Raw genomic sequence first — 133,818 nt, forward strand, 5'->3', positions numbered from 1 at the left:
AAGGCAGATGTGTTCAATAAATATTTCTGCTCTGTGTTTGGAAAGAAGCTGAACAATGTAGTCACAGTTTACAGTGATAGTGGAGTCTTCCCTATTCCAGCAGTAACCAGCCTCGAATGAAATGCAGCATTTTTAATCGGCAGGATCAGATCACTTGCACCCAACCGGATTAAAAGAATTCTCAATCTCAGCCCCGATGTTGATTTTTAATCAATCTCAGTTTAATGGGGAACTTCCAGAGGGCTGGAAAAAAGCTAATTTTGTGCCAATGTTTCCAAAGGGCAAACAGGAGGATCCGGAACTGAGGTCAGATAATCTGGCGTTGATCTCTGGCGGAATCATGGAATGGCTGATATCGGTGGAATATGTTAAAAATATATATATATTGAAGGTTAAAGGGTAATTAACGGCAGTCAGTGATGGGTTGTATGGAAAATACATCCTATGAAACAAACAGGATCATTTTTTTGATGAGATCACAAGTTTGGTTGATAAAGGTAAGTGTTAAGATAATGGACTTCGACAGAGACAAACACCTACAGGATCTCTATCAAGCATTCTTAAAACTATGATACTGACCTGGTGAAGTGAAGAAACAGACTGACAAAGCCAGAAGGGTACCCAGAAGTCACCTACTACAGGACAGGCCCAACAAAGAAAGTAACAGAACATCACTAGCCGTCACCTTCAGCCCTCAACTAAAACCTCTCCAATGCATCATCAAGGATCTACAACCTATCCTGAAGGATGACCCAACACTCTCACAGACCTTGGGAGAAAGGCCGGTCCTCGCTTACAGACTGCCCCCCAACCTGAAGCAAATACTCACCAGCAACCACACACCACACAACAAAAACACTAACCCAGGAACCATCCCTGCAACAAACCTATCTAGCAACCATATCTATTCAAGGGACACCAACGTAGGACCTAACCACATCAGCCACACCATCAGGGACTCATTCACCTGCACATCTACCAATGTGATACATACCATCATGTGCCAGCATGTGCCAGGCACTCTGCCATGTACATTGGCCTAACTGGACAGTCTTTATGCAGAAGAATAAATTGACAGAAATCTGACATCAGGAATCATAACATTCAAAAACCAGCCGGAGAGCACTTCAATCTCCCTGGTCACTCAATAACAGATTGAAAAGTGGCAGTTCTTCAACAAAAAAAAGTCAAAAACAGACTTCAACGAGAAACTGCAGAACTGGAATTCATTTGCAAACTGGACACCATCAAATTAGACCTGAATAGAGACTGGGAGTGGATGGGTTATGACAGAAACTAAATCAATTTGTTAGTCTCTCAGGTGCCACAAGTACTCCTTGGCACCTTAAAGACGAAAAGATTTATTTCAGCATAAGCTTTCACGAGTAAAAACCCCACTTCTTCAGATGCATGGAGTGAAAATTACAGATACAGACATAAATATATTGACACATGAAGAGAAGGGAGTTACCTCACAAGTGAAGAACCAGTGTTGACAGGGCCAATTCAATCAGGGTGGATGTAGTCCACTCCCAATAATAGATGGGGAGGTGTCAATTCCAGGAGAGGCAAAGCTGCTTTTGTAATAAGCCAGCCACTCCCAGTCCCTATTCAAGCCCAAATTAATGGCGTTTAAATTTGCAAATGAATTTTAGTTCTGCTGTTTCTCTTTGAAATCTGTTTCTGAAGGTTTTTTGTTCAAGTATAGCTACTTTCATATCTGTTATAGAACGTACAGGAAGATTGAAGGGTTCTCCTACTGGTTTTTGTATGTTACCATTCCTGATGTCCGATTTGTGTCCCTTTATTCTTTTACGTAGGGATTGTCCAGTTTGGCCAATGTACATGGCAGAGGGGCATTGCTGGCACATGATGGCATATATCACATTGGTAGATGTGCAGGTGGAGGGCTGGGGTCATCCTTCCCCATGGAATTAGAGACCACCACTGTCCCACAGTGATATGTAAACGTCATACACTGAGATCTCCCAAAGACAGTGCAGGAAATCGGCATGCCTGTCACATACAGCATTCTGATTAACAGTTTAGCACTGTACAAAACTCAAAGCAGCACGTATAAAATTAATTTTAAAAAACTGGTTAACTGATAGCTCAAAGTCATTTAAAAATGGGAACACCTCATCTAGTGGAGTTCTGCAGAGCTCTGTTCTCGGCCCACTGCTATTCAGTATATCTACCAAGGATCTAGGAGAAAAAATATACATTAATTGATGGTAAAACTGACCGACAACACAAAGATTGGTGAAGTGCTAAATAGCTCAGTGACACAGAGTACCTTGGAGCACGTGGAAAACTGGGCTTATTTGAACAACGTGCATTTTTAATACAGCCAAAAAAGGTCAGACATCGGACTAGGATCAAAGACTGTACCTCACACTTACAGCATGAACTGTATCCTCGAAAGCAGTGTCTCTGAAAAGGACACAGAAGTCCTGGTGGAAACCAACTGAACATTATCTCCCAGTGCAATACGGGGCCTAAGACAGCTAATATGATCCTTGGATGCATAAACAAAAAGATGTTGAAACCACTGGGTAACTGAGGCTCTCTGGCCTGTGTTATGCAGAAGGTCATTCTGGCCTTCCAATCTAGAAATGTTGTGGTCCTACCCCAGGCTCTCTATGCTGTGCTAAAGGACCTGAAGCTGGCTTTGTGCCTGGAGGTTTCCTGGGGTGCCAAGCAATGCATTTTGCCTCCGGGCCCTGGCTGAGGCAGGAATCCTTCTGCTGGGCTGCATTTTGGCAGCCGAGCTGGCTGCTGAGTGACAGACGAGGAGCACGGCCCCTTCTGTGAAGAGGCCCCTGCAGCTGGAGCAGAAATGTGATCAGGGCAGGACAGCAGGGCCTGACAGCAGCTGCCCCCAGGTATGAAGCAGAGCCGTCCTCTCTCCTCCCCTCTAGGCGTACACCTGCCTCCCTCCCCCCACAAGGAGCAAGGCTGCCCTGTCCCAGTCTCACCTTCTCCTTCCCTGGTGTGTAGATTAACCCACCTCTCCCACTACAGGGGCAGGCTCAAAACTCCCCCATATGTGCAGCTCCCCCACCAGGGGCAGGGCTCTCCCCCCAATCTAGGTGTGCAGCCAGTGCCCCCCCCATCAGGGCCCTCCCCTCTGCAGGTCTGTGACACTTTCAAGGTTACCTGGGGGGTACAGGGTAAATCGCTACTGTCTGCTTGTAGCACAAGGGAGCCTTGTCTGTGCCTACCTGGGGAAACTCACCCCAAACAACCAACTGCTGATGAAATAAGCACCCCATTCCAGGCTCTGTGAGCCCCATTCTTTCCCTTTGCAGGCTAAGCGATTGGCGCACCCCAGCCCTTAGGCTCCCTAAGAAAGCAGAGACAACCTGGGGCTAAATCTCTGGAGTTAGTTAACCCCTAGAGCTCACACTGACCCTGGGGCACAAGTTCCCCCCTTCCTGACAGTACCCTTGAGTGCCCAGCCCCTCGACTTCTGGGAAGCACCCAGCTTCTCTGCCTCTGCCACCCAGCTCAATAGCGTCCCCTCCTTCAGCTCTCTCCGAGACACCTTTCACGAGACACTGGCAGAGTCGCCTGCATAATGGACACCATCTTGTGCCGTTCTTTCTCCCTTTGTACAGTTCCGAACTGTGTGTCTCTTTTCATAGCTGGGGCATTTTGCCCTGATGGTCCCCCCCACTGAGGGTATTTTTCAGGCGCTCTTTTGGGCTTTGCCAAGGCTCAAGCTCACGCCTTGTCTGGACTGTCAAGACGTGGCCGGGCTGGGCCAAAAGATGTCAATTGTTCTCACGCTTGACGGAGTCAGCTCCGAGATCCGCCCACCCCCGGGGGACCAATTTCACCTCTAGCAGCTTTGGACCCCAATATTCTACAGGTGACAGAACCCCCAAAATATTTCCCATACACACCTCCAGGACAGCCAGCGAGTCCTTTGTGTTGGGCAGAGCCTGCACCCCACCCCCATGGGTGAAATATTGTGAAGAGGGTGATCAGAGGGGAAACATGCCCAGCGGGGCATAGGCAGGGCCCTGGGTAGAGACTCAGAACTGTGTCTTTCGGTTGCCAGCGTGGGGCATCTGGGTCACAAGCTTCACCCCCAGGGGGGTCAGGGCTCTGCCGTCCATCTAGGTGTGCAGCCAGCTCCCCAAGGACCTGGTTCAGGGCCCTGCCCTCCTCGCCAGGTTTGCAGCCAGCTCTGCCTCTCTCCCACAAAATGTGTAGCTCCTCACCCCCTATCAGGGCTCCTCCAGGTGTGCAGCGCTCCCCCCTCTCCCCCCCCCCAGGTGTGCAGCGCTCCCCCTCCCTCCCCCCCCGCCCCCCAGGTGTGCAGCGCTCCCCCGCCCCCCAGGTGTGCAGCGCTCCCCCTCCCTCCCCCCCGCCCCCCAGGTGTGCAGCGCTCTCCCTCCCTCCCCCCCGCCCCCCAGGTGTGCAGCGCTCCCTCCGCCCCCCGAAAGCGAAAGCGGCCGGGAGCGAAGGCGGAAGCGCGGTGCCCGCTCCGGGCTGCAGAGGGACGCGGCGGCCGGGCGCCGCGCTCAGGGTCGCCGCGGCTGCCGAGGGGAGCGAGCGGAGCCGGCATGGCCGGGGCGGGGATCGCCAGCTTCTTCCGAAACAGCGTGCGGCGCCGGCTGGCCCGGAGAGGTGAGGGGGGACCCCCCAGCCCCACCCGCGTCCTGCGTCTGGCCTCGCTCCGGACCCCTTGCTGGGCGCCCCCCGGCCAGGTCTCCCTGCCCCATTGCTCCCCCTCCGCCCCGGCCAGGTCTCCCTGCCCCATTGCTGCGCCCTCCTTTCCCCTCCCCCGGTCTCCCTCTACCCCATTGCTGCCCCCCCCCCGCCAGGTCTCCCTGCCCCATTACTGCCCCCCCCCGGTCTCCCTCTACCCCATTGCTGCCCCCCCCCGCCAGGTCTCCCTGCCCCATTGCTGCCCCCTCTCCCCCTCCGCCCCGGGTCCCTCTGCCCCATTGCTGCGTCCCCCCCCCCCCGCCGCGTCTCCCCGCCCCCCCCAGGCGCTTGGCTCGGGACTGGGAGCTGTTCTGGGAGGAGGATCCGGGACTTTCCTGCGGGGGCAGCAGCCTGGGATTCCCGCGGCCCGGAGCGGGAAGGCAGCGCTGGCCCCGGCGACCCACGCGGAGCTCGGAAGGCAGGATCGGGCCCGCTCCCGCGGTGACCCGTGCCGCTGCGAGGGGGCTTTACGGGGCTCCCTCTGCCCAACCCGCTTTGAAATCCGCTGGCTCTGAATCCTGCCTGTCCGGGGCACCTGCTGCCTCCCCTCCCCTAGCCCGGCAGGCTCTGGGTGGAGAGCTCACACGAGCTCCCACCCGCTGGCCAAGCCTCCGGCACCCCGACCTGGCGGGGTCATTCACACCTCTGCAGAGCCCCGCCTTCCCGATTCACACCTCTCTGCCCAGCATGCGGGGGCCATGCACATTCTAGTTTTACACCCTTGAAATGCTGCTGGGATAAGCTATTAAACAGGGTATAGATTCAGACGTATGGTCTGTATATGCCCTCTGTTACTGGCGAATCCGAGCAGGGCACAATCTGACTTGTATTTGTTTGGCGAGGTAGGGCAGTGCCACTCTCCCCCTTTTACAGGGCGGGAAACTGAGGCACGGAGAGATACCGCCCCCCAGGACGAATCGACTAGAACCTGAGTCTCCCAAGTCCCAGCCCTAACTCTTGGCCCTGTCTTGGTCTGGCTCTTATCAGTCCTCAAGATAGTGGGCCCTAAAGTCAGCTCAGAATTGCAGCAGTGCTGGGAAAACATTCTAACCATCATTGGAAAACGGGCAGATGGCTTGCAAGATAATGTACCTTGAAATATTCACTGGTCTCTGGACCGGGCAACAAGAGAGACCATTTACAGGGTGCTTTGAGTGTCCCAGATACCTCGGGCTCGGTGCTGCCTGAATTCAAATGCCAGGCTTGATAGAAGTGGAGGCAAGGCTGAGGATCGCCACTTTAGAGGCGCAGCACTGGCTGGGCCTTCATTTTGTCATGTGGCATTTGCCATGTGGTGCCCAGGGAGGAGTGGAGGCCAGGGGCCGCCCTGCCAGGAATCTGCATGCCCATCGTTCTGGTGCTCTGTGGGCTGGAGCGGCAAGCCCTTCGGCTCTTCTGGGGAAGGCTGGTTTTGTTTTTTTGATACTTGTCAAGTGTTTGTGGAGCTGTAGAAAACCCATTTCCTCTCCGCTAGGGCAGGTGGGTGTCTGCATGTTGCAAACAGAGCATGAAACAAAAGTCTTCTGCACTGCAAAAGTGGCCAGAGAAATGGAACATTTTATGCAAATAATAAAATATTAAAGAAATTCTGTGCTTAAAGGTCTGATGTTATCACAGCAGGAACCGCCTTGCTGAGCCGGAGTGAGCCTAGTAATCATTCCAGTTCTGATCTCATGTAGACAAGGCAGAAAGTGTCCCTTCTGTATCCCCCATGCAGTGCTGCCAGGAGCCTGAGGGGTGTGTGTGCAGGGCTTATCTATGCCAAGAAATTACACTGATCTTAACTCGCTCAATTCAGAAACCAGTTTAGTGAAATCCGGGCAATTTCAGTGTCGACTGGGCCTCAGGGGCACCTTCCTCCCACACCCTCTCTCCTGAGAGTCATGCCAGGCTGTACCAGGAGGAAGAGGTGGAAATGAGCTGCACCCGCTTTGGGTTCCAGTTGCAGCTGTTCGCTCCCGGTACCCACTCACCCAGCCAAACAGACAGACTTCCCTTAGTGGGAAGGAGTCTGGAGGCCAGTCCCCTCCTCCTGAGATGGTCGTGCTACTCCCTGTTGCCGTCCCCCCCTCCTTATACCCAGCCTTCACCAGCCAGGCCTGTTCCCTCCCCCGCTTTCCTGTCATCACTGATGGAGAGCTCCATCAGACCAGAACCACTCCCACCTCAGCAAGGAAAGACCTGCCCCCCCTCCCCCCCCCGTTCACAAACTGATGGGGACCAATTCCGGCTGATTCACCATCAGGGTGAACGCCTCACCTCGCCAGCCACCTCAGACCCCAAACTCCCAGCAGGGCAGCCTGCGGGAGTTGCTGGGGTGTGGGCAGGATGTTGGGTGAACGGGGAGGCGTAGCAGTAAACGTTTGTTGCAGCAGCCGAGATCTTCCCGTCCTGAGTCAGAACGCTGTTCCCTGGCTTCTGAGTAAGTGGCCCCCGCCTCCCCAAGTGGGGCTGGCCCATGCTGCTCACCCCCCAGGCCACCAGCCCACGCCACTGCCCCCACTCCTGCCCGTGCAGGGCTGGCCTGGCCTGCGCTACTCGTCCGAGCCCTCCCTCCCTTCGCGCAGGGCTGGCATTGCCCCCCGCATATTCCTCTGCACCCCGCTTGGGGTCACACCCCACTTTTGGGGCAAAACTGGGCATTTGTCCCGTGCGCTCCGGCTAACTGATGAACAGTTGGCCAGAGCAAACGGGACAAATGCCCTTTTTTGCCAAAAAAGTCGGGACAGCCGGGACAGGGCTTAAAAAGGGGACTGTCCCAGCCAAAGCGGGACCTATGGTCACCCTACTTCAGAGTGGATTGGTTTGTGTTTCTGAAAGTGCTTTGGAGACCAAGGTCCCCGCCACAGGCTTGTAGCCAGTCCTTGGGCGGGCTGGCTCTCTCTAGCTCTTTTCATGGTGCTCATTGCCCGTCTCCAGTTCTTTCCCGCCACCCCACCGGATTACATCCATGGCAATGACCACGTGTCCCTTGCTGGAGTTCAGGGCACGCTTCTTATTCCGTGTGCACGGGGCCCATTGGTTGACCTGTGCAACCAATTTGACCCAGTTTCCTTCCTCCCATCTCCCTGAATGGTAGGATGTCCTAGAGCGTAAGTCCGCTGGGCACTCTTATCTTCTGCTGAGGCACTGTGGGATAGAGGCCCAGATTTTCCCAGCATGCACTGACAGAAACCCAGCTGGCGTGGAAGGTATGGATAAGCTCAGGTGGCTTTTATGACTGCCAAGCTACGGAGTGGACACAGAGGTACTTGTAACCCATTAAGATGACTCTCCCCACAAAGTCTCAGCTGCATTTGCAAGGCGGAGGGGCTCCGAAAGTGCCATTGGCCCTCCGTGCTATTTCCAGTTAGGGGTGTCGGGATTTCAGAAGGGAACAAATTATTGGTGCCTGGTCCCTTGATACCTGGTGGAGAGATTCAGACAGGTGGCGTCTTGATCCTGCCAATATTGGAAGCACAGTGGCTGGAGTGTATTTTAAGGTTAGACCAGGCAAAGCATGAGCAAGGACATAGAGCCATGAGCACTCCTGCACTGGCTCCCCAGGCATGGGCTGGGTGGGGCCTAATCAGGATCTCTCTTCCCCTATATTATTGGAAATCAGAGGATAACATCTGAATTCGGTCAGTACGGTAGAAACCAGATCCTGCTTTTAGCTGCAGCCTGCTGCTTTGCTGAGGGTGACCTTTTGACAGGGAGGGTGCGCTCCACTAGGAAGTGCAGCCTTTTGACCGTAGCAGCTACCTCCCGCAGCTGCTGTACACTGGCAGGAAAATCTTCCTCCACTTCCAGCGCTCTCAGTTATGCCCGACAAGGCTGCTGTCCCAGCTTCCATAGGTACTCTGAGAAGAACCTCTGTACCATCCAGGAGGAGCCTGGCTCCTCCCTGCACCCAGCAGATCTAATCTCTTCCAGTAAAGGACACGCATGGTGCTAGGTGCCTAGCAGGCGTGTCCCTGGGGCTCCTTCCGAGGACGGAGCAGCAGCACCTAACACTGCTGAGGCCTCATCTGGAGCACTGTGTCCAGTGTTGGGCCCCACGCTACAAGAAAGATGTGGAAAAATTGGAAAGAGTCCAGCGGAGAGCAACAAAAATGATTAGGGGACTGGAACACATGAGTTATAAGGAGAGGCTGAGGGAACTGGGATTGTTTAGTCTGCGGAAGAGAAGAATGAGGGGGGGATTTGATAGCTGCTTTCAACTACCTGAAAGGGGGTTCCAAAGAGGATGGCTCTAGACTGTTCTCAGTGGTAGCAGATGACAGAACGAGGAGTAATGGTCTCAAGTTGCAGTGGGGGAGGTTTAGGTTGGATATTAGGAAAAACTTTTTCACCAGGAGGGTGGTGAAGCACTGGAATGCGTTACCTAGGGAGGTGGTAGAATCTCCTTCCTTAGAGGTTTTTAAGGTCAGGCTTGACAAAGCCCTGGCTGGGATGATTTAATTGGGGGTCGGTCCTGCTTTGTGAATCTATGGTGACTGTTCTTGATCACTTTCCTCTCCTCTAAGTGCTTCAGAATTGATTCCTTGAGGACCTGCTCCATGATTTTTCCAGGGACTGAGGTGAGGCTGACTGGCCTGTAGTTCCTAGGATCCTCCTTCTTCCCTTTTTTAAAGATGGGCACTACATTCGCCTTTAGAAACTTGTTTCAAAGCTGACTTGCTCCTGATGCTGGATATCTCTGTGTGGAGGCCCTGGCTGTGCCTGGGGCAATCAGGGGACTGGGCTAATGGGGGTTTGGAACAGGCCCCAGTGTGTCACTGACAATGTCAGGTCAAAGCACCCTCTAAGGACTGCACGCCCCCCTCTTTGGAGTGCATGCCCAGCGTGTGGGCAGTGGGAGAAGACTGGTGCCAGGGTACAAGGATGGCACTGCACCTTTGGGCCCCCTCTCACTGGAGAAGAGGAAGGTGGTTGTAACTGGCCCGATAGACACCCCCCACCCTTCTGAGAGCCTATCCCCAAAGCTTGGGCAGAAGGAGAGGGTGGCAGCCAAGACCTGGTGCTCTGAGCAGAGGAGAAAGGGCTTCAGGGTGACTCACCATGCACGCAGTCCTTGTAGCCCTCCTCCCGCTTACTCCTACAGCTGGTCAGAGAGGGACAGAGCCTCCATTAGAGCAAAAGGCTTCACCTCTACTTCATCTGGTCCTGGGCCAGACCTGGGGGAACAAGGCATTTTTAGAACGATGGCCTCAAATTTGGAGTCCAAGTTTGCCCTGAAGCTGCTTTGTACAAGTTGGGATGTGATGCTTGCTTAAAATAAGATGGATGCCACCAGCGAGAACGCACGGCAGAGAGGCTCTTCTGCAGATCTGCCTTGTATTCATCCCTTTGCTGTCGGAGTGCTGTGAAAGGGACAGACCCGGGTGCCACTATGCTGTCTGCATCCAAGGCTCTCATCTGCCCAATTCTACTGCCGTCGGTTTGGCTCAGAGCAGGCAGTCCTACGCTAGCAGGGTATGAAACCGCACGGGACCCTGGAGTATTGGCAGATCTGTTCATAGGCTTCATGATGGGTATAGACACGGGCCATGGAGGTTCTAGCTCCGCTGAGATGTGGCCCCATGGAGGGAGTACACCTCCCAGCTGCATGCTGAGATTCATCTCTAGCAGTCGTCCCCTGGGACGAAGTGGGACTGTTCTTAATGTTTCCTCTGAATACTGTAGGGGTGCCTCAGTTTCTCCTATGCAGTTCTTAAGTCTCTAGGGGGTGGGATAAGGGGGTGTAATTGTTGCAGAACAAAGGGCCAGTGTACATAAATGGCCGACACTCTGTCTCCTGGCAACTGATGGCCTGGGTCCTTCCCCCCTGCAAGGTGAGAGCTAAAGGGGTTGGAGAACAAAGGAATCAGGTGACCTCCTGGCCCGGGAAAGGGACAAAGCCCAGAGGAGAAGGGGCTGGAGAGAGTTTCAGTTTGGGGCTGGCTGGGGACGAGGAGTGAAGTGCAGACGTGGTTGTCTGGCTCACTGCCCCCCAGAATGGACCCAGCTGAGGAATCCTGTTCTCTGCACCTACAAGCTCTGTTTTAGACCATGTTCCTGTCATCTAATAAACCTCTGTTTTACTGGCTGGCTGAGAGTCACGTCTGACTGCGGAGTTGGAGTGCAGGACCCTCTGGCTTCCCCAAGACCCTGCCTGAGCGGACTCGCTGTGGGAAGCGCACAGAGGGGCAGAGGATGCTGAATGCTCCAAGGTCAGACCCAGGAACGTGGAAGCCATGTGAGCTTCTTGCCCTGAAGACAGTCTGCTCACAGAGAGGAGGCTCCCCCAGAGTCCTCACTGGCTTCTTAGGGAGCAGTTCCAACGCATCACCCGGGGACTCTATGACATCCCCCTCATCCCCCTGAGAACTTTCTCAAGTCATTGAAGACAAAGCTGAGGGTTCCAAGAAGATGGAGGAATGGGAGCGTAGATATAGAAATGTCACCCTCGTTAATGCCTGTTGTGATAATTGGGCCTACCAATTTACCCTAGTTGCAATCTCAGTTGTAAAAAGTATATGAAAGTTCATAAAATGTGACTTTCCCTTAAGATTTGTTATTATAGGTTATTGCAGGGATCGGCAAACTTTGGCACGCGGCCCGCCAGGGGAAGCCACTGGCAGGGCGGGGTGGTTTGTTTACCTGCAGCGTCTGCAGGTTTGGCCGATCGCAGCTCCCACTGGCCACGGTTCACCGTTCCAGGCCAATGGGGGCTGTGGGAAGTTTTATCCTTGAGATCTTGGCTCAGCTGTGCACCAGGCCACTCACCTGGCAGAACTTACATTAACTGCCAGTATCCGGAATGCAGGGGAGCCCTGGCTATGCCCCCTCTCCCTATGCCAACCACAGGGCAGGGGGGTGATGTAGGACCTGTTGCATCTGCTGTATGCTCCCTGACGTTTCCCCCTCCCAGCTCTGGCTATACCAGCTGTAGGGGCACTTTGTGCTCAGGAATGACAGTTTCTCCCAGACTGCGCAGGGTAGAACAGATAGACTGCAATAAATATGGCCCCATCATTTCATGATTTCTTGGTGCCCTAAAGTGCATTTGCACCACGTGCTTTGCTGATCCTCTGCACACCTCCACCCCTGTGTGATGCAACTTGTGGTTATTTCTGTTCTGTTGAGCCTTGGACTCGGGGTGAGCAACACTGCCCCGCTCTAATAACCCTGTATTGTAGCCACTTGTCACCTGCTCCGGGGGCAATAGAACTTGAAAGTTAATGGCACAATCCAAATGATAACGGCCAGATATATCCTGGGATGAAGAGGTTATTGGAGTTGGTGTACATTGCATTGGAAGGACAGCGGCTTTGTGTGTGCACACAGTGTCCTGCGGGTCAGAAGGGGCCTGGCTGTGCTTGGTATAAAGCGCAAAGCAGGTCTGGGCTTGGTTAGTTCCGGGATGGGAGACCACTGTCTATTCCAGGCTTTCTGTTTCGCAATAGCAATGGCTTCTCTTCGGGACACAGAACGGAGAAAACAGCGTTAATGCAGAACGAAGGCTGAGAGATCCCGCACTCTGGATTCCTTGCAGCGGGGGAGCACCCTGCACATCTGTGGCTTTAAAATACTGCCCTTGCTGATGGGCGGGGTCTCTGACGGACTTCACACCCACGGGCTCTGCTGTGTTGGTGCTAGGAGGTGCTTGGCCTCCCTGCCCCGGCCCAGTCAGCCTGCTCTGTACTCCTTCAGGGCGAGGTGTAGAAGTTAAACAAGCAGCAAGGGAGTGACCTGGAGAGCCCAGGTTTCTAGGTTACATTGTGAGAGTGACTCATGTAAACTTAAGAAATAGCCCATGTGGCTCAATACTGGGACTGCATTTAACTTTCTGCTCTCCGGAAGCTGCAAGGCGATTTTCACACCCGCTAGGATTTCCTTTTTCCCTTGGCAAATTTGTAAAAGCCCTTCCTGTTCTCCCCTGGTGGTATTAGCTCTTTTTTCCATAGCAGCAGCCCTTGTCTGTTCCTTTCAGGTTTGAACAGGGGGTTTCTCTTTTCTCCTGTCACCTGCACAGCCGGCAATTAAACGTGAAAGTTAATAGCACCATCCAACTGATAGCGGAGGGGGCCAAATGCATCACGGGATGAATACATTATAGGAGTTGGTGTAGGTTGCATTAGAATGACAGCTGCTTCCTCTGTGATAATTTCCTGCTGATAATAGCTCATGTTAATTAATTAGCCTCTTACAGTTTGTATGGCAATTTCCACCATCTCTGTATGTATATATATATCTTCTTACTATACGCTCCATTCTATGCAGCCGATGAAGTGAGCTGTAGCCCATGGAAGCTTATGCTCTAATAAATTGGTTAGTCTCTAAGGTGCCCCAAGTCCTCCTGTTCTTTTTGTATGAACACAGTGTTTTACAGGTGCGAAGGGGCCTGTGGACATTCTTATTCTGAATTATCTTAATCCATTTTGGAAGTGGATTAAGCTAATTTTGAATGAGAGTCTTCTATTCCAGAATAAAATCATGCATGCAGGGAGTTAATGAGGAACTGGGGGGAGGGATAGCTCAGTGGTTTGAGCATTGGCCTGCTAAACCCAGGGTTGTGAGCTCAATCCTTGAGGGGGCTATTTAGGGATCAGGACAAAAATTGGGGCTTGGTCCTGCTTTGATCAGGGGTTTGGACTAGATGACCTCCTGAGGTCCCTTCCAACACTCATATTCTATGAATAGCTTATTATGCTTTACATTTGCACATTGCCTTAATCCGAATTAACATCCCAATATAGACAAGCCCACAGTCTGTGTTTCCTTGTTTGGTTGCCTCCCTTCTCCATTTCCAGTGCAGGTCCTGGTGCATTACGCCCTGCTCTCTGAGCCGAACTGCATTCTGGATCACTAAAAAAGGCACCCCCATTGGCTGCCACGTCACCATACACCATAATTTTTGGGTTACAGATGTAAATCAGGACGCATCCCAGGACGAAAGCAAATCCGAATCTGCAAGGAGGCCGGGAGATCGAAGCCCCTTCTGCTACTCACCAGGACAGTTCTTCTTTGAATACCTCGTCGTGGTCTCACTAAAGAAGAAATCAGGAGGTGATTATGAACCCAAGATAATCTACCAGTTCCCAAAGGTGAGGAGCCCTGTCCTGGTTACAGAATGTGCATGTATTTGTTAGAAGTCACCTCAAAACCATCAGGGCTCTGGGCAGCCTGAACATAGATTACAGCAGCCTGAGGCCATTTTAACTTAATCTGGGGGGGACAAATTGACCCCCAACAGGCCCAGAACATGGGAAGTGCAAAGGAGACTGAGCACAGGCTCTCTCAATCAGAGCCCCAAACTCTTTTCTTCTGTCCCACCCACCCCACACCTCCTAGCAGAATCCTGCCTGGGGGAGAGATGCGGTATGTGAAATTTCAGGAGCTTGATCCCTTTTCAGGGAAAGGAGGAGAAGAGTTGAAAATGGTGCTTCTGATGGGAGGTTGGCTCTTGCCTTCCCTTGGGAGGGTCAGCCCGGCTCCAGAATGCACCTCTGTTCATGGTCACGGTGCCTCCTTTTCAGCTTGGAAAGCTTCATTGTGGGCTGCGTCAAGTTCAGCTGAGTCTTGCGTCTGGCCTTGCAGCTACCAACAGCTATGCTGCCCTTCTCGCTTAAAGCCTATGCTCCCCCACTAGACTGGGGAATCCTCGTGTCCACCCTGGAGGCAGTCTAGAGAGACAACGGACTAGGTAGTGACCCACTCTTCCAGTCCCGGGGCCCTGCACTGCTCTGCCGACGCACCGGTCGTAACCTACAGAGCCCAGCTAGAGAGTCCAGATGTTTCCCTTGTGCAGTGGCCTGGGCTGGATCCTCTTTTATTGTGATTTTACTTCTAGTATCATTTTCATTTCAGCGTGAGAACTTACTGCGGGGCCAGAAGGAGGAGGAAGAGAGGCTGCTGCAAGCCATCCCCCTCTTCTGCTTCCCCGATGGCAATCACTGGGCCCCACTCACGGAATACACCAGGTGACTCCCAGATTGATACGGGCTAAGGGACCACCCGGAGCCAGCGCTGCAGCAGGGGCCCGTGGGCAGGGAGCGGGGAAGGAAAAGCGAGTCCTCGTGCTCCCTCCTACTGCCTGGATGTCACAGGAACCCAGTGAGCTGCCTGGGTAGGGAGAATTTCCCTGCCTGGCTTCTGCAAAACCAAACCACTCCTGGCTGAGGTTTCACATTTTTGGCTCTTAACCGCTGCAGTTTATCTGGCCAGGGGTTAGTGCTTCATCATCCCACGCTGCTTAGTGCTCAGGGCTGAGCATCTCTCCTCTAGATGTTTTGTGGTCTGTTTATTTGTTCTTCTTGATAGTTATTATTCATTGTGATCACAAAAACGCCCAGCTCTTATCGGGAGATTTCCAAGCGCTTTACAAAGCTGGTCGGTGTCCTTATCTCCATTTTTACAGATGGGGAAACGGAGGCCCAGAGCGGGGTCATGACTTGCCCAAGGTCACCCAGCAGGCCGGTGGCAGAGCTAGGAATAAAACCCAGCTCTCCTAAGTCCCGAGCCGGGGCTCTGTCCACTAACCACACTGCCAGCCCGTAGCACCTCGAAACCCCAGTCACGGGCCAGGCCCCCGTTGTGCTAGGACTGGACAGGACCTGCCCCAGGGGGCTGACAGTATAAGCCAATGGACCTGACTGGTAATCAAGTGGAGGATCCAGCTGTTGGGAGCGTCAGTCACTGGCAGGGTAGGGGGCTAGGCTGCCATCTTGGGCAGTGCTGGGGACTCTCTCCCCACCTCCTTTTGCCCCGTTGCTCAGTGGCTCCAAGCTACGTTCCTGTGGCTCTCGTGCCTTGACCCTTAGCAGCGCAGTGGAAACACGTTTCTCCTTGTCTTTCAGTGAAACCTTTTCGTTTGTCCTGACCAACGTTGACGGCAGCAGAAAGATTGGCTACTGCCGGCGGCTGCTGGTGAGTATCCCTCGCTTTAAATGATCTGGTCTCATGCCGGCCCTTCGCGCCCTGAGCAGCCAGCTTGGCTGCAGTGCGTCCCCATCCCCCTGGGCAGTGCAGGGAGAGCAAACCGAGCCAAGCTAGCCCCAGGGAACTGCTTACAGGAGACTGTCACTCTGCAGTCGGCTTTCGGGGGGAGTGCTTATGCCCAGCCCTTCTGCAGCTGCAGGCATGGCCTGATGCCAGACAAAGAGGTGGTTGGGGAAAGGTGTGTGTGGAAGGGTAACCGGCGACAGGTGCAGGATGGGGGGTGGGGAAATGTGCAGAGAGGCAGGAGGAAGAGGAGAGCTGGTGGAGGGCACCTTGGTATCGCATCTAGTATGATGAAACTGCTGTACTTCTTCATGGCTCCCTTAGAGAGACTGAGAGAGACGGGCACAGGACTGGTTAGCTGCCTTTGAGGGCCTGACTGGCTCAGAGGCAGGAGATGAGGTATGGATGGTTACCTCTCAGGTGCTGGTTTGAATCCAGCCCAGTTCAGCTGCAGTGGAAGACTGTTACCAGGGCCGCTGAACTGTGTATTGTGGTGTTGGTCACCTACATTCAAGCCCCTGTGTTGTCCCAGGCAAGATGCACCTAAATTCTGTGTGGAGATCACTAGATTCTTCAGCCTCTGGGTTGAAATTTGGTGGCAGTTTCAGATCAACTTGATTTATCTTGAAGGTTTAGAACATAAGAACGGCCGCACTGGGTCAGACCAAAGGTCCATCTAGCCCTGTGTCCTGTCTTCCAACAGTGACCAATGGCAGGTGCCGCAGGGGGAATGAACAGAACAGGTGATCATCAAGTGATCCATCCTGTCAGCCATTCCCAGCTTCTGGCAAACAGAGGCTAGCAACACCATCCCTGTCCATCCGGGCTAATAGCCATGAACTTATCTAGCTCTTTTTTGAACCCTGTCATAGTCTCGGCCTTCACAACATCCTCTGGCAAGGAGTTCCACAGGTCGTGTGAAGAAATACTTCCTTTTGTTTGTTTTAAACCTGCTGTCTATTAATTTCATTTGGTGACCCCCAGGTCTTGTGTTATGAGAAGGAGTCAATAACACTTCCTGATTTACTTTCTTCACACCCGTCATGATTTTATAGACCTCTTTCCTATCCCCCTTAATCGCCTCTTTTCCAAGCTGAAAAGTCCCAGTCTTATTAATCTCTCCTCATTCGGAAGCTGTTTTCTGACCCTTTTCCAATTCCAGTATATCTTTTCTGAGACGGGGCGACCACATCTGCACGCAGTATTCATTGTGAGTAATCCCCACCCCGGAGCGACGTAAACTACACCGACCGACGCCCCAGTGTAGACCGCGCTGTGTCAGCTGGAGAGCCTCTCCCGGAGGTGGAGGAATGAGGTCGACGGGAGATCTCTCTGCTGTCGGATTAGAGCATCTTCACCAGATGTGCTACAGCTGTGCCCGAGCCGCGTTTTAAGTGCAGGCATGCCCATAGCGTTCTAGGCCAGAAGGGACCCCCCACGTCATCTCGTCTGACCTCCCGTATTTCACAAGCCCCCACCCGGCCAGCCGCACACTGAGCCCCGCAACCAGACGTAGCCCAATTTATCACAGCCCTCAGGAGACTCAACTGTCGACGCGGCAGGCAGAGAGCAGGAGGCTAGCGGGGCCTTCCGTTGTCTGCAGGCTCAGGAAAGGTGTAGGGGCTTCGGTGACTCTTAGTCCGTGTTTTCAAGCTTTTCTTCAAGCCCTTAAAGGCTAGGAACTCACAAGCTTTTTTAGTCTGGTGCTTAGATGCTGAAGCACAATCCTGCAGACCAGGAACTGTGGAACCCACGTGGTCCTGCCTCTGCCCAGCACCAAGGCCCTGTTTGCTGTTCGTTGTGTTCAAGGCCTGACGTGATGCGATAGCAGACAGAGATCGGTGCAGGCTGGGAATTGCGCTGCACTGTTAACGGGCTCTGAAATCGTTGCCTGCTTCGGTTCTCTTGAAATAGCCCTAAAGATGCCCCCCAGCAGGGAATACATAGCATCCCGGCCGGGGAGACAAGCCAGCTCAGCTGCCTGAGAGGCCTCGCCATGGATCACCGCCTTGGCATGCCAAAGCCTCTGTGCGCATTGAGTGCGAGACAAGTCCGAGCTAGTGCACCCAGCTATGGCCCTTCTCCCCAACCAAATCGAGGTCTTTGCCGAGCGACGCGTCATTCGTCTCTGCCCGGCGATTCCTGAACCAGACTCCGCCCCGGCCCCGAATTCCACCCTAGGAAGGGAGTCGGAATCCCCTCCTGAGCCGCCCCGCTGGCTGCCTGCCCTCGGGGCTGGGGAGGCAGACGTTGTGGCGGGGCGGGTAAGTGACGCCCTCCAGAGGTGGTGTGCATGGAGGGTCAGGGCTATAGTATGCTGCCCCAACCACAGACCCTGCCTCAGTGTCTCCTGCCTGCAGCTTTATCCCCACCATGAGCCTGTGGACCCGTCTCTCCCAAACCTGCCATGCTTCGCTAGCTGCCAGCTTAAAGCCTCACTTGCCTTCCTGACACATATTCTGTTCCATGGTCTCTATTGTTACCCTGTGCCCCTCCCCAGACCTGCTACACCCCCACTCCATGCCTGGGGCTTCCAGCAGCATGCTGGGCAGCATCCGCAATAATTCCTCTAGTCGGCCTGCAGGGCCTTTTTTTGGAGGTCTGTGGGCCAGCGGGAGTCCTAAGCGCCTTCCCTTTGCCTCAGAGACTGTGTATATGCGTCTGCTTCTGGGGTGGGGCATCTCCTGCAGCTGAGTTTGGAGAGGAACAGGGCTGGTACCAGCCTCCTTGCTTTTTCAGCTTGTTCTGCAAGTTTCCTGACTTGTAGTTTACGTAGCCTGGGAGGACCAGCTGGGCTGTAGGCGGGTGATATCATTAACCAGGTCTCTGGGAGGCAGGCAAGGCCAAGCCATGGACAGCTAGCTTTGCTGACATCTGGCTTTGCATTCCTCGGAGAGGCCATGGCCCCGCCCCGAGTGGCAGTCCCTATAGTGATGGGGTTGGCATGGGGGGGTTGGCTCGGTGCACCTGATAGAGGGGGTAAGATATTGTGGGGTACAGTTAACCCTTTGTGTGCTGATCCTTCTTTCAGCCCGTTGGCCGGGGCCCTCGTTTCCCAGAGGTCTTCTGCATCATCAGCTGCCTTGGCTGCTTTGGCTTGTTCTCCAAGGTAGGAACGCCGGCTCTCACGGGCAAAACACTAACCCGATCCGGGCCTCGTGCAGCTGCTGGTCCCCGTCTTGCTGCTGCCAGATCTACAGCTCGGTGCAGGGAAGGACTTTTGCCTGGGGGAGCAGCTGGTGATGCTGCGGCACGGAAGGCCACCTCTCTGGGGCTGAGGAGGGCGAGGCCTGTGGTGTTGAGGCTGGTGCTGGCTGCTTTTCCCCAGTGAGGATGCAACTGAGCTGCTGCTGTGCTGCCGGGAGGGGGTGGGGGGCCGGGCGGGGGCAAGTCGGGGAATTCTTTGCCTTGCTGTGGCTGACGGGTCTCTCCTTCCCATAGATCCTCGATGAAGTGGAGAAGAGGCGGCAGATCTCCATGGCCGTCATTTACCCCTTCATGCAGGGCCTCCGCGAATCCCCCTTCCCGGCTCCGGGGAAAACGGTCACCATTAAAAGCTTCATCCCTGATTCCGGAACGGAGGTTTGTGTCGGCTCAGTAATCTGTGCTCGGGTGCTGCTGACCTCCAGCAGGGCCTGTCTCTCCACCCCTAGGAGCTGGTCTAAGAGGAGGCCGTGCTGGAGCGTGTGTCTGGCCGTCGGGCCAGCCGGAGCTTTGTAGGCTTTCCTCAGTACAGTCTCTGCTAATGCACTTCATGTCTCCAGCTGCCTAGGGGCAGTAATACACGAGGGTCACAGGTCAGGGTGGACAAGGGGCGCTGGCTGAGTTGAAGAGCGAGGCTGTGCTGTCTGGGAACGACAGGTTAGAGAACGACCCCTTGGAACGAGCTGGCCACTTCATACCAGTGGAGATCGAGCCAGCAGTTCCATCAATTCTCCACCCTCTGGGGGAGAGTTGGAGACGGTCAGGTGTTCCATATTCCAGCCTGACCGCTATGGCCGGGTTCTCCCAGGTGGCCGGAAGGTGCAGTGAGCTGGGCGCTGCCCAGTACACAACTGGTGTAGCGCTCCGTGAAATGCTCCCTGTCGGTCCTGCTGCGAGGATCTATCAGCACAAACAGCCGTTAATGCCAGCGGATGTGGCGTTCACACTTCTTGAAGCTGCTGTTGCAACCTCTCCCTGCAGCCTGCAAGCCATGATTTCAAAGAGGCTGCTGATTTTGGGAGCCCAGCTTGGACCCCCTTGGGCCTGATTTCCAGAGGTGCTGGGCATCCTTTCATGTCAGCCAGAGCTAGAAGTCCAGTGCCACCTAGAACAGCTCACTCTGCTCCCAAGCATGCTTTGGGGGGCTCGGCTCTCATAGGCAACCAGGGGAGAGAAGTGACGCCTAGCAGCATGAGAGCTGGGGGGAGAAAGCAGATGTGGCAGGGGGCCCACGGTTGGGGCGTGGAGAATTGGACTGAATGGTGGGAAAGGGGAGCAAAATCATGCCGGGTGCAGACAAGGGTGGCGTGGCCGAGTCAGCTGTGCGAAGAAATGATTTGTAAGCAATTGTCATCAGTGACAGGGAAAACCCTGCCAGGTTAGGAGCTGGGGAGTTTGGCGTCAGGTCGAAGGACGTGAGGCTGATTTTGGAGACACCAGTGTGAATCTGGATTAAAACTGGTTTCAGTGGAATTGCAACAGTGTATCCCAGGTCCCTGGAACTACATGACACTGCCCCTAGGAGCCTGCACTGTTTCCCCTACCTCTGCAGTCCCATACAATCCGTGCAGGATCCCTTGTGTTACTGAAAGTTGTATTACACTTAGTTGATTTGACTGTGTGTCTGGATTTTTCAGTGTGCTCACAATTTTATACTGACCACTCCTAATTTGAGTTGTTTGGTTGCTGAGTCAGCAAAAGCTTGGGCTTTCGGGGACAAGGAAGCAGAAGCCTGGCCTCTTTCACTCCCCCATTTGATCAGAGCTGCGAGGATTTTAAATGTGGGGTGGGTTGAAGTGCTCCTTCTCCAGCAGCCGCCCTTGCTAAGAAGTGACACTCACTGTGCTCAGCAACAGGGAAGCAGTTAGCTCAAGGTTTCTACAAAAACAGCAGTGAAAGATTTCAGAGTAGCAGCCGTGTCAGTCTGTATTCGCAAAAAGAAAAGGAGGACTTGTGGCACCTTGGAGACTAACCAATTTATTTGAGCATGAGCTTTCGTGAGCTACAGCTCACTTCATCGGATGCATGCCGTGGTGAAGTGAGCTGTAGCTCACGAAAGCTCATGCTCAAATACAGCAGTGAAAGAGTTAACAGCATGGCCTTTTTAATCACTTTCATTCACACCTCCCTTTGTTGAATGGCAGCCATTCACACCTCTCCTGGAGCTATTGTTTCATGCTGAGTGCAGAGACTGCTTTGCATCTGCTCTTCTCAGCTGACAGGGCTAGAGACAAGACACTGGGTTTATAGTAGACAATTGTGCCCATTTAACAAAAAGATGGGGGGGGGGGTGGATAGCTCAGTGGTTTGAGCATTGGCCTGCTAAATGTTCAATCCTTGAGGGGGCCATTTAGGGATCTGGGACAAAAACTGGGGCTTGGTCCTGCTTTGAGCAGAGGGTTGGCCCAGATGACCTCTTGAGGTCCCTTCCAACCCTGATATTCTATGATTTTAGATATCTATCTAGTTAAAAGAAAAGGAGGACTTGTGGCACCTTAGAGACTAAGAAATTTATTTGAGCATAAGCTTTTGATGAAGTGAGCTGAAGTGAGTTTCACTTCATCGAAAACTTATGCTCAAATAAATTTGTTAGTCTCTAAGGTGCCACAAGTCCTCCTTTTCTTTGTGCGAATACAGACTAACCCGGCAGCTACTCTGAAACCTATCTAGTTAAACCGTAACAAACCCTAATACAGATGCATGGGGATCAGTTTCAGCCTTACTGGTGCCTGTTGTTAGCTTAATTCCCTACCGTTGGCTTTGCTTTAGGAGTTTGCAATTGTACAATTCAGTCCTGTCAGTGCAAGCCCTGCAATGGAGACAAGCCTTTAGGCCTCCTCTGCACTGGGGTGGGGGCTGCTGATGTAACACAGGTGCAAACTGGGACTTGCTCTGCTTTGAAGGGGGGCTGAGCTGAGTGCATTGCCTCCTGCAGACAACGCATTCCTATTTTTGACCTGAGAGGTTTGACTGCAGTGCACTGATGCAGCGGTTGTTTTGGAATGGGGCATTGCAGCCACCTCGTCCCATTGCACATTGGGTGCTGGGTGTAACTGAGAGCAGGAGCCGGCTTGGCACAGGTTCTGCTCTGCCAACTTCCTGGGTTATGAAATCTCTTGTGATGCTGCAGCAAGAAGGGTAAGATTGTGTAAAGACTTGGCCTATTGCTTCATGCATTGGCTGCTGGCAGCACTGCAGAGATGGGAGCATTTTCTTCAAAAGCGTCAGCGTGGCGGCTTATCCAGCCTTGCCAGTGGAGAAGGGAGCCGCTGCTAGGGAAGGCGAGGCTGGGAGCTGGCAGTGCGTGGGAGAGAGAGGGTGATGGAGACCTGTGGGTAGCCCAATGTGCAGCAAAGCCCGGGCTGGACTAAGGTCTAAGTAAGGTCCTCCACTTTGAGTGGTGGGAGGTTGTTCCGAATGCCTGGGGCTTCTCCTGGATCAGTAATCCAGGGCTCAGCTTTTGAGGCTGGCGAGAGGTTTGGCTTCACCTGACTGGCAAAGGCACGTAATATAATGACAGGTTTCAGAGTAACAGCCGTGTTAGTCTGTATTCGCAAAAAGAAAAGGAGTACTTGTGGCACCTTAGAGACTAACCAATTTATTTGTAGCTCACGAAAGCTCATGCTCAAATAAATTGGTTAGTCTCTAAGGTGCCACAAGTCCTCCTGTTCTTTTTACATAATATAATGACACCAATTAGTTGTAAGGGCTCACCTGGGCTGGAATGAGGTCTAACCAGCCTAACAGGAAAAGATGTAGAGAAGGGTAGGAGTGTCTGGAAACAGGCATTCCAAATGGCCACTAAGTACAGGGATTGCAGCACTCCATTACCTCTCCTTTTGTGGCCGTCTCGATGCTGCTTGATGTGGCCATTTGGAAGAGATGTGTAAGAGGCAACGAGATGGTGCTGCATAGATACCTGCATGGGACAAAGCTAGTACAGGAATCGATGCTAGCGGACAGAGGCAGATCAGTGTCCAACTGCTGGAAGTCAGAAAAATTACCGCTGGAACTGGGATGCAAATTTTCAACCAGGAAGGTTATTGTGACATCATCCCGTGGAGTCTCAACATCCAGATTAGGTGTCTCACTCCAGCTCAGTCACAGGTTACTGGCCTCAGTGCAGGAATCGCTGGGGGAAATTCTCTGGCTGGCATCATGTAGAAGCTCAGACTAGATGATCAGAGTAGTTCCTTCTGGCCCTAGAATTTATACACTCCAGTGCCTAATGAACACTTGGGAGAAAGGATATCTTTGTTAAAGATTCAACACCACCCACCCGGTTCAGTGAGGCTCACAAAACAACCCCCTTAAGGCCTGGTGTACATACTAGTTTGTTCCTGGTTAACTAAGGGTGTGCTTTGTAAACTGGTCTAGTTAAACCAGTGCAAGTATGTGTGTAGACAAGGCCTAAAATATCCTCCATCAAAACCAGGGCAGGCCAGACATGACACCCAGATATCTGGGCTCCTCCTACCAATGTCTCTGCACTTTCTCCCACCCTGCACTCGGAGAGCCCTTCATGAGAAGCTCCGCAAGGCTGCTGGGGGCTGATGAGAACTCCTGGTGATTGCTGGTAATTGGGGATTACCTATGAATTCATGGTGTTGGTAAAGCAGCTTTGAAGTGGAGGACTGGTCCCCACTGGGAACTTGTGCCGATTCTAGTCTGGGGCATAGCTATATGGTACACACCAGGAAAGCTATGGCTTGCCTGTCACGATCTTATCCCGCTGTCAAGCTGGAGTCATCTCCACCAGTAAACAGAGGCCGTGCCTATCTGTGCTCGGGGTTTGCATCGAGGCACATCCCCAGAGAGGACACGGTTAAGTAGGGTCACTTATTGCCTCGGCCACGCTCTTATTTGGTGCACCAGTTTCCCCCACTCTTGGTCTGTTAGATCGATGAACTCTGGGCAGGACAGTGCCTGGCCCATGCTGGGCACTACCAAAAAGTAATCCTAACTAATTGTAATATTGCAAAGATCTCGCATGACACCCCCCCGCACGCATGACACTCCTTTCCTGCCTCCTTCCTCCGCCATACGGAAGCAGGTAGGGCCCAGCCCAGCATGTCTGAGACCTTCTGCATGGTGCTTTTAATAGAATTAATTAGTGACTTGTTAGCTCACTCGTGTCCCCTCTGCTTCCCATCAGCTCATTGAACTCACGCGGCCCCTGGACTCCTGGCTGGAACACGTGGAGTTTCAGGCCCTTCTGCAGCATCTCAGTCCGGAAAACATCCTTTGGCTCTTCGCCTCTGCGGTTCTGGAGCGACGGATTATCTTCGTGGCAGAGGAGCTCAGGTGAGCGCCCTGCACTTAACCAGAGAGCTAGTTCTGGGAGCTTCAGAGAGCTACAACTAATTCTTCCACTGTACGCCGCGCTGATTAGGCCTCAGCTGGAGTATTGTGTCCAGTTCTGGGCGCCACATTTCAGGAAGGATGTGGACAAATTCGAGAGAGTCCAGCAAAGAGCAACAAAAATGATTAAAGGTCTAGAAAACATGACCTATGAGGGAAGATTGAAAAAAATTGGGTTTGTTTAGTCTGGCAAAGAGAAGACTGAGAGGGGACATGAAAGCAGTTTTCAAGTACATACAAGGTTGTTACAAGGAAGGAGAAAAATTGTTCTTCTTAACCGCTGAGGCTAGGACATGAAGCAATGGGCTTAGATTGCAGCAAGGGCCGTTTAGGTTGGACATTAGGAAAAACTTCCTAACTGTCGGAGTGGTGAAGGCCTGGAATAAATTCCCTAGGGAGGTTGTGGAATCTCCATCATTGGAGATTTGTAAGAGCAGGTTAGACGAACACCTGTCAGGGATGGGCTAGATAATACTTAATCCTGCCATGAGTGCAGGGGACTGGACTAGATGACCTCGCGAGGTCCTTTCCAGTCCTATGATTCTCTCAACTCGTAAGTACCAGTCACATGCAGCTCGCCCAGCCCTGGAATGCAGCTTGCAGGTGCCCTCGGTTCCACTCCCCCTTCGTAAGGGGGCAGACGCAGATGCAAGTGTCGAATGACGTGTCCTGAAGTCTGCTACTCCGTGTATCTCGGCCCCAGGGTAGGTGTAGTTGGGGCTGGCTGAGGGCACCCTCCCCATCCCCACAGTGCAGTAAGTGGTGATTAATTTTTTGTGCCCCATCCAGTTCAGGAGATAAAATCAGAATAAATTAATTCCAGGTGCAGGGGAGGAGAGAGAAGCTGAGAACCTTCCACTCTGGGAGCGGACCCTGAGGAGTCTGAGCAAGCAAAGGGTCACTGACCTCAGACTGCTCATGAGGCATGGAAGTCTGATCTAGTGGACAGAGCACTGGTCTGGGATTCAGGAGACTGGGTTCTATCCCTGGCTCTGCCACTGGCCTGCTGCATGGCCTTGGCCGAGTTACATGCCCTTCTGTGCCTCAGTTTCCCCATCTGTAAAAGGACCTCCTTTGCAGAGTGCTCCGTGGATGAACAGTGCTAGATAAGAGCAAGGTGGTATTATTATGTATGATAGACTAACAAGTCAGCTGGAGTCTGTTCCCAATTGAGCCCAAAGGGTTAATCCTCACTAAGCTGACAAGCCCAAGGAGGCAGGTAGCCAGGAAAGTCACCCTCTCATGCTAACATCAGCAGAGCGTAAAGGTTATGCTCACTCCTCGTCAGACAGCCCGTCGATTCAAATCTCTCCTCTCCCTCTCGGATTTTCTCATTCCGACTCATCAGCAGGAAGGAGTCTCTGATTTGATCCCAGCCACCAGAGACTTTCACTCTTCAGACCCTTGGAAGAAAACGACACACACTGACCGCCCTGCGGAAGGATCCTCTCTATAAAATTAGCAAACGATAACTTTGTCTAGTGAGGGTTAAGCCTTAAAAGCATTGAAATAAGGAGTGAAGGGGGAAGACTTGTGCACTCCTTTCAACCACAATGCTGTCGATATCGCACTTCCCAAGGCTTCCACTTCCAACATATACCGAAAAGCAATTCACACCCCAGCTTCCTCAGACTCACGCTGTGCAGGGAGAGCACCAGACCAGGACTTGGGAGACTTAGGGTCTGTTCCCAGCTCTGCCGCTGGCCTGCTGGGTGACCTGGGGCAAGTCATGCTCCCTCCCCAAGCCTCAGTTTCCCCATCCATAGGCGCTGACTTCCCCACTGCCTGGTGGGTGCTCAACCCCTGCCCGCGCCCCAGCCCCACATCTGGCCCCACCCCTGCCCTGCCTTTTCCCACCCCAGCCCCGCCCCCATTCCACCCCCTTCCCCCAAGTCCCCGCCCCTGCCCTGCCTCTTCTCCACCTCCTCCCCTGAGAATGCTGCATCCCCACTCCTCCCGCTCCATCCTGGAAAGTCCTAACCGCCGTCAAAGAGCTGTTAGGTGGCGGGGGGGCGGGAAGCGCTGGGAGGGAGGTGGAGGAGTGGGGACACGGCACGCTCGGCGAGGGGAGAAGGAGGGGGGAGATTGGCTGCCGGTGGGTGCAGAGCCCCCAATAATTTTTTCCCGTGGGTGCTCCAGCCCTGGAGCACCCACAGAGCCGGTGCCTATTTTCCCATCTGCAAAATGGGGATAATGAGCCTGTCCTCCTTTTGAGAGCTACTGATGAAAAGAGCTAGGTATGATTATTATTAACTCGGAAACTTAGCAGCTTTTGTGTCAACGGATCAGTATATATGACCGTCCCCCATTCCCTGCATTTGGGAGGTTATTTTGCCTTAACTCTGCTGAGGTCACTGTTAGGGTTTTGTGTTAGAGTGAAAGAGAATGACCCTCCCAGGTGGCAAAGCCAACCTGCAGCTTGTGCTAAGGGGTAGGGGAAGGCTAGTTGTGTGGGCTGATGGCAGTGCAGCTTGTTGGGCCCCCTGCTGAGGACAGGGGGTTTCCTCTTCTCTCTAGGGGAGTTTAGTCTGAAATTCAATTTATTGTTTTCTAGTTGGGGAAACTTTTTGTACCAAAAAGGCAAATCTGGAGGCACCCCGGATCGCGGTGCCCTGCCACTCAGAGCATTGGTGGGGCAACACCGGCAGCAGGGCCAACTCCAAGGGTTCAAAACCTGTGAGGTTTTGGCCCCCAAAATCATGGTATTTTTAAAAAAAATACCTATGTGGGAGTTTTTTCTTCTGGTTTTTGAGCCCTAAGGGACACGTATTCAAACTTTTCTCCGCAACCACAGAGCTAGAAACTTACTTTTCTTTCGATTTCTTCATTAAAGAAAGCTGAGATTCTGATGTAATCACCTGACTCCAGGAACTGGGGATTTAAGAAGAACATCACATATTGATGTGTGATGAAATCCTGAGAGTTGGTAACACTGCCATGTGCCAAGGGGAGGAAGACTTCCCAAAAACAGCCAACATAGGCGGGTAAAATTGAGCTGCAGGAGCTCAATCTATTTAGCTTAACCAAGAGAAGATGAAGGGGTGATTTGATCAGTCTTAAGCAGTATCTATAAGGGAAACAAAACTTTGATACTGGGCTCTTCAATCTAAGAGACAAGAGCCAATGGCTGGAAATTGAAGCAAGACAAATTCAGATTAGGAATAAAGTTCATATTTTTTAACAGCAAGGATTATGAATCATGGGAACAGTTTACCAAAGGCCATGGTGTGTTCTCCATCACTGGCAAATTTTAAATCAAGATGGGATGTTTTTTCTAAAAGATCTGCTGTCGTTGGAACAGGAATAAGTTCAGGGATGTTCTCTGGCCCGTGCTATGCAGGAGGTCAGGCCAGATGATCACAATGGTCCCTTCTGCCTTTATAATCTATGAAAAACAGCACCCACCTGTTTAGGAGCCTGTCTCTCCTTGGAAGTGACTTAGACTTTGGCTCCTGTGTCACTCAGGTGCTCCTGAAAGTCTCACCCAAGGCCTAACCTGCTGGCCAGCTACTTGCCAAATTCATTTACTAATCAGAACCCTTATTTATTCGGCAGCGTCCTGTCCCAGTGCATCCATGCCGTGGCAGCTCTTCTCTACCCCTTCTCCTGGGCACACACCTACATCCCCGTGGTTCCGGAATGTCTGATCGATACCGTCTGTTGCCCCACGCCCTTCATGGTTGGAGTCCAGAAGCGCTGCCTAGAGCAGGTTCTCGATCAGCCGATGGAGGAGGTACTGTCTGAGGGGGTCTCTGTTCCCATGCCGCAGACGGGCTTGAAGATGAATGTTTGCCTGTTCGTGCCCCTTGATTGTTATCTCCACGTGGTAGCAGGCAGGGCCGGATTTACAACTTACGCGCCCCTGGGCACAGCATCTTCAGCGTGCCCCCCCACTCCCGACTACAGCTGACCTCCGTGTTGCACACTGTTTGAGAGAAGCAAGGCGTCCCTAGGCACGTGCCTACTGTGCCTAATTGGAAACCCAGCCCTGGTAGGAGGCCCTGATTTTGTCTCCATCCCAGCCTCAGGAGAAGGGCCCAGAAGGAAACAAGAGCGGACTCCAGCCTGCTCCTAGGGTAACACCCAAGCTGTTCCCTAGGCCAGATGGGATGCTGATATCATCTCCTACCCACTAGCTGGGCAAGGGCCTCAGCCCAGATTCCCTGGGACAAAGGGGGCATTCCTTGCCCTCAGCTAACCTGTAGCCAGCATTGCCCTAAGCGTCTCACTGCTCATAGCTCATGGGAGGTGAGCACACATCTTAGAAAACTAGTATAGACACTGCCAGAGTTTCCAGGACCGTGCGCTCCTTGGCCTTCTGCTGGGAGCACTAACAATGGGGCAGTTGTGGGGCTGTGGCCCTCTCCCGATGGGGATGTGGGCTGAGACTCCTGAACTCATCTCATGTGGGCGTCCCAAGAGACACCGGACAGGAACCACTTTCAGTCTGGGCTGGATTGGACCCAGTGACTGATTCTAGAGGTGAAAGGCTCCAAATCTCCTTTCCATGTCCCAGGTCCATTCGTTCCCCCAGGCCAGGCACTGGTGCTCCTCTTTCACCAGGCAGGAAGTTTGGAGGGGTGGAGAAGCCTTTTCCATTGCAATGACCTAGAGCAGTTCATCATCAGGTGCAGCTCAGAGCTTTTCAAATGGACTTGGGGCACAGAAGACTGCTCTTGAAATACATTCTCTTAACTCGCTGCTGCTCAGAAGCGGCCTTGCAATGCAGCCTGGCTAACACTGCATCCTGTCTGTTGGTTTTAGGTGCTGCTGGTTGACTTGTGCGAAGGGAAGTTCTTAAGATCGGTAGGTGTCCCTGGTGCGATTTAGACTGTCCCTCATGCGATCGCTAGACGCAGGTGCTTGTTCGTTGCTTGACCAGTATTACTGAGCCACTGTAGGGTCCTTAATCCTGGCTTTTCAGTAGCTGTCACTCACTCCTTCCCACCTGTCACTTATTATTTGCACTCTGCAGGCTCAGGGGGGCAGGGCCTCTTGCCCGAAATTACAGAGCACACTGTAACGTTAGCGTTCCTGGTTTCAAAACACCCGGGCACGGCCCTGCAGGGAGAGACCAATGGGAGTTCAGTGCAAAATTAATTTCTCGGACTGTTGTGTTGTCTCTTTCTCGTTACGGGTGGCGGAGGAGAGGCTGTGTCAGAGACAGAGGTGTCAATTAACCCTGCAGAAGGTGTCTCTCCAACATCCTTTGGGATAAAAATTGATAGGCAATAGCTTCTGGCGGTAGCTAGTGAGCCCCACCAAGACTATGGTAATGCAGACTGCATGGCTGCATTAAAGAATGGGTCACAGGGGATCTGGTGGGGGGAGATGTGTTCATTCCAGAATGCTTTGGGCCTGCAGGTACACTCAGAAAGTGGTTCGCCGAGCTAGAATCCTCTCTGATGCTTCAAAACCTTCTTCCCAGTAAAAGCCCCCGTCTCAGGCTTCCCTGGTTTGCAAAAGCTGGCTGTGCTAACATCAGAACATCCTCTTTCAGGTTTGCGACGAAGGAGACATCTTACCGGCCAAGCTGCAGACCGAGATGCTGACTTCTTTAAAGACGCACAACAGCAACAACAACATACAGAGTAGGCAGAGAGCTCTTTCTTTGGGGTGCGCACGGTGGAGTACCTGTGAATGCCCCCACAAAATGACTGCCGGCGTCCCGGGCTAACCAGCCATCCTGGGGCAAGTGGGCTAAGAACCCAGGACCTAATTTCCTACACTGCCCTCTCAGTTCCAGCCAAACCATCTCTAGTGTTGTGTATGCTTTAGACTCACATGCACGCGAAGAGAATAGCTCAGTGGTCTAAGCAGCTGGACTGGAATAGCCAGGGTCCCTGGGTCCCACCTTAGCCCTTCCCGCTTCAGAGGTAGAAAGAGACTGAGGTTTGTGCAGCTTATGGAGTGTGGGGCAAGTCCTCAGCTGGTGTAAAATTATCACTCCATTGGCTTCCTCTCCACATTGACTTTAGTGGAGCTGTGACATCTCCCACCAGCTCAGGATCTGCCCCGGGGTGTCTTCAAAGCAACACTCGAAAGACCAGCACAGAACTGTCAAGGATCCCAAGGCACTTAGCTATGATTGGGGTTTACTTTGTGGTCCTTACCCAACCTTTCGCTTCCCCCACCTGTTGTTCAATGTGATATGCTCTGATTAGCTGCAGCTCCCCACTCCAGAGGTGGCTGCATTTCACCTGCATTTCAGCGGTGCTCTGGTTCTGCAGGTTGGGAAGTGCTCTGCTTTATTCCCCATGCCCAGCTAGCAGGCATAGTACACTGTTTCTGCTCTGCATGAAAACTAAAGTGCAGCCGTGGTCAGAGAAGCCCCAATGGTTATACCGATTTCTTTGTGTGTGCAGCAGAGTCGGACCTGCTGACTTCATTGACAAAAATAGACCCTTTTTATTGTTAGCTCCACAGAGCTAGCGCAGTTCCAGGAGAAGGAGCTTGATTCTAGCAGACGATACTAAATTCCGGTCTTCGTTATTGGTGGGGATGAGCGAAATGGACAGAGCCCAGCGTGACTCTCAGACGCCAGGCTGAGTTTGCAGGGCTGGGTGTTATATAGAGATTTAAAAAAACCCATAGCCTTTCTAGCTGTCGTGCGAGCACGTGTGATCTGGAGTCACTGGAACGCAATAAACGAGGGATTTTTACCAAGTCATTTTCAGACTAGTACCATCCCCTGCCAGTTCTTGTAGTGGCCATATTCTGAGCTGAGCATCTTCCTCCCTAAATTCCACAACCATGTAGGATTGTGGAGACCAGTCAGGGAAGAGAAATAATCCATCAATAGGGAGGGGAGCAAAAAATCCAGAAGGCTCTTGATAGCTTTATCTTGACAAAACAGAAAGCCAGTGACCCTGAATATCCCTCAGTGAAATCTGGATCTGGGAGATCTGGACAGCTAGACTCCCTTCTTCCACTACAGTGTATACGTGCTAATCAAACAGGTGGAGTCCTCCATCCAGAACAGCCTGTGAAGGGCAGTACCACGTGCTAGTGGCTGTCACAACTCTCCTTAATGATTTAACACCAGGAAATTGGATTTTAATGTGTGAAGGAGATGGCCATTGCTTCTGACATGAACACAGCATGTGAATTAGGTCAGCGTGCAATGAGGCCCTCCATCTAGCATCTCGGTAGGCTGGTGTACTTCACATTTTAAGGTGGTAGACGCAATTCCTTGAATGTGTATACAATGCTCGGAGTTCCTTGGAAGCCAAGTGTTATAAGAAGTCCAAGTATGGAGGTCAGCAGTAATTATCCATTGGACTGGGCAATTGAATACCACATTGGGACAGTTCAGTTTATACTCCTGTCGGCTCCTTAGCGAATGGAACCTCCTGGCTTTTCTCCCTTGCCATGGCTGGGTTTGGGAGTCACACAATTTAGCACCATTCAGGTGTTACAGCTGCTTTTGAATGGAAAACGTCCCGGACCTTGGAATGCCCCAGACTGTGGCACAGACAGGAGAAGAGAGGTGGGATGGCCCAGTGGTCAGAGCACTAGCCTGGGACTCAGGAGACCAGGCTTCAAGTTCCTGCCCCACCACAGACGGGGCGATCCTTGGGTGGGTCATTTCGGCCCAGATCCTTTAAGGAAATTTGGAGTGTAAATACTTCTGAGGATCTGTCCTTCCATTCCCCCATGATAGCCCTGTCCTGCCTCACAGAAGGGTTGTGAGTGTAAATACATTCAGATTGTGAGGTGTCCACGTCCTGAGTTAATGGGGGGGTCATGTGAATACCAGCCCCCATGCCCAAACGGTACGTTTTCTATTCCCTTTTCAGCGTCTGAACAAGTGAATGCCCACGTCTCCAAAACCTTCGTGCAATTCTTCGTTAAAACTGTTGGCCATTATACATCACACCTCAAGTGGAATAAGAGCGGCCAGGGCTCCTTTCAGGAGAAGGCGTTCTGCAAAGCCATCACCTCCAAGTCCTGCCGCAAGTTTGTGAAAAGATTTGTGAGGACTCAGATGTTTTCCCTCTTTATCCAGGAAGCGGAAAGGAGCAGGATGATCCAAGAAGGTAAATTGCCCCATCTCCTCCCCCTTCTGTTACTGCCCTGGCATTCAGGAAGCATCAGGATCCCTGGAGGCCACTCTTTGGTTTCTTTGGGCTAGAGGGAGCAGGACTCATTTGCATATTTGCTTGTGCAAATGAGGTGCAAATGTTTTTGTGTGACTGCTCCTGAAAACACAGCCACCGGGGAAGTGGGAGAGATGCTGTTAGAGAAGATGGTACAGGCAGTGATAGTGAGTCTCTCCCGCAACCTCTGCCTGCAATGCACCAGCAGAGACACCCTGGGTCGGTTGCAGTAGTCTCTTCGTCACTGCAGCCCCTGGATGGAGGAGGTAATTGCAGACTCCAGAACTTGGCCTACGTTTGTATTGAATACAGTCAAAGGGCAAGGAGGAAAGGACTAGTGCAAAGCGCTCCTTGCTTATTCTCTTCTCTACAGTGTATTCCCTGACACACACACATCCTGTTTCAGGGCTGTAAGTAACGCAGCATGGCCTAGTAGATGGAGCACTGGACTGAGCCTCAGGAGAGCTTCGTTCTAATTCCTAGCCCTGCCACTGGATTTCTGGCTGATCTTGGGCAAATCACATCACTACTCCGTGCCTCAGTTTACCTATCTGTAAAATGAGCTGTATAAGACCTGGGTATTATGATGATGATTATTGCCACTTTCAAGAAGAATTTCAACAATGTGTCTCAGTTACTGAGCTAGCTGCACCTCTGAGCCCCCGCACTCTCTGAGTGCACTCCCCCATCCCCTTCAGTTTGGATCTGGTACCATTTTATCCCCAATATTTGTGATGCTTGCCCTGCTGGTTCAGCTTCAGCCTATCGTTGCTCGAGGTGCAGGTAGATTTGGAGCCAGTGCTGCTGCTCTGGTGCCGTCCAATGCAAATTGACCGGAGTCATTGGATTCTGTTCCCTGCCTCTCTACCTCCTTCAGCACCTAAATCCCATAGCGATTGGTGTACAATAATAATGTATATGGAGAATATGACCATAGCTCCATCTTCAGGTTCTCTGGTTCTTATGGAGTTTGCTGGGCTAATCTCTGCTTCTGCATCCCTACCACAGCATGTTGTTGTTAAACAGAAACCAGCCAATGACCTCAACTGTTGATGAAACTCCAGTGTCGTGTGTAACTGACCCAGCTTTTGTTTTCCACAGGGTATTTCCAGCAGAAAGTAACTGAATATCAAGAACAAAAAAAGAAACAAAGGACAAATTCCTGAAGTACTGTTCCGAAAGAGGGGAGCCCGGCTGGGCTTGGGCAGATATCTTCCTGCAGCAATATTCTGTCCAGACTGGGTCAGCATCTCGCTCAAAGGCAGAGCGCCCTGTGCTTTGCTGGCTCTGAGCAGCTCTGGAACCTTGCCCATCCTCCTGTGAACGATGAGATGCCTGGTCAACCCAGAACGCCAGTTCCTTCCCAGTCTCTTCTTTCTCAGGGCATGACTGCACGAGAAGCCTCTTTTCTAAATCGCTAGCAAATACGGGTGTGATTTTTTTTTTCCCTGGCCAACTGACACCGTGGACCAAACTGCAGTTCTTAGCCAAAGGAGAGCAAGGAGTTCCTACTGGAAGACAATCACGGACCTTACATAGAAATAGAGTGAAATCAAGGGAGGATTATCTGCTTGCTGTATAATGGCAAAGAATGTAGAATAATTGTTGAGATAAAATGTATTAGTAAGAAATATTTTTAATTCTTATTAAAAAAAAATCTAAATTTTCTAGCTGAGACGTTCTACCCAATGTGTATTCCTGAAGGGCTCCCATTGACAAGGTGGTTTCATGTTCTTTTTATAGCGAATGGCTTCATTGTTCCAGACTTACATGAGCTAAAAACGACTCTGCAGATTTTGATGAGGCTTCCTGAAAGGCACCTGTTGGCTTAGGCATTGATGAGAACAGGAAGCCTAAAATAGACCATGTGAAGGAGAGCAAACTGGGGTTTGGCGGGAAGTTGCTTGTTTGCACTAGCTCCATTTCGGGGGGATGTGTGCCATAGTGGGGCACATGGGAAATCGGCAGCTCAGTGTAGGGAGACAGCATTGTTAAAATTCAGTGGTGCATGCGTTCCTGAAAAGCTGTACTCTTCTGTCCTGTTGTGGATGCTGAATTTTAAAGCTCTTTTCCAGTTCATCTTTTAGAGACTGCATTGAGCTTAATTATGCTTGTCCATCTCTCCCCTTTCTTTATTGCATTCTTACAGGGAGCATAGTGCCAGAGTCCAAACTGGTACTGCCTGCAGTTTTGACTGGCCCCAGTGGGAAGGAACTATCTGGATAAAGCCAGATACCTCACTCCTGCAAGTGCTGGGATGGTTTCACAGATGGGAGAGCTTGCTGCACTCTTTCCCAAAATACACACAGGTTTTTCACTTTACACAATGATGCCTCAAATGACTGCCGCCTTTAGACCCTAGAGATTGCCCAGATGTGTGTGTTATATGTTACCAAAGATATGAGCATTTGTTCTTTGCAGTACTTAGGAGTCTCTCATGGAACATGACCCCATTGTGCTAGGTGTGTACACAATTTATTAGGTGTATTACAATAGTACATAAGATCCCCAGTCCTGGACCAGGACCTGATTGGCCCCTGGTCTGCCTACTGACTACCCCTGTCCTTAGGGAAGATAGTGACCCTCTGCTGTCAGGCAGTTACCTTAGACCTTAGTCCATCCCATGCTTTGCTGCACATTGAGCTACCCACGTTTGCCATCCTTGCCTGTCAGCTGCCTTTCTCTCCACATCTTCCCATTTCATGTTGAGGTGCTGTCAGGCAGTAGAGAGAGAAAAAGGGAGGTGGCAGCTATTTTGAGGGTAGCTCATTGTGCAGTTCTCTGAAGTAAGTGTAGTTTTCCCCTCCTCTTTCCTGTCTCTGTGGTGTTGAAGAGGTGGAGCTAATAATTCCTTCTGAATGTGGTGAGACTTTGGTCACTCTGTTCTCTTGTGGGAGTGAATTCCAGTCATGGGCCATCTATGATTCTGTCAGGCTCTGTCCTCAGCACCTGTAAATCTAACCTATAAGGTTGATATTGTCCCTGAGAAGCAGAGTTATTATGGCCAATCCTAATCAGAGAGGGAGAGACTTTGAAAATTAAGGCTGGAGTTGAATTTGATTCAGTATGCAGTGGGGAATCAGTGTAATGTCCAGAGAACCCAGATGAGCTTAAATTCATAACTCTGTTAGACACTAAAAATCATGGTCTTTATACAGACACTGGGTTTATGGTTTATTACAACAATCAGTAACTCGTTAACCCCCCCTTTTTTTTTTTTTGGTACTCTAGCTCAAGCGGTATTAACAGGTCACTTCACCTTGAGTAACACATATTGTGAGACCAATTACTTATGCTAAACAATCTGTTCCACCTTGTATTTAGCTGTGACAAGTACCTTTCCCAGACCTCAAGAAGAGCTTGGTGTAGCTCCAAAGCTTGTCTCTCTCACCAAAAGAAGTTAGTCCAATAAAAAGTATTAGCTCACCCATCTTGTCTCTCCAGATCCTGAAAGGCATTTAGGTGCCTAGCTCCCAGTGGTTTCAATGGGAGTTAGGCTCCACAATGCCTTTGAGTATCTGGGCCTTATCCTCCCCCGTGCCTCAGTCCCCCACCTGTAAAATGGAGATAATAGCACTGCCCTACCACTCAGGGGCATTCTGAGAAAAAAATCATTAAAGATTTTGAGGTGTTCAGACACAACAGAAATGGGGACTATATACGTACTGTATATAGACACAGTTTCTGTATCACACTCTTTGCCATAAGTTTGAGATGTCTTATAAATTAAAAAAAACCCACAAACCAACCAATGTTTTTGTTTCATTGGCCCCTAGATAGAGGGGAAATTTTCTGCCTGGTAGTGTGGTTTTTAGGGGTAGCTCAAAGCACCATATGTCACATTTTGTTTTCAAGACAGTGAGGTTTGTACTTATTCTGATGCGTTCCAGGAAGCCCTGCACCCAGTGCTTGCTTGTATTCTACATCAGAAAGGGTAAAGTTTAAGGTTGAACTTGCAACATTCGGTCTCTTTGGCCTTATGAAGTATGATACACTTTACTTAGAAATCTCATTCAGTTTCTCAATTAATTCCACAACCTTAGGCCCATATATCTATAATAATCTGCAATCACATAAATAGAGACAGTATCATAATGCATAAGGACAAAGTTCATTTATTACAGGCAATTTGTACAGTACCTATATGCATACACTTTATGAGCAGTAACATTTCTCAAGTACAAGGAGCAAGCTCCCCACAGCACCTGGTAATGCTGAAGCTTTACAAGCAGAAATGGGAAATCTTCCTCCTAGAGTTAAGACTAGGGGTACTGGAGCTACCAGTTAGTGAAAAGCCTGGGAAAAGGTGCATCTTATAGCATTTCCTGGACAGGCTTTAGTTTAGACGTATTTCCAGAAGTGAAGGCCTCATGTTGACTCCCTCAAGCCTCATCCTTGAGACATTAGATTAATTAACAATTAATTGTTCCTGACCAACACAAATGGTGCAGTGGATCAGACTGGGCGCAGTGGTCTCTGAGATAGCTAGACAAGAGGAATTTTAAGGCTCTGGGACTGCAGTTGGTAAGCAGCACTTTAAAATTTCCTATCTTGATCAGGGTCTTCTGTGCCCTTGCTAGTAACCGGCAGCTCACTATATGCACTGATGTGGCTCTGAGCTGAGCCCACTCATGGACTAGTCAGTGCAAATGTACCTTTGAGTGGCTTTTGCCTTTCATTTTAGTATTTAAATGGCAGGATACAACGGATGAGCAGGGGTGTAAGTATTCAGTTTAGATTGATTTCAGTAGGTTACATCTTGCTTTGGTCCTGGAATTCTGCATCAGCACATACACCCTTAGATCAGCATGTGACTTCTGACAGAGCAATCATATGGGAAGAGATTCCTGGAGAAATATTTGACACATTGAGGTTGTGCAACTCCTAATACCTAAAAGGGGGCAGTATGGCTTATCACTTAGAGAAGTGAAGTAGAATCCAGACTCTTAGTAGTCCTACTCCAGACCCAATATGAACTACTGGGAAGTTATTTAGATTCCTTGTGCCTCAATGTACCACACATAAAATGGGCATAATATGCCTATGGCTTCGGGAGCTGGGCTGTAAGGCTTTGCTAATTAGCAAAGAAAGTGCTTTGAGATGCTTGGTTGACAGGCACTGTAGACACATGAAGCATCATAAAAGTCTCTCTAAACAGCAGTTCAGATTTTGCTTCATCAGACCAAGTACTTAACCCAGTGTGACAAAGCAGCTGACACACATGGAAAGACAATTGTAGCTCTTAGAATTTCCTTATTTATTAAAGAGCAGAAAGAAATTTTTGCTTAAATTCTATACGTAAAAAAGTAACAGTAAAATTTGCTTTTAAAGTTTTTCCACTGAAGAAAATTATGAAATAAGTTTTCTTTTTTATTTAAAAAAAAATTAATGGACAAAGACACCACACTATATTGCATGCTGATAGTCACCCCCTTCTCCGATAAGGTCCCACTAAAATATACTGTTGAACGGTATATGTAAGCAAATGAACCACCTCAATCGGGACTGAAAGTCCCTTCAGCTATTTCAGCCACACAAGCTAGTGGGATCTCTCTGTTTTACAAGCTCAGCTCTTTAGTAAAAGAAATTTCAAGTGGACACTAAAGTATTTCACTAAGATGATGAAATATTAAAATTATAAAGCACATTTTTTGCAGTTTGTAAATATACTACATTAGAAATTTCAGTTGTTAGGGATCCATTCACCATAGATCGTTTATTCCGTTTTCAAGGTAATTACAAAGACAAAGCATTACTCCCTGCATGCTTTCCTGGGCACAGAACCAGTAAAGTTGACTACATGATGTTTGACTGGAGAGTACTTGGAATTCACTCTCTCATAGGCAAAGACTAGTTAAGGAGTGTTACCAGTAACAAAGAATAAAAGTTATACAACGTTGATTATAATAAATTAGATTTGTTCTTATCTGCTCCTTTTGCCTTAGTCTCCTAAATATGTTCATATTCTTCCCTATAGAAAACACTTGTTTCGTATTTCTCATCACAGCAACCACCCAGTCGCTAATGGTGATTAGAATGTGTAGAAGAGACCTTGATTCTGAATACATGGATGCGCAGATGGGAAGCAATCTGATTGCACACACTGATGCAGTAGCGGAGCAAATCAAAGAGGGAAAAGATCTGCAAAGGGAAAAATGGCATGTGTTAGATCTATCTATACTCGACATGAATGTACCATGTTTCATCTATCCTTCATGTTATCACAATCTCTCTAAAAGCATCAAGGACTGCTCTCTTGAGTCCTTCTCTCCCTCCACTAAAGGTTTATTCCTATATTCTTCATTTTTCAGCTTAGAATTTAAATCTACATTTCAATAAAAGAAAAATTGTAGTGACCGTAGAAAGCTTTTGTAAGAGGTCCCATGATTTCAAGTGTGGAATTCTGATCTTACTTTGGGACAAAATGTACACAACGTTGTATTTGAATGTATTTTAAAAGTGTTCCACTGTAATGGGAATGATCAAGTTTCAGCATCATAATTTATGCAGGTTGAACCTTTATTACATACCAAGCTCCCAACTAAAAAACACACGCCCCAGTGAGGATGAAGTGAATGTACTGTAATTCCCTAATAGCTGGGCTTTTCCACCACTTGCAGCTAGTACAGAAAGAAGTTCCCAGCTGCTCACAGGATTAAGCAGCTGTAATCATGTTACACCTGCACAGCATGCTTTAGAATGGCTGTCTAGAAAGTAAAAAGAACAGGAGGACTTGTGGCACCTTAGAGACTAACCAATGTATTTGAGCATGAGCTTTCGTGAGCCACAGCTCACTTCATCGGATGCATTCAATAGCTCACGAAGGCTTATGCTCAAATACATTGGTTAGTCTCTAAGGTGCCACAAGTCCTCCTGTTCTTTCTGCGGATACAGACTAACACGGCTGCTCCTCTGAAACCTGTCTAGAAAGTGGCAGCCTGATCTGAACTTGGTTTGGTTTTCAATGCTCTAATCAAGGACAGACATGGCTATATAGCCAAGACTTCCTCTGTGAGACTGGTCCTGGCAGCTATCATTGCTCTGACACTACATGAATTTCAGGAATTCCACCGGTGGGTTTGTGTGTTATAGAGTTTTTGCTGTGGTGCACCCCAAAGTGTGGAAATTATGTTCCTGCAAAAATACATCTCAGCACATTTCTCCCCAATGGGTTCTAAACCTAGGACTTTGAGTACTGCTCATTCAACATAGCTTTAAAACTGTGTTTAAACAGAGTGGGGTCCATAAGCCCAACCAAACCATGTTTCAGCCAAATTAGCCTGAACCCTGTTTAAAACTGATTCAGGCAAGAAGGCTCCCAAATCCATGCTTCTTGGTGAAAACTGGGTGTGATCTGTGCACAACTGGCACAAACTCTGTATGCATGTGGGGAGTGTGAGCAAACAAGCAGATGCAAAAAAGATCATTGATAAACAGAAAATACAATGACCTACTTACCATGGCAATCCAAAGTACAATATATTCATCAATAAAGCTGTTAAAGTACTGGTCCAAGAACAAAAGTGCTGGACCTATGAATGCTGTATCATGCAGATGCATTTCACTTTTGGTCATATGTGCAACCTATTAAAAGAAAAAAAGAGAGAGAGACAGACACAGTATTCTAAACAAATCACAAAATATATTTTGACCCAATATTTTCAGCTGATTAACAAGACATCCTTATAGAATATTTTAATGAAATGTCACCAAAAATTATTGCAATGTAAATTACATGCTGCTGGTTCATTCCTTTGTGGGCTATGACAAATTCTCAAGAAAAATGTGGGTTGTAGCTACCAATTAGAACCACTACAGATTCATGGGATATACAGAAGTTGCATTAAATCACTTTAATACAGCGAAGGAAGGGTGTGGCTCATCAATTCAGGGAAACTGACTTTGTGGGGAAGGTAGACCTTTGAGAAACTATAAAGACCATCTTATACAATAACAAAGATAAAGGAAAAGAATCAACGACTCCGAGACACTTACCACCAATTTGTTAGTTATCTTAGCAGATACAAAACCAAAAGTAAGTATATACAGGCAAGGATGCTTTTCAAAGAGCTGTACAGCAGATTTCTTGTAGATCATTGCAGCTAATATGATCACTGACCCAATATGAAGAAAGGGTGAAAGGACACTTGTTCCCTATAGTGAGGGAGAAGAAAGTGTTAGCTTAATGAAAAGTGCACACAAGTGAACAACAGATGTGTTGTGTGCATATTATTTAAATTAAATTGTGCCTGTCTGAACTCACTTGTGCCAATAGTGAAATGTGACTGAGGGTGTCAGCTGATAATGTGGTTGGAGCCTTTGGTTTGAAGGTCTCATAAATTGTGTGTTGCATGAAGAAAACATGCAGTTTCAGCTACAAAACAAAAAATGTATGTATTGGGGTGACGGGGAGGGAAGAGAGGAGAAGGCTTCAAATTGCAAAAAATGGTGCTGTGGTTATCTTCTAACTCCTGTACAACAGGAAGGAAATGATTCTGTTCTTAAATGACAGGGGCCCAAACATGTGTGTGTCTGTTTAATGGTGATAATACATTTTTGTTAAGATGTCAATGCTCAAAAGCAAAATATAACTAAAAAGACTAGTCCAACTCACTCAACTGGCACAAACACAAAAACCAGACTCTCCTAAAAAGTTCACAAAACCTTCCACAACTCCTCCCACTCCCCAAAAAAAATCACAAGTCCCTTAAGAAAGAAGTCTGACAAGAATATTAACTTTTACTTTTATCCCCTCTGGAAGGTCAATAGCTTTCATATTCTTGTCAGAAGCAAAAACACCAAACAAAAAGCATGCGCATCAGAGAGGGAGTCTGGTTTGGATAATTCATGGATTCTAGAAGGTAAGACCTTGTAGAACATAAGAATAGCCACAGTGGGTCAGACCAATGCTCCATCTAGCCCAGTATCCTGTCTTCCAACAGTGGCCAATGCCAGGTGCTTCAGAGGGAATGAACAGATCAGGCAATCATCAAGTGATCCATCACCTGTCATCCGCTCCCAGCTTCTGGCAAACACAAGCAGACAAACTCTGACCATCCTGGCCAATAGCCATTGATGGACCTATCCTCCATGAACTTATCTAGCTCTTTTTTGAGCCCTGTTATAATTTTGGCCTTCACAACATCTGCTACCACAGAGTTCCACAGGTTGACTGTGCATTGTGTGAAGAAGTACTCCTTGTGTTTGTTTTAAACTTGCTGCCTATTAATTTCATTGGGTGACCCCTAGTTCTCGTGTTATGTGAAATGGTAAATAACATTTCCTTATTCACTTTCTCCACACCAGTCATGACTTTATACACCTCTATCCTATCCCCTCGGAGTCGTCTCTTTTCCAAGATGAAAAGTCCCAGTCTTTTAAATCTCTCCTCATACAGAAGCTGTTCCATACCCCTAGTAATTTTTGTTGTCCTCCTCTGCCCCTTTTCCAATTCTAATATATCTTTTTTCAGAAGGAGCGACCAGATCTGCACACAGTATTCAAGATGTGGGCGTACCATGGATTTATATATTGAGGCATTATGACATTTTCTGTCTTATTATCAATCCCTTTCCTAATGGTTCCTCACTTTTGGTTCGCTTTTTTGATTGCCCCTGCATAGTGAGTAGATATTTTCAGAGAACTATCCACAATGACCCGAAGATCTCTTTCTTGAGTGGTAATAGCTAATTTAGACCCCATCATTTTGTATATACATAGGACTAATGTCAAAGCATGGGAGGTGATTTTATCGTTCATCTATTTCAAATCCATCCTTTTAAAACCTTTTCTCAATTCCAAAAGCTACCATTTTCATTTAGACAAGATTTATCCCTTTTTTCAAGCTAGTAAACTAGGTGAAAGTGGATTTTACACCAAAAGCAGACATTAACACACTTGAAAGCATATCAATTTTCTATAAACCATCATGCAAACTACAGAGCACTCAGAAAAAGTGGTAACATAATAGATTCATAAAAGCAAAACAAAGCACTCACAGCTATAGTTGATCCATTTTTGCCAACACCACCTGTGAAGATCACACCAAAATAGTTTGTGCAGGAGAATATGGTTCCTGCAACAGTACAAAGAGCTGGGAATATTTTCATTTGAATATTCAGCACTGGAATCTTGACAATAGAGAAATAAAAAGATTAAAATATGTACAATTAATCTAAAATCGTGTTTACCTATTTCAAGTAAACTCAAACACTCCACTTTTCTAACTCCACTTGGGTTTTCCTCTCTCCCCCCAAAATTAGTCAATATTGGTTTAAATTTCTACGAACGAAATTTGGGAGGAATTTTTCTCACCCGCCATATCAGCAAAATTCCCTGATCGATTTGCTTTTATATTTAATTACCAGAGAAGAGCAGACATGGAGCAGAATCCCTTTCTCCTAATATTATCCTTCACAATGCTGGACACTTATCAACCAACCTCTAAAACCTGAGCCGGGGTTCCTCAGCACGGAGAGAACAGAGGCCTAGCACAGGTGAAAGGATAGACCCCACACTTAGTATCCCAGCCCTGAGTGCAGGGTGAAGCCAGATATCAGTGGGGATTAGATGTGAAGACCCATAAACTGGACCACACCCCAGAGGACAGACAAGGTGTCATGAGAGGAGGCATGATAGGGAACAGCAGAGAGGCAACCAGCCGCTAAGGTTACTTTTCAAAGTAAGACGGGAGTGGGTGGCTGGGCTGGTAGCAAGGGAGTGAGAAATGAGGGCAAGATGGGCTGGGAAGGAAGACTAATAATCCTCTCTCATCTTTTCGACACAGTGCCTTGGGCGGAGAAGTAATTATAAGAAGAGAGGGAACCACCCAGCAACAAGAGTCCAACCTTATCTATCCAACTGCTAAAGAACAACTTGAACCCTCCAGTAACAAGCATCTACACTCATACCTTTTCCAAAATGAGTAAACATGCGCCGTAGTGAACATCCCCATATGTCTATTTCATATGGGACCCTAAATGGGTTCAAGTTGTTTTTATTTTAGTATTTTGAATTGCATGCCCAGTCTGGTTTTCAGGCTTTTCTAATAGATAATTCTTAGCACTTACATCATGCTTTACAACTTCAAAGCACTGTGCAAACAACAATCAGACCATACACACCCCCATCTTTGATATTTTATTATCCCCATTTTAGAGAGAGACAGCAAGTGACTCAGCCAAGTTCACTTTGAATGAGTGGCTGGAACTGGGATTAGAATTCAGTGGGTTCAAGCAGATTTTTTGTTGAATTACAAGGTGCAGTTACAGGTTTCAGAGTAGCAGCTGTGTTAGTCTGTATCCACAAAAAGAAAAGGAGTACTTGTCGCACCTTAGAGACTAACAAATTTATTTGAGCACAAGCTTTCGGGAGCTACAGCTCACTTCATCGGATGCATGTAGTGGAAAAAGGTGCAGTTAGAGACTAATCTGGCTCTGTAGTTCTATCCATGTGTTGCCCATATGGAGCCTACAACCAATACCAAGCGGAGGAGGAGGAGTAACAGCACCTCACCTGATTGTTGCTCTGCACTCTGGAGTTCCCCTTGAGCAGGAAGTTCTAATTATGCTCTTTTGAACAATCTCAGGTACCCCTCCTACCCAGCCTGCTTACTCTGCACTTTTGCTCAAAGACAGGATTCAGACAGTGAAACCGCAACAGAGTGAAGAGAGCTAGCTGAACTGAACAATTCAGTAACAAACACACCATTACTCTCAGAGCTGCTCCAGAGCTTGTACCACTCTTATTAAACAGCCCGGCTGTGCTGCCATCTGTTTTGATAATGATGCTTTCTCCAGTGGTCAGTGGAAGTATTTGAGAATGGGGTGATGGGGTTGCGCTTCTTTGTATATGTGAGGAGAGAAGAGCAAGAGTAGCATTCTGCCCATGGTGGAATCTGTACAGAGGAGGTTTCAGGATGCCACAGAGAAAGGAGTTGCAACAGTCAAGAGATCTTGTATGTTGGCAAAAGAACAGGATTTATAATTCACCACTAGGGCAGCTCCAGGAACAATGTACAATACGGACAGTGGAAACTGTAACGTGGACAGGGCTCAGAGTAGGCTGAGACCACATCATGATAAAAATGTTTGATTCCACCTGAGCCATATCTATATTACGGCTCCCACCACTGCTATCACTGATGGAGCTGCACCAAGTGATTAATTACAAGGTCCTATTTTTGCCCAGCGTAAACAGACCCTACGTGATAGGAGATGAAGGCTAGGACAAAGACTTCCACAGTGGTGGAGTGAAGGAAGTTAATGTTGCAAAGCCGTGACAAAACCGATTTGCAGCTAAAGTAAATGTGGGAAGAGTCCTGAGTCAAAGATTATGCAAAGGTTAAGAACGGCGGAGACAAATGGATGGCGTGAGTCAAAGAAGGAAACAAGAGATAGAGTTCTGCTGGAGGATGATCCTCATACTTTATTAACACTTCTGTCTTTAGAGTGTTTAGCTAACGGAGGCTGAGATAAAGCCACAGGTTTACTTATTCTTTGGTATTCTACATAGAATTGTAGCCCATACTATAGTTTTGCCCTTTACACACAGCTTGATCTTGCCAGGTGTTGACCACTGACTTCAGTGGGAGTTAAAGGTGTGTAACACTTAGTAGGACTGAATGTATAGTGCTGAAAAGAGTCCCAGGTCAGATCTTCTTCAGATAAAGTATGCTTCTCTATTAAATCCTTTGAAGTTGATCAAGACTGGTTATGCCGCTGCAACAGCAGGATACCCAACTTCAAAAATAGAGTGCAGTCTGCTTAAAAGTAATGGTGTTTCAAGTTCTGCCACAGAGAAGTAAGCATGTCAATAAAAATAAATGTCACAATGGGTAAGTGCTCTAATCTGTTCTTGGGCAACCAGTGTTCAGATCCAGATTCCTTCGTAAGGGAAAATGAGTTTGGGACACTTATTCATGACTCATTTTAATCCGTTTACCTCCTATAACTAGGCTTGGAAGAACTAGATTTTGAGCTGTAAATGTCAATTTCACTGCACACACCAGCCAATGAAAAAAACATTACCATAGACAATAATCAAAGTTTACATATAGGCAAAGTAAGAGAAATGCTACTTGAGAACTTAGAGTTTTAAGGGTATATCCTCTGAATATTTTGACATGTGATGTTGACAATTTGCGTTTTAATGGTTGTAAAGCTTTAACTTTTTGAATCTCTATGTCTCCTGTCATTAGATAATTATTGTCTGACACCCTCCCCCATTATTTGACCTTCCCATAATTTCCACAACGGTGAATATTTAAACTGATAAAAATTGGAGGAAAAAAAAACTAACTTAAAAATAAACATCAATATAATCCATCAAAATTATAAAGAAATAAAAATGGAATTCTTCCAAGCCTACATATAACTGACCCATAGCTCAACATGTCCACAATCAACAAAACCTCTGGTCAAGAGGGAGAATGAGGAATCTGAGAGAGAGTCAAGAATGACAGTTATCAAGATGAGATGTGGTCAAGGAACGGGAACAAGTTGAAGGGTGAAAGGCAGAACACAGAAGATATCAGAATCAGAAACAAGAACAAAGCAGAAGTGAGAATAAAAGGGGGAGGAGTTCTGACTGGATGTTATCAAGATCCCATGCTCCAGGAAGTTGGAGATGTAGGGAAGAAGGGAGACCATTAAAGCAGCAAGTAGGGTCAAGAGAAAGTTGATTGACAGCACACATGAAACGTGGAGAGAAAGGAGGCAGAGGAGAAGGAATAGTTAATGATGAGACAAGAGAAGGGATGGGAGCAGGGATTAGAGACTTACGTACCACATGTGAAGATACTTCTATCATCAATGTTGGTGGCTGTCAATGAAACAGGATTCATAGAGGGTGAGGTACAATAAAGTAGTGGAGCGAACCACGACTGAGATGCAGACAGGCAGAAGAGCAATGTTGAGGGGATAGTACTCCATAAAAGAGAACACATTTAAATAGTGGTATTTCTCCCTATAAATATTTCTTGTGATTTGATTCTTTTCCTTCATAGTTCAGATTCATAGAAGGTAGTGTGGCAGAACAAACCGGGCTAGTCATAGTGGAAGGTTTAAATCAACTTCTCCTCCCTGTAAACTTTCCAATTACCTGAGAGTATCTTTTTGCCTAGTAAAGCATTAGACAAATTTCTTGACTGCCTTTCTACATGGTCTTCAGCTCTTCTCATATGTATGGCAAACTCCACTTACTACATGAATTAAAATAACGCGTAGCGCTTATAAAACATTTCACAAATATTACCCTAATTAATTAATCCAAACAGTGCCCATGTGAGGTATTATCCTTATTTTACTGATAAGGAAACAGATAAGGAAGGCTTAAGTAATTTACCCAGTGTCACAGAGTGAGTGGGTGTCAAGGCTGGGATATAAATTCTGAGTTCACAGGCTCATGCTCACACCTCTTCACCACTCTACACTATCAGGGTGAAACTGACCCTTGTGCAGAGGACCAGCCCAAGGCTCATGCACCCGTAAAGTCTTTATTTTGATAATTCAGGTGGGACTTGAGTAGTGCTCAGTGCTGGTCTGGAGTACAGGGATCAAATTCCACCCTTAATTCAGAAATACAAATACTTTCTATCTATTATTCCTGTTCCAGGAATAACAACAGTTATTGAGCTCAAAACCAGACCTATCTTACATTACATAAAATCTATACCCAGCACATTCAACAAAAGAATATTTTTTACTAAGTAATGAAAGTAATTGTTGCATTTTATTTCACTTCCAGTATAACAGGAACAAAATCCAAAGGATTATCTATTAAGAGCTGCACCAACCTCACTACTCCACTGCAACCTACCAAATGAGAATCTCACCTGCAATAATACTCACCATCTCTCAGAAAACACTGGATTCCAGGAGTCTTACAGAATGTAGTAGTGCTTTAGCCAGATTTAAAGAGAAACTTCATAGACAGAGAGAAGGAAGCGAGTATACTGCATATTTTACTGGGTGCAAAAGGCCAATAAAAGCAATAATGGATGACAGCATAGACAGTTAACTATCTCAGAATTTGCCTGCTTTTTAATTACTAGAGGGAAAAGTGGAATGTTTGAGTATACAGCTGAGGTATTTTCATTAAATAAAATAGGTCTTTCAAACAGAAATAAACACAAAATATTACTCTGTGGCAGAAGCCTGGCAAATCTTTAACTGAGTCAGGCCCCTATTTAGGGCATCCTGTATATGGCAGTGTAGATTTCAGGATCTATTTGGTTGTAACAGATTAATTGTGCTACAACACAACATATTTCACCCTAAAATAGTCACTGAATTGTTTTTTGAACATTTTGATGCTTTTTTCTAAAATTAATGAGAATTTTTTCAGACCACTTTAGGAAGTGATTTCATTAGCTCTTAGAAGTTAGGCAAGGTCAGGCCAGGTCAGCACCTAAATGGAAAACCTTCAGGAAAATCATGCATCAGAAGGTAACGCTGGCAATTCATTATGTAGCACATTCCTCTCTGAGTCAATTCTGCACCAGCACCCCAGGATGGTTTTAGATGGTGCTGATATATAAAACTGAGTTGCTGAGCACCCTTAGGCCTCAATCCAGCAAGCTGCTCCAAATAGGCAGTACCTTATACCCACACTGAGCCTCAGTAAAATCAACTGTGGTCTGTATGGGTGCATGGATCCAACCATGCAGATCAGCTTACAGGATTGGGGCCACAGTCATTAAAAATCTTAAGGCAATTTTCATAAGGGAGAGAGTGTTAGCACCTGTGTTCTAACCAATTGCAATTATGGGCAATTACATGCTGCATTCCAAAAATTCCCCCTGTAATTTCAATTTGATAAAGTATTCTTCTCTTTCTGACCTAAAATTGTTAGATATTATTGATATCTATGTCAAACAGTTCACCCAGAGGTGCAGGTTTTCATTGGTAGACAAAGTAATTTTCTATTGGTAAAAGTAAGTTTGTAAAGTCATTTTGGACCATTCTACATGAATGATGGTACAGCATGCAAAAGAATGACTGTTTTTCATGTGGTGCTGGTAAAACCAGAATGCATTGCCATTTCTTAGATATGAAATTCATTCAAGTTCTTCAAGACCATAAATCTTTTAACCTTATGGGAAAATGAGATCTCTCTCTCTCCCAAAAGAAACTGATACTGTTCTAAATATAGTGCTCTTCCAGATGTATACCAGATTAGAAACAAGACAAGAAGCAGAATAATCAGAAATATACATTAAACTTAATATACAATATGAGCAAAATTACCATTGATTGCCAAAAAGGTGGTCCTCCAATCACCGCCAGTAAATGCATGATTATTATGAAGATTTGCACTTCAGTCACATCAATTCTGATTAGGTACAAAAAAAGCCAAAAAAGCAGAATTATTTGAAGCAATTTCAAGTCAATTATTTGCAAACTCAGCAGGTCTCCTCTATCATGCACAACAGAAAGGACTCACAATACTGGGGGAAAATTGAGAAGGCATCAATAATTTATTACGCAAATATATTTTTGAGCTTTAAGTAAAATCTATTTGATTAATTTCACTGCTTAATAAAAACCCATCTTGTCAAAAGGAATAGTTGGAACTCATTTACTTATTTAAATTGTATTTATTTCTGCAACTAGTTATGGTCAAAGGTTTAACCTTGCCCACCAAATAAATAAATAAAAATAAAAATGTGTGTGTTAATTGCGGGGGAGGGTAGGGGGGGAGGCAGAATCCCCCTTTATACTCCTTCCTCTACCATCTTGTAAAATTATATTGTTCTGAACAATATATAACTTGCAGCTAAAATATACAAGCAACATAAAACCCCATGGAGCTTGTGCAAATGTAAACTGTATTGCTAAAGACTACAGCTCAATATGCAGCAAGAATAGGAAACCGTTTCTCGTTCTCAGTGTGGCAACTGTCCTCAGAGGAGATGCAGGAAGGAGAGCCTTATAGAAAAGGCTGCACTGAAGGAAGTTAAGAATTTGCTGTAAGGATCCTGCGTAAGTCTCACTGCTAGCAAGAGAGAAAAAACAGAGGCACAGAAATCAATGCCAGAAAATGAAATTACAGAAAAAGAACTAGGTCAAAAAATTTAGAAAGGAAATGGGGTCTTCTATGGTATATAACATGAATAAGTTTATGAGGTTTCTGAGGGAATACTGTAACTTTCATGGCATACAACATGAATTAGTACATGCTGTCTCATAAGGGAAGACTGTGCCATCAGACTAAAGAGATCTGCCCAAATATTTACAATGTATCTTAGTTTGAATTGTAAAATGCCTCAAAAAGGACTCCAAGATCAGCCAATGCACAGGTGCCACTTACATTATCAATGACAGTTGTATGTGTACCAGAGAAGAGCGGACTCCATATTTTTAAACTAGCTACTGAAAATACAAAATCTGTATCTGTGGACTTCAATATATTGAATATTAGACTCCTGTGTACCACTCCCCCTACTCTTTATAGAATCTGACCTAGTTCTGCAGTAGATCCTCTTATTTGAAACAACTCCCTCCAAACCCAACCAAAATTTCTTTATCTTAGAAACAAAATGATATGAAGAGGTTCTTTAGTTAGGATGTGACTAGACAGTTATTTTTGATACATACATGTTTAATGACAAATGGAATGAATCAGGATGAAAAGAATCTGAACAGCTGACCTGGTGTGCGGTGTTTTCAATAAGGGGGAATTAGATTCAGAAGCAGACTCAGGAGATTAAGCAGGTGGCAAAGCTGATCCACTCAGTCTTGGATGGAGTTGGGTGCACATCATACAGCTTTTTTTGCTTGATATATGAAGTAGCCTTTTGGAAGGGGAAGGGCCAGAAGTATAGAATTACAAAATAAAAATGGAGGGGAACTAAGTGCAACGTCACCTACACAATACAAGGTTGTTAAGTAAACAGTGTATTTAATACAGCGAACAAGCAATCTCCTCTAATCCTCACCACAAATGCCAAAAAGGCATTCAATAGGCTCTCATGTTGTCCTATTTTAAAATTTAGAAATACACAGAACTGCTAAAACATATAAGACTAGGCTCATACTTAGACCTTCCCTGATAATATGGGAAAGCAATAGGGTGAATTTACTTACCAGTAGTTGTGTATTTAATGTAGTCATCTCTCATCTTATGATATAAAACCCCTAACTCTGAGCTGTTGATTCCAGCTACCAGGAAGCAGAATGCAAAAACACTAATGTCTCTACAGTATAGGTCCATTTCTTTCCCAACAGTCAAGAGACTTCCCGAACAACTTCCTAAGATGTGAAGTGAAGCTGGCAGAAAGGAAGACGAGAAGACTCCAACAAGTATAATTCCCTTTACTCTGTAATAGGTCTTTCCATTACATCTATTATGCCAGTGTGAGAGTAGTAACCATGTGGGTCATCTTATAGGCTGACTTCAACATGATTACTCCTATTGGGCAATCAGAGGCAGTTTGCAGAAAGAGATTAGCAAAAGAGGTTGACAATCAGCTGAAGATCTGAAACCTCAGCCCTCATCCAAACAGATGAAGCATCTAACAGGTTTTAGAAAAATCTTGCACAGCTGCAAACATTTGGGCTGTGCAAGAACAGTGAGCTGCTGCATGCCTGAACATATTTCTATATTAACTGCCCAAGCCAAGAAAATGCTTAGGAGCGGCTTCCTCTCAATCAAGATGCTCATTTGACTAGATGAACGGGAAGGATTTGGAAATCATCATCTCCTGGGCGTGTTTCTAGTGGGGTTTTGCAGGGATCTGTTGTTGGTCTAATGCTATTCAATATCTTTATCAATGATCTGAAAGAAAGTATAAAATCATAGTTGATAAAGTTGCAGATGAAACAAAAATTAATGGAGTGGTAAATAATTCTAAGGACAGGTTCAGTTCTAGACAGCGATATAGACTGCCTGGTAAACTGGGATCATCTGAACTATTTTAATACCGCCAAATGCAAGGTCATACATCTAGAAACAAAGAATGTAGATCACACTCACAAGATGGAGGAATTTTGGAATGCAGTGACTCTGAAAGGGACTTTGGGGTTATAGTGGAAACCAACTAAATATAATCTCTCAATTCAATGTAGTGGCTAAGAGAGCTAACTCAATCCTCAGCTACATAAGCAGGCAAATATAGAGTAGGAGTAGGGAGGCGACATTCGTGAGACCACTACTGAAATACTATGTCCAGTTTTGGTGTCCACCCTTCAAAAAGAACGTTGAAAATCTGGAAAGTGTTCAAAGAAGAGCTACAAGAATGATTCAAGGTCCGGAAAACCTGCCTTATAGCAAGAGACTTAAGAAGTGCAATCTATGTAATTTATCAAAAAGAAAGTTAAGAAGTGACTTGACCAGTATCATAAGTTCCTACATGGAGAGGAGATTTTTCTGATAGTAGGTGGCTCATTAATCTAGAGGACAAAGTTATATGGAATGTGTGTGTGGGGGGGGGGGTGCAGGAGCTCCTGTTTGGTGCTCAGGGTGGGGGTGGGAATGTGGGGGGGTGCAAGAGTCAGGGCATGGCAGGCATGGGGATGTGTGAGGAGGGTGCAGCAGGCTGGGGAGTGCAGGAGTCAGGGCAGAGGGCTGGGTGTGTGTGTGAGGGGGGGGTGCAGGGGTCAGGGCAGAGGGCTGGGTGTGTGGGCTAGGGTCATGGGGGTGCTGGAGGGGATATGCCCTGATTCTACCCCCCTTTCCCAAGACCCCGTCCCCACCTCTTCTGTGCCTCCTCCCTGGAGCAGTGAGCGAGCTGCAGCTCAGCTTCTCCCCCTCCCTCGAAAGGGCCATCAGCTGATGGGCAGCAGGGAGGGAGAGGAGGAGGGGCAGAAACCCAGCACGCTGGGGGAAGAGGCGGGGGGGAGCTTCTCTGCCCTGCAGCAATTGTGGGCAGGACCAAGCTTCTTCACCCTGCCCCTGCGGGGGGCAGGGCGGAGAAGAGCGGGCCGGGGCAGACAGGATTTTTAATGGCACACTGCTGCCTGCCAGGGTCCCGGCCTGGGTTCAGCAGCAGGCTGAGCAAGGCCAGTGGCTGGGACCCGGCAGGCAGCAGCTTGCCATTAAAAAAATCGGCTCACGTGCCGTCTTTGGCATGCGTGCCATAGGTTGCCGACCCCTGTTCTAAAAGATATGCTCTAGTTCAATCAGAAACTATAGGGTTAATACAGGAATTATTGCATGAAATTCTAAGGCCTGTTACGCAGAAAGTGAGACTATATGACCATAATGGTCCCTTCTGACCTCAAAAACATATGAACATAGGGATCTACCTAACAAACATTCATGAAGCTAGGACAACGTAGGAGAACAACACTTGGGAAATGGGAACAGAAGGTGGGTGATGGGAAGAAGAAACACTGTATTCCTTCATTCATCTAGCTGGAGGACAAATTCAGAATGCTTGAATATGGGATCTCCTTCCAAAAGTACCTGAGCACTAATGAGATGAGCAGGAGTCAATCTATTTCACACAGCACGGGAGTAGAGGCATGAATGGGAAGAAGTGAAGGCTCTTGAATTCTTATACAACCTTAAGTGAGTCATTACCAGTGTTTATTATAATTCTGAAGTAGCTGAATTGCTAAACTGCTTTTTAAAGTTTGTCCTTAAGAAAAATAAAGAAACAATGATTGGTTAATTAGGAAATACCATAATGAAGACCTTGTAAATTTAGGTGTTGATAAAAAGTAGATAAAGGATTACTAGGAAAACTTGAACATATGTCAGCTGCCCAGATAGTGTTATATTGATCCTATCGGGTTAAAGAGTAATCAAAGTTTGTAAAGCACTTTCAAGATAAAAAGTTCCAATTATTATTAAGGAGCAATAAACTTCCTTGAACCACAGAATTATTTTTGAAAATCTGGGAGAACTGGGCATATAACCAGTAGACTGGAGCAAGAAAAACATGGAGGGGGCAGAAGCCTGATTGACCAGTTTAAATCTAGTTTGATTAAAGCACTAAAAAGCTGTACTGTTAAGAACAATACTGCACTGGCCTCTGGGGAAGATGGACTATATTCATGATTCTTAAGCTGTTTTTACAAACACTTCACTGGGAGTTACCAATATTTCTATAAAAAGAAAAGGAGTACTTGTGGCACCTTAGAGACTAACCAATTTATTTGAGCATAAATTGGTTAGTCTTTAAGGTGCCACAAGTACTCCTTTTCTTTTTGCGAATACAGACTAACACGGCTGTTTCTCTGAAACCTGTCAATATTTCTATGCAATATAAGCTTTAATTTTAAATATATATATTTTTGGCCTGTCTTCCAAACGTAAGCTGTTTTTTAGTAATTAGATTAATGAACTATAAATTACATTGGGTAATATGCAATTCATGGCATTTTTAGTAAGGAATATTTAGAAGTATAATTTATATTTTTAATTCAAAGAAACAGAAGTTTATATGCACCAAACATAAATGTCATAAAAAGCACAAACAAACATTAAAAACACATCACATTTATTGCGTTACAACCTATGGAGATTTTTTGGCTTAAATGCACAAACACCACAAAGATGAGGAGGGAAGAGAAAAAAGATGTGGGATTTGGAAGTTCAGGTCACAAGTGAAAAGAAAACCTTTGGACCCAGAAGGCCTTTTCTACCTCCACCTTATATAAAAATCAGACTAATCGGTCAGACAGACAGATGATCTGCTCTAGTCCAGAGGGTCTGACCCTAGGGATGGGAACCACAGAGCAGGAGAGGTAGGCCTAGCAGAAAAAAGGAGGCCCAACACATTTCAGGGTCTGATTCTAGTTTTTCTTTTGCCTTTCTTGTGCTATTTTCTTATTTCGTTAAATGTAACGATAAAAACAAAACAGAAAAAAAGAAAATCAACAGCACAAATACTAAAGCCAAAGTAAGAGGGCTCGGCAGAAAGCTTCTTGACTGGGATATTTTCAGCACCCCAATCATTTTGGACCACTCTTCCACAAGACTGACAGTTCTTTTGCCTGGTGCTTCCTGATTTAGTGGAGTCATATCAGCTCAGCAGAAATAGTTTTTCACAGGATAAGGAAGAGGAAAAATGCACAAACAGCGGATCCCTGATAAATATGAAATGAAAACAAAAAATTATTTTTTCTTGTGTGATTACCCCAAGACAAGACCCAAAACCACAATGGTTTTCTATAACTGGGCCAGATCCTCATCTTATGTAAATCAGCTTTCCATTAAAAGACAACTTATTCAACTAGTACAGTGTACTTCTTTTCACATAGGCACTCAAATTTTAATTACCCAGAATAAACAGGAGAATCACACTTAAATTTTTAGGCCCCCCGGAAACAAAGGCCAACTATCTGCTTGCCATCCTTTAATAATATTTATACTGCAGTAATGCCCAGAGGCCCCAAAGGAGGTCAGACCCGCATCATGCGAGGCAGCGTATAAACACAGACCCTACCTAGAACAGCTTACAATCTAAGAAAGACAAACCATAACAGAATCACAGAATTAGTTAGAGAGGGAAGAGATCCTTTAAATCATCCACTCCACCTCCCTGCCAACGAAGAAGCTACACTTCAGGCCTAGGAAGCCTTCTTTTAATATTGTTGTAATTTAGAAAGGGGAAAAAGGCTAAGCAAACTGTTAAATATGAAGCTTGAGAAAAAGTCATTTAAACCATAAGATTGAAAGAAAAATATATTGACTTGTAGCAAATGGACATTGCAAAAGGACAACAGAAAAAAGTAATTCTGCACTAACTTAAGGAGCTTAGCTGTGACTAACTAAACAAAGAGCATCCACCATCGTAGCTGCTGAAATTAATTCATTTTAGTTCTGAACCTCATAAATTCAATGAGTATTTACAATCGCAGCTTAATTACAGCTGAACTATTGAATTAATATAAGTCACCTCCCCTACTTCACCCTTCCAGTAAATAAAGGTGCAGAACTAACTAAAGAATGTTCATCAATAGCTATTCTTAAACCTATTTAAGAATTCTAGTAGCTCCAAAACCACAAACATTTGGGTCTTCCAGTTTCACTACTTGCAAAATACACGAACTCTCCCTGCTGCAACATTTCTATTGTCTAATCTGTTCATCAATATTTGTTTACAGATAAGAACTTTTTCCCAACTGAATACAAAAACTGTGCTCATACAATATCTTCCACCCACAAAGTCAGGAAATCCAAATGGAAGGCTCGCTAACTGTATTTTGTATTACTCTAGGTGGTGTTACTTAAGTGGTCCAGTGTGATTCTGTAGGAAGAGTTTATAAAGTGTCAGATCTATGACAAAGGTTAATAGCATTTTTTTAAAAAGAGTTTTAACTTATTTGTGTATCCCTATATTAAACACACTGAGTCTCAGAAATAAATAAAACACACTAGAAGTAATACTAAATTCCCAGAGAAAAAATACATTATTAAACTGAAAATTGCTAGTAAGGAAAATATTTTAAAAAGAGTATTTCAGTTAAATGAACAAACACTAGAAAGCAAGGAAATTCTGTTACGATAAAAAATTTTTTCATTGCTCATCCTCTGCCTAAACTCACTAAACTACCATATGCCTATACAATAGGCAACCCAACACTGGCAGTGAGCCAGTACCTGCATGACAGTGTACTGTATTGTATTTACCAAAGCCATGTGCAGGAGCATAGACAATACAACAATTCACTCTTCTCTTACAAAACCATCTCTCTCTTCTCACTCTTCATATATCACCAAATGTTCATACCATCTTCCCTCATGACAGCTGCTTGAAATTTAACTACCATTTACAGAGGAGACGTGGGGGGACGGGGACGTAGGGTCACATGCTTCCCCCCCCCCCTCGGTTTCTGCCAGGATTGATATGCCCTGCCCTGACCCCTGCTGCATACCATCAGAAGCTTCAAATTGTGCCCCCCACTATCAAGTTGCAGGTCATCTCTGACCATTTAAACATTTTATTATCTACGGAAGTCAAATTCCCTACAGCTTCAACCACCTAAAGCCCTGTATGCATTTGGGTTCCCCTATGTACGCCTGCCACATAAACAATAGGGAAACATTGCAGCTGCAGACTTCAAGTCTATAAGCAAACTGCCGAAGTACAGGGGGGTTAAGATATCTCCAGCCTCAGGGGCTTGTGGCCAAACTAACAAGGGGTAAAATGATCAAGTGAACAGGGAGAAGAGCAGCCTGTGCAAATGAGGTGGTTTGAACGTTCTTAAAAAAAGTTGAAAATTATAGAAATGCAGAGTTATTTTAAACTTGACTAATTGCCTAGCATGCCATTGTTTGTTAAAAATGTCAATGCTCTTTGAAGTATTTTCCCTCCCAGTTATTGATTCTTACCTGTACATTTAACTAAGTTTTTCTCTCTAGAAAGTTGCTTGGGTGTTTTTTTTTTTAATTTAATCAAGAATAAAACAATAGTCCCCCTTGTCATATGGAAGTATATATTCCATTAAATTAGATTATACTTGTCTTCATTAGCCTTCTTTGGATTCCTGATTGCTAGATTTGCCCCAAAATTACCTCAAAACTACACTTGCACATTTCATACCTTTCAGCCCAGCTGATTCAAAGCTGGACTCTGAACTCTTCACTCCTAGGCCAGTGCACTCCTTAACTTACTTGAACGCAGCTGGTTTTGCTTATAGCATATGGAGTCCCTGTATAGCTTAGAAACTCTCCATGACATGAGTCCATTCAATCATGTGTGTGTGATGGGATTGTGTGTTTCAGAAATGATGCTGAGGACATTGTGTGTATGTTTGGGATGGAAGGCTGGAAAGGCGTCTTTGACCCAGTCCAAGTTCATATTGCGGTTTCTAAACTTCCCCAGAGTTTACATGGAGGTTAGAAGTCCACAGAACTTTGCATAAAGCTAAGGACGTCTTTCAAATCCTTTCAGGATTTAGGACCTCCAAAACAAATCATTTCCTCAGTTCACCTTTGAACTGAAGACAATTCACCTTCCAAGAGACAAGTGTGAGAATTTTCAGCCTTGAATCATGCTTTAAGTAATGAGAACGGGGGCTTTTACAGAAAATGCCTTCTCTTCAAGTGTAACTATAATGCCTTTACCAGGATGCACTAATATCTTGATTAAACTTTTCCTTCCTTTGCTTGCTGTACTACCATTTCCTGAGTAATTTTTTTCAATTGTTCATATACTGTCAACAAGAAGGTATTTAAAAGTCGTAACACCTAACCATGCTCAGAGCAGGTCTAATTGACATGTTGCTGAAAATGCCATAGGCAACCAGTAGCCCAGCTACAATAATAGGTCCCAACGTTAACACAACTGGAGCTGAACCAGAGTGGGAATTTTTGAAAAAAGTCCCCTATTGTAGAAAGATGTTGTGCCACAAAACTAAATGATAAACACAGAAGTATAATACCAGTTTCCATTTATGTAGCATGCTACAGCACAATAAATTTAAGTGGACCGAAAAACAAAAAACAACCTCTTAGGATAGAAGTTCTAGAATGTTTAAGTTGTTTTAATGAAATCTGTTGTGTTTTTAAGTTGAGACAAAAGTTATCCTTGTATTCCTGGAATGTTTCAAGGCAAAGTCCTCTATAGCTATTAGCCAGGATGAGCAGGGATGCAAAAACCACACTCTGAAGTGTCCTTAGCCTCTGTTTGCCAGAACCTGGGAGTGGACAACAGGGAATAGATCACACAAGGATTGCCTGCTCTGTTCATTCCCTCTGAAGCACCTGGCACTGGCCACTGTTGGAAGACAGGATACCGGGCTAGACAGACCATTGGTCTGACCCAGTGTGGCCGTTCTTATGTTCTCACAAGCCGAAAAGGTAGTGGAAATGCTCTCTCTCTCTCTTCAAGCTTCTACTAAAATGAATGATTACAGCACCTACAAAACATTGTTTGGTCAATACTGGCCATTTAAATATGTATTTTAATAAGAAATTTAAAGTTGCTCACTGAAATTTGCCATTTTGCTCCATAAAAATGATACCTTTCATCAAAGATTCATAGATTTTAAGGCCAGAAGACCATGATCATCATGTAGTTGGACATCCTGTATACCACCAGTTAAGGAAACTCACCCAGTAATCTCTCCACCAAGCCCATCACTTCTGTTTGAGTTACAGCAGATCTTTTAGAAAGATATCCACTCTTGTTTAAAGACTTCAAGTGATGGAGAACCACATCCCCAGGTAAGTTATTCTAATGGTTAATTACCTTCACTGTGAAAAATGTGAGCCTTATTTCTAGTCTGAATTTGTCTAGCTTCAGCTTTTTTGTTTCCAGCTCCCAAATTTCTGGGATTGCAAATTTCCTTGCTACTACTTCCACTTTTTAGAATTAAATAATTATCTCATAAAGTCTAAGACCCTGCCTTTATAAAAGTGTCTTATCTAACAAATAATGCAGCAGTTGAAAAATTTCCCATTATCACACTTTCTGTCAGTAATGATATACCTGACACCTGCTTCATTAAGTAGCTCCTCTTCCCTTGTTAGCCAGTCTGAAAAATACTCCCTCCTCCACCACACCCTGTTTTTCTAACATTTGTTTTAACACGCACTTATGGGCTATTGCTGTTTGAGCGCACTCTCCTGTTATGTGATGCAAAGTAAATCGAAATTCTTTTCATGGATGCGAAACTCTTGCTTTTCCAGCCTATTACCCATTCTCCCAGCATTTGCACAGACCCATAGCACAAATGTTATGCTCTTGTCCCTTTTTAAACATTGCTTTAATAGTTAGCGATTCCCATTTCCCCTCACTAAATAGGCCAGAGACCCAATGGGGTCGCTGCCTTCCTACTTTCTCTCTTTTTCTTTTCGGGACACACTCAGGAACTCCCTCTTTGCAGTTTTTTTTCAACGATCACATATCTATTCAGGGGACACCATCATAGGGCCTAATCACATCTGCCACAATATCAGAGGCTCGTTCATCTGCACATCTACCGATGTGTTATATGCCATCATGCGCCAGCAATGCCCCTCTGCCATGTACATTGGTCAAACTGGACAGTCTCTACGTAAAAGAATAAGTGGACACAAATCAGATGTCAAGAGTTATAACATTCAAAAACCAGTTGGAGAACACTTCAATCTCTCTGGTCACTCGATTACAGACCTAAAAGTTGCAATACTTCAACAAAAAAACTTCAGACTCCAACGAGAGACTGCTGAATTGGAATTAATTTGCAAACTGGATACAATTAACTTAGGCTTGAATAGAGACTGGGAGTGGATGGGTCATTACACAAAGTAAAACTATTTCCCCATGTTTATCCCCACCCCTCACCGTTCCTCAGACGTTCTTGTCAACTGCTGGAAATGGCCCACCTTGTTTATGACTACAAAAGGTCCTCACCCCCCTCCGGTAATAGCTCACCTTAAGTGATCACTCTGGTTACAGTGTGTGTGGTCACACCCATTGTTTCATGTTCTCTATGTATATAAATCTCCCCACTGTATTTTCCACTGAATGCATCCGATGAAGTGAGCTGTAGCTCACGAAAGCTTATGCTCAAATAAATTTGTTAGTCTCTAAGATGCCACAAGTACGCCTTTTCTTTTTGCGAATACAGACTAACACGGCTGCTACTCTGAAACCTGTCATTGTTTCATGTAGCACTGAAAATATTTGTAGTCAGTTCATGTTCAACCACAGGCATCTATGTATTCATCTTGGTTTGCACACCATACTTGTCACTCTGTTACCTGAGAGCTTATCTGGAATCTCAGTTGCAGCAAACATGACAATTGAAAAGTCACATAAAATGTGAAGACTGAAATGGCAATAGCTTTGTGCTGATAGCCATTTTAGCTGTAGAGTGCAGTGCATTCTTGAAAGGAAGAAAGAGGAGGAGGATTTCCCATATTTCCCAGGGTACAATGTCTGTGACTCTCCCACTGGCACAACTCCCCCATCTCACAGGCATCCTTGCTGGGGGAAGTGACTACCACCTGCTCTCCTGCCAAACACTGGCTTTCCCATTACCATTGGCTCTCTCGTCACCTCTTCCCAATGCAAAGAATCTTGTCTGCTGGCAGAGCTGTCCCCCTGATTCAGACACTGCTTACCTCTACTCACTTGTCCCATCTTCTAGTTAGTGCCCTAATCACTCCTTCCTGCCAGGTAGACAGCCTTCCTCTCACTACTACTCATACTTGGATTTTGTAAATACTAAAGCAAACAGTTTCCAAGTCAATGAAATACTAGATTGGTCACATCCCTAATCAGCCCTTCATTTTAGATTGGAAAACCCCTCAAAATAGTGCAAAGCTCTGATGTAATGTCCTTCAAGAGCAAAACTAACAAAGAGGGAGGGTTCAAAGAAAGGGGGGAAAAAACTGATGCAAGATCTTGAGAGATGAGGGAACTCAATTTGTTTAGTTTTCATAAAATTAAAGAGGAAATTAACTCTATACAGATTGGAAGGGCACAAGTACAGAAGAGGGGAAGGAAGTGTTTGTCTGGATCCTAAGGGATAACAAGCTAAAGATGAAAAAGGACACATTTAGATTAAGTATTAAGAAAAGCATTTTGAAAAAAAGGTGAATTAAACAGTGAAACTGCTAATGATGAAGTTCTGGTATAGTCACTAAACTTCTTGAAGGAAAAAAGTGATGCATGACCTTTCCTGAGCTTGAAGCAAGGGTTTGTCCTAGATGGCCAAGATATAACCTTATCTGGCATGTGATTCTATTAACCACCCAAACAATTCTATTTTCTGGTGGGAAGGCATTTAACAACAAGAACTTTCAACAGGCAGTTCCAACCAAATTAATCCAGCCCCTTGTGTAAAGAGGTGCTTTCACCATTATGGCTATCTTTATATGCAAAGGTGAAGCCAGCACTGGAAGTTTTAAAATAACCAATGGGGGGGGGGGAGGGGGAGGGAGGGACTTTGTTTAAAAAGAAAGTTATCTGCGGTTTTAAGTAAACAGTGAAACACTCTCAAAACCTCATTTCCAATCAGAGTGGATTTTTTACTGCCCCTTCATACACTACAGATATTTTGTCTTTTAATAAAGCAGCTGTCTGTGAAATATCATTAGAAAGACACTTCTCATTTTCCAAGTTACTCTGTGCATGACAAAGGTGTTAGCTCTACAGGATCTATGCCATTTGTTCATTGGGTAGCATTTATTCTAGCGGTTACCGTATAGTTCCAGAACCAGGGCCCCACCATTCCTGTGAAAAGCTGGAGTACTAGAATACAAAGCAGGGACTCTGTAACATCAAATCTATGTGTGAGGGAAAGAAACATTTCAAAATACTGAGAGCTTCATCGAAGTAGCCCCATTAGAACAGATTTTCAATAACTGCTAAAGAGTATCAAATATGTACTTTTAATCTAGAAAGGTTTCCCCTTTAAAACATTACAATAGTTATAGCTAAGATTTTTGGAGGTTTAGGGGTGGGAGTTTAGCTTTAATAACCGTGAAAGATGATGGCTTGGAAGCCGCAAAGACTTGAACACTACTTAGCACTTATATAGATACTTTACATGTTCAAAGTATTGTATGGGCTTTACCTAATTAGTCCTTGACTCCCCTCTGAATCAGATGGGCAAATACTATAATCTCCACTTTATGGAAGGGAACACCCAAGACTTATCTATACAAACATTTAGTTTTCAGCATGCTGGGCTGCGAATCTACCCGCACTAATGTGTCCACGTGGACACTGCTGAGGCACATTATCAGTCCATTAATGCACTTTGATCTAGTCCCATTTCAAAGAGGACTAGACCATAGCACATTAATAAAGTGTTAATGTGCATGACCAGAGTCCACATGGACAGTGAGTGCGTGGCAGACTAGTGTGGGGGTAGACTTACACCCCTCTTGCTGCAAACTAAAAGTCTGTGTAGACAAGCCTTAAGAAACAAGGGTAACATGGCTTGCTCAAAGTCACACAGAAGGTTAGGGACACAATCAGAATTAGAAATCAGGACCACTTGTATCCAACCCCATGCTCTTAATTCAGACAATGCTGAACTTTTATTAAACAGACACATGCAATAGCACTGTAAGTTTTCCACTGAACAAATATGTGGGCAATGGTAGTGCAAGCTTCCTCACAGCAGCCTGGCCAGCATGGCTACATTGTCAGCTAGCTGCCTCCAGTGAGCAGGGAGGTCTGCCTCCATACTCATTCAAGTCCTTTGCTTCTTGCCAGAGATTGCCAACAAGTGTGCCAAATATGAGATGGACACCTGTCCACTGGTAACAAAACTGTTACCAGTGTGGTGATCTTTATTAAATATAAGTTTTATTTCTGTCAGAAAGAGTGGGAAGAGTAAAACTGTGGTCTAGTGAAGCAGAGAGATAGCAAGAGGAGCTGAACATGTTCCCCACAGAGGCGCACTTAGAGAATACAGTACCTGTAATAAAACTAAAAAGATATTTTTAGGTAAGGCTGAACAATTAAAAATAGAATCACAAAGCCAAAAACTTCAAAAATGAAAAGGTCCAGTAGTAACAGACCCACAATATTTTACATCAGCAGTTCACAAATTGAGATGCATGTAACGGTAGTATGTAAGCTGCAATCAGATAGCATACAAGTTTAAAATTTAAATTAAGTATAGTATCAGAATAAGAATCTACTGTAACTGTATTGATTGAACTTATGAATACGGTGCACTAGATGCTTTTCAATTTTAGAGGTGGTACACTAGGTTTCAGTGTGAAAACTGCTATTTTATGATGTATGTATAATGAGAAACAGTAAATATATTGCCACAGTTAAGGAAAATAGGAAGAGAAAATTACATGTTACTCTTGGAACTGACTCTTTGTGATGGTAAGGTTGCATAGAGTCACATTTTTATTCAAATACCGTTTAACTGTAACTTTAGAGGGATTCCACTGGACCACTTGCCTAATTAAAGTTAAGCACGTACCTATGCAGTTGCAGTACCAGGGCCTAATTTCTTATACTTTGTGTTTAGTTTTTAAAATAAAGAGATAGCATTTGAAGCTAAGATCTGGTGGTTTTCCTAGAGAGGGCTGGAAGCATCTTGAACCAATACCAGTATAGCTGACTAGCCCTACATGCATGTGCAGTATATGCCTGTACAAAGTTTTCACTGTATATGTTTAATATGCAGTTTTTTTAATGATCCTATTTTTGCTAAAACAAAACCAATTTTATTTCAAGTCAAGAAAAGACGCTGCTCCTCCACGAAGATTATGTCCCCACCAAGTTTCAAAATCTGGCCCTTTTTGCTGTAGTTGTGGTCAAAAGTATGGTTCATTTTTCCCATTCCCACAGCAGAGAAACAGTAATTTTATTTACACTTCATAACTGAGGTGATTTAGCTCAAACTTTTAAAAGATTCACATTCCAAGAGAACCAAGCAAGTGTAAATGTTTTGAAAGCTATAAGCACCAGAAAACAGACAGTTACAGTGGAAATTGTTCTGAAATCCCTTTCTCACACATCTGCAAGAGCACACACTAGATTACTGAGTTGGGCACTGAGCTGTGGATTTGGGCATAAATGACAAGAGACTGCTTTGCTACTTGAATCTCCGCACTAAAAAGAAAAATACACAAGAACCCATCATCACTGAAAGGCAAAAAGAAAAGGCTATTAAGTCTAATGCGCAAGGACTGTGACTGTTGAATTTAAAGTGTCATTTCATGTCATTCTAATCTAACATTTTCATATAAATGAATGTAAGGAGATGTGTGAATGGAATGAATACAGCAGTACTGTAAAGAACTAAAGATAATTAAAAAAATTAATTGCGATTAATTGCGCTGTTAATTGAATACCATTTATTTAAATATTTTCTACATTTTCAAATATATTGATTTCAAAACACAGAATATAAAGTGTACAGTGCTTACTTTATATTTTTGATTACAAGTATTTGTTTTGTAAAAAAACCAACAGTATTTTTCAATTAACCTAATACAAGTACTGTAGTGCAACCTCCACCATGAAAATTGAACTCAGATATAGACTTATGTTAAAAAACAAAACAAAACCTACATTAAAAATAAAACAATGTGAAATTTTAGAGCCTGCAAGACCACTCAGTCCTACTTCTTGTTCAACCAATCGCTCAAACAAGTTTGTTTACATTTGCAGGAGATAATGCTGCCTGCTTCTTGTGTACGGCACCCGAAAGTGAGAACAGGCGTTCTCGTGGCACTGTTGTAGTCGGCGTCACAAGATATTTATGTGCCAGATGCACTAATGATTTATATGTCCATTCATGCTTCAACCACCATTCCAGGTGGCATGCGTCCATACTAATGGCTGGTTCTGCTCGATAACTATCCAAAAGCAGTGTGGACTGACAAGTTCATTTTCATTATTTGAGTCAGATGCCACCAATAGAAGATTTATTTTCTTTTTTGGTAGTTTGGGTTCTGTAGTTTGTGCATGGGAGTGTTGCTCTTTTAAGACTTCTGAAAGCATGCGCCACACCTTGTCCCCCTCCGATTTTGAAAGCCACTTCAGATTCTTAAACCTTGGGCCGAGTGCTGTAGCCATCTTTAGAAATCTCACATTGGTACTTTCTTTGCATTTTGTGAAATCTGCAGTGAAAGTGTTCTTAAAATGACAGGTTTCAGAGTAACAGCCGTGTTAGTCTGTATTCGCAAAAAGAAAAGGAGTACTTGTGGCACCTTAGAGACTAACCAATTTATTTGAGCATAAGCTTTCGTGAACTACAGCTCACTTAAAATGAGCAACATGTGGTAGGTCATCATCCGAGCTTGCTATCACATGAAAGATATGGCAGTATCCAGGTAAAACATTGTCAGAGACATACAATTCTCCCCCAAGAAGTTCAGACACAAAATTTAATAAACACTTTAAAAAAAAAAAAAAGCACACAAGCGTCATCAACATGGAAGCTTGTTCTCTGGAATGGTGGCTGAAGCGTGAAGAGGCATATGAATATTTAGCATAGCTGGCACGTAAATGCCATGCAAATGCCTGTTCTCACTTTCTGGTGACACTGTAAATAAGAAGAGGGCAGCACTATCTCCTGTAAACGTAAACAAACTTGTTTGTCTTAGCAATTGGCTGAACAAGGAGGAGGACTGAGTGGACTTGTAGGCTCTGAAGTTTTACATTGTGTTACATAACTGCACTCAAAAACAAAACAAAGTCTACATTTGTAAGTTGCACTTTCACAACAAAGATTGCACTACAGTACATGTATGAGGTGAACTGAAAAATATTTTTTGTTTAAATCTTTGCACCGTAAAAATGTTCAAAAATATACACTAATTTTCAATTACACAGAATATATATGAAAATGTAGAAAAACATGCAAGATATTTAATTTCAGTTGGTATTCTATTGTTTAACAGTGTGTTTAATTTGATATAACTGATTAATCAACAGCCCTAATAATTAACTGAAAATAGTGCTAACTGTAATTCAGTTATAGGAAATGCATCTTTCTAGTTTAAAAATTTACAGCCAGTATTTCCCCTTCTTCTTTTGTACTATATTTTGGAAGATATGTGCAGCAAAAGGAAATCCATGTCAATTAGGGCTGTTTACAAATTTTGCACTGTAATTTCATATATGTGTACCTAAGGTTGTGAAATCTTCCTTTATAATTAGAGTTATCTTGTGAAAACTTCTTGTAGAATAATTGGGTAGAAAAGTTGTCAAAACATTATAGAAAGAAAAGAGGGCCCCAAAAGTTGCAAATGTAATTTTTTTTTTAAAACCAAAATGCATTTTGAAAACATTAAGTAGGACTGTTCTTGAAAAAACAAAAATGTTTTGGACCTCATTATTTATCTTTATTTTGTGTAACTCTGTCATTATGCCACAGTAAAGGTTGTTTTGGGTTTTCTTTGTTTGTTTTAATTCATACATACTGTAGCAAGCTTTAATTTCCCGTTATTTTAAGGTCTAAACTTCAAACAGTAAAAGACAAGTTAGCCCCCAAAATAAAGTATCTCCAGCTAGAAAGATCCTTTAGGGAACTTTTGTTTTACTTATATACTCATCCTGCCAGTAAGTGCTGTAGTAGTCTATGAAACATTCAAAAATGAAAATAAATGGGGAAAAATATGTATTTTACAAAAATGGTTTAGGATATAGTTTGAGAGACTTATATTGCCTTTTTATTTTTCAATAACAATTGTAATAAAATATCTGTAACCTGCATTTTCATAGAATATCAGGCTTGGAAGGGACCTCTCAGGAGGTCATCTAGTCCAACCGCCTGCTCAAAGCAGGACCAATTCCCAATTTTTGCCCCGATCCCAAATGGCCCCCTCAAGGATTGAACTCACAACCCTGGGTTTAGCAGGCCAATGCTCAAACCACCTAGCTATCCCTCCCCCCTATTTTAATGGGTCAAACCTAACATTTCTTTTTCCCCCCCTTCTAACAGTTAAGAGGAAGGTGGAGAAAACACTAAGAAAAGCTAATATTTACTTACTTGTAATCTCTCTTCACTGCTCAGCAATTTTATAAATGACAATATTCTAATGGGGTCCTCAAAAGACAACATGCAATGCTAAGAATATTGTTGGTCCCAGTGATTATGCTGGTGCACAGATATGCTGTCTAAATGCAGGTTTTTAATTAGAATGGCTAGGTTAGATAAAAACCCACAACTGTGAGCTAATATGGACTATATTTTAATACAACTTTAATTGTGTTTGATCATTTTCTTTGGGAGAAAATTAAGCATTTTGGGGTATCTTCTCATTGCAACTTGTGCTAACAAATTATGGTTGGCCAGCAGCCATACACGAGGAGCACAGAAGAATTAAAGGAATGGGCACAAAACAGTTCCATTCAAAAGAACTTTGTTCTTACAGGTCTCTGTACCAGTCTGAGGTTTGTAGGGCTTACTTTGCTTTCCTCAGTTCCTTGCCAGCAGGTATAAACTGAAGAAAAATTTCAATTAGACACTACTTTCCAGGACACCGTTGCTCAGTTTAGTATATTCCACAATCCTAGGTCTTGTACAAGCTGAAGATATCCTTGGTATTGTAGGAGGCTGATGCACCATAAGGGAAAAAAAAGCATAAAGCAGGTGCAACTTCACAATGAGAGCGTGCCCTGTTTTTCCTCGAGATTCCATAAACCAGCCCTCACATCCAGGCTGGATTCAAACAAATCTACTGTGCACCTGAATTTGCTGATCTCAGACAGTTCTTCAAAAACATCAGTGTATACCAGGGTTGGGGCAAAGTCTGTTCTAAGCGGACGTTAGTTGCTGCAGAGAATCAGATCCCAAGATTTTGCTTTCTTCCCCAGATACTTAATCTATATTTCAACTCCTTTTTAAATGAAGCATTTCTGCCCAAATTTCCACGTATTCCTACTTGTGTGTGCACACACACACACTTTACAGACAACATAGCCAAGTACTTTTAGATTTAGAACTTTATTTCCGAGAGGCAGTGTAGCTGGAACTGTCTGTCACATTGGAATTTTAGGTTCAACTCAGCTCATGAGGCCTCCATCAATAACAAAGGTGGTGAAAGGCACAGAATTAACATCAGTCTCACTTTTTGTGGTGACTATCTCATGGTCTCTTAGTACCGAGATAAAAACACCTTGCCAAAGGCATCACAGAGATGGAAAGCAGCAGCAGGTCAACAACGATCATCCTTTCTGTCTGTGCCCGGTCAGGAGGTTCAACTGTGTGTGGCATGCTACAGAAAGATGCAGGCACAATATTAATAGAATCCTGACCAACCTCCAGGAAGCTTTACTGAGAAAAAGCCAGATGGGAAGTAGCAGTTGACAACTTCTAACTCAGAAAAACTAGAAGACATATTCCTTGTGACAGCAAAAGGCTCCTTCCTGACCTCAGGACAATCCTCTGCCAAAAAACTTCAAGTTCCTTTCTGTAAACCATGGAGTCATTAGGGTTCTTCAAGAAGTGGTTAGAATAGTTTTTATAATGTAAAGGGTTAGACAACATAAATATAGGGGCTGCTGCCGTTTAATGAACTCAAATCCCAAAACTGGTCCCAGGGGTACTCCACTCAGATCACATTTTCAACTTGTAGCATTTCCCTCTATGCACAGGGCACACTTCCTGATCTTAATGCCAATTTTTTAATCCAGTACAATGTCTTATCTTCTTTTCTGTTACTCTTCCATGGCCAAGAAGCTCTGATGCTGAAAGCTGTCAAATGCTTTTGAAAGATACATACGTTTACTAAATCCACCTCATGGCTTACAGCGATGAACACTTTCAGAAGATCCCAGCAGGTCAGATCTATGCCAGGGATAGTCTATTTTTTGTCAAGGGCCAAATTTCTCAGTCAAGGTCGAGACTCCAGAGAAAATAATTTCTGGTATTGTGGAGTCCACGACTGACTGCAATATTGTGGATGTAGTCTCCTCATAACCATATTCAAAGTGCTCATCAACTCCTTGTTCTTTGATACTTCTCTGTATTCAGTCTACCATGGTACTGAGAGGCTATTTGCTATCAACTAGCACTCAAGTCTCTTACAGCATCACGGCTTTCCACTGCCCTTCCTATGTATTGTCTGGGGGATTACTTTCAATCTGGAAGAATGCATCTAACAGGTTTGAGAGAATCTCCTTTTATTTCCTGTCCATCTTTCTAACCTCTGTAGCTCTGTTTATATCTTCATCAGTTTATAAATCTCCACATTTTATTTCATCATCATTCTGTTTACTTCTTCTTTCACAGCTACTGTAACATCTTAATAATGTAAGAGATCGCTGGGGTATTTTGTAACCTACCTTCCCCAACTCATTGCACAATCATTTACCATTACCTTTCATTTACAGCTGAATAGCCCATTTTCAATTTATGTAACCCTTGAATAGGAGCTCTGTATTTGAATAAAAATATCAAGTCAGATTTCTAGTGAATGCACTACACAGGTCCAGTTATATTGCCATTTCCCTTTGGGGACTAATTTTGTAATTTGACATATAAAAGCATCAAATTTACTCCAAAGCTTCAGCTATACTTCTCATATTCAAATTTTAATTTCCAATTAAATCCAAAATATCCACTGACTTTGCTGGCTGTTAACATGTCAGGTAACAAAATAATTCTTTACTACCAAAGCCGCAACAAAAATAGCCTTCGTTACTGTAGAACAGAAGTGCCAAGTCATCCAAGGGGAAGCAACCAATGAGAGCTACCAACATCTATTTGGAATGTATAGGTACCTATATCTGCAAGTCTCAGGCAATAGGCAGAATAATCTTATAGTGCAAAGATTGGTAAAGAGAAAGCTTCAGAGACAAATTAAGATTTAGCACTGCTTATTGTCTTCTTTCCTAATATTCATTCTCAGGTTTTTGTGGCAGACATTAATGAGAGTTTGTTGTAAGCCGATTAGCCTTATGACCGTGGGACTGGTTAAAAGAATGAGTTCATTATACAAATGCAGATCTGATACAACTATGTTATGTGCTCAATATTACAAGTATGACATTTAGTATGACCTTTTAGATGTATTATAAATATTGATTTATCAGAAAATACTGAATTTTTCATTTTAACAGTGAGGTTCCTGTAGAATTAGATTTTGAAACATGGCATCTGTAAAGTTAGAGACAAGTTTTGGTGCATTGATCCCAGTGAAAGGGATCTTAAAAATTAATATGTGGAAATGAGAATGTTTACATGGCTACTTCTCTGACTGCACCTGGAAATCAAATAGTTTGAGATGTAAATATCATTTGCACCTTTAACATTTAAGCACACGCTGAGGCCTCTATAAAAATCAGGCTCTTTGGGACGGTCTCTGCAGGGAGCCGATTGTCCTCAACGATCACTGGACTTCAATGGGAGCTGAAGGTGCTTGGCCCGTCCCAGGGTAGAGCTCTTACTATGTTCTGAAAGAACAAGGACCTAACATTATGGGCAAAAGTCTTATGTGGAGAAGTCCAGGAACTGGGACCAAATTTTCATCAGTTACAACATGAATCTCAAATGACGCCAATGAGGTTGCTAAAGTTGCTCTGGATTTATATGATTGAGATTAGAGTCTGACCCTTGATTTTTATGGGATCACTGAATACTGGCTATTTTGGCATTTCCTATTGTTCTATCAGAAATCTGATCAGTGGAGCTAACCAAATGAGACTTATCAGGTAAGCTCAATGAATATTAAATTTCTCCTTAAAGGGCTATTTCAGCCAAAAGGTACAGAACTTGATTTTAGTTTGATAAAATTTTACAATACCCAGAAACCTGTTGACTGACCATTTAATGAATAATGTTTGTACCTTGCACGTACCTTAAAGCTGGAAAACACCACAAATTAATAGAATATCATGTGTCTAGAAATGTTCAAAAAATATGATTCTTCTTCAGCACAGAGGGCATCCTTCAATATGCTGCTTAACATCATTTGAAATATACTTAGCAGATGGACTTCATACATATGTAGATATTACCAGTAATATAAATATTGTATTTTGAGGACACTTTAGCGCCAATAGGATTACACAACAGCCATTGATTAGGGACTTGATCTTGCATCAGAACTTAATATCCTAGTCTTCTAGATGAAATCCTGCTACACCAGCCCCCCCTTAAATCAATGGAAGTTTTGTAATTGATTTTAATAAGGCCAAAATTTCACTCCCAGAGTCAGACTTCTCACAAGCACTTGGGATCTGTTAATACAGACCCCAATGCAGGGTCAGGGCTTCAGATTGTAGGAAAAAATGTCAATTTATATTAATTTTCCACATAAAAACAAAAACTCACCACATTGTATTAAGAGTTAAGTAAATCTTATTTAAGATCAATGCTCAGGGAATAAACATGCACATCTTGCAAAAATCAACTGTTGTGCAAATGCTGTGGTTGATTTTTTCCAGACACATAGTGATGACTGCATAACTGAAGTCACTTTGCCATCTAGCTGAATAGACATTTGTGTGTTTAATTCACATCAGAAGCTATTAGCAATTATTTCAAAGGGCAAAAGTTTTTCTTCTCCCGATAACAAGAGGCTCAAAAATTTAGTGTTATTTTTGTATGCAGTGGCTCCAATATATAGTAGTCATCACAGGTAACAAAAGTGTGAGAATGTATGTATATGTATCTGTACATACATACCCACCTTTTACTAATCTAAGAATCTTAGTACAGGACATACATTGAACAGAAAACTGACTTCACTGTTTACAGTTTTACTTTCAACTGAGTTACTTACATTCCAAAGCGCAAGGTTCCAGAGACGTATGTCTGCCAGTGTGCACAATAAAACATGAATGTCCCAGCAAAACAACAAAAGAACATCCAGTCAGGATTCGTCCCCAGCTGCACAGCAATACAAGTTCCCAAAACCACAAAGACTGCAGAAGAAATCAGACAAAAAAAAAAAAACAAGCAAGCATGTACAAAGAAATCTTTACAAAACTATACAGGAGACAGAATTCTAGCAAAGGACTCAGAGAAAGAGGCACAGTGAGATTACAGTAAATGGCTACATTATATAGTAAAGACTTTTAACAAAGATTATAAATCACAAACAAAACCAGTTCAAGAAATGCAAATATTTCATTGCTTTATTACTGCTGTTCAATGAGGTTGCCCAAAGTCACAGGGTGACTGCTGAGATGCTGTTGATTATACATTACTGTGAACTACAATACCTCTGCAAAAATCTTAATCTTGAAATATCTCATCACAACAGATTTTCAGAGCAGCGGCTAAGAGAGAGTTTACAGAGGGTACCCATTGCAAAAGGCACCCTTCCTACTGAAGTCAATGGGAGCTGAGAGAGGGCACAGCACTTTTTAAAAAGAGATTCTCAGTAATTTATGGGATCAGGCTCTTAATTTGGTATTTCCTTGTTTTTGTTTACTTTTGTTCAAGTTTGCCATTTTCTTTCACTGTGTCTTTCATTAAAAGAAATTCCCAAGTTTTCTTATGTGCAAATCACAAAAAAAGGCAACTATTACTCCTGGGGGAATTCTATGCCACTATGCATGCGCAGAATTTATGTCCCCTGCAGATTTCTTTGCTTCCCTGCAGAAAAATGACTTATGGGGAAACAAAGGGAAGCCACAAGAGTGGTCATGCAACCTTCCCAAGCAGTACGTTTTGGGTGCCCAGGGCAGCCGCAGAGAGGTAAATCACTGTTCAGCCTCCTGCCCCACTGGGGAAGACCCGGCTGGAGGCTCTTACCCTGCACCAGGCTCAGCTGCTAGTCCCAGCTAGGCTGGAGAGGACAGGACTTCCTCTTCTGACCCAACCCCAGATTTCTCCCCCAGCTGCAGGAATCTCTGAAGACTCCCACACACACTTCCTGCACCCATTGCTCCTCAGCTGCAAGGGGAGGGATCCCTGTACAGGGAGCTGCTCCCCCTTCTGCCCAACCCCCATGCATCCAGACCCCCTCATACCCAGACCTTCCCACCAAGCCTCACTCCCCCCCACACTCAGAACCATGCCAATGAGCCTCACTCCCCATGCACCTGGTGCACCCCAACAAGCTGCACCTGGATACCCAGCCCCCCTGAACCCCAACTAGCTGCACCTGGATCCCCATTCCCCCACACTGGCCTCCTCCACTGAGCCACAGCCATCTTGACCTGGACCCCCCTGCAGAGTCCCATCATCATTGCACCCAGAACCTTCCCCCCCTCCCCAAACAAGCCCCTGTGCATCCAGATCCCCCCCTGCACCCAGATCACCCACTGACCCACCCACACCCAGACTGCCCCACACAGAACCCTCTCAACCAACACCTGGATCCCTCCACACTTGGATCCTGCCTTGCTGAGCCTGCCTGTCCACAACCTGCTGCACCTGGCATGGAGGGACAGGGCCCTTGGGTGTTTCTGGGGCAGGCCCAGTCTTGGTGCTGCGTCAGGGTTGGGTACAGCCTCACTGCCGAGTCTGTGTCCTGGGAAGGAGCTGCACAGTGATCTCCCACCTCTGTGTAGCCAGTGGCCTGTGCTCCCCAATGCCATGCTGGAGCCTCCACATTTATTTTAAAATATTGTGCACAGAATTTAACTTTTTTGAAACAGAACGCCCTCAGGAATAAACTATGCATTCTATGAATCTAAAATTACAAAGTGAGTGATCCATCAAAATTTAATATTAGAGTCTCATAAATTGTGATCTAAGTACCCAAACAAAAATCTGAATCATTCATTGAACAAACAGGGTTAAAGTTACCTCTGCTTTCAACAGAGTCAGGGCTGAATTTGGACTCCCAGTGTCACATAGTTTAGGTTCAAAATTTGACTTTAAAATTGTTTTAATTAAGCATAAATTATAGAAGCATTCTTTGTACTTTAAATGTAAGCTAGGTAAAGTTACTAAATTAGGCTCAAATTTAGCAAGCCACATGTGTAGACCCCATGACGTCAACAAAACTACTCATATGCTTAGAGCTTTACAGATTAAGTATCTTGCTGAATCAGAGCCTACATTCCCTTAGTGTCAGTGTAACACCAAACTAGTCAGATTTAGGTTCTGCTTAAAAACAAAAACAAAACAAAAAAAAAAAACCACACAACCAAAAGAAGATTTATTTGGCAATATAACAATAGCATCAAATTGCTCATCTCTTCAACAGCATGCCTGACAAAGGTTCTTCTTTCTATATTCTAGTTTACTATTAGGAATATCTCCAAAATATAAATAAATTTATTTAACCATTATCTTCCAGTTACAAGTGACAATACCTGTGGACAGTGAATCACAACCATGGTCAAAAAGTTCTCCCAGGGGAGTACTACTATTGGTTCTTCTTGCTTGTTTTCCATCTATAGCGTCCAAAGACTGGTAAATGAAAAGGCCACATGCACAAGCAAAATATGCCCATGGAGGTGCCTAAGAGAAAAAATAAATAAATAAGAAGGTCAGTAAAAGATTAACAAAGATTTGAAACACCTTAAACAGATCTTTATTCTCATACCAAAATAATTTGGATTTGCAGTACCTGAAAATACTCATGAATACATTTTTGAGAGTTTGTACTACAGGGGTGTGAGCTGCAGAACACATTGGTATGCTGCACTCCAACTCCCTCGTGTGGGCACTGCTGTTGCAAGCTAAAAGGTACCAAGTTCACATTAAGTCTTCTTTCAAACGGGGCTAAATTAACCTGAACTAGGTACCTTTTAGTTCATGTCCACAGGGTCTACCCGGGAAAGTTATAGCATAGCACACTAGTATGAGCTGTAGTTCACACCCCTGTAATCCAAACTCTGGGACCATGTAAACAAACCTTAAGTTAGCTGTGCATGCATCCACGGGACAGCCTTTGCTTTGAATATTGGTACATATGAAATAAGACCCCCAATCCTGCAATGACCTTCATAGTGGTAGGATCATGACCCCCATGTCAAGCTCAAAACTACACCCAGGTCAGTTGCAATACCAGTTATGCTAATAACAAACAACATTTTGTACTAGAGTTGCCCTACTCCTGTGGTTCTCAGAATTCTTTGCAAAGGTAGGCATACAGGTATAGCCCAATTTTACACACTATAGCAAATCTCATGGATCCAATACTTTGAGAGGCATTGCACTTTACTGGGTGAAACCTCATTCTATTCCTAGTGCACATATATTACAATAGTTTTATGTCTTTATATTACTTCGCTGTCATGCAATTCTCTCCTACAATCTTAGGATTCCAACCTATACATTTACACTGTTTTCAATGGTTTCAGAGTAGCAGCCATGTTAGTCTGTATTCACAAAAAGAAAAGGAGGACTTGTGGCACCTTAGAGACTAACAAATTTGAGCAATAAGCTTTCGTGAGCTACAGCTCACTTCATCGGATGCATTCAGTGGACTGCATTTTCAAGGTCAACTTATAATTTGTTTTTTTAAATAAGTTCCTCTCTTTAAGATATGCATTTTCATAATTTTTATCTGTACCCATGCACTACACTAGCAGGGAGAACTGGAGGTCCTGGTGATGTCAAGGAACTATGACGTGATCGGAATAACAGAGACTTGGTGGGATAACTCACATGACTGGAGTACTATCATGGATGGTTATAAACTGTTCAGGAAGGACAGGCAGGGCAGAAAAGGTGGGGGAGTAGCACTGTATGTAAGAGAGCAGTATGACTGCTCAGAGCTCCGGTACGAAACTGCAGAAAAACCTGAGTGTCTCTGGATTAAGTTTAGAAGTGTGTGCAACAAGAGTGATGTAGTGGTGGGAGTCTGCTATAGACCACCGGACCAGGGGGATGAGGTAGATGAGGCTTTCTTCCGGCAGCTCACGGAAGCTACTAGATCGCATGCCCTGATTCTCATGGGTGACTTTAATTTTCCTGATATCTGCTGGGAGAGCAATACAGCGGTGCATAGACAATCCAGGAAGTTTTTGGAAAGCGTAGGGGACAATTTCCTGGCACAAGTGCTAGAGGAGCCAACTGGGGGGGCGCTTTTCTTGACCTGCTGCTCACAAACCGGGTAGAATTAGTGGGGGAAGCAAAAGTGGATGGGAATCTGGGAGGCAGTGACCATGAGTTGGTTGAGTTCAGGATCCTGACGCAGGGAAGAAAGGTAAGCAGCAGGATACGGACCCTGGACTTCAGGAAAGCAGACTTCGACTCCCTCAGGGAACGGATGGCCAGGATCCCCTGGGGGACTAACTTGAAGGGGAAAGGAGTCCAGGAGAGCTGGCTGTATTTCAAGGAATCCCTGTTGAGGTTACAGGGACAAACCATCCCGATGAGTCGAAAGAATAGTAAATATGGCAGGCGACCAGCTTGGCTTAATGGTGAAATCCTAGCGGATCTTAAACATAAAAAAGAAGCTTACAAGAAGTGGAAGGTTGGACATATGACCAGGGAAGAGTATAAAAATATTGCTCGGGCATGTAGGAATGATATTAGGAGGGCCAAATCGCACCTGGAGCTGCAGCTAGCCAGAGATGTCAAGAGTAACAAGAAGGGTTTCTTCAGGTATGTTGGCAACAAGAAGAAAGCCAAGGAATGTGTGGGCCCCTTACTGAATGAGGGAGGCAACCTAATGACAGAGGATGTGGAAAAAGCTAATGTACTCAATGCTTTTTTTGCCTCTGTTTTCACTAACAAGGTCAGCTCCCAGACTGCTGCGCTGGGCATCACAAAATGGGGAAGAGATGGCCAGCCCTCTGTGGAGATAGAAGTGGTTAGGGACTATTTAGAAAAGCTGGACGTGCACAAGTCCATGGGGCCAGACGAGTTGCATCCGAGAGTGCTGAAGGAATTGGCGGCTGTGATTGCAGAGCCATTGGCCATTATCTTTGAAAACTCGTGGCGAACCGGGGAAGTCCCGGATGACTGGAAAAAGGCTAATGTAGTGCCAATCTTTAAAAAAGGGAAGAAGGAGGATCCTAGGAACTACAGGCCAGTCAGCCTCACCTCAGTCCCTGGAAAAATCATGGAGCAGGTCCTCAAAGAATCAATCCTGAAGCACTTGCATGAGAGGAAAGTGATCAGGAACAGCCAGCATGGATTCACCAAGGGAAGGTCATGCCTGACTAATCTAATCGCCTTTTATGATGAGATTACTGGTTCTGTGGATGAAGGGAAAGCAGTGGATGTATTGTTTCTTGACTTTAGCAAAGCTTTTGACACGGTCTCCCACAGTATTCTTGTCAGCAAGTTAAGGAAGTATGGGCTGGATGAATGCACTATAAGGTGGGTAGAAAGCTGGCTAGATTGTCGGGCTCAACGGGTAGTGATCAATGGCTCCATGTCTAGTTGGCAGCCGGTATCAAGTGGAGTGCCCCAAGGGTCGGTCCTGGGGCCGGTTTTGTTCAATATCTTCATAAATGATCTGGAGGATGGTGTGGATTGCACTCTCAGCAAATTTGCGGATGATACTAAACTGGGAGGAGTAGTAGATACGCTGGAGGGGAGGGATAGGATACAGAAGGACCTAGCCAAATTGGAGGATTGGGCCAAAAGAAATCTGATGAGGTTCAATAAGGATAAGTGCAGGGTCCTGCACTTAGGACGGAAGAACCCAATGCACAGCTACAGACTAGGGACCGAATGGCTAGGCAGCAGTTCTGCGGAAAAGGACCTAGGGGTGACAGTGGACGAGAAGCTGGATATGAGTCAGCAGTGTGCCCTTGTTGCCAAGAAGGCCAATGGCATTTTGGGATGTATAAGTAGGGGCATAGCGAGCAGATCGAGGGACGTGATCGTTCCCCTCTATTCGACATTGGTGAGGCCTCATCTGGAGTACTGTGTCCAGTTTTGGGCCCCACACTTCAAGAAGGATGTGGATAAATTGGAGAGAGTCCAGCGAAGGGCAACAAAAATGATTAGGGGACTGGAACACATGAGTTATGAGGAGAGGCTGAGGGAGCTGGGATTGTTTAGCCTGCAGAAGAGAAGAATGAGGGGGGATTTGATAGCTGCTTTCAACTACCTGAAAGGGGGTTCCAAAGAGGATGGCTCTAGACTGTTCTCAATGGTAGCAGATGACAGAACGAGGAGTAATGGTCTCAAGTTGCAGTGGGGGAGGTTTAGATTGGATATTAGGAAAAACTTTTTCACTAAGAGGGTGGTGAAACACTGGAATGCATTACCTAGGGAGGTGGTAGAATCTCCTTAGAGGTTTTTAAGGTCAGGCTTGACAAAGCCCTGGCTGGGACGATTTAACTGGGAATTGGTCCTGCTTTGAGCAGGGGGTTGGACTAGATGACCTTCTGGGGTCCCTTCCAACCCTGATATTCTATGATTCTATGATACACATAACAGGACAGTTTTCCCCATTGGAGACAGTTATCCCTTTGAACACTAATTTGTTATTGTAGAATATCACTAGCTGTTTGCTTCTAAACTAAATATACTTTAGAGTTGTCGTAACTTTATATTGTTTGATTACAGTAAGATTTTCAAAAACATCTAAGTGACTTGAGAACTTAAGTCACATGGACTTGCAGTAGATACTCATACTGTGGTGATAACATATTCAAAGGTTACTTGATCCAAGTATTATATGTGATTTGAATTTCACATAAGAATGTAAGTTTTTTTAAAACACTTATTTCTAAATGGAAAATTAAGATTTTTCCTAATGAGACCCATGTTTTTCTATATCCAGTTAAAATAATTAGCATTAAGGTATTCACAGTAACATTTATTACCAAGGTACACCTAATATGGAAAGAGGTATTGAAAGTTATTTTAATCGTAAACCCCTTTCTGCCAGCTTGTACTTTTGACTATCACTACTCAGTATTACATATGTTGTCCAAGCATGTTTTACTGTGTATTTTCATACAAGTGACTTTCATTAACTTCACCTTGAATGGTCCCGTAGAATACATGCTAACTAATTATGCTAAAAACAAGATCTGACACCCTAAATACCTTTCCCAGACCTGATGAAGAGCTCTGTGTAGCTCAAAAGCTTCTCTCTCACCAACAGAAGTTGGTCCAATAAAAGATATTACCCCACCCACCTTGTCTCTTTCATGAACTTTGTTGTACACAGTATACTGTATACTCCTGAGGGCATTCTCCACCAAACAAAAACTAAAAAATCTGCGCACTATTTTAAAGTGTGCAGGTTTTATTTGTCAATAAATAAGTGCAGAAGCTCCAGCATGGCAGTGGGGCACAGAGGCTGCTGGCTGCACAAAGGTGGATGATCACCCTGCAGCCCCACCCCCGTCCCAGGACACAGACTCAGCAGCGAGGCTGCACCCTACCCTGACACAGCACAAGGGCTGCGCCCGCCCCAGAAACACCCTGGAGCCCTGCCCCTCTGCACCAGGTGTGGGGCAGGTATGCTCAACCAGGCAGGATCCAAGCATGGAGGGGCTCAGTGTGGGGTGAGAGGATTCTGTGTGGAATAGTCTGGGTGCAAGCAGCTCAGGGTGGGGGAAGGAGGACAATGTCTAAGTGTGGGGAGGATATGAATGCACAGAGGCTTGTGGGACAGGGGGCCCTGGGGCAATGGGACTCTGCAGAGGCTTCCAGGTGAAGGTGGCTGGGGATCAGCGGAGGAGTTTGGGTGAAGTGGGACTTGGTGGGGTGGAGGTCTGGGGGCAGCTCATGGGCAGGAGAGGGGGTGTCAGTGGCATGGGGGTCTGGATGTGTGGGCTGAGAGTGATGCTGGGGATGAGCGCAGGGAGCTCAGCTGGGGGTAGGGGTACTGGAAGCAGGTGGGCTCCAGATGCAGGGGCCGAGGTTCAGGTATGGAGGGCTAGGTAGGTTCTGGACATACCAGATGAGGTTTGGCAGTGGTGGCTGGGTATGGGGGTTGGTGGATGGGGCTGGAGGCAGCTCCCCATACAGTGCTCCCTCCCCCCACCACAGCAGAGGAATGATGGGGGCAGGAAGCAGGGGAAGATGCTGAGCTCCCTGCAGCTGACAGAGGTCTCTGGAAGTGGGTCCGACACAGCCTTAGCCACTCCTTGCAGGGGAAGAGGAAGTCTCATCCTCTCCTGCCTCCAGCCCAGCCCAGCCGCTGATCCTGGCTCAAGGTAGGATCACTTGCTGGAGTGTCCCCAGCGATTTACCTCTCCACCAGCTGCTCCAGGTACCTGAAACGATGTACCTGCACTGCTAGGAAGTGGTGCTCTTGCAGCTTCCCTTTACTTCCCTGTCAAAGTCATTTTTCTGTAGGGAAGCAAAGAAATCTGTGGGGGACATGAATTCTGCACATGTGCAGTGGTGCAGAATTCCCCCAGGAGTAAGTATTATACTGTACTACAACAGACTGCAGTTAATATTGTAGAACAAGTTTTATAATGTGTTGTATTATTTGAGAAGGAGTATGTGATCGTGTAACTAGACTGTGGAAATACATAAGGGGAACAAAGTTAAAGCAGCATTTACCACCTTAACACCCTAGACTTCTTTCCAAAGAGTGTGCCTCCTCTAGTGATAACAGCAAGAAGGGCTGCAGGCAGATGCCAATACTTTAAGCATGTCTTCTTAGACCGACCCCTTCTAAGCATGTAACAGCCCTCCATACATTGCTAACACCAGTGGAGCTGCTCTACTGTTAGTGTTTTTCAAACCAACCTATTTTCAGTTGGATATCAAAAGGCCTGTTCTGGTATACATGGGTATGCAGAAAGACACCCTGGCATCCCTCACCGAGGAAGTAAACTGACTGCAAAGTTTGCTTAATGAAAAAGGGATTCTCATGCAAGCTTGGTTGAAAATGCTGGAAAGAACTTTGATTGAGGTAAGCTTCTTAAGATACAAGGATAACTTGTTAGTTAAGTTTAGGCTCCAGAATGATGTTCTGGGAACAATGATTATTTAAGAAAATAGATTCAAATAAAAACAAAGTTTTATTTTATAATTGAACTTGAGTGCTGTGCATAATACAGGAGCAGTAGTCTATGGTGAAACTGTGGTACACTGGGTGATCAGCACTGGATACCACAGGGCAACACTTCAAAAGGGAGTCAGGGGCTGCAGTGCATCTATTGTCAACCTGCCAGGCAAAGCTAGGGCTGGTGTAGCCCAGGGGAGAGTGCTTGAGTGGCTGACAGGCTGGTTGTGTTAGGCTGCTGTCACCCAGCTAGCACAGACAAGACTGCCTCCAGCATGAGGCAGCTAGTAATGAGGTGACTCACAGGCCTGCGTGCACCAAGAAGCATCAGGCCTACCTATCATAGAATATCAGGGTTGGAAGGGATCTCAGGAGGTCATCTAGTCCAACCCCCTGCTCAAAGCAGGACCAATGCCCAATTAAATCATCCCATACTACGACTCTTTAATAAGGGCTATTTCCCTGTCCAACTTCAACCCGAACCTGTTTCTGCACTAAAACTTTTGACAATGAAAGTCAAAATTTTTTTTAAATAAATTGAAAAGTTCATACACAAGCCTCACTAACTACTGCGGAATCATTTTCATTCAGACTTTCCAAAATACAATCAAGTTTCTTGTTGTTGTTCAAACTGAAGTCTACACAGAGCTTCAGGTGACCACAGTACGATCACAAGTAGTAAAAAATAAGTGGTAACTATACATGCAACGCTAAGACAGGATAGCTCCAGCTTCCTTTTCTCAAGGCTTCCATAGGAACTCAGCAGCTTCTTGTGAGGATCCAAACCAACTCCTTTCTGTCTGCAGCAGCCCCCACATAACTGCTACTAGAACAGCTTGAGCTCCCTTCCCAGTCTATTGGGCTATTACATATTCCTTGACTGAACGTTTCACATGTATTTGGGCAGAGCCAGACAACACAATGTTAGCGACTGTTGGCCCTTGACATCACTTCCACTTGCCCCAGCGTAACTAGTGAGCAGCAGAACCCAGCTGTTTTCTCCAGGAAGTACCAACACGGAAATCCACTTATGTTTTACTACACACAAATGCTTGTAAGTATGAAGACCTCTTTAAGACCCTCACCCCCCGCACACACAGACACAAAGCATTTGTGTTCACAGAACAGCTCAAAATAAGAATTGTGGATCACTCAGTGCAACACAACCACTTCCCCAAACACAAGAACACAGCCAAAATAATGTTGGCTCCATGCTATTCACATTAAATATGAAATTTGTCATAGTTAGAAGCCCATCTCTTACCTGCTCTGCAGCTGTTGGGCAGTAATACACTAATATTACTGTTGTACATATGTTTATTAACAGTCCAGTAATGGTGATCAGATTTGGGGCAATCCAGGCTGGAATTCTTCCAACTAGCCATTCCCAGTAACCTTGCATTAGTGGCTCAAGCAAGGACTGTCCAGCACTCTGATATTTGTGTTCTTCTAACCGCTTTAGCTGGTGCTTTGACAATGGTGGTGTAGGCAACTGAACCAATCTACGTAACACACACACTGTAGCAGGAACATGACCACAATCCATAGGGGATTCTATGCGTGACTCTCCACATCGCTTCCTTGAGGATCGATGCCCACTCATGGATTGGTTAGCCTTGGAATTTTTATTTGGCAGGTTACAGTTGTGAAGTATGAAGATCCAGATCTACCTGGAACATGAAAGGAATTTAGACATATTTAAGATGAAGAAAATGTGCATAACTTAGTAGCGTTCAACCTCTAAGTGTAACACTATTGTAAGTCTCACATTTGACAGCCCAGTCCAGTTGCTAACCAAATGTGTCCTAAGTCAATGTTCAGAGGCATTTGCAGAGAGGAATTTTTGAGGGGAATGGAAGTGTTATTTCTGTTCAGCTACTAATGAACATGTGAGCACATAAAAAAAAAAATTATAACCACAAGCAGCACTAGCTTTCACCCCTTGTTGCCTCTCTTGGCAAATATACTGCTGCCCTTAGCCTCATTTCTAGCTCCAGTGGAAATATACACCACTGATATGCATCAGAAACCAAAGACCATCACAAACCTAACCATCTTCTGATCCAAGTACAAGTCCCACTTCTTTAAAATTGCCTTCTCTAATATAGGTTAGCATGTACATTTAAAAACAATAAAACCCTACCCAAACACTATGTTGTATAGTCAGCTTTCCTCCTGTGAGGAGGACAAGGTGTCGAGTCACAGCATTCAACGAATTCAGATACGAGGAGGACAGTATAAGAAGCCACACAGAATGGAACACAATTAAGGTTTCCACAAATCATTGAACACTTCCAACATTTCATGTAAGCCTCCAATGTGGTTCCAGCTTTTCCAGCTGCAGTAGAAACTGGAATGCGATTTGAAGCAGAATGGTCTTTTGGGACCGTGCCTACCTGGGTTAACGCTACCGCCTAAAGACCACACAAGCCCCAACACTGCCCATTAGCTCATTTTTCAGAGGAGCAGCCGTGTCAGTCTGTATCCGCAAAAAGATCAGGAGGACTTGGGGCACCTCAGAGACGAGCCCATTTATCTGAGCAAAGCTGACGCTCAGATGACTAGGTTAGCCTGCATTAGTTCATTGCTGCCTACTCTAGGAGGCACCTCCAGCTAGCCTATTAGTGGGTTAAATCTGGAGAGTGAATTTGCAGGAATGCAAGTTGTGGACGGTAACAGCAACCCCCTGGGAGCCTGGAAGAAAGAAAGTTGATTTTTTTTGGGGGGGTGGGGCGGGAATCAGAAGAGTTCCCTATTGAGACGTCTAAATGCAACTGGACTTTCTAAGCTCCCGCAAGCCCCGAGATCGCCGAGCAGCTCAGAGCCTGCAGGACTTTCGGCTACGTTAGGTCGCCTGAGAAGCCAGAGGGACTCCTGCCGGGGGCCGCGAGCCCCAGCCATGCTGCAGAGAAGCCCTGGCCCGGGGCGGCCCGGGGCGGGGCGGGACATCACCCCCCTCGGCGGGGAGCGCCCCGGCCCCCCACCGCCGCCGCCGCCGCCTCCCGCGCAGGCCCCAGCCCGGAAGGCAGGGACCCCTCGGGGGCGAGACCCGGTCACACACACCCAGCCCCGGAAACAGGGACTGCCCGGCGGAGCCGCTCGCACGGGGCCCCGGGATCCCGGCTCGGCCCGTCAGGCTCCCTCGGAGGACCCGGCATTTACCTCAGCCTCTCTCCGCACGAGCCCGGGCGGCGCTTTTACGTCCCTTTTGCGGCTGCCGTAAATGAGCCTGGTGGCGGGCGGGCGGCGGCGGCGGCGGGGGGGGGAGGGGTGACTCGGGAGCGCGCGCTGGGAGGTGGGTGTGGGAGCCCGGCTCGGGAGCGCGCGGGGCTGGGCGTGTGGCGCGCGCGGCCCGGGCTCACTGCCGTGCGCGCGCTGCCGGGTGCGGAGAGGCCATGGGGGTGAGGCAGGAGAGCCCGAGGTGAGGCACGCGCGGGGCGGGGGGGGGGGGGGAGAGCGCGCGCTCCCCTCGGGGTCTGACAGGCACCGAGCCGGGTCCGAGTCCGCCCTGCCCCCCTCATCCCTACACTGCCCCGCCCCCATCCCCCACCCCCCCCGACACTGCCCCGATCTCCCCTCTCCGCACTGCCCCGCCCCACCCCCCACCCCCCGACACTGCCCCGCCCCCACCCCCCACCCCCCGACACTGCCCAGATCCCCCTCTCCGCACTGCCCCGCCCGCACCCCCCACCCCCCGACACTGCCCAGATCCCCCTCTCCGCACTGCCCCGCCCCACCCCCCACCCCCCGACACTGCCCCGATCCCCCTCTCCGCACTGCCCCGCCCCCACCCCCCACCCCCCGACACTGCCCAGATCCCCCTCTCCGCACTGCCCCGCCCCCACCCCCCACCCCCCGACACTGCCCTGATCCCCCCGTATCCCTTCCCCCCACTTCCCGCCCCCCACCTCCCTCCAGTCCACTGCCCTCACACCTCCCCTGCCCGCCTCCAGCCCCCCACCCCCTCCCGCCACTGACCTGCCCCACTAACTCTTCCCTTTACACCTCCCATTGTCCTGATCCAGCCCCCCACGCCCCTTCCTGCCCTGTCCCACTGACTCTCTTCCTGCCTCCTGTTACCCTTCCCCGCTGATTCTCTCCGTCCTGGTGTTATCCCGCCCCTTCCAGAGCCCCTCACCCTTCCTGCTTACTTTACTGGTGCTTTTTCCTTTGGGATCGCCTTTCTAAAGCTTCACCACTGTCCAGCCCCTTTTAAAATCTTCCCTTCAGCCTGGCTCAGGTCAGACTTTGTGGTGTGTATCTCCAGGCTTACTCCGTGTTTCTCTGGGCTTTCCGCCCCGCCTCCTCCTTTTTAGTCACCTTAGCTTTACCTTTAACTTTTACCCTGACGATACAATACTCAAGTGAACCCTTTTGACACATCTAATGACTCCACCCTCTCCGTTCTTTGTGCTTGTCTTAACAAAGTAATGTGTGCCTGCTTGCTTCAACACAATGTCTCAGGGATGGAAATACTTATCTCAGATAGAGCTCATTTTCGTTCATCTCCTATCCCTTCCTGAGGGGGTCATGCTGTATCTTTCATTTAACTCCTGTATTCCTGGATGTCATCCTTACCTCAGAATTTTCCTTCTTTCACAGCTGCTGTTGGGATTTCTGTTTACTCTGCAATACAGTCCATCTAAGCAACTATTACAGCCTCTCATCTTTATTATTACAAAATCCCTTTTCCATAGCCTCATAAAGTCCTAGATCTCTCTACTTAATCATGTGCAGAATGTTCCTGCACACCACACACATTGGAAGAAACAAAACCACATCACACCTGTCTTCAAAGGAGTTTTCAGGTTTTTAAGCTCTTCATTGACTTTCTCCAGCCTATTGATTCCCCCCACCTCATCTCTGCCCCCTTCACCCCACTGTTTTACCCCTGCAGTTGTGGGAGTTCTCTCCTCTCCAGTTCTGCCTTTTTTCAGATTTCATTTAAAAGCATCTTTACTAGTCCTTGCCTAGTCCTGATAATTACCTATAATTACACTTGATAAATAATGCAAGAGGGAGAGAGAAATTAAGTGCTTTAATATATTCTATCCAACAGAAGGCTAAAAAAAACTCCTTAAGAAAATGGAAATAAAGAGCCAGAGACTGAGATAAGTATTTTTAAATAGTTAAATACATCAGGAATAAAGACGCCTACATTTGTGACTATCTAGACCAGTTGGCAATATAGTGCCCATCTTTAAAAAAGGGAAGAAGGAGAATCCTGGGAACTACAGGCCAGTCAGCCTCACCTCAGTCTCTGGAAAAATCATGGATCAGGTCCTCAAGGAATCAATTTTGAAGCACTTTGAGGAGAGGAAAGTGATCAGGAACAGTTAACATGGATTCACCAAGGGCAAGTCATGCCTGACTAATCTAATTGCCTTCTATGACGAGATAACTGGCTCTGTGGATGAGGGGAAAGCAGTGGACATGTTCCTTGACTTTAGCAAAGCTTTTGACACGGTCTCCCACAGTATTCTTGCCAGCAAGTTAAAGAAGTATGGGCTGGATGAATGGACTATAAGGTGGGTAGAAAGCTGGCTAGATTGTCGGGCTCAACGAGTAGTGATCAATGGCTCCATGTCTAGTTGGCAGCTGGGATCAAGTGGAGTGCCCCAAGGGTCGGTCCTGGGGCCGGTTTTGTTCAATATCTTCATAAATGATCTAGAGGATGGTGTGGATTGCACCCTCAGCAAGTTTGCGGATGACACTAAACTGGGAGGAGAGGTAGATACGCTGGAGGATAGGGATAGGATACAGAGGGACCTAGACAAATGAGAGAATTGGGCCAAAAGAAATCTGATGAGGTTCAGCAAGGACTAGGGCAGAGTCCTGCACTTAGGACTGAAGAATCCCATGCACCGCTACAGACTAGGGACCGAATGGCTAGGCAGCAGTTCTGCAGAGGAGGACCTAGGGGTTACAGTGGACGAGAAGCTGGTATGAGTCAACAGTGTGCCCTTGTTGCCAAGAAGGCCAATGGCATTTTGGGCTGTATAAGTAGGGGCATTGCCAGCAGATCGAGGGACGTGATTGTTCCCCTCTATTCGACATTGGTGAGGCCTCATCTGGAGTACTGTGTCCAGTTTTGGCCCCCACACTACAAGAAGGATGTGGAAAAATTGGAAAATGTCCAGTGGAGGGCAACAAAAATGGATAGGGGACTGGAACACATGAGTTATGAGGAGAGGCTGAGGGAACTGGGATTGTTTAGTCTGCGGAAGAGAAGAATGAGGGGGGATTTGATAGCTGCTTTCAACTACCTGAAAGAGGGTTCCAAAGAGGGTGGATCTCGACTGTTCTCAGTGGTAGCAGTTGACAGAACAAGGAGTAATGGTCTCAAGTTGCAGTTGGGGAGGCTTAAGTTGGATATTAGGAAAAACTTTTTCACTAGGAGAGTGGTGAAACACTGGAATGTGTTACCTAGGGAGGTGGTGGAATCTCCTTCCTTAGAAGTTTTTAAGGTCAGGCTTGACAAAGCCCTGGCTGGGATGATTTAGTTGGGGCTTAGGGCTTTGAGCAGGGGGTTGGACTAGGTGACCTCCTGAGGTACCTTCCAACCCTGATAGTCTATGATTCTATGATTATGACGTAGCAAGGGTGTTAAAGTATTTGTTTACATAATTCTTTACATAGAAGGTAATAGGACATCTTCATAGAGTAAATTGTTAATAATCATTTATACAATACCATAAATGTACACCGCACTTTACAGATAAAGTGAAGACACACTTCCTTCTCTGTTTACACTGTGCAGGGCCTACCTATACACGAGCATCTGCCCATGTAGCTCCAATTGCACAATACGGTCCTTAATTAGACAATTTAAAAAAAAAGAGGCAGGACACAGGGCAGCTGTCTAGGTGAGGGGCCATGGGAGAGTAGAAGAATTTTTAGAAGTGAGTTTTAAAGAGAAATTTGAAAGAGTTGAGAAGGGGTGCTTGGTGGACAAAATATGCAAGGCTTTTCTAAGCACAGGAAGTTGCTACTGTGAATTAATTTTGTACACAGAATCCTGGCTTTGGATGTTCACAAAAGCACAATTATATGGACTGTCACCTGTATGCTTTCATGTACATCCTTGCCATTCTTCAGACAGTCTGACCTTGTGCTACGTCTTAATATTACAGTGACCTTATGCATAGATTAAATAAATACATTAGTCAAACTGATATTGCACAGTTAAGCATGCAAAGTCAGGAAATTCCAAAGTTGAAGCTGTGAGTATTGCATTGTGATATAGTTGATTACATCATCATGTTTCTCAAATACTACAGTACATCATATCATCTTTTCTATGCCTTTAGCTAGATCTACAGAATTTTGTATGTTTGTCACTTCTTGTATATGTCTGCTGATTTAGTTGCTTTAATAGTCCAGTATACAATAACTAACTTTTTTATGGTTTCAGAGTTAGTTACAGCCGTGTTAGTCTGTATCCGTAAAAAGAAAAGGAGGACTTGTGGCACCTTAGAGACTAACAAATTTATTAGAGCATGAGCTTTTGTGAGCTACAGCTCACTTCATCACTTCATCTCTTTGGACCCTTACATCTACTAGGCTTAACCAGTTTCTGTGTTCTTTGTTTCTCAAATGTAAGACTGGCCTTGTGGTTAAAGCACAAGACCATGATTTTGTAGAACTGGGCTCTAGTCTTAGCTTCCTGGTTGGAGCCAGTAGCAAACGACATGAAGTGATGAAGTGAGCTGTAGCTTGCGAAAGCTTATACTCTAATAAATTGGTTAGTCTCTAAGGTGCCACACGTCCTCCTGTTCTTTTTAACTTTTTTATGACAAATTCTCTGCTCGCTAAAGTTGGTAACTAAATTAAAGTAGGTTTCAGAGTAGCAGCCGTGTTAGTCTGTATTCGCAAAAAGAACAGGAGGACGTGTGGCACCTTAGAGACTAACCAATTTATTTGAGCATCAGCTTTCGTGAGCTACAGGTGCATCCGATGAAGCGAGCTGTAGCTCACGAAAGCTCATGCTCTAATAAATTGGTTAGTCTCTAAGGTGCCACAAGTCCTCCTGTTCTTTTTGTAAATTAAAGTACCTTACATTTAACAGGATTCTTTTCCTTTGGAGACAGTTACATTTCTGAACAGGAGTTCAGTATTGTATCTCACAAGCTGTTTCTCAGACAGAGTTGTATAGTCTTATTTCCGACTTATCTTTTATGTGGATTTGTACATTAGTATTTTTGCTATGCTCAAACTATCTTAATAAAGCTCAAATTTTACTTATGACGTTCTTCAATTTCTCATAAGAACCTGCGTGTAGAGTTTGTGCTTATTTGCCACTGGTGTGAAAGTTATGACTATATTTCTAACCACGCAGGTACGACACTTAAACATACTGAGTTGTGACTTTTAAGCCAAAGACTTTTAAAAATAGTGAATCCTGGGTTCTTTTTATGTATGGTATTTGAGTCTTCAAAGCTCTTGTTTTCAAGTTTGTTTTTCACAAAGGCAGAAAATTACTTTAATTTTAAAAAATGAAAGCTGAGATTCTAGTATAGTGACATGGCTTTTGGGGGAGGGGCTTTAAGAAAATCCTCAGTAAAATCAGAACAGTTGGCAGCGTTGAATTAGTGGTGAAATTGTATAGCTTGTGTGATGCAGGAGGTCAGACTGGATGATTAATGGTCACTTCTGGCCTTAAAATCTATAAGCCTAAACCCCTTATTCGACATCTTACTGTCCTGTTATATTGACACTTTTCTTTATGTGTTCTGATAACACTTCCAATTAGGTCTGTCAAAGGTTTAAAATAATTAATCGGGAGATTAAAAAATAATCACAATTAATCACAGTTTTAATCGCACTGTTAATAATCGAATACCATTTATTTAAATATTTTTGGATGTTTTCTGCATTTTCAAATATATTGATTTCAGTTACAAATCAGAATACAAAGTAAAGCTCACTTGATATTTTTTAGTACAAATATTCGCACTGTAAAAAGATAAACAAAAGAAATAGTATTTTTCAGTTCACCTCTTACAAGTACTGTGGTGCAATCTCTTAATCGTGAAAGTTGAACTTACAAATGTAGAATTGTTTTTACCTGTTTTGGGATTTTTTAGCCTAACCTAACTGTCCAGAGGACATGTTTCCATGCTGATGACAGGTTCTGCTCAATAATCATCCAAAGCAGTGCAGACCAACGCACGTTCATTTTCATCATCTGAGGCAGATGCCACTAACAGAAGGTTGATTTTCTTTTTTGGTGGTTCGGGTTCTGTAGTTTCTGCATCGGAGTGTTGCTCTTTTAAGACTCTGACAGCAATCCTATAATGGAAGTTCATGAAAGTGCTAGTGTTATTTTATTAATAGCTTGAAAATGAAATATTAAATGCCAGAAAGTTAGTACATGGGCACTTCAGATTCCCACCCTACCTTAATTCTGCCTCTGCATCCCCATCCACCTTCCACTTCCATGCTAGAGACTGTCATGCATCATAGCAAAATACATCTGCCTTTTTGTTGTATTTGTTTTGTTTTTGTTGTATGATGTAACCCACACCCGCTCTTCAGGTTTTAGCAAGTACAAAGTAGGTTTCTGTCTCATGTCAAGAGAGTTCCAGAGCCTGATTAATGGCAGCTGGTTATGCTTAGAATCTACACCCCATACTTGAAGACGTCCCCAAATTTATCAGCAAGTGGTGGACAGAGGATTGGTGCTGGTGTAGCATGTAAGACCCAGACTGAGGGGGCAAAGGAGCAAGAGTACTTAAATTAGTGACCAACCTCAGGGAAGTAGCTGAGGGAGGGATACCTGGCAGCCATGTGCTGTCAAGCATGGCCTCCACACAAATCCTACACCCGTCCATGGGGAAAGGTCAGAATAAAGACATCACTGAGGGAAATGGGATACTCTGGGATTTCAGGGCAGTATGCAAAGAGTGGGTAAGATGAAGGTATATGTCTGGCCTGTCTCATAGGGGTTGGATCAATTCATATCAGAAGGGTAATCTGGATAGAATAAATTCTCCAGCCCTCTGGAACATGGAGGAGGTTGTCAGCTCTGGACTATATTTTTTCTTCTCTTCATATCCTTCTTCTGTTCCTGCTCTTTCTCCTGCCTTTATGCTTGCCCTTTGGACTCTTTGCCTGCCACCCCCTGTTCTCCTTCCTCCTACTACTCCACTTCCTGTCAGTCTATTATCTGTCAGAGTTCACAGCTGAGGCAGGAGCAGATGCAGGCTGGAATTGGGGTGGGCTAGCTGGGAAACAGGTACAGACTAGAGCAGGAGCCGCAGTAAGGGCAGTGTTCCCAGACAAGTAGTGACATTGAGCAGACTAGAGAGGCTGCTTCCCAGGAGCCTATGTACCTTCCTTGAGATCACCTGGTGGGATCTCGCCTGTGGGTTGGCTGAACGCTGTAGGTAACTGATGACTCATTACACTCAAGCAGGCTCAGAGATAACACAGGGATGAGACCTCCCACTTTATCTCCCAATTCCTCACTCTGACACCCATCTCTCCCTCTCTGACTCGCCTTCTGCTCTTTTCTTGGAATCTAGTTTCTTCTCTCACTTCCCCATCCACTGGCTAGAGAGGAGGACCCTCCTCATCACTTTCAGATTCTCTCTTCCCGTACCTCCCCTTCCTATCTGTCTAGTCTCTCTCTCCCCCTCCATGGGATCCTCCATCACTCTGGCTCCCTCAGTCTCTGTTCCTGTACTTTGATGACTGGCTCTCTCTATTCCTGTCCCTGCAACTGACCACCCTCATTCTGGTTAGTTTGAATGTTGTATTTCCAGTCCAGCTGTGGACTAACTCTGCACTGCCTTATTCATCATCTGGCCCTGCTCTTTTCTGAGGGTTCTGTCTTTGACCTCTCTCTGATCACCACTCTCTCTACATTGCTCACTTCTCCTCGTCTTCTTTGTCCTATCCCTTGCTCTGTTCACAGTCTCCAATCTTTCATCTCTTTGGACCCTTACATCCACTAAGCTTAACCAGTTTCTGTGACCTTTGTTTCTCAAATGTAAGACTGGCCTTGTGGTTAAAGCACAAGACCGTGATTTTGTAGAACTGGGCTCTATTCTTAGTTTCCAGGTTGGAGCCAGTAGCAAACTATTTCCCCCCCAGCGGCAAGGAAGGAGTTACGGTTCCTTCCCTGTGCTCTTGTGGGGGTGACACAGCTACACATTGTGCCTGTACATCTTGCTCTGTATGAAGGGTAACCTCGCTCTGAGGCTCCGATGTTCAAAACCGGATAGGTGTATAAACGCAGCATGAGGTACTTAACTAACTCAGTGTGTAAGTGGAACTTCCTCTCCAGCTGGATTAGGTGGTGGTTGTCTCTGAGGGTCCTGGATGGCAGCAGCCAGTTCTTGCCAAAAGAAATCTATGCACATATTTACTGATTTAAGTGTGAGATTGTAAAGTGTCTGGAGAGCTTCAGATAGAAGGTGCTCAAAAAGTGCAAGAGTTACTAATATTTCTGTATCGTCAGGTCACTTTGTAAATATGCCCAATTTGTTGTTAATGGCAGTTGTAGAACCTTTCGTTTCCTCTGTTGGTAAAACTGTCACTGAGGCATATTCTGTACTCACTGCACTCACTATCCTCCCTGATCCCTGGAGCTTAACCTTGAAGAGGTTTTATGCACAAAAAGAGTCGAAGAATCACAACATAGTGGCTCTCCTGACACAGCTGTGGAAGCAGACACATGTGGAAGCAGACAAAATGACATCAGTGAGTTTCTTCTCTAGTTTTCTTCTGTGAGTTGCAGAATGAAAGTTTCCAAAAGAAGTTTCTGCTTTTCACTTTAAAGTTACTTCTGGGTTGTAAGGGCAGTGACTTCCTGTAAGCGTCGTGTTGTGCTTTCAGTGGCACTGACTAAATCCAATTTGTCTTCTCTTACTGTGGCTGTTTATAACAGGAAGCGCATGGAGACTGCATGTTAACACAGTTGCCACTTTGGCTTCAAGAAGAGAAAACCACTGAGACAAAACCAAAGATTTTTTGCCTATTCGATTCTTCACAGCGTTTGGATTTGTGAAACAGTGCTGCAATGTGGTGGTTCCAGCAAGGCCTCTGTTTCTTGCCTTCGGCTTTGGTTGTTTGGTCAGCCGCTTCTTTCATATTTTCATACATTACCGCAATCCTTCTACGTCACATTGACCCTTTGGTGCCCTACATCAGGTCAGTAAAACTCTTAACTGTTGCACTGTTAACAATACCACAGTATTCATGCCAGAACTGGCCTTTCTTTTTTGCGCAAATGTTTCCCCTAACCTTTTAAAAATTGTAGTTTAAAATGTATAGTTTTGGGATTAGCAGTTCTAACATTAAACTAAGAAGATATTTAAAACAAAAACATCAATACTTGTCTTGGTAATTTAATTTAGTTTAATTTTTTGAACACAAACATTTACATTTTAAAGTTTTCATGGCTTATGTTAATGTCATCACAATATCACTGGGTATTTTAGTGATCGCTAGAGATGTTGGGTAATTGGAGGCACAGAGTCATAGAATAAATATCTGAATCCAGAGTTCTTGTTCTATGACGCCAGTTCTCAGCCTCTTCTGTGTTTGGACTCACCCAGACACACCCTCCTTTCTAGCCATACGGGAAGGGCCGGATGGTTACAACCTTCTCCCCTCCCTTGCAATCTTGAGATTGGGAACCCCTGTTCCTTGACAATATGGCTTTTTCATTTGAAACGTAGGCTTTTTCCTCTTTGGTTTTAACATGTTTTTTAACTTAAATCAGTTGCTGGTGCAGGGTCATAGACAACCGTGAGTAATTCTTAGTTCTGCTAACCAAGCACAGTCACAGAATTTAACATCTCTCTGGAAGTACTAAGGGTCTGCATGTGCCTCTGCTACTGTCCTCCTTCAGATGGCTGGACCTACCATCATCTTCCCTCTCTAATTTCTCCTCCATTTGGTGGAAGGACTGGCAGCCTTCACAAATTGGTCCATTGGCTATTGAGCTGCTAGAGATGAGCTGTAACTGCCCATATCAGAAAAGGTATCATGTTTTGTGCAAATTACAAAAAATTCTATCTTTCCAGCACAAAACCTAGGGACAATTAGCTTTCTGTGAGTTCCAGAATGTATATTTAGATCTAATCTCTCATATTCCTTAGTTTAGTGCCCTTCTGTGTCATGTGGTTTACTCTCACTTAGGCCAGGATTTCAGTGTTACCTTCTGATTCAGGCTTTTTTTAAAAAAAACAAAACAGAATTTTTAGCTGCTGTTTTATAACGTTGTTAGTCATATAAAATGAGATTCACCCCATGCAGAAAGCCAGCCCCAGGGCTATTTGCCACTTAATTCCTTCTTGGGTCCTCAGAATAGGGTTTAAAGGGATGTAAACAGTTCCTAGGCCTTATGCTGGGCTTTGTAAAGCCTTTGCACTGTAAAGCCTTTGCACTGGGGCTTTACAGGTTAAATTAGCAGTGAGAACTTTTCACTCATTGTTTAATCTCTTTAAAATTCTCCTTTCTAACATTTCTTCTTACTTATGTGGGTATGGCAGCTTCACCCTTAGGGTTTGAGACACCAGCCTGCCTGCGGGCTTAATGCCCAATCTTTCCCTTTGTTATGATTAATGCTGCTGCTTTTTCGATCTCCTGATAGATTTACTCAGAGTTCCACCGTGGTGCAGTGGAGATACAGAAATATCAGGCAAGATTTTCCTGAGATTTTGAGAGCCAAATTTGAGACACTTTAAAGGAGCCCTTTTTTCAGAAAGTGCTGAGCATCCACTTTAGAAAGTGAGGCCCCATTAAAGTATTTCAAGTTGGACACCCAAAAATGGAGGCTCCCAACCTATTAGTCATTTTTGAATATCTTGACCCTCATTTATAAGGGTAAAAATTTAACTCTGCAAGTCTGCCTTGTTTATAGTGAATCAGGCAGATGTTTGGTTGTGTGCAGTGAATAACATATGGGACCACATGTTGAACACTTAAAGATAAAAAATAATGAACAGCTCCCGCATTTACTGTATACAGTCCAGCCTGCACACTAAATGATGCAAGTGTCCTTTGAAAAATGAGTGATTATGTAATTAAAATCTGTATTGTAATCTATATGTCCAGTTGGAACCTTAACTTTGGCCTTTCCAGACTTCAGAGTGCATCATTTTACAGCCTTAACTGTCTTTTAACTTTTGATGTAGAATTAACATAAACAAAGAGGATAGCTATGTTGGTTTGTACATATTGTTCCTGTTCTAAAACCATTGTGCCCATAACAAAAAGGCAGTCATGTTGGCTTCTGCAGCCCTAGAAATTAGCACAGTAAATTGCTTAAATAGTGTACAACAAAATAGGTGAAACTGCTTTGAATGGTTCATGACCCTGTTTCTCCTTTCCTTTCCTCCTCTTATAAAGATGCATTTCTGTGGTGGGAATTTACAGTACATGACGGAGAACCGTATTTCTTATACTGTTTTTCTTACAGTGACACAGGGACAATACCTCCTGAAAGATGCTTATTTGGGATTATGTTAAATATTTCCACTTTCTTAGGTAAGTAGTTAAAATGACCTCTAGTACATTGTAAACACTTCTGGAATACAAATTATTAAACAGGAGCGCTAAGTTACTTATTTATAAGTAATGCCTTACTTATAGTTTCATTATTACTAAATTACCCATAATTCCCAGACAAAAGCTACATTAAGAGAGTGAGGCTGAGAGTACAGATCAGTTATTTAGGGTGAAATGCATTACAGGACTGTTGTAATTATCCCCAAACCAAGCATTTATTAGTGCAGGAAACTCTAAGGTGCCACAAGTACTCCTTTTCTTTTTATGGATACAGGCTAACACGGCTGCTACTCTGAAACCTGTCATAGCTAAGGTTAAGCTTAAAAGAAATCAAGACATGTTAAGGTATGAAAATGCACATTTATGACATGTCCATAACCTTAACTGTGCCCAGTAGTGACATCATCGGGGAAGTGGACTCTCATATGTCTTTAAAAATCAGTTTAATCTAATCTGGGATCACAAACACTACATGCCTTTATCAGAAGATATTTGCATTTCTGTCACTTCACTTCATTTCCTGGCTTGAGTTCCTCACTTTGCTCTCTTAGGGCTTGTCTTCACTAGTCGCTAAATCAGCATTGCTGTGATCGATGCAGCAGCTTCGATTTACTGGGTCTGGTGAAGACATGATAAGTCGATGGCAGAGCGCTCTCCTGTTGATTTCAGTACTCCACCTCCTCGAGAGGTGGAAGCTATATCAACAGGAGAGCATCTCCCATCAACATAGTGCAGCGTAGACACCGCTGTAAGTCGATCTAAGCTACGTCGACTTAAGTTAAATGATTTACGTAATTTAACTAGCGTAATTTAGATTGACTTCCTTCATTAGTGTAGACCACACCTTAATGTAGTTTTTAAATAATGACCTCTGTCTCTCATATCACCTTACAGTAGACAAGAATAGTTTCCTTGTTTACGTAAGCCTCACTGCGTTTGGATTGTTTGTTCACAGGTATTGCCACTGTGTATGTTCGCTATAAACAAGTGTATGCTCTGAGTCCAGGAGAACTCAAGATCGCCAGATTAAATAAGGCTGGCTTTACACTCGGAATGATAAGCTGCTTTGGACTTTGCATTATTGCCAACTTCCAGGTTTGTGTTCTGTCTGCAGTTTTCTGGATGTTATAGTGGAAGGACAATTCAGTATTTTGGACCAGATTTCAGAGGTGATGAGCCCCCACTGACTTAAGTTATAGCTCTGGGTGCGCACCACCTCTGAAAAACAGGTCCTTTATGTATGTTTTCTTTCAAAACAAGACATTTTTGGACGAATTACAAGCCCTAGTAACCTCTGTCCTTCTCCTGTCTCTCAACTGTCTATTTTTCTCTACAACATTATCTTCCTTTTCAAAGTTTCCCCTCTCTCAAACTGATAACCTTTTAAATATTCACACCACAAGCAAGAAACGCCATATGCAAAGCTTCTGGGTGTCACTGTCTGATGGCAACAGTCATGCATTTGGCAGCCATGTCATGCACGTCCGCGTCTCAGTTGGAGTCTCTTGCATCCAGCGGATCTGCCAAAAGGATGCTGGCATTTGCCTGCAGTTATGCAGCTTTTTGGCAGCTGCAATGCCTGCTGAGCAAGGATCCAGGTGCCTCCTTCCCCTGCTGGATTAGGGCCAGGAATGAGAAGCCAGGAGGTGGCGAGAGCATGTGGTGGGAGCAGAAACACAAGGTGAGGAGCTTGATACTGGCCTCAGGCTCCAGCCTCCTCTCTTCCCCCAAATCCAGTTGTACCACATGATCTATAACACATAGCCCCTGTCCACTGGGAGCCCCAGCACCCACTGTCCCCAGCCGCCCCCAGGGGCTTTAGCACTTCCTATCCTTCCACAGGCCCAGCACTTCTTGACATCCCAGCAAGCACCCATCTAGCTACTCCTTCTTCCCTGTGCCCACTCACCTACCATGGCTAGAGATGCCAGGTTTTATTCAGCTCCATGTCCTAACCGCACCAATGATCAAGGGATGATGTGTTTGACTAAGCCTAAATTTAGGGTTATTTGCAAGTTAGTTAATTAAATACTACACATAAAATGGCACATGGTACAAACCAGAACTTGGCAGCTATGCTTATTAGCGTATTTGACTACCAGTGCTGGCAAGGAGGATCCCACAGAAAAAGGAAGGAGCCAAAAAAAGAAATTCGATTCCACTAACTACAGAAGATAAATCAAGAGGGGGCAGAAAGAGGAGTAAGATCAAAGGGTGAGCAAAAGGATTCCAGAGGGGGACACCAAGCAGAGAACCCCAGATAGTGGTCGATGCAGAAACTGTTGAGGGTGTCAGTGGATGCTGCCTCGTAGAACTCTGCCCAGATGGGTACATGTGAGAGGCCAAAGGTTCGTCTGCAAGGAAAAATTGACAGGTATAGCAAGAGCAGAATAATTGAATACTTATTGTGCTATAGCTACGCAGGTCAATTTTCCTGTGCAGACGAGCCCAAAGAAAATTTCTCTGTTGATCTCTACACTGTCAATACAGAAAAACATATTTGACCACGGGATGGCAGTATAGCAGCGCACAATTTAAATTCTGATTTCTACAGTACAGGTGCAGAGTCAGCCTTGGGAATTTATTGGCGTTTGATTAAATACGTGGCCAGATTTCGTAAGGGCCTGGATGATTTCATTACCATTAATCTCATCTGCAGTTATGTCGCTGAAATAAGGGGAACCCAGTCTCAGGGTTTAGGGCATAAGATGATCTGCGGAGCGAGGAGGAATCGATCATGCACAGTCAGTCAGGTGCATTTTTTTCCCTACCTTCCTTCTCAGCACCAGGAACTGGTCACTGTCCAAAGACAAAACACTTGTCTGAGTGCCTCCACAATCTGATTTTCTATGGGAAACCCTGTGTTTCTTTGATAATAGTCGAGTCGATTCCATCTTTTACAGTTTGTTACTGTTACATTTTGAAGTATGTATTCTACTTAAGGTGTGATTCCGTTCTACCTCTAAAATAAGTAGAAGTGACCCTTTCTTATTCAAAGGAGCCACTGCTGGTTTTAATGCCAAGCTTTTATTGTTCTTAACCCCTGTTAGAATTGAAGAGCGAACATACCTAAGAGGGAGTAAGGTGAAATTTATCCGTTTACTTTATTACTGGTGGTGATGGACAAGTGACTCCAGCTGGTTTGAGTGTGCAGAACTGGCAGTCAGGAAGGACTCATACACTGAGCCAATTTCATCTAAAGTGATTGAGACACAAACAGAGAACCCCATGAGTCCATTTTTACAGAGTCACTTTTCAGAGTAGAACCAGAACCACTAGGTTTTAGCCTGTATTGTGTGATCCTGTTGTGTTCATAAACTTAGATGTTAGGATAGAAGGGGTTAATAGGCCGTCTAATCCCTGATCCCTGCCCTCATCTGCGTAATCGCAGGGCTTCCTTTATCCAGCTTCAGTGTTGTATCCCCGTTTTCTCTGAATACATCTTGTGACAGGACCTTGATGATTTCTTGTCATTAAACTACAGGCCTCCTTGGACAAGTAGCATACAGCCAGATTTTCAAGAGTGGTTACTGACTACAGGCGACTTGACAGTTGTGTGTGTCCAACTTGACACACTTTGTGCATCATTTACAAAAGTGCTGAGCACCTGCAGTGCCTAGTGGCTTGAAGTGGAGCTGCAAGTGCTGTGCGACTCCAAGTCAGGCCCCAAGCCTCTCAAGTTGGGAACCCAAAAATCAGTGGCCTTTTTGAAAAGGTCAGCTTTGAATTCTGTGCCTTGGCTTTCTCATCTGTAAAATGGAAATGTGAATACTTACCCACAAAGGACATGTAAGGGTCAGTTTTTTCATAAAAAAAAATAGTTTGATCCTCAGATGGAAGACTCTGTGTACGTGCAGGTTACTGGTACTATTCTCATCATGATATTATTCCATTGTCTGATGGGCCTATTCTCATTTTACTTGCTTCAAACCTCCTGAATAATTCCTCCACTTCCTTTTTGCTAGTACTGTTCAGTTATTTACAGACCAGTCTCATTAAGGCTGTATTTCACACAGCCATCCTAGGAGTCAGTTTGTCATCTTTTCATTATTAAATGAGAATCTGTGACTTGACACTGAGTTTTTTGTGTCCGAATGATGGGAAGTGATGACAGATGAACTAGTTTAATTGAGAACACTGAGTGTTGGAGGGTTAAGCTTAACAACAACACTATTATAAGAAGTATGTGGCCAATGAAAGCTGAGTAAAAGCTTTTATTCTTCCATGGTGATGAGCCCCCCCACCCCTAGGTAACTAAAAACAAGGGTTGTTTTAAAAAACAAAAGAAGTTCATGCTGTTATGCTCAAGTCCATGAACTGTTAACATAGCTCTAGTTATTGCACTAACTAACTAAAAGTTATCGCAACAAACTAAAAGCCCTGCTGTTCTGGCCAGTTTATTAAAATCTCTGCTCTTGAGTAAAGTGTCACAGGAACTTTAAGGACCGCAAGTGGCCAAGACCTTAGTTTTATGTTTCATCTGAAAGACTGGCCCTCCGGCAGCCAATTGCTCCATGACAACATGTACTGACAGAGAGTTGGCAGCTGCTGAATTACTGCTAACCCACGTGTGGATTTCCTTTGAAGGTCTCCCATCGAAGTACTGACTCTGTCCCAGCACTGCTTAACTTGAGAGATGTGAGGAGATCACAGTTAGAGGTGATGGCAGCTGCAGGCAAAGCTTTTACAGAAATAAATTGTCTGAGCTTTGATAGAGTGGAGCTATCAGCACTGCAATAAGCTAAATTGTGTTCTGTATATTTTATGTACATATTATATTTTATTTATATCTGTCTTTCCATCTAGAAATATACTCTGTTTTATATGCACGTAGTTGGAGCCTGTCTAACGTTTGGAATAGGAGCCATTTACATACTGGTTCAGACTATTCTTTCCTACATGATGCAGCCAAAAATTTTTTGGATCCGAGTGATCGTGTTACTCTGGTGTGGATCAAGCATAGCAAGCAGTATCCTTTGTTGTGAAATACAAGTAATACTAGTAGTACAAGCTAGATCATAAAATAGAGTAAGTTTGTGAAAAATGTGCAAAGAAACGTGTAGGGTCTTTTGTCGTCTTTCATTTAGAGTATGGAAGTGTGCTCTAGGTTAAGATACATCTTAAATCCATTTCAAAATGTAAACTAGTACAGAATGCACAAGATCACAGGACAAAAAATAGGAACTGATCACAGAACTAAAAATTAGCAGTAGCTTAGGTACAAGTAATCATGACTTGATCACTTGTTATGTGCAAATATATAATACTGGTTTGGACTCTATATACATTTGGTGTTTTTAAAAGGGCCAGTTTCACAAAGCTGAAAATAAGTATGAGCCAAACCAGTTGACAAAGGATTTAAACCAAAAAATAATGGATAATTGGGAACTATTTAAGAACATTTTACTAGATACCCAAAGAGCCACACTAAAGAAAAGGCCATACTGGTTTAAAAAAAACAAAAACCACTAGCCAATCTAGTATAGATGGGAAGTGAAAGTAGCTATTTAAAATAACTCTCATCCACCCACAAAATGGAAGAAAGGGCAAGTTGATAGCTTCTGAATTATATTAATACTATGAATTGTAGAAAATTGGTAAGGGAAGCAAAAGGAGTAATCTATGGCCAGCAGCGTTAATCACCTTATTATCCTTAAGTATAGGATTCCTTTTGTTCCTAACAATGGTATTGGTCCATTACTAGCTGGACATGGTTGACCTGTCAAAAAGAAACTGAAAAGGTAAAAGTGTTCAATAAATATTTCTGTTCTGTATTTGGGGAAAAGTCAGGTGATATAAATATATCATATGGTGATGAAATACTCTCCATTCCAATTGTGATTAAGGAGGATGTTAGAGAGCAACTACTAAAGCTAGACATTTTAAAAATTATCTGGTGTGGTTAACTTGCACCCAAGAGTTTTAAAGGAGCTGAAGTTGATGTAATGTACCTTGACTTGACAGGGTAGTGCACTACATTTTGATAAGAAACTACAAGAGTCCAAAATCAACATGGCTCACATTAAACAGATTAAAAACTGGCTGGCAGGTCTCAAAATGTAATTATAAATGGGGAATCATCATTGAGCAGGTGTATATCAACTGGCGTCCTCCAGGGTTTCGTTCAGAGCCCCACACTATTTAATATTTTTAGTTAATGACTTGGAAGAACACAAAATTACTGATAAAGTTTGCAGATGAAGATTGGGGAGAGTGGTAAATAATGAAGAGGACAGGTTGCGGATATAGAGCGATCTGGACTGCTTTGTAAAGTGATTGCAAGTAGATAGCTTGTGTTAACAGAACTCCATAGAAAGTCATACATCTAGACCCCAGAAGGTGGCCATACAGCATCAGGGCCCCTACAGCATGGGAAGCAGTGACTGAAAGACACCTGGACAATCAGCTGAACATGAGTTCTTAGTGCAGTGTTGTAGCCAAAAAGGCTCATGAGATCTTTGGATGTATAAATGAGAATATTGAGTAGGGAGGTTTTATTACTTCTGTAAATGGTCTTGCAACCACTACTGCAATACTGTGTCCCCTGTTGGTGTCCACAGTTCAAGAAGGATGTTGATTAATTGGAGAGGGTTCAGAAGAGAGCGAAGAAAAAGATGAAAGGATTGCAAACAATGTTTTCAGCGCTAGGCTCAAGGAGCTCAAACTGTTTAGCTTAACAAAGGGTGACTTGATTATAGTTTAAATAATTGCATGGGGAAGAACAAACTGATAAGAGGGCTCTTCAGTCTAAGAGACAAAAATATAACAATATCCAGTGGCTGGAAATTGAAGCTGGACAAATTCAGACTAGAAGTAAGGAACAAGTTAACAACAAGGGCAGTTAGCCATTGGAACAACTTACTAAGGATTGTGCTGGATTCTTCATCACTGGAAGTTTTTAAATCAAGTTTTGATGTTTTTCTAAAAGATCTGTGCTAGTTCAAACAGCAATTAGTTCAAGAAGTCCTATAGTCTGTGTTATACATGAAGTCAGACTTGATCACAATTGTCCTTTCTGGTCTTAGAATCCATAAATCTACCCCTTCCCACTTGTGCTGTGCTGTCATCCAAACAGCAGCCATGTGATTCCCCACCACCACAACTTCCACTGATTCACTGTTCCCACCCCATTAATTATTTTTTTAAGGACTGAAGGAATTCATTGACTAAGAATCTCAGTTATCGGTGGGGAGATCAGACCCATCTCCAGAGGCAGCGCAGACCCGGAGCTTCCTGCAGCCAGAGGAGGTACCTGGAGGTGCATCTGATCTCTGCCCAAGAGCAGCCGTGCAGGGGAAGAGCAAGTCCTGTCCTTCCCCAGCTCAGTAGGGAGTCAGACTTTGGGCTTTTGTTTCCACGGCTCCCACCAGGGCTCAGGGTGCCCATTTTTCCAAGGGGCCCGCAAATTGGCTGGGGCCCCTGGGCACGGGCCCATGCATTAATCTGCCACTGGCCTGGACTAACAACTAGGAGCCCCTGGCTGAGGCATTCCCAGCGGATAGGGGAGATCACACTCACCGCCACCTCCGGGAGCTTCTTCCAGCTACCCTAAGCTCAATGGCTGCTGCCTTCAGAGCCCAGCACAGAAGTGAGGATGGCAATCCCGTGACTCCCCACACCAGCTTTGCAACTGCCCCATGACCCCCTTTTGGGTCAGGACCCCCACAGTTACACCACCATGAATTTCAGATGTAAACATCTGAAAAAGTGAAATTGACTAATTTTCAAATCCTATGGCTGTGAAATTGGCCAGAATGGACCATGAATTTGGTAGGGCCCTAGTTATGGGGTAAGAAACTACACTTTTGTTGCAAAGAGTAACTTTCTGTTTCACCTCAAGGTTACTGTTCATTATGGTAAACACGTCTTATCTTGGCATTTCAGAGCCCAAGGTCCCATCCATTTATGTAGATACCTGGCCGCAGGGTGAAACTTAGTCTAGACTTTAACTGGAACATTCTTTCCAAATTTGCCATTTAGCATCTTGCATCTTCCTTACCTTGTTTCTCTAGTGTTTGTTTCTTCGGTCCTTTTGTACAGTGGCCTGTATGGAACTGACCTAGTACAGAAGCTGCACTGGAACCCACAGGAGAAAGTAAGTCTGATTTTGAGAGCGGGGAGGAAAAGGTAGGACAATTCCATAAAGGACAGTGTGTCCATTTAGCATTGGAGAAAGTGTTCCATGTATGAAGGCTAATGCAGACTTTCTAACTGATGGGAATGCCCAGGCTGCTGGATTGCCTGGATCACAATGGTGAGGGGATGGAAGTTTGCTTATCCTTGGAGAATAAGAGGGGCCGAAGGGGAGAACACAAGAGCTGCTGCTACTTTCTTGTGTGTTTCTCACTAACTCTTAAGTTTTATTCAGAAACCATGTTAATTCATAGGTGTAAGGGGACAAAGTAAAGACTAATCATTTAACAAACTGTTTCCAAATTTCCTGTATTTGCTTTTCTGTGCTTAATTTCTCACTGTTGCATCTACAGTTTTCCTTTAAATCAAAGTGTACATCTCTCCCATGCTTTCGATGACCTTCAGTTGCAAATATAGACAAATGCATGAACAACTGAGAATTACCATAAAACATTTTCAGTAGATGGAACAAATGAACTTTTGCTGTTTGAGCAAATATGAGATGGCTTGCCCAGTTGCTACTCAGTACAAGTAAGGGTTGCAGAATCAAGCCCTAAATTAGACTAGAAACCTTGAGAAGTGTTAATGAATGAAGGACGTTGTGAGGATTACTACAGTGAAAAGAACTTAAAGAAGTTATTAGGTACAGGCTCTGTAACCATTGGTAAAAGTACAGGTTTAATGACTAGCAGCTGCTGTGCTGTACATGACCTGCTTTGTCTTCGCTCACCACAAAGTTATGATCAGAATTGTCAGCCAACAAGATTCTTTACGGTCACATTTTAACATGGTAGCATTTTGCATTGAAGATGAAGCCTGTGTGTTCATTGCTGTTTGGTGGGTTACTGAAGTAGGTATGAGAGATTAATAGGAAAAATCAGGGTGGGGGCAGGGATAGCTCAGTGGTTTGAGCATTGGCCTGCTAAACCCAAGGTTATGAGTTCAATCCTTGAGGGGGCCATTTAGGGATCTGGGGCAAACTTTGGGGATTGGTCCTGCTTTGAGCAGGGGGTTGGACTAGATGACCTCCTGAGGTCCCTTCTAACCCTGATATTCTATGATTCTATGAATGGAGAAAGAGGGAAGAGCAGGGGACAAAAGAGGGAAGAAGAGAGGAAAGTGGGCAAGTCAAAGCTACATGTGATGTAGCTATACTTTGGTAGTTGACCTTTAGAGGCCATTATGTAGTAAAGCAACAATCTAGCCCCCAATATACATTAGAAGCAATGTGTACAAGGTACATGAGTTCCAAAAAATAGTGAGTTAGGAGTTGTCATCCATCTGCACATGACGCTTTAGAAGCGTGAGCAACAAGGGTGATGTTGTGGTGGGAGTCTGCTATAGACCACCGGACCAGGGGGATGAGGTGGACGAGGCTTTCTTCCGGCAACTCGCAGAAGCTACTAGATCGCACGCCCTCGTTCTCATGGGCGACTTCAGTCATCCTGATATCTGCTGGGAGAGCAATACAGTGGTACACAGACAATCCAGGAAGATTTTGGAAACTGTAGGGGACAATTTCTTGGTGCAAGTGCTGGAGGAACCAACTAGGGGCGGAGCTGTTCTTGACCTGCTACTCACAAACCGGGAAGAATTATTAGGGGAAGCAAAAGTGGATGGGAACCTGGGAGGCAGTGACCATGAGATGGTTGAGTTCAGGATCCTGACACAAGTAAGAAAGAAAAGCAGCAGAATACGGACCCTGGACTTCAGAAAAGCAGACTTTGACTCCCTCAGGGAACTGATGGGCAAGATCCCCTGGGAGAATAACATGAGGGGGAAAGGAGTCCAGGAGAGCTGGCTGTATTTTAAAGAATCCTTATTGAGGTTACAGGGAGAAACCATCCCGATGTGTAGAAAGAATAGTAAATATGGCTAAGCGACCAGCTTGGCTTAACAGTGAAATCCTTGCTGATCTTAAACACAAAAAAGAGGCTTACAAGAAGTGGAAGATTGGACAAATGACCAGGGATGAGTATATAAATATTGCTCGGGCATGTAGGAATGAAATCAGGAAGGCTAAATCACACCTGGAGTTGCAGCTAGCGAGGGATGTTAAGAGTAACAAGAAGGGTTTCTTCAGGTATGTTGGCAATAAGAAGAAAGCCAAGGAAAGTGTGGGCCCCTTACTGAATGAGGGAGGCAACCTAGTGACAGAGGATGTGGAAAAAGCTAATGTACTCAATGCTTTTTTTGCCTCTGTCTTCACGAACAAGGTCAGCTCCCAGACTACTGCACTGGGCAGCACAGCACGGGGAGGAGGTGGCCAGCCCTCTGTGAAGGAAGAAGTGATTCGGGACTATTTAGAAAAACTGGACATGCACAAGTCCATGGGGCCGGATGCATTGCATCCGAGAGTGCTAAAGGAATTGGCGGATGTGATTGCAGAGCCATTGGCCATTATCTTTGAAAAATCATGGCGATCCAGGGAAGTCCCGGAAGACTGGAAAAAGGCTAGTGTAGTGCCCATCTTTAAAAAAGGGAAGGAGGAGGATCCTGGGAACTACAGGCCGGTCAGCTTCACCTCAGTCCCCGGAAAAATCATGGAGCATGTCCTCAAGGAATCAATTCTGAAGCACTTAGACAAGAGGAAAGTGATCAGGAACAGTCAGCATGGATTCACCAAGGCAAAGTCATGCCTGACTAATCTAATTGCCTTCTATGATTAGATAACTGGTTCTGTGGATGAAGGGAAAGCAGTGGACATGTTATTCCTCGACTTTAGCAAAGCTTTTGACACGGTCTCCCACAGTATTCTTGTCAGCAAGTTAAAGAAGTATGGGCTGGATGGATGCACTACAAGGTGGGTAGAAAGTTGGCTAGATTGTCGGGATCAATGAGTAGTGATCAATGGCTCCATGTCTAGTTGGCAGCCGGTATCAAGTGGAGTGCCCCAAGGGTCAGTCCTGGGGCCGGTTTTGTTCAATATCTTCATTAATGATCTGGAGGATGGTGTGGATTGCACCCTCAGCAAGTTTGCAGATGACACTAAACTGGGAGGAGAGGTAGATACGCTGGAGGGTAGGGATAGGATACAGAGGGCCCTAGAAAAATTGGAGGATTGGGCCAAAAGAAATCTGATGAGGTTCAACAAGGACAAGTGCAGAGTCTTGCACTTAGGACGGAAAAATCCAATGCACCGCTACAGACTAGGGACCGAATGGCTAGGCAGCAGTTCTGCAGAGGAGGACCTAGGGGTGACAGTGGACGAGAAGCTGGATATGAGTCAACAGTGTGCCCTTGTTGCCAAGAAGGCCAATGGCATTTTGGGCTGTATACGTAGGGGCATTGCCAGCAGATCGAGGGACGTGATCATTCCCCTCTATTCGACACTGGTGAGGCCTCATCTGGAGTACTGCGTCCAGTTTTGGGCCCCACACTACAAGAAGGATGTGCAAAAATTGGAGAGGGTCCAGTGAAGAGCAACAAAAATTATTAGAGATCTGGAACACGTGACTTATGAGGAGAGGCTGAGGGAACTGAGATTGTTTAGTCTACGGAAGCGAAGAATGAGGGGGGATTTGATAGCTGCTTTTAACTACCTGAAAGATGGATCCAAAGAGGATGGATCTTGACTATTCTCAGTGATAGCAGATGACAGGACAAGGAATAATGGTCTCAAGTTGCAGTTGGGAAGATTTAGGTTGGATATTAGGAAAAACTTTTTCACTAGGAGGGTGGTGAAACACCAGAATGCGTTACCTAGGGAGGTGGTGGAATCCCCTTCCTTAGAAGTTTTTAAGGTCAGGCTTGACAAAGCCCTGGCTGGGATGACTTAGTTGGGATTGGTCCTGCTCTGGGCAGGGGGTTGGACTAGATGGCCTCCTGAGGTCCCTTCCAACTCTGTTTTTCTATGATTCTATGATCTCTGCACCCCTCGGGGGAAAGAATACTTCACCCTTTCCTCCCAGACACCAGGTAAATTCAGCTTATTTCATTCTATTATGAAAGAGTTTGAAAGGCAGAAATATAAGCCTTCTACTACTAGAGACTGAAAAAGCAGTCTCACTACATAGATGTATTTTCTCTTCAATACAGGGCTACATAGTTCACATCATCAGCACAATCTCAGAATGGTCTCTGGCTTTCTCCTTCCTCAGCTTTTTCCTCACCTACATCCGTGATTTTCAGGTAAGGCGCAGTTCGTGTCCAATGCTTTGTATAGCCCGAGACTCATGAAATAAAATTAACATCCTTCATCAAATATCAGAGCTGGTAAACTCAGCCCCACCAGCCTAGTTACAACAATACACCTTTCTTTTGATTGTCTTGGGATCCTACCCTGAAAGAGCAGCAAGGTAAACATGGTCCCATCTTACTCAATAGATTTTCTTTGTGCTGTATCCCTAAGGTATATCTACTGAGGGACCAGAATTAGCTTTCACTACTTTCATACCCTATATGTGCTGCAGAGCTATCATAGCTCAGGAAATAACATGGAAAATAGCACAAGAGAGGAATGTTTCAGAAAATTCTTGGTTAGTGAAAACAGGGGATTAGAATGAAAACTCTTTTGCGACCTATCTCTAGCAACCTCTGTCTGCACCTGCAGTCACCTATAGATCAGCCGATTATCTCCCTCCTGAGCTGTGAAAACTTTCACACCCTGAACAGCCGTGAGAGAAGTTTGGACAATGCCATATTATTTCCTCATGGGTCTCTCAGGGCTATTTGAGTTACTAATATTTCGCTTTCTTAGCAGGCAAGTAGTTTTTGGAGTGATATGCATTTCAGGGTGCTTGGACTTGGCTGTAGAAGCTACTCTGGGGAAAGAGCAGAGTAAGTAGTGGAGCTCTGCTAACTTATGTTATTTTTTTTCTCTCTCATTTTTTTCTATTACAGAAAATTTCCTTGCGTGCGGATGTCAGTTTAAGTGGACACAACGTTTGCAATACACCCAATAGCTTTGTGGCTGATGAACACACACTGTTGATTGGAGGACGTTTATAACGAAGTGGGAGAGAAAACACTTTCTCAGCTTTTATATCTCAGGAATTTAGAAAGTAGCAATAATACTAACAATTTATATAAGCGTTTGTATAAAAAATTCCATCCAATTGAAGAGGAGACTAAATTCAATCACTTTGACACATAAAGGGTTTTGCTGTTAACCCACATAGCAATGCAAAGGTGATTAATAATCAGTATTATCAATAACCTGTAATACATTTCTGCACTTATACATTTTATAGAATGAAGAATAAAATGGACATTGGAAAGTTGTGAGTGTCTCTGCTGATTCGGTCCATGCGTTCTGCACGCACAGCAAGGCCTTGGACAAGATTCCAAGCTGTTTCCACTCCGGGCCTGATACAACTCCCATGAAAGTCAGTTGCAATGAATGGGAAGATGTATTGAATGAGGATTAGCTACATAGATGGGCATAGGTGGAGAGGAGTTATACCTTATCATTTTGACAAATGCATATGCACAAGGGGCCAAATTAAAGGTTGTACAGCCTTAATTCTGGCATTTCATACCTTTTGAGAGCTTGACTTTGCAACCTTAATATTCTTACATAGTTTTGTAGGTAGTTTCCCAGATTTTAAAAAAGCAAATGGGGTGGGGGGGACGGAACCACATTCCACCATGTGACATATTGACACTAATATGGCTCATTAGCAGGCTTGGAACCTTTAGATCAACTGCACAGATCTCTGCAGAGCTAATGAAGTGAAGTAGAAGAATAGCAGGTTATCTTCTGTGGATTGCACTAGAGGGGGATGAGACATTTAGCCACTAGTCTCAGGTATTTGCTGACTGGAGGAATGATGGGATGGAGGAATCTTGGATTCCATTCCAGGCTCTGGAGGGGAGTATCTGCTCTACTGAGCAGAGACCCTTTTACCAGTTCCTCCAAGCTTGACCCCTCTGCCTTGTCCCCTCCAACCTGTCTGTTCCCCACACCTGGCTCTTCAGCGCCATTCGCTTTGCCTACCCAGCCCCAGTCTCCTCACCCAACAAGTTGCAGTCTCCCTCCAGCTCAGTTCCCATCTCCAACTCCCAGTTTCTCTCCTCTTCTTTCACCCCCGGCTCACCCAGGTTTTGTCGCAGTCTGCTCTTTCCCCCAGTCAGCTCCTGTTCCCATGCATTCAAATCTTCCACCTTTCCTCTTCCATGCTGGCTGAATGCCAGCATTGGGTCATTCAGATCCCAGAAAAGACAGCAGACAGAAGTGCCATCAAGTTGAGAGTAGGGCCTTGCTTCATTCAGCCAAGAACAGAAGCAAGGTCATCAGCCCCTGCAAAACTAACTGAAATGAAACAACCACCACTTCTCTCCAGCTACCGGGCACCCCAGGGTAGCCCCACCCCTCCCACCACACTCCAGGGCTGAAAAATGCAAGGTGGGCTCCTCTCTTCCCTCAGGCCCACTTCCACTTGCACCCTAGGGATGCGCAGAGCATGTGACCTCTCTAGCTGGGCACTGCTCATGTCAGTGTCCCCACTGCCTTGTGCTGACATCAGAGTAGCTTTTCCTAGCACTACAAAGGCAAGGAGGACAGACCTGCTTGTGAGTAGGCTCTCAAGGAAGCGCCAGCGGGGGCTCTCTCCTTTCCCCCACCCCTGTATCTTGTATCCCTCTTTCTTCATGCTTCACTTCCTCACTCCCCCTTCCCTTTACTCCATCCCACTGTTTTATTTCCACCACTCACCCACCCCCTCGCCACACCTCAATATCTGGAATTCTCCTTCCCTCTCACCCCAACCCTACTGTCTGGCTTCTACTTCGTGCCCTCCCCACCCCATTTCCCAAGATTTGGCTTTGCCAAACATGGCAGCTTGGGGAAGTGACACTGGTCAATAGCCAGACTGCCTGGACTGGTCAGTTCTGCAGCCACACACGGAGTTAATCAAGAATAGTTCATCTGGAATAACTCCCCACGTAGACAAGCCCTTACACGATGCTCAGTGTTGACACAATACCCAAATCCCTGTGCTCCATTAGTTCCTCGTCCACATGACCATGGCAAACAAACACTCACTTCGTCAGCCTGACCTTCCATCTGAAAGCCCAATGGACACCAGCCACCCCTGCATTGTTACTGAGGGAGTCATCTTCCACACTTAGAGGTTAAAAAAAGAAGTAGATCCTAATGTGTTTTATGAAACACTCGCATTGTGTCGGCACGTAGGGTGTGATCCACAACAGTACTTAAGCGTTACCACAAGCTGCAAAACCCTGTAGGCCCCTAAATTCACTCAGCACCTAAGCGTTTGCAGTAAAAGTTTCCTAGGCACTTACGCTTCTGCTCTGAGCATGCACACAGCTGCCTCACTCTAGGCACCTGGACACTGGTCTCCTGCCTACGTCCCAGCGTGAGTCACAAACCAGGAAAGACACACACACCCCGAAGTCTCATGTGGGGCCCATTCTGATAAGTAGGCTGAGAGGCTGCCTACAAGATGGAGCCCCTCAGACAAATTCACAGTAAACATCTGGTGGAAGGAACAGCTCATGGTAGGCAAAATGTAGGCACAAGTCCTATCCAGGGCTCTGGTCCAGTTTGGAAAGTCCATTCTCTCAAAGCCCGCAATTATTTCACCAACATCTGAAATGCCCACCACCTTCAAGTTCACCACAGTCCTGATTGCCTCAAGCCTCTGCCACAACCACCCCCACCCGCAGTTGTTTTTCCCTCCCCCCATGAAGAGGAGTCATGCAAGTGGATTCCTCATGTCAGCTGAGTTTGCAGCGCAGATCACAAGGAAGGAGGGGGCTAAACCATCTAACAAGAAGGGATTGTATCTCTGCTGCTTGGTCTCTGAGGGCAAGGTTTACTAGGCTGTAATGGAAGTCCTCACCTCTTGAGTGCCTCCTAGCACTGAGTATGGTACTGCAATCATTTTCCTGCTCTTGGTGCCCTCTGTTGCTGACCTCTCTAGGTGGGTCTTCAGTGGCTAAACCCTCTGGCCAACTCACCCCGGCAGGACAGACCTCTTCCCGGGTAGCAAAGAGTTCACCAAACTGTCTGCCCTCATCATGGTCATTAGCCCCATCTCTGGGCCCTTTAAATCACATTCCTCGGGTTTCTAAAGGGGCATCGTCCCCTTTTAGGGACTTTGGTCACTTTGCCAGTGGGGGAACTTGGACCCACCCCTACTCTGGGTTCCAGCTCAAGGACCCTATAGACAGCTGCTTCCATCAGCTAGTTGCTGCTGCATTCCCTGGACCTCTTCCCACCTGGGCCCTTTATCTTCGCCTGTTATTTTAGGGTGACAGCTCTCAAGTCCGCTCACTCCCAGGTCCAGTAAAGGCAGCCAGTTGAGTGCCCCTTCCTCACCCTTCTGGTCCCAGGCAGGAAGTGACCTGCTAAAGACCTGCCACAACTTTTATCTGAGCCTGTTGGGCTCTCATTGGCTGCTTCCATGGGGCCTCTCTAGGCCAGCCTCGAGGACCCACTTTCACTGCTCCTTCCTGGGGCACGGCGTAGTAGGACCACAGGGCACCCAGCAGGGGGCCCCCGAAGGGTCAGGTACACACCGTCACATAGACATAAGCGAGAAGTCCCCATATGTTTAACCTGGGTTAGCCCTAAAGGACATAGAAAGCTTGCTTATAAAAGAAGCTTCTATTACTTTTTGAAACTTAAGATTCTAACTCATTTGTGTATCCGTGTTTACCTGCTTTAACCTTGTAACTAATTCCTTTCCTTTTCCTACTTAATAAATCTTTAGATAGTTTAACGTAGGATTTGCTACAGGTGGTATCTTTGGTTTAAGATCGAAGGCAGTGTGTTTCAAAGTCTGGGTTAATTAAAAAGCATGTAAGGCACTGGGTCACCTTGCTCAGCACCCAGGGACCCTGGAGGCTCTGGTCAGCACGGCCGACCAGGACGTTAAAAGTCCCCTTGACGGTGCTGCCCAGCTAAGGCAGGCTAGTGCCTACCTGTTCCGACACCGCACTGCGCCCCAGAAGCATCCAGCAGCAGGTCCAGCTCCTAGGCAGGGAGGGGGGGCATGCGCTGCCCCCACCTCGAACACCAGCACCACACTCCCATTGACCGGGAACCAGCAAATGGGAGCTGGAGGGGAGGTGCCTGCAAGTGACAGCCATGCGGAGCCGCTTGCGCGCCTCCACCTAGGAGCTGGACCTGCTGCTGGCTGCTTCCGGAGCACAGCGCCATCTGCGGTGCCAGGACAAGCGGGAAGCCTGCCTCTGCACCACCGCTGCATCGCTGACCGGGAGCCACCAGAGCTAAGTCCGCACCCCAACCCCATTCACCAATCCCCTGCCCTATTCCTGAGCCCCCCCAAACCCAGAACCCCTTCCTGCCCCCCAAGCCCCTTAACCCTGGCCCCACCCCAGAGGCTGCACCCCCAGCCCAGAGCCCTGACCCCCTCCTGCACCTCAAACCCCTGCCCCATCCCTGAGCCCCCCCAAACCCAGAACCCCTCCTGCACCCCAACCCCCTGCCCCAGCCCACAGCCCCCCTCCCACATCCTGAACCCCTCATCCCCAGCTCTGTTGAGTCGTGGGCATCAACAATTTTCTTCGACTGGGTCCCCAGAAAAAAAGTTTGAAAACCACTGCTCTAAGGTGTAATTGACCTAGGGTAAGTGACTGGTTCTTGGGAGTGGGAGTAGCCTGAATATTGCCATGATTCTTGGTGTAAGGGACCATCTATCACACTTGTAGGCTCATCTGGTGGTGAGATAGTCCAAGGGGACTGTCTGTGACTCTGTGGTCAGCCTGTTATGGTGTCTGAGGAGTTTACACTTGAGAATTGATTGGTGAAACCTAAGCATAGAACACACAGCCAGTGTGGGGTTTGTGCCCTGCTTCCCAATAGTCTGCCCTGAGGTTGGTACAGACAGTCTTGAGTCACCGTAGGCAACTTTCCAGGAATAATTACGGTGACACTGCACCCCCATATTCTTAACAGTGATATTATTGTGATGGGTTGGATCACAGAAACCCCCTGGGAGCTGACAACTGATGTGCAAAGATTACTTCTGCCCCTGCTTTCCTGCCTTGTCAGCTTGGGACTTCAGTGCCCTGCCTGGTTTGAGCCAGATCCACTAGCCTGCTGCAAACCCAGACCCAGGTCTGAACCACATCCCCTAACAGTTGTAGGCTTAATTGAAAGCAGCTTGGGAACTGTTCCTGTCTTTAACACTCAGATGCTTAACTCCCAGTGGGTTCCAAACCCCAAATAAATCCGTGTTACCCTGTATAAAGCTTATACAAGGTAAACTCATAAATTGTTCGCCCTCTCTAACACTGATAGAGAGATATGGACAGCTGTCCCCCCTCCCCCCCCGAGGTATTAATACATACTCTGGGTTAATTAATAAATAAAAAGTAATTACAGAAAGTAGGATTTAAGTGGTTCCAAGTAGTAACAGACAGAACAAAGTGAATTACCAAGCAAAATAAACTAGAACACGCAAATCTATGTCTAATACAGTAAGAAAACTGAATGCAGATAAAAACCTCACCCTCAGAGGAATTCCAGTAAGCTTCCTTTCACAGACTAGTCTCCTTCCAGACTGGGTCCAGCAATCACTCACACCCCCTGTAGTTACTGTCCTTTGCTCCAGTTCCTTTCAGGTATCCTTGGAGGTGGAGAGGCTCTCTCTTTAGCCAGCTGAAGACAAAATGGAGGGGTCTCCCAGGGGTTTAAATAGACTTTCTCTTGTGGGTGGATACCCCCTCCTCTCTCCTGTGCAAAGTCCAGCTCCAAGATGGAGTTTTGGAGTCACATGGGCAAGTCACATGTCCATGCATGACTCAGTTTTTACAGGCAGCAGCCATTGTCAATATGCTACCTTGAAGGTCCTCATGTATACTTCTTACGTGGATTGGAGCCTTCCAAGATCCATTGTGCGTTACGTGCTCCTTGACTGGGCACTTAACTTGCAAATTCCTTTCTAAAGAAGCTGACCAAATGCCTTACTAAAGTTATTTAAAATCAAACAAGTATACATCCAATATTCATAACTTCAAATACAATAATGACACATGCATACAAATGGGATGAATAGATTCCGTAGATCATAACCTTTACAGAGATAAGTTACATGGCATATGTAGCATGAAACGTATTTCAGTTGTGTCATATATACATTCATAAGCATATTTCCATAAAGCCTTAAGGGGGCACCATCACAATTATTATGATAGGAGTATGCATAGTTATGATGCATTTTGTACAAGACAAGTCATGTGAAGTATCATTGAAAAAGTTATGATTTGCCGAATATGGTTATCCTATTTGTATGCCTGTATCATTTTTGTATCTGAAGTTATAACTATTGACTAGGGATCTGTATTTCAAATGAGCTTACTCTGGAAAACACCCACAGCCAGCCTTTCAGGTACAACAATGAAGACGCCAGACGGGGCTGATGACCCATCAGCAAAGACAATGGACTGTGGAATAGCTAAACTTTCCTGTGGGCGTTTTGGCCAGCCTGTAAGCAATGGCTGCTATAACACTGCAAGGGCATGTGACCAGACCACATGCTTCTGGACTTCATCATGGGATGTCAGTATTTTTCTACAAACCGGTCTGGGAAACAAGTTTTGAAACAAAGGGTTCCCGCCATATGCTAAAGCTATATAAGGCAGGAAGTGACATCTTCTGTTGTTCTTCACTCCCCACACAAGAAGACTCCTGGAAACACCTGGAGGAACAAAGGCTGAACTGGGGAAAGTGCTGGATCCAGGCTTTCGATATTTCTAGCCAGTGTATGGAGACCTGAGAAACCCAAGCTGTAAAGCTAATGCAGCTTGTGCCTTAAGAATCTACAAGTCTGCCTGTACCATCAGTTCGGGTGAGAATCTACTATGCATATCCAATCTATCTGGTATATTAAGCTTAGGTTACGTTTTTGTTTATTTGCTAGGTAATCTGCGTTGATCTGTTTGCTATCACTTAAAATCCATCTTTTGTAGTTAATACATTTATGTTTTAATCTAAAGCAGTGAGTCTGGAGTGAAATGCATGGGAATCTTAGCTCACAGAGGCTGCTGCATTTCCTGTCCACATTGAGGGGGAGGCGAACTGGATAATAAATTCATACTAGTTGGGTTTGGACCAGGGCAAGACGGTACAGCTCTGGGGTCCTAGGCTGGAAAGCTGGGGGTTATTTTGGCTGTAGCCTCTCTATTGTCAGTTCACATGCAGCAGCTGGTCAGAGACCCTGCATGTAACTGCAGCTGGTTGTGTCCCTACCGGTGCGTATGCTGGTGGAAGTGTAATTCAGAGATTTACCGGGGGCATGTCTGCAGCTTGACACAGCAGCACAGTGTGAGAGGGAGCCCAGGCTGGTGGGTCAGAGGGCTCAGCAGTACCCCAGTTCCAGGTGGCACCCCGGAGGGAACCCGTCACAATTACAAACAGTCCTTGGGCTTCCCCAGTTATGATCCCCAAAAAGGATGGGATCATAAAATTTTGTGTTGATTATAGAACACTTAACACTGTCACAGTTCCTGATGCATACCCTACATCCGCAACTGATGACATGTTAGACACTTTAAGAAGGGCAAAGTTCCTAAGCATCCTAGATTTAACAAGTGGATATTGCCAAATCTTCTTAGCCCTGGTATTCACTACAAGTTTAGGTCGAATTTAGCAGCGTTAGATTGGTTTAGCCCTGCACCCATCCACACTATGAAGCCATTTTTTCCAACTTTAAGGGCTCTTAAAACCAGTTTCTGTACTCCTCCCCGACGAGTGGATTAGTGCTGAAATTGACCTCGCTGAGTCAAATTTGTGGTAGTGTGGACACAATTCAACGGTATTGGCCTCCGGGAGCTATCCCAGAGTGCTCCATTATGACTGCTCTGGACAGCACTCTCAACTCAGATGCACTGGCCAGGTAGACAGGAAAAGCAAGCGAACTTTTGAATTTCATTTCCTGTTTGGCCAGTGTGGTGAGCTCATCACCAGAGGTGACCATGCAGAGCTTTTCAGCACAGGTGACCATGGAGTCCCAGAATGGCAAAACAGCTCCAGCATGGACTGAATGGGAGGTACTGGATCTGATCGCTGTATGGGGAGACGAATCCATGCTATCAGAACTCCATTTGAAAAGACAAAATGCCAAAATATTTGAAAAAGTCTCCAGGGGCAAGAAGGACAGAGGCTATCACAGGGACCTGCAGCAGTGCCGAGTGAAACTTAAGGAGCTTAGGCAAGTCTACCAAAATACCCAAGAAGCAAATGCCCGCTTGGGGTCAGAGCCCCAGACATGCCGCTTCTATGATGAGCTGCATGGAATTCTAGGGGGTGCCCCTACCACAGCCCCACCCCTGTACATGGACTTCTGCAAGGGGGGAGTCTCACACAACAGGGATGAGGATTTTGGGGATGATGAAGATGAGGAGGAGGGGGAGGTTGAAGATAGCGCACACCAGGCAAACAGAGAAACTGTTCTCCCTGACAGCCCGGAAGTGTTTATAACCTTGGATCCAATAACCTCCCAACCCAGGCTCCCGGACCTTGAAGGCAGAGAAGGCAGCTCTGGTGAGTGTACCTTTGTAAATATAATACACGGTTTAAAAGCAAGCGTGTTTAATGATTAATTTGCTCTGAAGACTTGGGATGCATTCGTGGCCAGAACAGCTACTAGAAAAGTCTGTTAACGTGTCTGGGGATGGAACGGAAATCCTCCAGGGACATCTCCATGAAGCTCTCCTGGAGGTACTCCCAAAGCCTTTGCAAAGGTTTCTGGGGAGGGCAGCTTTATTCCGTGCTCCATGGTAGGACACTTTATTACGGCAGGCCAGCAGCACGTAGTCTGGAATCATTGAATAACAAAGCATGGCAGTGTATGGTCCTGGTGTTTGCTGGCATTCAAGCAACATCCGTTCTTTATCTCACTGTGTTATCCTCAGGAGAGTGATATCATTCATAGTCACCTGATTGAAATAAGGGAATTATATTAAGGGGACATTCAGAGGTGGCCGTTACTGCTGGGCTGTTTGCCTGTGGCTGAACAGAAATCATCCCCACTGTTACCCACCCGGTGGGGGGAGGGGTGAAGCGATCATCCCAGAGAATTGTGTGTGTGTGTGGCGGGGGGGGGGGGGGGAGAATTAGTGCTGCACGTCAACCCAAAAACAGCAGCCCCTCCTTTTAAAGGGCCAACCCATTCTAAAGGGCCAACCCAACAGCTGCTTGGTATGTGAAATGAGGGTGCTGCTGTTTGAAACCATTACCACATGTTAGGAAGGTTAAAGAAGCCAAAAGACTGTGGCTTACCATGGCTCCCTGCAAGCCAAATTCTGTTGCCCACCTGCGTGTGTGATCTCCCACACCATACAGGCAGGCCCTCGATATAAGAGGTAAAATGCGACGTTGTAAAGAAACCACACGTGCTATGTAATGTTAACAGCTTGGTTCACCATGAAAGAGTCTACCCATTGTTCTCTAAAATGTCTCTTTTTAAAGACTAATCTCCCTTTTTTCCCTCCTGCAGCTGCAAATGTTTCAATGCCTGCCCCCCCCGATCATCTCCATCCTAGAGGCTATCAAAGATTAGAAATGAAAAAAAAACGCACTCGCAATTAAATGTTCTCTGAGCTCATGCAGGCCTCCCACACTGAAAGAGCCCAGCACAATGCGTTGAGGGAGACAATGTCAGAGTTCAAGAAAGCACAAAATGAATGCGAGGACAGGAGGGATGAGCGAGAGGAGAGGTGGCATCAGCATGATAGAGGAGGCAGGATGCAATGTTGAGGCTACTGGAGGATCAAACCGATATGCTCCAGTATATGGTTGAGGTGCAGGAAAGGCAGCAGGAGCATAGACCGCCACTGCAGCCCCTCTGTAACCAACCGCCCTGCTCCCCAAGTTCCGTAGCCTCCTCACCCAGACTCCCAAGAACACAGTGGGGGGCCTCCGGGCACTCTACCACTCCACCCCTGAGGACTGCCCAAGCAGCAGAAAGCTGGCATTCATGAAGTTTTGAAGTATAGTGTGGCCTTGTCCTTCCTTCCTCCCCTCATCCACCACTCCACCCAGTGCTTCCGTCCTCCCTCACCCCTCTCAGGCTACCTTCCCCGTTATTCCCCCATTTGTGTGACGAATTAATAAAGAATGCATGAATTTGAAACAACAGTGACTTTATTGCCTCTGCAAGCAGTGATCAAAGGGGAGCGGGAAGGGCGGTTGGCTTACAGGGAAGTAGAGTGAACCAAGGAGGCGAGTTTTCATCAAGGAGAAACAAACAGAGCGTTCACACCGGCAGCCTGGCCAGTCATGAAACTGGTTTTCAAAGTTTCTCTGATGTGCAGCGTGCCCTGCTGTGCTCTTCTAGCTGCCCTGGTGTCTGGCACATAATCAGTGGCCAGGCGATTTGCCTCAACCTCCCACCCCGCCATAAACATCTCCACCTTACTCTCACAGATATTGTGGGGCACAAAGCAAGCAGCAATAACAATGTAAATATTGGTTTTGCTGAGGTCTAACCGAGTCAGTAAACTGCCCCAGCGCGCTTTTAAACGTCCAAATGCACATTCTACCACCATTCTGCACTTGCTCAATCTATAGTTGAACAGCTCCTGACTACTGTCCAGGGTGCCAGTGTATGGCTTCATGAGCCATGGCATTAAGGGGTAGGCTGGGTCCCCAAGGATAACTATAGGCATTTCAGCATCCCCAATGGTTATTTTCTGGTCTGGAAAGTATCATAGGGTATGTCTACACTACGAAATTAGGTCGAATTTATAGAAGTCGGTTTTTTAGAAATCGCTTTTATATATTCGAGTGTGTGTGTCCCCACAGAAAATGCTCTAAGTGCATTAAGTGCATTAACTCGGCGGAGCGCTTCCACAGTACCGAGGCAAGCGTCGACTTCCGGAGCGTTGCACTGTGGGTAGCTATCCCACAGTTCCCGCAGTCTCCGCTGCCCATTGGAATTCTGGGTTGATATCCCAATGCCTGATGGGGCTAAAACATTGTCGCGGGTGGTTCTGGGTACATATCGTCAGGCCCCCGTTCCCTCCCTCCCCCCGTGAAAGCAAGGGCAGACAATCATTTCGCGCCTTTTTTCCTGAGTTACCTGTGCAGACGCCATACCACGGCAAGCATGGAGCCCGCTCAGGTAACCGTCACCCTATGTCTCCTGGGTGCTGGCAGACGCGGTACGGCATTGCTACACAGTAGCAGCAACCCCTTGCCTTGTGGCAGCAGATGGTACAGTACGACTGGTAGCCGTCATCGTCATGTCTGAGGTGCTCCTGGTCGCCTCTGTGAGGTCGATCAGGAGCGCCTGGGCAGACATGGGCGCAGGGACTAAATTTTGAGTGACTTGAGCAGGTCATTCTCTTTAGTCCTGCAGTCAGTCCTATTGAACCGTCTTATGGTGAGCGGGCAGGCGATACGGACTGCTAGCAGTCGTACTGTACCATCTTCTGCCGAGCAGCCATGAGATGTGGATGGCATGCAGTCCTTCTGCACCGTCTGCTGCCAGCCAAAGATGTAAAAGATAGGTGGAGTGGATCAAAACAAGAAATAGACCAGATTTGCTTCCCCCCCTCCCCTGTCTAGGGGACTCATTCTTCTAGATCACACTGCAGTCACTTACAGAGAAGGTGCAGCGAGGTAAATCTAGCCATGTATCAATCAGAGGCCAGGCTAACCTTCTTGTTCCAATAATGACAATAACTTAGGTGCACCATTTCTTATTGGAACCCTCCATGAAGTCCTGCCTGAAATACTCCTTGATGTAAAGCCACCCCCTTTGTTGATTTTAGCTCCCTGAAGCCAACCCTGTAAGCGCCCCTCCCAGCGTCAGAGCAATGGCAAACAATCGGGCATCTGAGAGTGCTGTCCAGAGCACTCACAATGGAGCACTCTGATGGGGCTAAAACATTGTCGCGGGTGGTTCTGGGTACGTGTCATCAGGCCCCCGTTCCCTCCCTCCCTCCGTGAAAGCAAGGGCAGACAATCGTTTCGCGCCTTTTTTCATGAGTTACCTGTGCAGACACCATACCACGGCAAGCATGGAGCCAGCTCAGGTAACCGTCACCCTATGTCTCCTGGGTGCTGGCAGACGCGGTACGGCTTTGCTGCACAGTAGCAGCAACCCATTGCCTTCTGGCAGCAGACGGTGCAATATGACTGGTAGTCGTCCTCGTCATGTCCGAGGTGCTCCTGGCCACGTCGGCTGGGAGCGCCTGGGCAGACATGGGCGCAGGGACTAAATTTGGAGTGACTTGACCAGGTCATTCTCTTTAGTCCTGCAGTCCTATTGAACCGTCTTATGGTGAGCGGGCAGGCGATACGGACTGCTAGCAGTCGTACTGTACCATCTTCTGCCAGGCAGGCAAGAGATGAGGATTGCTAGCAGTCGTATTGTACCATCTTATGCCAGGCAGGCAAGAGATGAAGATGGCTAGCAGTCGTACTGTACCATCTTCTGCCAAGCAGCCATGAGATGTGGATGGCATGCAGTCCTTCTGCACCGTCTGCTGCCAGCCAAAGATGTAAAAGATAGATGGAGTGGGTCAGAACAAGAAATAGACCAGATTTGTTTTGTACTCATTTTCCTCCTCCCCTGTCTAGATCACACTGCAGTCACTCACAGAGAAGGTGCAGCGAGGTAAATCTAGCCATGTATCAATCAGAGGCCAGGCTAACCTCCTTGTTCCAATAACAACGATAACTTAGGTGCACCATTTCTTATTGGAACCCTTCGTGCAGTCCTGCCTGAAATACTCCTTGATGTACAGGCACACCCTTTGTTGATTTTAGCTCCCTGAAGCCAACCCTGTAAGCCGTATCGTCAGTCGCCCCTCCCTCCGTCAGAGCAACGGCAGACAATCGTTCCGCGCCTTTTTTCTGTGCGGACGCCATACCAAGGCAAGCATGGAGGCCGCTGAGCTCATTTTGGCAATTAGGAGCACATCAACCACCACACGCATTATCCAGCAGTATATGCAGCACCAGAACATGGCAACGCGATACCGGGCGAGGAGGCGACGTCAGCGCGGTCCCGTGAGTGATCAGGACATGGACACAGATTTCTCTGAAAGCATGGGCCCTGCCAATGCATGCATCATGGTGCTAATGGGGCAGGTTCATGCTGTGGAACGCCGATTCTGGGCTCGGGAAACAAGCACAGACTGGTGGGACCGCATAGTGTTGCAGGTCTGGGACGATTCCCAGTGGCTGCGAAACTTTCGCATGCGTAAGGGCACTTTCATGGAACTTTGTGACTTGCTTTCCCCTGCCCTGAGGCGCATGAATACCAGGATGAGAGCAGCCCTCACAGTTGAGAAGCGAGTGGCGATAGCCCTGTGGAAGCTTGCAACGCCAGACAGCTACCGGTCAGTTGGGAATCAATTTGGAGTGGGCAAATCTACTGTGGGGGCTGCTGTTATGCAAGTAGCTCACGCAATCAAAGATCTGCTGATATCAAGGGTAGTGACCCTGGGAAATGTGCAGGTCATAGTGGATGGCTTTGCTGCAATGGGATTCCCTAACTGTGGTGGGGCTATAGACGGAACCCATATCCCTATCTTGGCACCGGAGCACCAAGCCGCCGAGTACATAAACCGCAAGGGGTACTTTTCGATAGTGCTGCAAGCTCTGGTGGATCACAAGGGACGTTTCACCAACATCAACGTGGGATGGCCGGGAAAGGTGCATGACGCTCGCATCTTCAGGAACTCTGGTCTGTTTCAAAAGCTGCAGGAAGGGACTTTATTCCCAGACCAGAAAATAACTGTTGGGGATGTTGAAATGCCTATATGTATCCTTGGGGACCCAGCCTACCCCTTAATGCCATGGCTCATGAAGCCGTACACAGGCAGCCTGGACAGTAGTCAGGAGCTGTTCAACTACAGGCTGAGCAAGTGCAGAATGGTGGTAGAATGTGCATTTGGACGTTTAAAGGCGCGCTGGCGCAGTTTACTGACTCGCTTAGACCTCAGAGAAACCAATATTCCCACTGTTATTACTGCTTGCTGTGTGCTCCACAATATCTGTGAGAGTAAGGGGGAGACGTTTATGGCGGGGTGGGAGGCTGAGGCAAATCGCCTAGCTGCTGGTTACGCGCAGCCAGACACCAGGGCGGTTAGAAGAGCACAGGAGGGCGCGGTACGCATCAGAGAAGCTTTGAAAACCAGTTTCATGACTGGCCAGGGTACGGTGTGAAAGTTCTGTTTGTTTCTCCTTGATGAAACCCCCCGCCCCTTGGTTCACTCTACTTCCCTGTAAGCTAACCACCCTCCCCTCCTCCCTTTAATCACCGCTTGCAGAGACAATAAAGTCATTGCTGCTTCACAGTCATGCATTCGTTATTCATTCATCACACAAATAGGGAGATGACTACCAAGGTATCCCAGGAGGGGTGGTGGAGGAGGGAAGGAAAATGCCACACAGCACTTTAAGCACAGCACTTTAAAAGTTTACAACTTTAAAATTTATTGAATGACAGCCTTCTTTTTTTTGGGCAATCCTCTGTGGTGGAGTGGCTGGTTGGCCGGAGGCCCCCCCACCGCGTTCTTGGGCGTCTGGGTGTGGAGGCTATGGAACTTGGGGAGGAGGGCGGTTGGTTACAGAGGGGCAGCAGTGGCAGTCTGTGCTCCAGCTGCCTTTGCTGCAGCTCAACCATACACTGGAGCATTCTGGTTTGGTCCTGCAGCAGCCTCAGCATTGAATCCTGCCTCCTCTCATCACGCTGCCGCCACATTTGAGCTTCAGCTCTGTCTTCAGCCCGCCACTTACTCTCTTCAGCCCGCCACTTACTCTCTTCAGCCCGCCACCTCTCCTCCCGGTCATTTTGTGCTTTCCTGCACTCTGACATTATTTGCCTCCACGCATTCGTCTGTGCTCTGTCAGTGTGGGAGGACAGCATGAGCTCGGAGAACATTTCATCGCGAGTGCGTTTTTTTTTCTTTCTAAGCTTCACTAGCCTCTGGGAAGGAGAAGATCCTGTGATCATTGAAACACATGCAGCTGGTGGAGAAAAAAAAAGGGACAGCGGTATTTAAAAAGACACATTTTATAAAACAGTCACTACACTCTTTCAGGGTAAACCTTGCTGTTAACATTACATACGTAGCACATGTGCTTTCGTTACAAGGTCGCATTTTGCCTCCTCTCACCGCGTGACTACCCCCTCAACCTTCCCCCCTCCCTGTGGCTAACAGCGGGGAACATTTCTGTTCAGCCACAGGCAAACAGCCCAGCAGGAATGGGCACCTCTGAGTGTCCCTGAAGAAAAGCACTCTATTTCAACCAGGTGACCATGAATTATATCTCACTTTCCTGAGGATAACACAGAGAGATAAAGAACGGATTTTGGTTGAATGCCAGCAAACATACACTGCAATGCTTTGTTCTACAGTGATTCCTGAGTACGTGTTACTGGCCTGGAGTGGTAAAGTGTCCTACCATGAAGGACAAAATAAGGCTGCCCTCCCCAGAAACCTTTTGCAAAGGCTTTAGGACTACATCTAGGAGAACCGCAAATGCCAGGGCAAAGTAATCCTTTCACATGCTTGCTTTTAAACCATGTATAGCATTTTAAAAGGTACACTCACCAGAGGTCCCTTCTCCGCCTGCTGGGTCCAGGAGGCAGCCTTGGGTGGGTTCGGGGGGTACTGGCTCCAGGTCTAGGGTGAGAAACAGTTCCTGGCTGTCGGGAAAACCGGTTTCTCCGCTTGCTTGCTGTGAGCTATCTACAACCTCCTCCTCCTCCTCATCTTCTTCGTCCCCAAAACCTGCTTCCGTATTGCCTCCATCTCCATTGAAGGAGTCAAACAACACGGCTGGGGTAGTGGTGGCTGAACCCCCTAAAATGGCATGCAGCTCATCATAGAAGCGGCATGTTTGGGGCTCTGACCCAGAGCGGCTGTTCGCCTCTCTGGTTTTCTGGTAGGCTTGCCTCAGCTCCTTCAGTTTCACGCGGCACTACTTCGGGTCCCTGTTATGGCCTCTGTCCTTCATGCCCTGGGAGATTTTCACAAAGGTTTTGGCATTTCGAAAACTGGAACGGAGTTCTGATAGCACGGATTCCTCTCCCCAAACAGCGATCAGATCCCGTACCTCCCGTTCGGTCCATGCGGGAGCTCTTTTGCGATTCTGGGACTCCATCATGGTCACCTGTGCTGATGAGCTCTGCATGGTCACCTGCAGCTTGCCACGCTGGCCAAACAGGAAATGAGATTCAAAAGTTTGCGGTTCTTTTCCTGTCTACCTGGCCAGTGCATCTGAGTTGAGAGTGCTGTCCAGAGCGGTCAGAATGGAGCACTCTGGGATAGCTCCCGGAGGCCAATACCATCGAATTGTGTCCACAGTACCCCAAATTCGAGCCGGGAATGTCGATTTAAGCGCTAATCCACTTGTCAGGGGTGGAGTAAGGAAATCGATTTTAAGAGCCCTTTAAGTCGAAATAAAGGGCTTCACTGTGTGGACGGGTGCAGGTTTAAATCGATTTAACGTTGCTAAATTCGACCTAAAGTCCTAGTGTAGACCAGGGCTTAGAATCACAGAATATCAGGGTTGGAAGGGACCTCAGGAGGTCATCTAGTCCAACCCCCTGCTCAAAGCAGGACCAAGCCCCAACTAAATCATCTCAGCCAGGGCTTTGTCAAGCCTGACCTTAAAAACTTCTAAGGAAGGAGATGCCACCACCTCCCTAGGTAACGCATTCCAGCGTTTCACCACCCTCCTAGTGAAAAAGTTTTTCCTAATACCCTACCTAACCATCCCCCACTGCAACTTGAGACCATTACTCCTTGTTCTGTCATCTGGTACCACTGAGAACAGTCTAGAGCCATCCTCTTTGGAACCCCCTTTCAGGTAGTTGAAAGCAGCTATCAAATCCCCCCCTCATTCTTCTCTTCTGCAGACTAAACAATCCCAGTTCCCTCAGCCTCTTCTCATAACTCATGTGTTCCAGTCCCCTAATCATTTTTGTTGCCCTCCGCTGGACGCTTTCCAATTTTTCCACATCCTTCTTGTAGTGTGGGGCCCAAAACTGGACACAGTACTCCAGATGAGGCCTCACCAATGTCGAATAGAGGGGGACGATCACGTCCCTCGATCTGCTCGCTATGCCCCTACTTATACATTCCAAAATGCCATTGGCCTTCTTGGCAACAAGGGCACACTGCTGACTCATATCCAGCTTCTCATCCACTGTAACCTCTAGGTCCTTTTCTGCAGAACTGCTGCCTAGCCATTCGGTCCCTAGTCTGTAGCGGTGCATGGGATTCTTCCGTCCTAAGTGCAGGACTCTGCACTTGTCCTTGTTGAATCTCATCAGATTTCTTTTGGCCCAATCCTTCAATTTGTCTAGGGCCCTCTGTATCCTATCCCTACCCTCCAGCGTATCTACCACTCCTCCCAGTTTAGTGTCATCCGCAAACTTGCTGAGGGTGCAATCCACACCATCCTCCAGATCATTAATGAAGACATTGAACAAAACCGGCCCCAGGACTGACCCTTGGGGCACTCCACTAGATACCGGCTGCCAACTAGACATGGAGCCATTGATCACTACCCGTTGAGCCTGACAATGTAGCCAACTTTCTACCCACCTTGTAGTGCATCCATCCAGCCCATACTTCTTTAACTTGCTGACAAGAATACTGTGGGAGACCGTGTCAAAAGCTTTGCTAAAGTCAAGGAATAACACGTCCACTACTTTCCCTTCATCCACAGAACCAGTTATCTCATCATAGAAGGCAATTAGATTAGTCAGGCATGACTTGCCCTTAGTGAATCCATGCTGACTGTTCCTGATCACTTTCCTCTCCTCTAAGTGCTTCAGAATAGATTCCTTGAGGACCTGCTCCATGATTTTTCCGGGGACTGAGGTGAGGCTGACCAGCCTGTAGTTCCAGGATCATCCTTCTTCCCTTTTTTAAAGATGGGCACTACATTAGCCTTTTTCCAGTCATCTGGGACCTCCTGCAATCGCCATGAGTTTTCAAAGATAATGGCCAATGGCTCTGCAATCACATCCACCAATTCCTTTAGCACTCTCGGCCCCATGGACTTGTGTACGTCCAGTTTTTCTAAATAGTCCCGAACCACTTCTTTCTCCACAGAGGGCTGGTCGCCTCCTCCCCATGCTGTGTTGCCCAGTGCAGTAGTCTGGGAGCTGACCTTGTTCATGAAGACAGAGGCAAAAAAAGCATTGAATACATTAGCTTTTCCACATCCTCTGTCACTAGGTTGCCTCCCTCATTCAGTAAGGGTCCCACACTTTTCCTGACCTTCTTCTTATTGCCAACATACCTGAAGAAACCCTTCTTGTTACTCTTAACATCCCTCGTTAGCTGCAACTCCAGGTGTGATTTAGCCTTCCTGATTCCAGGGTAGTACAGGGTACTGTTTCCCTACATGACAGCACGCAGTGCCTCTCATGGTCAGGACACTGAAATTCACCAGGATATGGATCTCAAGCACTCATGTGCCAGGGATCCAAAACGTAACTGTTCACACTGCCATAGGCCAGATTGTACCCGCCTCCGCCATGTCCCTTTAATGAGAGCGCTCACTGCAGGGAAGTTGGCACCTCTCATCCAAAGAGCCCTGAGTGGAAACAGGGGACAGAGAAGAAGAAGGAAGCACCTCTTCCAAAGACTCATGCTGGCAAAGTAAGATCAGCAGCATTTCCCAGAAGCTGCTCCGGCTCTGTGGATAAGTAGAGCATCAAAGTCACCTCTTTGAATGTTCACTGCCATTATCACCCTTGGGAAGTCTCCTTCTGTCTCCAAGCCAAATAGGGCAGCCAAATTCCTTCTTTTAACACTTGTGAGTCCAGGCCAATAAGCTCTTGCTCATTACACCTTCCTCTGGCCACCACTGGTTAGAAAAAGCCAGTCTTGTAGGATGGGCCAGGCAATGTACCTGGAAGACATCAGCCATAAAGGAACTTTACCTTTCCAACAGATCCTGGAGAAATTCTACACTTGCAAACCATTCTGTTTTCTGTTTGTAATGCTGCAAATCCCCTGTATTGACAAAATGTCTGGGAGAAGCATGGAGAAGCAGCAACTTGAAGCCCAGACACAGAAAAATCCCTGAGTCAGATTCTCTGCTTTCCCGGTGTGCAGCCGGCAGTGGGTTGGTTCAAGGAGCTGGTTACAATTCCCTGATTTTCACACTGCCCACTCACTGGACTGCCATCTGGTCATGGCCATAGCAAAGCATGCTCTGTCTCCTCCTCCTCCACTCCCCACTGCCTTCAGTGGAGGGGGGGGGGGCGGGGCGGGGAGGCTGCAAGGTGTTGTAGGAGCCAGCTGGAGATTCCACCACCCGAGGACAATCCCCAGCAAGGGGGATGTGGCCAGTCTCTGTTCCCTTGTGTCACCTGAATGGAGCACCATAGAGAACCTGCCCCTGTGAGAGCAAATGAATAGGAGTATCTGGCGTCTCTGCTAAAGCCAGATGGCAAATGGAATGGAGATGGAGAAATGTATCTCTGCTGGCTGGACACTAACCCAACATGACCTCCCTGGAAAGGAGAAACTCCCCAGAGTGCAGTTTCCAACATTCTAGGCACTGCAACTATGACTTAGACGCAAACTGAGACTTGCCCCTCTGTCTTGATTGTAACAATGGTTCTGTTTTTAAAAGACAGACACATTTCCCCTCCTATCCCACCACTCACTGGCCCAATGATCCCCAAACCACTCATCCTCCCGACAGCCAGATCCAGCCTGCCCAGGCTTCCCACCAGACGATCCTTAAATGAACAATCCCTCCAGCCCGGGATCCCAGCAGTAATTCCCTGCCGTACAGACTGTCCCAGCCACTACCACTGCTCCCAGGCCTCAAGCAATCAGGAGAGAGCTGCACAAGCCCATACCCCTGGCTTCTATTCCAGAGGGAGGTGCTGAGACTAGAGGGGAGGTTCTCTCACATTCAGTGCATTGATGGGGTTTCCCCTCCAGCAGACACTGATCCCTCTGCATTTCCTGGAACAACTTTCACTGTGAGTAGATCTTCCCCCTCTTTTCCAGGTGGCTTTTCCAGTGCCTGTTTTCCACAGCTAGACCCCAGGGAAACCTTCCCTTTGGATCTTCCTGCTCAATCCAACATGGTCTGATTCCCGCAGGCCCCCTATGGCCAGGATTCTCTTCCTTGCTTTCACTCACCATCCCACCTTCTGCTGTAACAGGAAGAGACTTCAGCCATAATGAATCCCCTGTGCTGGGGGGAAAGGTAGTCTGGAAAGAGGAACAACAAAGGGCCTCTTCTTAGCGGGTTATAAGGCTTTCTACCCAGAATCCCTATCACCAGAGGAGGACCCTCTAGGTTTCAGAATCCCCATCTGAATGTTCACAGAAAAGGTGAGTCAGAGGAGAGTATCCGTCCAGAAATCAGTCAGTATTGGGGGAAGCCAGGAGTGACGTCCGCCATGAGCACATGGGAATTGCCGGTTGCCGCACCAGACAAGAGACCCCTTCCTCCTTGCGTGCCTATCCCATGCACATGCCGCCATGAGAATCCTCCACCCACACACGTTTCCCGTGGGAGAAGTCCACCCTCCCATTATTGCTCACATGGGCTCACCCAAGCACATTCCCCTCAGACATTGTTCTCACACTTTTCCATGAACACCCTGCAGGAGACAGCCCTACCTGCTTTCCCCTTGTGAGACAAGGGGATCCACATGCATGGTTTCCCCCTCCCAGAGAAACTATTCCTCCCCTGAAACATCCACTGTGCTGTGCCTTCCCCATGAGGCACCTACACTTCTTACACACTCCCCCACACGAGACACTGAGTCTCAAAGGCATTGCCCCTTAAGATTCACCTGCTCCATCTGGGCCTCTCACACATCTATCCCCACACCACACAATCCATTGTGCCAGGGTGCCCCTGAGGTGCCCACCTCTGTATGCATGCTCCCCCCATGCCATGCCTGGCCCGACTTACCTGCGTCAGTACACAAAACCCTTCCCATAATGCATACCCTTCCATGAGATACACGCTCCAATGCCCATTCTCCCTTGAGATGTCTGCTCCCACACACTCACTCCACCCATGGTGGCTCATGCAACACTCGTCCCCAAATGTAAACTTTCCCTATAATAAATGTACCCTCCTATGCATACTCTGTTGTTGACCTGCTTCCCCTACCCAGGCTTACCCTATGGGATGTCTGCCCTGTATACACACTCTCCCATTAGATATCTGCCCCTATATGCACTCCTGTATGAATGTTCCCCATGGAACAACCACTCCTGTATGTACTTTGCATTCTACAAACTCTCTCTCCCTACACAGGCTTTCTTCCATGCTAACAAAGTCTGGAAACATATTCTATATTGATGCTCTTTGGGGGCAGAGGCTGTCTTTTTTTATTCTGTGCTTGTACAGTACCTAGCACAATTGGGTCCTGCTCCATGACTGGGGCTCCCAGGAGCTATGGCAATACAAATAATATACAATTCTCAAAGAAGATTCAAGCAACACATCGGTGGTAAACGGATGTCATGAAATACGTAAGGTGGTGTATGTTAGTTGTTTGCTTTAACCTATAAATGTTGGGGTACTTCACCTTAGTTCTTTGTTCGGCCGAGGGGGCAGCAGAAAGTCCCACCGCGAACTGAGCTGTTCCTTGCCACAGGACACTCATGTGTTAGCACATGTGTAACCACGGAGCCAGGGTGGTAGGACTGTGTTTTGACGCCAATAAACCTTGCCGAGTGCCTTTGTCACTGAACCGTGTCCGTGGTCCTTCTTTATGAGAAACAGCGAGGCCCGCTGAATGTGCAGGCTGCCTTATCTGCTCCAAGAACCGAAGCACTGGACGGCCTGAATGGCATTACTAAGGCAACGACATTCCAGCCTCAGTACTTCACCACACAGGGTAATACTCCCGAGGCCTGCTGAACCAGCTATCTGTACAGAGCTGGACAGTACGTTAAAAGAACACAGACAAGCCAAATGCCAACACCGGCTATTTGTAAGTAGAAAGTGCTTGCTGAGCAGAGAGCACATCTAAAAATCAATACAATCACCCAGTATCTTTGCTTTGAGAGAAATCATCATTAAATATATTATTTGTTGCTATTTCCTTCTCTACCTGCTTAACTGTGGCAGGATCATGCACAGCTTTCAAACAATGGCAATTTCTTAAATATTTGGAAGTTGGGTAACAAGATGATCAAAAATGGCCCGTTCTGGCTTTAGATTACAACTCTTACAGTCTATTAACATTTTAAGTAAAATTTTTTATAAGATCCTTAGTCCCACTGAAAATCAATGAGATGCAGATGCCTTTACTCTAAGTCTTGACGACCTTCCTGTTTTAATGTTATGACATAATCTTGCTTTCCGGAATCTTATCTCGTTTGGTTTTTTTCAGTCTCCACTGTAATGGTTGCAAAGAAATCACTGACAACCTGACTAGAAAGAAACTGATGTAGCGATGTCTGGCTGAGTTTGCAGAGAGATCAAAACAATTGCTCTGGGTAGGGCGTACCATTCTATTCACCCCTCAGCAAGGGATTGGGGTTTAACTCTGAGGTCCAAATATGTTAATTTGTCAACTCAGGTAACGGCTGATCAGAGTATCTAAAAATGCAGCAGGATAAACACATGGACTGTCTATGGTGAGCAGCCTCTCATTTAGGTGCCCCAAACAGGTGATACTTGTGAAGTTACCCACACTTTCCCCAGTCTAACCTGTGGAGCCAAAAGGGAGGAGGAGTGAAAAAGAGAACAACAGAACCCCTCCCAAGAGGGAGTGAATTTCAGAGCCCAGCATTGAATCTGGACCCCAAGAAGGGAAAGCCAATCCCACCAGAGCACATATGAATATGAACATCTGTACAGTCAACCACCTCACTTTGGTGTCTCAACTGGACAGAGTTTGGCTTGCAGTTTGAGTTTGGAAGTACCACTGCTTTTTTCCCCACAGTTCAAGCCTGGCCTTGCAGGCTCCCATTCTGAAGTCAGTCTTCTTTTGGCCCATGAGCCCTCACTTCACTTGTATGCTGGACAAGATTCTTGCTGAAAGCTTGAGCTCACGGTCTCAAGAAGGAAGCTGGAGGTACAATCTTCTCAGAAGTAGGCCCAGGCCTCTGCCATTGATTTCTTATAGGCATATAGACTAGGGAGGGACTTTGTTGCATTTAGGATTATATTTTTAATTTAGAGACGGCGCTGAGCAGAGTATCACAAGATACTGCACCAACCCAGAAGTAGCTTCAGGATACACTGTGGGTATGTCTACACTATGAAATTCGTTTGAATTTAAAGAAGTCGGTTTTTTAGAAATCATTTATATATAGTCAATTGTGTGTGTCCCCACAGAAAATGCTCTAAGTGCATTAAGTGCATTAACTCGGCGGAGTGCTTCCACAGTACCGAGGCTAGCGTCAACTTCTGGAGTGTTGCACTGTGGGTAGCTATCCCACAGTTCCTGCAGTCTCCGCTGCCCATTGGAATTCTGGGTTGAGATCCCAACGCCTGATGGGGCAAAAAACATTGTCGCGGGTGGTTCTGGGTACGTCATCAAGCCCTCCCTCCCTCCCTCTGATAAAAGCAACGGCAGACAAACGTTTTGCGCCTTTTTTCCTGAGTTACCTGTGCAGACTCCATACCACGGCAAGCATGGAGCCCGCTCAGCTCACTGTCACTGTATGTCTCCTGGGTTCTGGCAGACATGGTACTGCATTGCTACACAGCAGCAGCAACTCATTGCCTTGTGGCAGCAGACGGTGCAGTAGGCTTGAAAACCATCCTCATCATGTACGAGGCGTTCCTAGCCGCCTCGGTAAGGTCGGTCAGGAGCACCTGGGCAGACATGGGCGCAGGGACTGAAATAGGAGTGACTCGACCAGGTCATTCTCTTTAGTTCTGCAGGCAGTCCTATTGTACCATCTTCTACCGAGCAGCCAGGAGATGAGGATGGTTTGCAGTCCTACTGCACCATCTGCTGCCAGCCAAAGATGTAAAAGATAAATGGAGTGGATCAAAACAAGAAATAGACCAGATTTGTTTTGCATTCATTTGCTCCTCCCTCCCTCCGTGAAATCAACGGCGGACAATCATTTTGGTGAGGTCTGTCAGGGGCACCTTGAAAACTTTAATGGAGATTCAGTCCTGCCTGAAATACCAGAGGGAGGAATAGCTTAGTGGGTTGAGCATTGGCCTGCTAAACCCAGGGTTTTGAGTTCAATCCTTGAGGGGGCCATTCTGGGTGACAGTTGTTTTTGTTTCTCCTTGATGTAAAGCCACCCCTTTTGTTGATTTTAATTCCCTGTAAGACAACCCTGTAAGCCATGTCGTCAGTCGTCCCTCCCTCCATGAGATCAATGGCAGACAATCATTCCACGCCTTTTTTCTGTGCAGACACCATACCACGGCAAGCATGGAGCCCACTCAGATCACTTTGGCAATTAGGAGCACATTAAACACCACATGCAGCAGTATATGCAGCACCAGAACCTGGCAAAGCAACATCGGGTGAGTAGGCAACATCAGCGCGGTGACAAGAGTGATGAGGACATGGACACAGACTTCTCTCAAAGCACGGGCCCTGGCAATGCAGGCATCATGGTGCTAATGGGGCAGGTTCATGTGGTGGAACACTGATTCTGGGCCCAGGAAACAAGCACAGACTCGTGGGACCGCATAGTGTTGCGGGTCTGGGATGATTCCCAGTGGCTGCGAAACTTTCCCATGCATAAGGGCACTTTCATGAAACTTTGTGACTTGCTTTCCCCTGCCCTGAAGGGCATAAATACCAAGATGAGAGCAGCCCTCGCAGCTGAGAAGCGAGTGGCAATAGCCCTGTGGAAGCTTGCAACGCCAGACAGCTACCGGTCAGTTGGGAATCAATTTGGAGTGGGCAAATCTACTGTGGGGGCTGCTGTGATGCAAGTAGCCAACACAATCAAAGATCTGCTGATATCAAGGATAGTGACCCTGGGAAATGTGCAGATCATAGTGGATGGCTTTGCTGCAATGAGATTGCCTAACTGTGGTGGGGCCATAGACAGAACCCATATCCCTATCTTGGCACTGGAGCACCAAGCCAGCGAGTACATAAACCGCAAGGGTTACTTTTCAATAGTGCTGCAAGCACTGGTGGATCACAAGGGACGTTTCACCAACATCAATGTGGGATGGCCGGGAAAGGTACGTGACGCTCGCATCTTCAGGAACTCTAGTCTGTTTCAAAAGCTGCAGGAAGGGACTTTATTCCCAGACCAGAAAATAACCGTTGGGGATGTTGAAATGCCTATAGTTATCTGTGGGGACCCAGCCTACCCCTTCATGCCATGGCTCATGAAGCCATACACAGGCACCCTGGACAGTACTCAAGAGCTGTTCAACTACAGGCTGAGCAAGTGCAGAATGGTGGTAGAATGTGCATTTGGACATTTAAAAGCGCGCTGGCGCAGTTTACTGACTTGGTTAGACCTCAGCGAAACCAATATTTCCACTGTTATTACTGCTTGTTGTGTGCTCCACAATATATGTGAGAGTAAGGGGGAAGACATTTATGGCGGGGTGGGAGGTTGAGGTAAATCGCCTGGCCGCTGATTACGCGCAGCCAGACACCACGGCGGTTATAAGAGCACAGGAGGGCGCGGTGCGCATCAGAGAAGCTTTGAAAACCAGTTTCATGACTGGCCAGGCTAAAGTGTGAAAGTTCTGTTTGTTTCTCCTTGAAGAAAACCCCCGCCCCTTGGTTCACTCTACTTCCCTGTAAGCTAACCACCCTCCCCG

The 133,818-nt window shown here is 46.0% G+C and overlaps 3 protein-coding genes across 10 annotated transcripts; 2 read left to right on the forward strand and 1 right to left on the reverse strand.

The window, feature by feature from the left end:
- The first annotated feature begins 4,470 nt into the window (after positions 1-4,470).
- On the forward strand, positions 4,471-33,976 carry DENND2D (DENN domain containing 2D). Its single transcript, XM_084611106.1, has 12 exons — positions 4,471-4,638; positions 13,612-13,790; positions 14,554-14,666; positions 15,543-15,612; positions 18,719-18,796; positions 19,129-19,269; positions 24,047-24,195; positions 27,808-27,985; positions 29,017-29,058; positions 29,753-29,843; positions 32,052-32,291; positions 33,453-33,976. The coding sequence occupies exons 1-12, from the start codon at positions 4,575-4,577 to the stop codon at positions 33,515-33,517; spliced, it is 1,410 nt and encodes a 469-aa protein (XP_084467232.1). The 5' UTR covers positions 4,471-4,574; the 3' UTR covers positions 33,518-33,976.
- A 4,062-nt stretch (positions 33,977-38,038) lies between these two features.
- CEPT1 (choline/ethanolamine phosphotransferase 1) lies at positions 38,039-84,795 on the reverse strand. 7 transcript variants are annotated; one of them, XM_084611291.1, is made up of 9 exons: positions 84,653-84,795; positions 81,766-82,171; positions 73,933-74,080; positions 71,445-71,586; positions 48,599-48,683; positions 42,350-42,481; positions 40,347-40,505; positions 39,810-39,935; positions 38,039-38,492 (listed from the first exon to the last, which is right to left on the reverse strand). In XM_084611291.1, the coding sequence occupies exons 2-9, from the start codon at positions 82,102-82,104 to the stop codon at positions 38,373-38,375; spliced, it is 1,251 nt and encodes a 416-aa protein (XP_084467417.1). In that variant the 5' UTR covers positions 82,105-82,171; positions 84,653-84,795; the 3' UTR covers positions 38,039-38,372. The 7 variants fall into 7 exon arrangements, with proteins under 7 accessions (XP_084467417.1, XP_084467420.1, XP_084467419.1 ...); XM_084611294.1 differs by lacking the exon at positions 84,653-84,795 and adding an exon at positions 84,582-84,600; XM_084611293.1 differs by lacking the exon at positions 84,653-84,795 and adding an exon at positions 84,480-84,524.
- DRAM2 (DNA damage regulated autophagy modulator 2) lies at positions 83,782-108,378 on the forward strand. 2 transcript variants are annotated; one of them, XM_084611297.1, is made up of 8 exons: positions 83,782-83,922; positions 92,395-92,657; positions 94,933-95,000; positions 95,977-96,116; positions 99,828-99,990; positions 103,034-103,116; positions 107,193-107,285; positions 107,997-108,378. In XM_084611297.1, the coding sequence occupies exons 2-8, from the start codon at positions 92,527-92,529 to the stop codon at positions 108,102-108,104; spliced, it is 786 nt and encodes a 261-aa protein (XP_084467423.1). In that variant the 5' UTR covers positions 83,782-83,922; positions 92,395-92,526; the 3' UTR covers positions 108,105-108,378. The 2 variants fall into 2 exon arrangements, with proteins under 2 accessions (XP_084467423.1, XP_084467424.1); XM_084611298.1 differs by lacking the exon at positions 83,782-83,922 and adding an exon at positions 92,011-92,207.
- Positions 108,379-133,818: the final 25,440 nt, after the last annotated feature.

Source organism: Lepidochelys olivacea (genome assembly GCF_965140295.1).
Source record: "Lepidochelys olivacea isolate rLepOli2 genome assembly, chromosome: 21".
Lineage (NCBI taxonomy): Eukaryota > Metazoa > Chordata > Testudines > Cheloniidae > Lepidochelys > Lepidochelys olivacea.

Coding starts and splice junctions, on each gene's coding strand:
- DRAM2 (XM_084611297.1), top strand. CDS start 92,527: ATGTGGTGGTTCCAGCAAGGCCTCTGTTTCTTGCCTTCGGCTTTGGTT. Junction 92,658..94,932: donor CCTTTGGTGCCCTACATCAG/GTCAGTAAAACT, acceptor TTTTTCTTACAG/TGACACAGGGACAATACCTC. Junction 99,991..103,033: donor TGGATCAAGCATAGCAAGCA/GTATCCTTTGTT, acceptor TTGTTTCTCTAG/TGTTTGTTTCTTCGGTCCTT.
- CEPT1 (XM_084611291.1), bottom strand. CDS start 82,104: ATGAGTGGGCATCGATCCTCAAGGAAGCGATGTGGAGAGTCACGCATA. Junction 74,081..81,765: donor GCCCAACAGCTGCAGAGCAG/GTAAGAGATGGG, acceptor TTTTTCTCTTAG/GCACCTCCATGGGCATATTT. Junction 40,506..42,349: donor AAAATGGATCAACTATAGCT/GTGAGTGCTTTG, acceptor CCCTCACTATAG/GGAACAAGTGTCCTTTCACC.
- DENND2D (XM_084611106.1), top strand. CDS start 4,575: ATGGCCGGGGCGGGGATCGCCAGCTTCTTCCGAAACAGCGTGCGGCGC. Junction 13,791..14,553: donor TAATCTACCAGTTCCCAAAG/GTGAGGAGCCCT, acceptor TTTTCATTTCAG/CGTGAGAACTTACTGCGGGG. Junction 29,059..29,752: donor AAGGGAAGTTCTTAAGATCG/GTAGGTGTCCCT, acceptor ATCCTCTTTCAG/GTTTGCGACGAAGGAGACAT.